The sequence below is a fragment of the Bufo gargarizans genome, chromosome 7 (assembly GCF_014858855.1).
Source record: "Bufo gargarizans isolate SCDJY-AF-19 chromosome 7, ASM1485885v1, whole genome shotgun sequence".
NCBI lineage: Eukaryota > Metazoa > Chordata > Amphibia > Anura > Bufonidae > Bufo > Bufo gargarizans.
The window spans coordinates 1,121,168-1,265,346 of record NC_058086.1 but is presented as its reverse complement, the minus strand read 5'-3'; the positions used below and the strand labels follow the sequence as shown (position 1 = coordinate 1,265,346).

General features: G+C 43.8%; 1 protein-coding gene across 3 annotated transcripts; it reads left to right on the top strand.

Annotated features, from left to right (window-relative positions):
• The first annotated feature begins 69,533 nt into the window (after positions 1-69,533).
• On the top strand, positions 69,534-132,788 carry SREBF2 (sterol regulatory element binding transcription factor 2). 3 transcript variants are annotated; one of them, XM_044300508.1, is made up of 19 exons: positions 69,534-69,802; positions 95,702-96,082; positions 96,270-96,481; positions 97,918-98,064; positions 102,553-102,774; positions 104,316-104,430; positions 107,871-108,052; positions 111,243-111,435; positions 112,214-112,398; positions 113,738-113,999; positions 114,085-114,254; positions 115,020-115,191; positions 115,287-115,398; positions 118,322-118,434; positions 120,266-120,395; positions 121,651-121,816; positions 130,731-130,916; positions 131,326-131,428; positions 131,712-132,788. In XM_044300508.1, exons 1-19 carry the CDS (start codon positions 69,721-69,723, stop codon positions 131,930-131,932), a joined length of 3,354 nt encoding a protein of 1,117 aa, XP_044156443.1. In that variant the 5' UTR covers positions 69,534-69,720; the 3' UTR covers positions 131,933-132,788. The 3 variants fall into 3 exon arrangements, with proteins under 3 accessions (XP_044156443.1, XP_044156442.1, XP_044156445.1); XM_044300507.1 differs by having other exon boundaries at positions 69,535-69,802; positions 131,326-131,437; XM_044300510.1 differs by having other exon boundaries at positions 69,537-69,802; positions 96,270-96,337; positions 131,326-131,437.
• The last annotated feature ends 11,391 nt before the right edge of the window (positions 132,789-144,179 follow it).

Here is a 144,179-nt window from a genome sequence, read left to right as displayed (position 1 = left end):
CCATTGTTATACTACAGCGCAATTGCTCATTGTTGTACTTTTGATATTTCCCACTCTTTTGGGGTGTACCCTAATTTAAAAAAATAAAATGTTAAACCAAAAACCAGTGTTGGCTAACTCATCCTCCTCCACCGCCGCTTCCACCTACACTGTTACGTCCACCGCCTCCTCAACCTCCTACTCCATATGGACCTCCACCTCATGCATCAAGATACATTTTTAATTGTACGTATTTTATGTCATTTCACTAATTTTTCACTAATACATTTTTGGGTGAAATTCCCAAATTTTTGGCTGTGATATACCCCTGCTCTACCTAGTAGACAGGTAAACAAATTTCACAAATTTGTCTGTTACATTTTCAGTTGAAATTCACAAATTTTTGGCTGTGATATACCCCTGCTCTTCCTAGTTGACAGGTTAATAAATTTCACTAATATTTCTGTTACATGGTTGGGTGACATTCACCAATTTTTGGCTGTGATATACCCCTGCTCAACCTAGTAGTCAGGTTAATAAATTTCACTAATTTTTCTGTTACATTGTCGGGTGACATTCACCAATTTTTGGCAGTGATATACCCCTGCTCTACCTAGTTGACAGGTTAATAAATTTCACTAATTTTTCTGTTACATAATTGGGTGACATTCACAAATTTTTGGCTGTGCAATACCCCTGCTCTACCTAGTAGACAGGTTCTGTTACATTCTTGGGTGACATTTTACCATTTTTGCCGTGAATAAACCCATGCTGTTATACATGGACTTGTCGATAGCTCCATGTTATTGGTAAGGTCTGGTTGAAGAATGGGAATATGAAAAGACTTCTGCGAATTATAAGTAGGATCCGCCGAGGCGGTGGGAGTAATCCCACGAGTAATGGTAATAAGATTAGGCAATCTATTCTTCACAACTCAGAACCCAATAATCTAAGCCTGGACTTACTGATAGCCGCCCCCCCAAAAAATGGAAAAACAGAGAGATCGTTATAAAAAGTGCAGATAAAGGTGGTGCAATAGTGATCATGGATGTAATCTATTATGAAGCTGAGGCCCTCAGAATACTATCAAACACCGAATATTACAGACCCCTGAAGACTGATCCCACAAAAAAATACAAGGAATTATTATACGACTTGATAGACAAAGGTTTCCAATCAGGGGTTCTTGATAAAAAAAGAGAGAACATTTCTAAAAACTTTCTATCCAGTTACAGCAATTTTCTACTTTCTACCAAAAATAAACAAGTTGTTATCCACCCCCCCCCCCCACCCCCACCCCTGGGCAACCCATCATAACATGGATAGGTTCTCTTACCTCCAACCTATACCCTACATTGACGGTATACTTCATAGATATGTCGTCTCATTACCTTCTTATCTCCGGGACACATCGCACCACCTCAATACTCTTGAAACCATCAAATGGGAAGAAAATTTCGTATGGGCGACTCTGGACGTCCCTTCCCTTTACAGCAATATTATACATACATTGGGTACTAAAGCAGTAAAATAATTCTTCGATGCTGATGACTGTATGCCACAAAATTCTATTGAGTTCATTTTACAGCACAATTATTTCACATACAATGAGACAATTTATCTACAAGAAAGAGGCACTCCTAACATTGTCTTCTATAGAAGATATATAGATGACATTATTCTTATATAGAGGGGTAAAAGTAAGGATCTTTTATCCAATGCATCAACTCAAATAGTTAAACAAACAATTCAAGCCTGTTAAGGCTAATGACTAGGGATGAGCGAACTCGAACTGTATAGTTCAGGTTCGTACCGAATTTTGGGGTGTCCGTGACACGGACCCGAACCCGGACATTTTCGTAAAAGTCCGGGTTCGGGTTCGGTGTTCGTCGCTTTCTTGGCGCTTTTGTGACGCTTTCTTGGCGCTTTTTGAAAGGCTGCAAAGCAGCCAATCAACAAGCGTCATACTACTTGCCCCAAGAGGCCGTCACAGCCATGCCTACTATTGGCATGGCTGTGATTGGCCAGAGCACCATGTGACCCAGCCTCTATTTAAGCTGGAGTCACATAGCGCCGCCCGTCACTCTGCTCTGATTAGCGTAGGGAGAGGTTGCGGCTGCGACAGTAGGGCGAGATTAGGCTGATTAACTCCTCCAAAGCACTTGATTAATTGATCGATCTGCAGCTGTGGATCATTGAGCTGCTGATACTCAATTGCTCACTGTTTTTAGGCTGCCCAGACCGTTTGTCAGTCACTTTTTTCTGGGGTGATCGGCGGCCATTTTGTGTCTTGTGCGGTGCTGCGACCAAGTGCATCCAAGCTGCGACCAAGTGCATTTAACCCTCAATGGTGTGGTTGTTTTTTGGCTAAAGCCTACATCAGGGTGAAGCTGTCACACCAAGTGCATTTAACCAGCAATAGTCTGTTTATTTTTTGGCCATATACTACATCAGGGGCAAGCTGCGCCCGTTACCAAGTGCATTTAACCCTCAGTAGTGTGGTTGGTCAAGCTATCACACCAAGTGCATTTAACCAGCAATAGTCTGTTCATTTTTTGGCCATATACTAAATCAGGGGCAAGCTGCGCCCGTCACCAAGTGCATTTAACCAGCAATAGTCTGTTCATTTTTTGGCCATATACTACATCAGGGGCAAGCTGCGCCCGTCACCAAGTGCATTTAACCCTCAGTAGTGTGGTTGGTCAAGCTGTGACACCAAGTGCATTTAACCAGCAATAGTCTGTTCATTTTTTGGCCATATACTACATCAGGGGCAAGCTGCGCCCGTCACCAAGTGCATTTAACCCTCAGTAGTGTGGTTGATCAAGCTGTCACACCAAGTGCATTTAACCAGCAATAGTCTGTTCATTTTTTGGCCATATACTACATCAGGGGCAAGCTGCGCCTGTCACCAAGTGCATTTAACCCTCAATGGTGTGGTTGTTTTTTGGCTAAAGCCTACATCAGGGTGAAGCTGTCACACCAAGTGCATTTAACCAGCAATTGTCTGTTCATTTTTTGGCCATATATATACTACATCAGGGGCAAGCTGCGCCCGTCACCAAGTGCATTTAACCCTCAGTAGTGTGGTTGGTCAAGCTGTCACACCAAGTGCATTTAACCAGCAATAGTGTGGTTATTTTTTGGCCATATCCCAGTCTAATTCTGTCACTAAATCCATACCGGTCACCCAGCGCCTAAATACTAGGCCTCAAATTTATATCCCGCTAAATCTGTCGTTACCGCTGTACTGTTGTGGCTGGGCAAGTTATTTAGTGTCCGTCAAAGCACATTTTTTGTTCAGGGTTGAAATACAATTCCCAATTTAGCAATTTCATAATTTAGTGGTTTCTGCTATATCAGAGCTATTTGAAATCTATCCCTAAAAGGGTATATAATATTCAAGGTGCACATAGGGTCATTCAGAATAACTTCACACACACGCTACTGTGCATTTCCAAGTCTAATTCTGTTAGTAAATCCATACCGGTCACCCAGCGCCTAAATACTAGGCCTCAAATTTATATCCCGCTAAATCTCTCGTTACCGCTGTCCTGTTGTGGATGGGAAAGTTATTTAGTGTCCGTCAAAGCACATTTTTTGTTCTGGGTTGAAATACAATTCCCAATTTAGCAATTTCATAATTTAGTGGTTTCTGCTATATCAGAGCTATTTGAAATCTATCCCTAAAAGGGTATATAATATTCAAGGTGCACATAGGGTCATTCAGAATAACTTCACACACATGCTACTGTGCATTTCCAAGTCTAATTCTGTTAGTAAATCCATACCGGTCACCCAGCGCCTAAATACTAGGCCTCAAATTTATATCCCGCTAAATCTCTCGTTACCGCTGTCCTGTTGTGGCTGGGAAAGTTATTTAGTGTCCGTCAAAGCACATTTTTTGTTCTGGGTTGAAATACAATTCCCAATTTAGCAATTTCATAATTTAGTGGTTTCTGCTATATCAGAGCTATTTGAAATCTATCCCTAAAAGGGTATATAATATTCAAGGTGCACATAGGGTCATTCAGAATAACTTCACACACACGCTACTGTGCATTTCCAAGTCTAATTCTGTTAGTAAATCCATACCGGTCACCCAGCGCCTAAATACTAGGCCTCAAATTTATATCCCGCTAAATCTCTCGTTACCGCTGTCCTGTTGTGGCTGGGAAAGTTATTTAGTGTCCGTCAAAGCACATTTTTTGTTCTGGGTTGAAATACAATTCCCAATTTAGCAAATTCATAATTTAGTGGTTTCTGCTATATCAGAGCTATTTGAAATCTATCCCTAAAAGGGTATATAATATTCAAGGTGCACATAGGGTCATTCAGAATAACTTCACACACACGCTACTGTGCATTTCCAAGTCTAATTCTGTTAGTAAATCCATACCGGTCACCCAGCGCCTAAATACTAGGCCTCAAATTTATATCCCGCTAAATCTCTCGTTACCGCTGTCCTGTTGTGGCTGGGAAAGTTATTTAGTGTTCGTCAAAGCACATTTTTTGTTCTGGGTTGAAATACAATTCCCAATTTAGCAATTTCATAATTTAGTGGTTTCTGCTATATCAGAGCTATTTGAAATCTATCCCTAAAAGGGTATATAATATTCAAGGTGCACATAGGGTCATTCAGAATAACTTCACACACACGCTACTGTGCATTTCCAAGTCTAATTCTGTTAGTAAATCCATACCGGTCACCCAGCGCCTAAATACTAGGCCTCAAATTTATATCCCGCTAAATCTCTCGTTACCGCTGTCCTGTTGTGGCTGGGAAAGTTATTTAGTGTCCGTCAAAGCACATTTTTCGTTCTGGGTTGAAATACAATTCCCAATTTAGCAATTTCATAATTTAGTGGTTTCTGCTATATCAGAGCTATTTGAAATCTATCCCTAAAAGGGTATATAATATTCAAGGTGCACATAGGGTCATTCAGAATAACTTCACACACACGCTACTGTGCATTTCCAAGTCTAATTCTGTTAGTAAATCCATACCGGTCACCCAGCGCCTAAATACTAGGCCTCAAATTTATATCCCGCTAAATCTCTCGTTACCGCTGTCCTGTTGTGGATGGGAAAGTTATTTAGTGTCCGTCAAAGCACAGTTTTTGTTCTGGGTTGAAATACAATTCCCAATTTAGCAATTTCATAATTTAGTGGTTTCTGCTATATCAGAGCTATTTGAAATCTATCCCTAAAAGGGTATATAATATTCAAGGTGCACATAGGGTCATTCAGAATAACTTCACACACACGCTACTGTGCATTTCCAAGTCTAATTCTGTCACTAAATCCATACCGGTCACCCAGCGCCTAAATACTAGGCCTCAAATTTATATCCCGCTAAATCTCTCATTACCGCTGTCCTGTTGTGGCTGGGAAAGTTATTTAGTGTCCGTCAAAGCACATTTTTTGTTCTGGGTTGAAATACAATTCCCAATTTAGCAATTTCATAATTTAGTGGTTTCTGCTATATCAGAGCTATTTGAAATCTATCCCTAAAAGGGTATATAATATTCAAGGTGCACATAGGGTCATTCAGAATAACTTCACACACACGCTACTGTGCATTTCCAAGTCTAATTCTGTCACTAAATCCATACCGGTCACCCAGCGCCTAAATACTAGGCCTCAAATTTATATCCCGCTGAATTTGAATACAATACATTGGGCCAAATAATATTTTTGTTGTTGTGGTGAACCATAACAATGAGGAAAACATCTAGTAAGGGACGCGGACGTGGACATGGTCGTGGTGGTGTTAGTGGACCCTCTGGTGCTGAGAGAGGACGTGGCCGTTCTGCCACATCCACACGTCCTAGTGTACCAACTACCTCAGGTCCCAGTAGCCGCCAGAATTTACAGCGATATATGGTGGGGCCCAATGCCGTTCTAAGGATGGTAAGGCCTGAGCAGGTACAGGCATTAGTCAATTGGGTGGCCGACAGTGGATCCAGCACGTTCACATTATCTCCCACCCAGTCTTCTGCAGAAAGCGCACAGATGGCGCCTGAAAACCAACCCCATCAGTCTGTCACATCACCCCCATGCATACCAGGGAAACTGTCTCAGCCTCAAGTTATGCAGCAGTCTCTTATGCTGTTTGAAGACTCCGCTGGCAAGGTTTCCCAAGGGCATCCACCTAGCCCTTCCCCAGCGGTGAAAGACATAGAATGCACTGACGCACAACCACTTATGTTTCCTGATGATGAGGACATGGGAATACCACCTCAGCATGTCTCTGATGATGACGAAACACAGGTGCCAACTGCTGCGTCTTTCTGCAGTGTGCAGACTGAACAGGAGGTCAGGGATCAAGACTGGGTGGAAGACGATGCAGGGGACGATGAGGTCCTAGACCCCACATGGAATGAAGGTCGTGCCACTGACTTTCACAGTTCGGAGGAAGAGGCAGTGGTGAGACCGAGCCAACAGCGTAGCAAAAGAGGGAGCAGTGGGCAAAAGCAGAACACCCGCCGCCAAGAGACTCCGCCTGCTACTGACCGCCGCCATCTGGGACCGAGCACCCCAAAGGTAGCTTCAAGGAGTTCCCTGGCATGGCACTTCTTCAAACAATGTGCTGACGACAAGACCCGAGTGGTTTGCACGCTGTGCCATCAGAGCCTGAAGCGAGGCATTAACGTTCTGAACCTGAGCACAACCTGCATGACCAGGCACCTGCATGCAAAGCATGAACTGCAGTGGAGTAAACACCTTAAAACCAAGGAAGTCACTCAGGCTCCCCCTGCTACCTCTTCTGCTGCTGCCGCCTCGGCCTCTTCTGCTGCTGCCGCCTCGGCCTCTTCCTCCGCCTCTGGAGGAACGTTGGCACCTGCCGCCCAGCAAACAGGGGATGTACCACCAACACCACCACCACCTCCGTCACCAAGCGTCTCAACCATGTCACACGCCAGCGTTCAGCTCTCCATCTCACAAACATTTGAGAGAAAGCGTAAATTCCCACCTAGCCACCCTCGATCCCTAGCCCTGAATGCCAGCATTTCTAAACTACTGGCCTATGAAATGCTGTCATTTAGGCTGGTGGACACAGACAGCTTCAAACAGCTCATGTCGCTTGCTGTCCCACAGTATGTTGTTCCCAGCCGCCACTACTTCTCCAAGAGAGCTGTGCCTTCCCTGCACAACTAAGTATCCGATAAAATCAAGTGTGCACTGCGCAACGCCATCTGTAGCAAGGTCCACCTAACCACAGATACGTGGACCAGTAAGCACGGCCAGGGACGCTATATCTCCCTAACTGCACACTGGGTAAATGTAGTGGCAGCTGGGCCCCAGGCGGAGAGCTGTTTGGCGCAAGTCCTTCCGCCGCCAAGGATCGCAGGGCAACATTCTTTGCCTCCTGTTGCCACCTCCTCCTTCTCGGCTTCCTCCTCCTCTTCTTCCACCTGCTCATCCAGTCAGCCACACACCTTCACCACCAACTTCAGCACAGCCCGGGGTAAACGTCAGCAGGCCATTCTGAAACTCATATGTTTGGGGGACAGGCCCCACACCGCACAGGAGTTGTGGCGGGGTATAGAACAACAGACCGACGAGTGGTTGCTGCCGGTGAGCCTCAAGCCCGGCCTGGTGGTGTGTGATAATGGGCGAAATCTCGTTGCAGCTCTGGGACTAGCCAATTTGACGCACATCCCTTGCTTGGCGCATGTGCTGAATTTGGTGGTGCAGAAGTTCATTCACAACTACCCCGACATGTCAGAGCTGCTGCATAAAGTGCGGGCCGTCTGTTCGCGCTTCCGGCGTTCACATCCTGCTGCTGCTCGCCTGTCTGCGCTACAGCGTAACTTCGGCCTTCCCGCTCACCGCCTCATATGCGACGTGCCCACCAGGTGGAACTCCACCTTGCATATGCTGGACAGACTGTGCGAGCAGCAGCAGGCCATAGTGGAGTTTCAGCTGCAGAACGCACGGGTCAGTCGCACTACAGAACAGCACCACTTCACCACCAATGACTGGGCCTCCATGCGAGACCTGTGTGCCCTGTTGCGCTGTTTCGAGTACTCCACCAACATGGCCAGTGGCGATGACGCCGTTATCAGCGTTACAATACCACTTCTATGTCTCCTTGAGAAAACACTTAGGGCGATGATGGAAGAGGAGGTGGCCCAGGAGGAGGAGGAGGAGGAAAAGGGGTCATTTTTAGCACTTTCAGGCCAGTCTCTTCGAAGTGACTCAGAGGGAGGTTTTTGGCAACAGCAGAGGCCAGGTACAAATGTGGCCAGCCAGGGCCCACTACTGGAGGACGAGGATGAGGAGGAGGTGGAGGAGGATGAGGATGAAGCATGGTCACAGCGGGGTGGCACCCAACGCAGCTCGGGTCCATCACTGGTGCGTGGCTGGGGGGAAAGGCAGGACGATGACGATACGCCTCCCACAGAGGACAGCTTGTCCTTACCCCTGGGCAGCCTGGCACACATGAGCGACTACATGCTGCAGTGCCTGCGCAACGACAGCAGAGTTGCCCACATTTTAACCTGTGCGGACTACTGGGTTGCCACCCTGCTGGATCCACGCTACAAAGACAATGTGCCCACCTTACTTCCTGCACTGGAGCGTGATAGGAAGATGCGCGAGTACAAGCGCATGTTGGTAGACGCGCTACTGAGAGCATTCCCAAATGTCACAGGGGAACAAGTGGAAGCCCAAGGCCAAGGCAGAGGAGGAGCAAGAGGTCGCCAAGGCAGCTGTGTCACGGCCAGCTCCTCTGAGGGCAGGGTTAGCATGGCAGAGATGTGGAAAACTTTTGTCAACACGCCACAGCTAACTGCACCACCACCTGATATGCAACGTGTTAGCAGGAGGCAACATTTCACTAACATGGTGGAACAGTACGTGTGCACACCCCTCCACGTACTGACTGATGGTTCGGCCCCATTCAACTTCTGGGTCTCTAAATTGTCCACGTGGCCAGAGCTAGCCTTTTATGCCTTGGAGGTGCTGGCCTGCCCGGCGGCCAGCGCTTTGTCTGAACGTGTATTCAGCACGGCAGGGGGCGTCATTACAGACAAACGCAGCCGCCTGTCTACAGCCAATGTGGACAAGCTGACGTTCATAAAAATGAACCAGGCATGGATCCCACAGGACCTGTCTGTCCCTTGTCCAGATTAGACATTAACTACCTCCCCTTAACCATATATTTTTGGACTCCAGGGCACTTCCTCATTCAATCCTATTTTTATTTTCATTTTACCATTATATTGCGAGGCTACCCAAAGTTGAATGAACCTCTCCTCTGTCTGGGTGCCAGGGCCTAAATATATGCCAATGGACTGTTCCAATGTTGGGTGACGTGAAGCCTGATTCTCTGCTATGACATGCAGACTAATTCTCTGCTGACATGAAGCCAGATTGTCTGTTACAGGACCTCTCTCCTCTGCCTGGGTGCTGGGCCTAAATATCTGACAATGGACTGTTGCAGTGGTGGCTGACGTGAAGCCTGATTTTCTGCTATGACATGCAGACTGATTCTCTGCTGACATGAAGCCAGATCCTCTGTTACGGGACCTCTCTCCTCTGCCTGTGTGCTGGGCCTAAATATATGCCAATGGACTGTTGCACTGGTGGCTGACATGAAGCCTGATTCTCTGCTATGATATGAAGACTGATTCTCTGCTGACATGAAGCCAGATTGTCTGTTACGGGACCTCTCTCCTCTGCCTGGGTGCTGGGCCTAAATATATGCCAATGGACTGTTGCAATGGTGGCTGACGTGAAGCCTCATTCTCTGCTATGACATGCAGACTAATTCTCTGCTGACATGAAGCCAGATCCTCTGTTACGGGACCTCTCTCCTCTGCCTGTGTGCTGGGCCTAAATATATGCCAATGGACTGTTGCAGTGGTGGCTGACGTGAAGCCTCATTCTCTGCTATGACATGCAGACTAATTCTCTGCTGACATGAAGCCAGATCCTCTGTTACGGGACCTCTCTCCTCTGCCTGGGTGCTGGGCCTAAATATATGGCAATGGACTGTTGCAGTGGTGGCTGACGTGAAGCCTCATTCTCTGCTATGACATGCAGACTAATTCTCTGCTGACATGAAGCCAGATTGTCTGTTACGGGACCTCTCTCCTCTGCCTGGGTGCTGGGCCTAAATATATGCCAATGGACTGTTGCAGTGGTGGCTGACGTGAAGCCTCATTCTCTGCTATGACATGCAGACTAATTCTCTGCTGACATGAAGCCAGATCCTCTGTTACGGGACCTCTCTCCTCTGCCTGTGTGCTGGGCCTAAATATATGCCAATGGACTGTTGCACTGGTGGCTGACGTGAAGCCTGATTCTCTGCTATGATATGAAGACTGATTCTCTGCTGACATGAAGCCAGATTCTCTGTTACGGGACCTCTCTCCTCTGCCTGGGTGCTGGGCCTAAATATCTGACAATGGACTGTTCCAGTGGTGGGTGACGGGAAGCCAGATTCTCTGCTATGGGACCTCTCTCCAATTGATTTTGGTTAATTTTTATTTATTTAATTTTTATTTTAATTCATTTCCCTATCCACATTTGTTTGCAGGGGATTTACCTACATGTTGCTGCCTTTTGCAGCCCTCTAGCCCTTTCCTGGGCTGTTTTACAGCCGTTTTAGTGCCGAAAAGTTCGGGTCCCCATTGACTTCAATGGGGTTCGGGTTCGGGACGAAGTTCGGATCGGGTTCGGATCCCGAACCCGAACATTTCCGGGAAGTTCGGCCGAACTTCTCGAACCCGAACCTCCTGGTGTTCGCTCGACTCTACTAATGACCTCTCTTATCCCAGATAATAAAACTTAACTTTCATTAAGTCTACTAAGATTCCTAAGTGAAATAAATGTGAGCACTACTAAGTTAAAACTTTCTGATGTCCTGTCAGTATTTCAGCAGTAATGTCCTAACTAGCATGCAAACCTGAGGTGCACACCCCATTCATTCACACACTATATTGCTGTATTCACAGACACATGTAATATCGTACTATCTATTTCGCCATGGAAGATTCCACATGCAGACACTAAATGTGTTGAAGACTTGCTATAGCAATCTTACTGAAAGCCGACACTGACAAAGATCTCAGAAGCTAAAACGAGACTGTCCCCCAACATGTTTCGCCAGCTAATCTGCCTTTGCCATCCAAAAGAGGCAATTTTCCTTGACCTCCACCTCTAATGAGAATAATTGCATATCCACCAAAACACACTTCAGGAGTGTCGATGCCAATAGCTATTTAGATTTCAAGAGCTGCCACAATCACAAATGGAAGACCAATATACTGTTTAGTCAAATGAGAAGAATAAGGAGAAATTGTTCAACTGATGTCACCATGAATGAACAAATCAACCTTAGTACTAGGTTTATTGAGAAAGATTACCCCCGGCAACTCATCAGGGAATCTAAATATTGGGTTTCAATGGAAAACTAAAAAGACAGCCTCAAACAAAAAATTGGACACAAAAACACTACATCCCCACCCAATATAGGACTTATCACCCATTATAATTCTAAACACCATCTGATTCGCAAGGTCCTTGCCAAACAATGGTTTGTCTTACAAAGAGATCCCATTTTAGGTAAGGCCCTTCCCAAGCAACCAAAACTGACTTTTCACAGGGCCAAAACCTTAAAAAATCTACTAGCTCCTTCTTGCCCAAAACTTCCAAAAAAAAACTGCGAACCAGACATGGACTCAGATTAAAACTAAACAGAAAGACTCGTACAAATGCCAAGTACGTAGGTGCAACTGTTGCCAGACGACACATAGAATCCCCAATCACCTTACAATATCACATGACTTGCAGCAGAACTTACATTACATTGCAATGTCCATGTAACCTGTATTATGTAGGCCTGTACGACACAAACACTCCGCAAACGGATGAATGAACATAGGTCCAACATAAATAGGAAAGTTATTACCCATAGCGTATCTCGCCACTTTGCAGCAGCACATGATGGGAATCCAGCTGTATTGAAAGTCATCCCTCTAGAACATGTACCCCTCTCCTATCAGCAACTCTGTAGGAAGGAGATGTTTTGGATTTTTAAATTAAACACCCTTACGCCTTTTGGCTTGAATGAAACTCTAGAATATGTCAATTACTGAAGTATGCACATATACAATATAGAATATATACAATTCCCTGCGTAATCAGTTCTCTACATTGATTGGGTGTCATATTATTTTTAGGGATGTTTTATAGATATTAATATGATATTAATATTCTTATCCTTCTTTTACTTCTATTTATTTCTTTACCATGCATCCGTTTTACTATGTATGTGATTTATTATGTATTCGTTTTTCAAAAGTACACACATATATATATTCTGGAGGTGTTTCTATCACAGCAGACTTCTACTGACTCTGTCTTTTATTGCTTATATAGACTCCACCTTCAATTAGAATTTTACACCAGTATACCTATTTTTATAAATTTTTATATGTGATTATGTGCCTTTTTACTGTACACTTCTTTAGCGTACTATATACAGTACAGACCAAAAGTCTGGACACACCTTCTCATTCAAAGAGTTTTCTTTATTTTCATAACTATGGAAATTGTAGATTTACACTGAAGGCATCAAAACTATGAATTAACACATGTGGAATTATATACATAGACAAAAAGTGTGAAACAACTGAAAATATGTCATATTCTAGGTTCTTCAAAGTAGCCACATTTTGCTTTGAATACTGCTTTGCACACTCTTGGCATTCTCTTGATGAGCTTCAAGAGGTAGTCACCTGAAATGGTTTTCACTTCACAGGTGTGCCCTGTCAGGTTTAATAAGTGGGATTTCTTGCCTTATAAATGGGGTTGGGACCATCAGTTGCGTTGTGGAGAAGTCAGGTGGATACACAGCTGATAGTCCTACTGAATAGACTGTTAGAATTTGTATTATGGCAAGAAAAAAGCAGCTAAGTAAAGAAAAGTGGCCATAATTACTTTAAGAAATGAAGGTCAGTCAGTCCGAAAAATTTGGAAAACTTTGAAAGTGTCCCCAAGTGCAGTCACAAAAAACATCAAGCGCTTCAAAGAAACTGGCTCACATGCGGACCGCCCCAGGATAGGAAGACCAAGAGTCTCCTCTGCTGCGGAGGATAAGTTCATACAAGTCACCAGCCTCAGAAATCGCAGGTTAACAGCAGCTCAGATTAGAGACCAGGTCAATGCCACACAGTTCTAGCAGCAGACACATCTCTAGAACAACTGTTAAGAGGAGACTGTGTGAATCAGGCCTTCATGGTAGAATATCTGCTAGGAAACCACTGCTAAGGACAGGCAACAAGCAGAAGAGACTTGTTTGGGCTAAAGAACAAAAGGAATGGACATTAGACCAGTGGAAATCTGTGCTTTGGTCTGATGAGTCCAAATTTGAGATCTTTGGTTCCAACCACAGTGTCTTTGTGCGACGCAGAAAAGGTGAACGGATGGACTCTACATGCCTGGTTCCCACCGTGAAGCATGGAGGAGGAGGTGTGATGGTGTGGGGGTGCTTTGCTGGTGACACTGTTGGGGATTTATTCAAAATTGAAGGCATACTGAGACAGCATGGCTACCACAGCATCTTGCAGCGGCATGCTATTCCATCCGGTTTGTGTTTAGATGGACCATCATTTATTTTTCAACAGGACAATGACCCCAAACACACCTCCAGGCTGTGTAAGGGCTATTTGATCATGAAGGAGAGTGATGGGGTAGTGCGCCAGATGACCTGGCCTCCACAGTCACCGGACCTGAACCCAATCGAGATGGTTTGGGGTGAGCTGGACCGCAGAGTGAAGGCAAAAGGGCCAACAAGTGCTAAGCATCTCTGCGAACTCCTTCAAGACTGTTGGAAGACCATTTCAGGTGACTACCCCTTGAAGCTCATCAAAAGAATGCCAAGAGTGTGCAAAGCAGTAATCAAAGAAAAAGGTGGCTACTTTGAAGAACCTAGAATATGACATATTTTCAGTTGTTTCACACTCTTTTGTTATGTACATAATTCCACATGTGTTAATTCATAGTTTTGATGCCTTCAGTGTGAATCTACAATTTTCATAGTCATGCAAATAAAGAAAACTCTTTGAATGAGATGGTGTGTCCAAACTTTTGGTCTGTACTGTATGTACATACATGCCAGTATACTATATAATAAATGTGTACACATATACTTTTATACACATCCCTATGCAAGGTTTTATGCATATTTGGTTCATTTTATTATATCCCTTTATATCCTTCTAGGTATGCATTCAATATGTAGTTAATTTATGATAGAATAATTAATACCTTCTAGCCGCAGTTACAACAATGTTCTTGTAATTCACCCGGTCATTAGTTTCTATATCTATCCACTCTGCCGATATTCCGTGAAAATCTGCTGCCCGTGAGAATCTGCTGCCCTCGTCATTTCCAGGGAGGAGTTTCTCGAAGCGGGCCACCTGATAGGCTAAAAGAGGAGGCGTGTTTGTGGCTGCGCACCATCACTCAAACCAGTATTTTGCAGCTGAAAATAACAGGCTAGCGCGCATGCGCGCTGTTTGAACGTGCCCAGAGTGCCAGGTCAGCTTACTTTTATGGGCAATTGCGCATGCGCGATATGTGATTGTGCACAGGGACTGACAGGAATGCGCCAATGCTCCAGGGCAGCTTATTTTCAAGAGGCACCGCTCATGCGCAGGAACAGTAAGTTATCTTAACAGGTATACAGCACCAGGGCAGCTGAAATTTACAGCCCAGCGCACACTTCTCAGTAACAGTATGTTATATTTACAGGGACCCTGCGCCCAGCATCACCATCACCCGATTGGCACAATGGAGGTAACTGGCACCAGAGGGGGGAGGGGGCATCTCATCATCACAGGGACAGGAACAGTAGATTATCTTAACAGGTATACAGCCTTAGAAGACGGTCCTCAACTGGCAACATCTGCATGGAGTTTGTATGTTCTCCCTGTGTTTGCGTGGGTTTCCTCCCACACTCCAAAGACATACTGATAGGGACCTTAGATTGTGAGCCCAAATGGGTACAGCCTCATGCTAATGTCTGTAAAGCGCTGTGGAATATAGTAGTACTATATAAGTGCATTAAATAAATAAATGTGCAGTGGTCTAGCAGTTATTAGAATGAAGTCCCCCTTCTGGATTCTACAATCTAGTCTGTTTAGTGTAGAGCAGACTGGAATGGAGTGAGCAAAAGAAGTTCTGAGTAATCTGCCTTGTTCCGTTGTTAGGATGAGGTCCTCTTTCTAGAGTTTGGAATATACCCTGAGCAGCTGGTAGAATGAGGTCCTCTTTCTGGAGTCCATAATATAAATTAAAAATGATTGGCAGTATTGAAGGCTTAAACCTGACACAGCTAAATAGATTTTACAGTGAGACATGTACAATGCTGCCAATCTCTTGCTATATGTTTTGTAAATGGCAAATGTATTGATCCAACTGTAATCACCAATGCAGAGTTCTAAGGAGGGGCATGTGGATTAGCGTAGGACATGGTTCATGTTTATACACATGTATGTAGTCAAGTGCAGACTCATCATAGGCCTTTTGGAAAATATTCCTGGTGGGATGATTCCCTGGAGACAATGGTGGCATGTCACTAGGATATGCCCCCATTGTCTTATAGGTGCGGGGGTCCCACTGCTGGGACCCACACCTATACCGAGAACGGAGCCCTGCAAGGTGGTGGCTGGAGGGCTCCGGTCTGGCCACTATCAAACCCGTTTCACATAGAAGTGAATAGCTGTGCACCACGCATGACAGGCCACCGCTCCCAATCACTTATATTGGCTCGATGGAAATAGCCGAGCCAGTGCTCGACTATATTCGTCGGCCCCATAGAAAATGAATGAAGGGCGGCTGCGGCTGCATAGTGTGCCCTCCTTCACTTTTGGGCTCTGTTCTCTATATAGGTGCGGGTCCTATAAGAGAATGGAGGCATATCCTAGCGATATGCCTCTATTGTCTATGATGAGACAACCTCTTTAACACTGGGAGCATCAGGTACTTATGTGCCCGGCCAAAGGCCAAGCTACCCCCCTAGATTCAACTGTATCACTGCCCTCAGGACAGAAATAAAGATGGATAATGTTAATAAGACCCCTATTCAGACACCCAATATTTATAAGACCCCCCATGTTAATCAGACCTCAGATCACAGGGCAGAGCTCACAGCCTGGGAAAAAAAACTCCCAGGCTGTGAGCTCTGCGCTGCGATTGGCCAGCGCTACAGCCTAGGAGAAGGAGACGCCCAGCAGAACAAGGGCAGACTCCGCCTACTATAACCAAGTCCCTGAACATACAGGAGGACATAACGGGAGAACGGAGCGGCGGCCAGGGATAATAGTAAGTGCAGTGAGATCCCTGGGCGCCGCTGTATATGTCATGATACTTAGTTCACAATGTTTGGACCGATGAAAGGTCCTCTTTAAGTCCAGGACCCGCGCCGTATTTGTACAGTGCATAAGTCTGTGATTTAAGGCCCAGAGCCTTAGTACTACGACGCTGTGATCGGGCTGGTGCAGGAGCTGTCACTGATAGCCGAACCCCTGAATGCATGCCCCGCATTGGTGAAATCACCGATGCTGGTGCATTAACCCCTGCATGGGCGCAATCAGCGCTGACCGCGGCATGTGGGGGATCCAGTCTGGTGCGCAGTGTCTATTGAGTCCCCGTGCTGCTGTGATAGGGACCCGATGGCAGGGAAGGCAGCCTGATGCCTTCCTTAGGCATCATGACTGCCTTCCAGGAAAGAGCCTGTGAGATCCAGCACCCTTCAAAATAAAATAAAAAAACTCTCAAAATAAAGTAACAATTTAAAAAAAATAAAAAACAGGATAAAAAAAAGTTAGCATATTAGGTATCGTTGCGTCCATATCGATCAGCTCTATAAAAATATCACATGACCTAACCCCTCAGGTGAACAGTGTTGTAGTACTAAGGCTCAGGAAACCCATGCAAACACGGGGAAAACATGCAAACTCCATGCAGATGTTGCCCTTGGTCGGATTCAAACACAGGACCCCAGCGCTGCAAGGCAACAGTGCTAACCACTTGAGCCACTGTGCTGCCGCACATGGCAGATTATTCATATATTCTTTTGCCAACACCATTCTAGCCTGCTCCCCACTGAACTCTAGGAGGACGTCTTCTAAGGCTGTATACCTGTTAAGATAATCTACTGCTCCTGTCCCTGTGATGATGAGATGCCCCCTCTGGTGCCAGTTACCATCATTGTGCCAATGGGGTGCTTGCTGGCCGCAGGCACAGTGTCCCTGTGATGATGAGATGCCCCCTCTGGTGTCAGTTACCTCCATTGTGCCAATGGGGTGCTTGCTGGCCGCAGTGTCCCTGTGATTATGAGATGCCCCCTCTGGTGCCAGTTACCTCCATTGTGCCAATGGGGTGCTTGCTGGCCGCAGGCGCAGTATCTCTGTGATGATAAGATGCCCCCTTTGGTGCCAATTACCTCCATTGTGCCAATGGGGTGCTTGCTGGCAGCAGGCGCAGTGTCCCTGTGATGATGAGATACCCCCTCCCCCCTCTGGTGCCAGTTACCTCCACTGTGCCAATCGGGTGATGGTGATGCTGGGCGCAGGGTCCCTGTAAATATAACATACTGTTACTGAGAAGCTGCCCTGGCGCTGTATACCTTTTAAGATAACCTACTGTTCCTGCGCATGCGTGCTGGGCTGTAAATTTCAGCTGCCCTGGCGCTGTATACCTGCTAAGATAATTTACTGTTCCTGCGCATGCACGGTGGCCCGTAAAAGTAAGCTGCCCTGGCACTCTAGGCGCTTTCACATAGCAGGAACATTATTTTCAACTGCCCTGGCGCGTTCACAGCCATCGGCTGCAAAATACTGGTACCCGGAGCAATGGTACGCAGCCGCAAACACGCCTCCTCTTCAAGAAACTCCTTCCCGGAAATGACAAGGGCAGCAGATTCTCACGGGCAGCAGATTTTCACGAAACACCGATACGAGCTTCTGGAAGTACGCACAGCACTTCAAACCGGAACGCAAGCGGACCCGGAAGTACGCACGGGGACCGGAAGTGTCCACTTAAACCGGATGTTCACACTTTAACATGTGGAACTCCAGACATGATGTGCCACGCCCTGCACCAAACAATGTACAGTCCACTTACATTTGGCGGTCTTTTTGTATTTATATTAGATGTTGTTGTGTTGTGTCATGTGTTTCTCCTGATGAAGGGGTCTCTATTCGTTTACCCCTAAATGCGCTGAGCAGAATTTCCATATTAACCCCTTAAGGACTCTGCCCTATTTCACCTTACGGACTTGGCCATTTTTTGCTAATCTGACCAGTGTCACTTTAAGTGCTGATAACTTTAAAACGCTTTGAGTTATCCAGGCCACATCACATATTGTACTTCATGACACTGGTAAAATGAAGTAAAAAAAAAATCATTTTTATTTATAAAAAAATACCAAATTTACCCAAAATGAAGTAAAAAATTGGAAATTTCCAAGTTTCAATTTCTCTACTTCTAAAATACATAGTAATACCTCCAAAAAATAGTTATTACTTTACATTCCCCATATGTCTACTTCAAGTTTGGATCATTTTGGGAATGATATTTTATTTTGGAGATGTTACAAGGCTTAGAAGTTTAGAAGCAAATCTTGAAATGTTCTGACATTTTCAAAAACCTAATTTTTAGGGACCAGTTCAGGTCTGAAGTCACTTTGCAAGGCTTACATAATGGAAACCACACAAAAATTACCCCATTCTATAAACTACCCCCCTCAAGGTATTCAAAACTGTGACAAAAAATGGTTTATTTAGCACAGTTTTTATTTTGAATTTTTTACGGTTCATCTGAGGGGTTAGGTCATGTGATATTTTTATAGAGTCGGTCGATATGAATGTGGCGATACCAAATATGTATACTTTTTTTTTATTTATGTAAGTTTTACACAATAACAGCTTTTTTAAAACAAAAAAAAATTGTTTAGTGTCTCCATATTCTGAGCCATATTGTTTTTTATTTTTTGGGCGATTGTCTCAGTAGAGGCTCATTTTTTGCAGGATGAGGTGACGGTTAGATTGGTACTATTTTGGTGGGCAAACGCCTTTTTGATCGCTTGCTGTTGTACTTTTGAGATGTAAGGTGACAAAAAAATGTTTTTATTTTTTTATTTTTTATGGTTTTCATCTGAGGGGTTAGGTCATGTGATATGTTTATAGAGCCAGTCGATACGGACGTGGCGATACCTAATATATATACTTTATTTTTTTCCTTTTTTTTTCTTCCTTTATTTGGGGAAAATTATGTTTTTGTTTATTTTTACTTGAAACGTAAAATGTTGGGTGGGAAAACTTTATTTTTCAACTTTTTTTCTCTTTATTTTTTTGTCCCACATTAGGACTTGAACTTTTGGGGGTCTAATCCTTTACAATGCATTCCAATACTTCTGTATTGGAATGCATTGGCTGTATGAGTAATACTGTGTGTATTACTCATACAGCTTCAGGCTCGTCACTGGAAGGCAGCGCGATGCCTTCCTTTGACATTGCGCTGCCTTCCATGCCACATGGGGACCCGATGGCACCGCCCGCCACTGCAACCGCAGGTAAATGCCACAAACCGCAGGTCACATGACATCCCCCCGGCGTTGTGACAGGATGCCCGCTGAATGATTTCAGCGGGCATCCTGTTACTATTAACCCCCACCGCGCCGCAATGTACTTTTAAACTTAAGGACTTGGCAAACATGGTGTACCAGTACTTCCTAAGTCCTTAAGGGGTTAAAGGAATTAATAAGTTCGCTGTGACTGGGCTGCCATCATTTTCTGCCACTCTACATGCGATTCTGGCTAGGAGGGTATAGGTTTTGATGGTGTTATGTGCTTATCCTGGCAAACCACCCCCTAGTGAAGTGAGTAAACATCGAATTTTATCAATATTGAATTCGACTAATATTTTACATTATTTATACATTTGTTTTAATATGATTCTTATATGAGAGATATATTATTACTTCCTATTTTATGTACCATTGAGCATTTATGCTGTTTTAATTTCTTCTCATGGTCACATTCCACCAATATTCTTCTAGCTCTTTACTAGTATTTTTCTAGCACTATACTAATATTGGTGTGTTTATTCTTCCATGTATGGTCCACTTTAGGGGTTCCTGGCGCTTTTTTGTTGGGTCTTGCATCCGGCTGGTTCGTAGGTCTCCATCTATGACTGATGGGCCCACATTTCATCAACTGGTTCTCACATATTTGATTCTCACATGCAGATAGCTATCTGCGTAGCCTCTTTTCCCATTAGCTGCCTCCCCATCACCATCTAGTGGTTTCCTCCTCACTTATCTTTTCTCCAAGATTTTTACTGTCCTAAAAGCCACCCCACGGCTAATACTCCATTTCCACTGGCGCCTCCTAGTCTGTCTTATCTTTCGGATTTACATATCCTTAGGATCGGACTGACCCTCGTTTTTCCCTTTTTCTTTTATTTCTATACATATTCACCAGTAGGTGACACACACTTAACCTCCCTGTCGGTATGATTATGTCAGGAATTTTGTACCAAAAGTGGTACAATTTTATGTATGAAATTTGGTGTTATGTATTGTAGGCTTGCAATTCTTAGAAATTACTTAAACCTGACCAAACAAGACTTTAGTAGACATCCAAGATGTGATAAAGATTGAAACACAAAATTATGAATTATAATCTAATAAATAATATAATTAATAAAAATAATGAAATTTGTCAAACACAGAAAATTCAATAAACATCCTGAGTGTGATAAATTTTGAAACATGGGACTGCACAAAGTCCGACGTCACAATCAGAACAATGGAACATGGTTTCTTTTCGGACTTTCTTTCCATTGCTATCTCTCTTTGAGCAACAAACCATGCACATCCTGGTAGGTACTGCCTTTTTTGCGGTTGGTGAGATGTAGTCGATAAAGTGACGACCAGTCAGGCGTTCTGGGTTGACAACCCAGTTAGGCGTTTAAGAGTAACAGCTACTGATGGCGTCTGGTGGTTGACAAAAATCCGCTCAACCACATTCCATATAAACTCAGAATGAACAAGAGGCTTGTTACTCTTTGCTCTGTACAGGATATATGCATTCCAAAGGCATTGTTCCAGAAGATGCCAGAAGATCTTCTTATAATATATTTTTTTGCTGTTTGCGCATAGCCGGATAAAATGTAATTGCCTGATTGGCTCTGTCGACACCTCCCATGGTGTTATTATAGTCTATAACGACTTCAGCACATCTTTCCCACCCTTTGTGTGGACCATGGCAGTAGAGGTATTGTGCACAGTACTCATGAGACACACGTCCTTCTTGTCTCGCCATCGCATTGCCATTATCTTACCCTTCTGCCAGGCAACCATTTTTCTGGTTTTGAGTTTTTTTCTTGGCAAACATAGATGGCATGTCACGTTGGTTAGGCCTAACGGTACCATATGCATCAGTCTTGTTTTGTAGCAAAACCTCATACAGTTCCGGAGACGTGTAGAAATTGGTCACACAATATCCCTGGTTCAGCAATGGCTCCAGCAGTGTAAGGACAGATGATGTGGCCATCCCATAGCCGATGTACCTGGGGTTGAACTTCGTGCCTTTATCGGTGTAAATGACAGAGTTCCAGATGTTCCCAGTGGATGACTCGCAGAGCATGTAGGATTTGATGGCAAACCGCGCTCTTTTGGATGCAATGTACCGTATCCAGCTTAGGCTACATTCACACTTGCGTTCGGTGCCGATCCGTCTGGTATCTGCACAGACGGATCCGCACCTATACATGCAAACAATGGTATCCGTTCAGTGCGGATCCGTCTGCATAACAGCTTTTTCAGATCTGAGTTTTCACAATCATGAAAACTCAGATCCGACAGTATATTCTAGAGGCGTCCCCATGGTGATGGGGACGCTTAGTTAGAATATACTAAGAACTGTGTACATAACTGCCCCCTGCTGCCTGGCACCACCCGATCTCTTACAGGGGGCTGAGGGGTTAATTGTGTGGATCTCAGCCCCCTGATCGGGAGCTGCCAGACCCCCCTCCCTCCAAAAGCATTGGTGGCCAGTGTGCCCCCCCTCCCTCTCCAGTATTAAAAGCATTGGTGGCCAGTGCTGCCCCCCCTCCCTCCCCAGTATTAAAAGCATTGGTGGCCAGTGTGGCCCCCCCTTCCATCCCTCGTATTAAAAGCATTGGTGGCCAGTGCGGCCCCCCCTCCCTCCCTCCCCAGTATTAAAAGCATTGGTGGCCAGTGCAGCCCCCCCTCCCTCCCTCCCCAGTATTAAAAGCATTGGTGGCAGTGGCCTCAGGCTAACAACCCCGCACTAACAGCGCTGCACAGACCTGTCACTTACCAGGAGGAGGAGCGCCAGCCGGCCACAGACAGCGCAGGTAAGTATAAGCTAAATAACCATGGCAGCCAGGACTGCAGTAGCGTCCTGGCTGCCATGGTAACCGATCGGAGGCCCAGCGATTAAACTGGGACTTCGATCGGAAATGACGCTCCGCTGCCACCAATGATGGGGGGAGGGGGGTTGTTAGCCTGTGGCCACTGCCACCAATGCTTTAAATACTGGGGAGGGAGGAAGGGAGGGCGGGGCCGCACTGGCCACCAATGCTTTTAATACTGGCGGGGCGCACTGGCCACCAATGCTTTTAATACTGGGGAGGGGGGCCGCACTGGCCACCAATGCTTTTAATACGAGGGAGGGAGGGGGGCCGCACTGGCCACCAATGCTTTTAATACGAGGGGGGCGCACTGGCCACCAATGCTTTTAATACTGGGGAGGGGGGCCGCACTGGCCACCAATGCTTTTAATACGAGGGAGGGAGGGGGGACAGTACTGGCCACTAATGCTTTTAATAAGAGGGAGGGAGGGGGCGCACTGGCCACCAATGCTTTTAAAACTGGGGAGGGGGGCCGCACTGGCCACCAATGCTTTTAATACGAGGGAGGGAGGGGGGGACAGCACTGGCCACTAATGCTTTTAATAAGAGGGAGGGAGGGGGGGACAGCACTGGCCACCAATGCATTTAATACTGGGGAGGGAGGGGGGGCACAGTGGCCACGAATGCTTTTGGAGGGAGGGGGGTCTGGCCCCTGCTGCCTGGCAGCACCTGATCAGGGGGATGAGATCCACACAATTAACCCCTCAGGTGCGGCACCTGAAGGGTTAATTGTGCGGATCACAGCCCCCTGTAAGAGATCAGGTGGTGCACGGCAGCAGGGGGCAGTTATGTACACAGTTCTTAGTATATTCTAACTTGAAGCGTCCCCATTACTATGGGAACGCCTCTGTGTTAGAATATACTGTCAGATCTGAGTTTTCACGATCTAGCTCAAATCCGATGGTATATTCTAACATAGAGGCGTTCCCATGGTGATGGGGATGCTTCAATTAAAATATACCATCGGATTGGAGAAAACTGGACATCACGGTGCCAAAAAATGGAGTGGCCAGTAACTTATTGGTGGTCCAGTACCATTTCTGGAGCGGTTTCCCCATCACCCCCCAGAAACTGCCACATGTCCTCTTTGGTCACCGGTTCCCACTTTCTGCTTCTGGAAAACGTGGCATGCAGCGTAGCGGATTGCTGCTCTTGGTAGCAATTTGTCTACGTGACAATTTTTTCAATTACCTCCTCAGTGAGGAAGATATGCAGGTATGCCAGAGGGTTGTCACACTCAACATCTACCTTCATCCCAGGTGATCCAGTGAACAGGAATCTTGGGGGCGCTACCTGGTCCGTATCGCAGTCAATAGGGCACCAAGTGCGCACATGGCTGAGGTCAGGTGCAGGATCATCGCCGTTGTCACTTGCCAGATCAGTGTCAGATGACAAATCTCCCCGCAAATCACTATTGCTCAGTTCTGCGAGCACCTCCGTGTCACTGTCGCTCAACTGGTCCAAAAGCGCTTTTGTAGTAAAGTTGCGCTTTTTTGATGCCATCTTATAAATGTATTTTATGGCCACAAATGACAGTAAAATGGCAGGCAAGGGGCACTGTACAGTCAGATCTGAGGTTATACAGTGTAATCCTCTCAGATTACAATGTATAACCTATTTTATGTTTGTGTGTGTCACTTTTTGTGTTTATATTTATTTGAATTTCCCGCCCAGTTCCGCTCCCATGCGCAGCTGCTGCTCGCAGGGAACGGAACCAGGAAGTCAAATGCGCTCTCGCCGGCGATCACAGTGGAGGACATCGCCGGCAGAAGGTGAGGGGACTGCAATAGTACCCTGAGGGTGACTCGGGGTTACCGCTCCTGGCAGCAAAAATTAACCCCGAGTCACGCTCGGGAATACCACCAAGTAGGTTAAATAGGTTGTCTCACAAAAAATTGTCTACAGTTTTCAAACCAGCACCTGAATCTGAATACTTTTGGAACTGCATGTAATTAAAAATTTAGTATAGCTACTGAGTTATTCAATAAAATGTATCTGCATAGTGCCATCCGCAGTTTTTTTTCTCATTTCTTTGTGCTACTTACTAAGAAGGCCGCACATGCTCGGTTTAATCCTTCAACTGCCCCTTGAGCTGCAGCAGAAAAGAACCTCCCCTTGAGCTGTCAGCTTAATATAAATCTAGCAGAGAAATGAATGGGCAGATCTCTGGATCTATGTGAGATACAGAGTCTTATATAGGAGTTTTACTCAGTATCTGATCTCCACATTGCACATTGTGGCCAAAGAGTTTATTTTAACCTTATTGGTCCACAGGACTTGTTTCCAAAAAGCATGTGGCTTTTTCAAAATGCACAAATATAGCCTACATGTAAGAGTTATCAGAAGAAAACCTCTCCTGCGTCCTCACCACAAAATTCAGTCAGATGTTTGCTAAAGAACAAGAGCAAGCCTGATGCATTTTGAAAAGGCCTGTGTACTGATGAGGTTAAAATAGATCTCTTTGGCCACAATGAGCAAAGGTATGTTTGGAGAAAAAAGGGCACAGAATTTCATGAAAAGATCACCTCTCTAATGATAAAGGGGTTTCTGGTATTTAAATATTGATGACCTATCCTCAATTCCAGATCGTCGGGGGTCCTACACCTGGTCCCCTTGAAGGGAAGGCTGTACTTGTCGTCGACAGCACAGTGACGAGCAGGTGTAACTACTGTACAAGCTGTTCCATTCATTTCAATGGGGCGGCTCTTTCCTAAACATAGTATGCCTGCAAGATGGCCCAGGAATCTTACAGAACTGGGAGACTTTTGCGAGTAAAAATGGATGAAAATCCCTCAAACAAGAATTGAATGACTCTTGTATGGCTGCAAAACGCGTTTACAATGGGGCTGAGCTGCAATACCAAGCATAGCCGCTATACAATGTTCTTTAATAAGGCACATTTCAGATTACCACACCTAGAACCTAGATTTACCCTATCAATACCCCTCACTGTAAAACCTTTTGGTTACAAAATTGGAGAAGGATGGCTTGCAGTTTTGAAACCCCCTCATTTGTTACATACATTGGCCGCTGACCAAAATCCTGCTTCAGTACCCTTACTTTTAATGACCTTGTAGTCATGTATATATAAATTAGGATCACATGGGCACACCGCACAAGTCAAATGCCGACCCCACTCCAGCCACAAGCAGTGAGGATCAGGAAACATCTGCCTGCTCTCAGACTTGAAAAAGGGGTCCTGAGTACACTAAAACATGTCCACGTGAAAAGCAATATTTAATAAAGGTCTTACAACTACATTGGTTGTGAGTTTGTACATGCCAGGTATCATTTCAAAGTGAGTCCACCTGTTCCTTTCCCATGAACTTCTAGGCAGACATATTGGCTGCTACTACTATCCCTTTGCAGCCACATATCTTCTGTCCATCAGGTTCTCTACTGTCCAGCTGCTGCTCCTCAAGAAAACGGCAAATTTTTGGACACTTATTATTCAGGTTAGAAAAAAAGACAACTGAGGGGAGATCTAATAATTGTATAAATACATCAGGGGGCAGTATAGAGATCTCTCCAATCATCTATTTATCCCCTGGACTATGACGAGGGGACATCCTGTACGTCTAGAAGAAATAAGGTTTTTACACAAACATAGAAGAGGATTCTTTACAGTAAGAGCAGTGAAACTTTGGATGAACAGGTGCCTTTTTTCAGCCTTACAAACTATGTTGTTCAGAATAAACAACTTGTACTTTTGACATTATTTGTGTATATGAACATGGTAGGCATCTGCCCCTGTTAAGGCATACATTTCTGGACTAATTTTTTAGAACAAGCCATTGATACTTGCCATACTGACCCCGATATGGGTCTATTTTAGAATTTTTATTTTATTTTAAAAAGGATAAGGAATCTGACAGTGTGGTATGTTTTTAAATAAGTTGTTTGTGATGACTGTCAACCATGTGTTTGCCCATAGCTATATATGTCAGTGTCACTCTGACATAACTTATTATTGATGTCATTGCATTAAAGATCTTGAAAGGGGGGAGAAAACAATTGGAAAAAAAGAGAAAGACTAGAGAATGGAGTTATGATTCCTAGGAGACCTCATAGTGTCATACACCAATTTCAAGTTCAATTGGAGCACCTTCTATTCAGGTAGAACCAATTACAATCCAAATATAATTATCTGATCAATTAGAATGCAGAATGTAGCCATACACTTGTCACCTGCAAGAATTTAACCACTAAGCCTTTTGTGTGAAAACTGTAACCATAAAGCTTGATGCCTCAAACGGCAGGAGCAGGAGGGATGTGGGTGGTGTCAAACAGGTATTTTTTCTGTTATGTTACCATAGTTCCTGTCTTTGGGCATACTTGTGCTAACTAGTTTAGCTTTGGACTAAACCCTAAGGGCGTTATTCCGGCGCTCCCCTGATATCCCTTTAACCCCTGTACATGGATCTGTACTTCACTGCAGGGGAGCAACCAGCCTGCTACTTCTTGGGATAGTCTCAATATAGTTGGCAACTGACCCACTGGAGTCAGGGACTCTGATGCAAACACCAGAAGCTCTAGTCACAGAAAATGCAGCAAAACTACAGGTACAGTCTGAACAGTCACTTATACTGATTTTGTCGTTTTTGGCACAATATGACTGTAGGAAACATGGCTGGATGACCGAGATGCTAAGAAACTGCATCACAGAAGCAGTCTGGACAGTCTATTACTGGAACTGCAGATAATTGGCAATACAGAACAGGAGACAGTAGCAGAGCTTGAGGCCAGGAATCAAGCTTTAAAAGTGATCCTACACAGACTCTGTAAGCAAGAGAATAGAACGCTGAAAGATTTGCAAAGTTCGGCGTGGGTAAGATCTCAAAGCGCATGCGCAAAGACATCCCGGCTGGCAGTGCAAGCGTGATCAGCCCAGGAAGACAGTTGAGTCTGGTAAGAGTGAAATATCTCTGATTATATAACAGTGGACAATATCATTACCTGGAACATTGAACGTTTAAACTGTATCTAACCACTGTATTATATACAGTGACATACAACCAGTGCGGCATTAATACCAGTCTACGCCACAAATATGTAATAAGAGTGGATTTAACAACTAAAGTGTGGACAAAGGATTACTAGATTGCTGTCTCTAATGTTATATGAGCTCGGCATCTGAACATTTTATAAAGAAGGGGACTGAAACTGTTTTTATGCATTATTTTCTGAATAAATGTTTTTAAAATATTTGTTACTGTAATTTTTAGTCTGCGGGTACGTGACATTATCAACTGCCAAAAAACGACATTTATGTTTGTGTCAGTGAGGCTATGGATTCTATCGCTGCACTGGCTAGACGATTGCAGGGTCTGTCTTTGGAGGTAGCCGACCTACGCACGCAGATCCAGAAATCACAGGCTGCTGGTACCAGAAGTAGTTACCAGGCCTGTCCTGAACCTAAGGTTGCACTTCCAGACAGATTTTCGGGGGAAAGCGATAATTTCATTCGGTTAAGAGAGTCATGTAAATTGTACTTTACGTTATGTCCGCTCTGATCTGGGGATGAGAGTCAAACAGTTGGTGTTATAATTTCATTGCTTAAAGGGGACGCTCCCTGGCCGAGACTAAATTACGTGGATTATGGCAGGGAGAGCGTTCTGCAGAGATCTATTGCTCTGAATTTAGAAGATGAACTACGGATACGGAGTGGAATGATTTAGCTCTTCGTAGCTGAATTTTTTTTCCAGGGATTATCCGAGAGGCTTAAAGGACGCGTTGGCCTTTCACGACAATCCTGAGTCATTGGAAGCAGCTATGTCCCTTGCCATGCATATTGATAGACGCCTGAGAGAGAGCTCTAACGTCCCTCCCTCTCAGAACGAATCATCATATAACGTGGCGGCTTCCTCTGAAACTTTGGGTGGAGAGACTGCTGAGTTTACGTCTGGTGACGAACCTATGTAGTTAGGGGGAGCTACCCCTGGACCTGCTTGCAAGAATGTTAGTCATAAGAAGGGAGTATGTTTTTCCTGCAAAAAAGGGGATATTTTGTTAATGTTTGCCCTTACATTCAGCGTCAAGGTAAAAAAAAAAAGGTTTAATCCCCATCTTACTTTTGGTGGTGTGGGTGGGGAGTCAGAGAACTTACTTTTGTCATTTACTGGTAGTACCCGATTTCTCTTGTCTGCCGAGGTGGCGTTAGAGTCCAAAACTGGGGGAATTTAGGTTTTTATTGACAGTGGGGCAGGAGTTAACCTAGTTGATGGTCAGTTCGTCCATTTGCATGGATTGACAAGTGCATTAGAAAAAAATATTTTGGTGTTTGCAATTGACTCTGCACCACTTTCTCAGAAAGGTTTGTCACAGATGGTGTAGGACATCCGTTTAAGAATGGGTGATTTTCATCAGGAATCCATTTTGTGTTTTGTGCTGGAGGGTCTGCCTGCTTTGTTGGTCCTGGGTTTACCTTGGCTAAGCAAACATAATCCTACCATTGACTGGTAAGCGAGACAGATTCTCGATTGGAGTGACTTTTGCATGGACAACTGTCTTAATACATCTCTTTCTGTCTTAACCACTAAAGCTGTACCCACTTTCATTTCTGATTTTTCTGACGCATTTTCTGAGAGTGGTTGCCAGGATTTACCCCATTGAGAATATGATTGTCCTATCAATCTTATTTCCAGAGCGAAGTTGCCCAAATCTAGGTTATATAACCTTTCTGAACCCGAAAGAACGGCCATGTGAGAGTACATTGCCGAGAGTTTGGCTAAGGGACATATTAGAACTTCCAAATCCCCACTGGCAGCAGGGTTTTTCTTTGTAAAGAAGAAAGCCGGAACTGTTAGGTCATGTCTGGACTTCCGTGAGCTCAATTGGATTATAGAGGACCTTTCACCGATTATGACAATGTGAACTAACTATACAGACATGGAGAGCGGTGCCCAGGGATCTCACTGCACTTACTATTATCCCTGGGCGCCGCTCCGTTCTCCCGCTATGCCTTCCGGTCACTAAGTTATAGTAGGCGGAGTCTGCCCTTGTTCTGCTGTAGCGCTGGCCATTCGCAGCGCAGAGCTCACAGCCTGGGAGGTTATTTTCTCCTAGGCTGTGAGCTTTGCAATGGGATTGGCCAGCACTACAGCAGAACAAGGGCAGACTCTGCCTACCATAACTTAGTGACTGAAATCTCCGCCTACTAGCAAAAATACCGGAGAGCATAGCAGGACAACGGAGTGGCACCCAGGGATAATAGTAAGTGCAGTGAGATCCCCGGCGCCACTCTCCATGTCTGTATAGTTAGTTCACATTGTCATAATCGGTGAAAGGTCCTCTTTAAGGTCCGTGATCCATACTCCCTTCCTTTGACTTGTTTAATCAATCAGATTGTTGGTGCCAAGGTGTTCTCCAAGTTGGATTTAAGGGGGGCATATATTCTGGTCAGGATCAAGGAAGGGGATGAATAGAAGACGGCGTTTAATACCCAGAGGGTCATTTTGAGAACCCGGTCATGCCGTTTGGGTTACCTAATATTCCTGCGGTTTTTCAGCATTTTGTTAATTACATCTTTTATCATCTGGTGGGGAGGTTTGTTGTTGTGTATCTGGATGACATACTAATTTATTCTCCAGACACAGAGACTCATCAGGATCACGTGAGACAGGTGTTACAGATCCTAAGAGAGAAAACATTGTATGCTAACTTGGAGAAGTGTGTATTTGCAGTTTAGGAAGTGCAATTCCTGGGTTACCTACTCTTTTGGAAGATACTGGTCCGATATTGTCCGAAGGGGTAGTAATAGCTGCCCTATATCCCGCCCTCGAGGCAGAGGTGTTGGAGGCCCAGGGAGATGCACCGGATTCTTGTCCTCCAGGGAAGTTGTTTAATCCTTTTAGATTAATTAAATCTAGTCGGCTGCTAAAAGGCCACCCGTAGAAGGGGGGGGGGGGGGGGGTACTGTCACAGTCTTTAACGTGACAGGTGTCAGAAGATCTAAGAGACTGGCTGCACATGATGTGAGCCTATTTGGTTTCACTTGTTTTCAGTGTTGTTGCTGGTAATGATGACACCTCTTGTCACAGGTGTAGCTTAGTGGTCATTCCTACTCCTCTATTTAGTCTGGCCTCACATATCATGCTATGTGGTTGATAGCTACAGTTTGGTATTGGAAGAGCTGGTGTGTCCTCTTCTGAGTTCCTGCTCGTCTATTTACTTCAGAAGTTAAGCATTACTTCCCTTTCATATTTTGTTGTTTCCCCTCTGTTTTTGGTTACTAGGCCTCAGGGAGACGCTTGTTCTTTCATTTTGAAAGGAACAGGCTGTCTCAAGCCCAGCCACTGCTCCAGGGCAATTCAGGGTTTCTAGGGTCTCAGGTTGCTGTGTATGAACATTCCTACCCTCAGGGTCTGTTCATGCGAATATGAGTCAGGGCTAGGATTAGAGTTTCCATAGGTGGTGTCCGTTTCCCTTTCCCTAGCTTTGAGGCCTTTCCCTTCCCTCCTATTGTCGGTGTGGGTACTCTTCTCTACTCACCCTCATCTACACTACCCTGTTGGGAGAAATACTCTCTCCAAACTCTCACTGAGATCATAATGGAAGATAATGATAATTGATCTTTCTTTAGCTTTGGTGCTGTTGTCTTCCTCAGCAAACTGATCAGGGGGACCTGAGCTATGGCTGTCTCAATATCCGTCCATCTTTTTTCACATCTCAAGTCCCACCAATCCTTCAACTGAGACAAGATTATAATATAATAACTTTTAATATCAGGTATACCCATACCTCTTTGATGCCAAGGATGAATTATTGTTTGAAAATTAACCTTTGCCTATTTATAAAACCAAACAAAAGCATTAATTACATCTTGCAGATGCTTAATATACTGATCAGATAAACCAGAGTTTGAAACGTATATAATATAATGGGGAGAGCGAACATTTCAACTGTCAGATCCAAGAGAGGCAAAGAGAGGGAAAATTTGTAAAACGACAAGAGCTGCTTCTTAATCTCCTCAATCAATGGTTCATAATTTAAACAATATAAATCTCTGTATTTAACTGGTAAATATATGCCAAGATATTTCATTACTAGTAACCATTGATATGGGAGATGTTGTTGTATGTATATTTGGTGACACGCTTAAATTCAACACTTGCGATTTACTAACATTAACCTTATAATAGGAGACCCCTGCAAACTCCGGCATTGCATCTTGGATCTTAAGAAGAGATACCTCTGGCTTTGTTATTGCTAATATAATGTCATCTGTGTACAATTCGATCTTATGTTCCTGTGTTCCAACCCAGATACCATGCACCGATCTCTCCTGCCTGAAAAATGATAGGTGACAATGGGCATCCCTGGCGTGTTCCATTCTTAATATACAAATGAGTAGACAAACACCCTGATATCAGCACTGCCACTGAAGGGGATGAGTATAAAGCAAAGATAGCTATTTTTAATAACCCATGGGTAAGCCATATATCGGGGTGGGCTCCCCAGGATACAGTGAAGTCACGAACGATGAAAGTAACCCCAATGAGAAATGTCGCTTTAAGCTATGAAGTCCTTGAAATGAACAAGGGTAACACTTTTGGCCTGACACAAACAGAAACCCTAAATTAAGACCTGGGCTCCATCTCTAGGCGCCAACACTGTGATGAGGTGTGTGCACGATCTTACCGACCCGGGTCTGCTTTGCATCCGCTGGCGACTCTGAACAAAACAAATGTTTGTCCAACAAGCATGCGGTATCGCAGTGTATGTTGCTTTGTTCCTCTGCTCTCATCAGTGTTCCTGGCCGCAATCTTCTTTCCTCTAGACAGGCTCAGTGTCTTGGATACGATCAGCTTCACTTAGCTGCAGCTCTGGTATCGGAGGGATGCTCTCATACCTGGATGCCATCAGATTCTCTGCTCACACAGTTCCTTAGTTTCACCTACCTCTAAGATGGCTGCTCTGTCTTTCTGTTCCTCTCCAGGCTCTGTGTGTACTTCCACATATTATGAATATGGAGATATATGTGCAGTCTGTAGCTGTGTTTAGGAAACAGCAGCATCTTGTGGACAAACAGCAGAATGTCTGTCCTCTGCATCCAGGGAGAGAAGCAGAGAAGGCGTTCGAGTACACTCCACTAGCTGAATTAAATCCAGAAAGCTATGTGTACCATCTGATGTCTGACAGCCAGGAACAAAACCCACCTGATCTGGATTAATAATAGTTGGCAATATTTTTATAAGATGGGAAGCCAATACTTTAGCAGCTTTCTGGTTTTGTTAAATCTTCCCTTCTTTAGGTAACGTAACTATTGTTGCCTATAGCATTTCTTCTGGTAAACTGCCAGCTAAGTTAAAAACATTTGCCATATAGGGAGCTAATGTTTGTTACATACGTTTAATAGTAGGCACTGGAGAACCCATTTGGGCCTGGCACTTTCTGGAGTTTTACCCTGGGTTCAGACCTGAGCGTTCTGAAAGGAGCGCTCTGTATTGTACGGGCGTTTACAATCGCGCATACAGAGACAAGCGAACACATATTGTCGCGCGTTCCTGAATATCTATGTACGGGAACGCGCGACAAAACGCCCCAAAAAAGCTCAAGAACTTGTTTGAGCGTCGGGCGTTTTACAGCGCGATCATACGCGCTGTAAAACGCCCAGGTGAGAACCATTCCCATAGGGAAGCATTGGTTTCTCCTTGTTGAGCGTTTTACAGCGCGTAGGAACGCGCTGTAAAACGCTCAGGTGTGAACTTAGGGTTAAGGACTTAACCGCTTGTATTATCTCAGCCTTTGTAAAGGATACTGATAAATTAGCTAATTCTCTTGAACATATTTTCGTTAATGAAATTGCATCTAAAAACGTGTAATTATGTACGCGTTCGGTTGTTTTACATCTAATGATTTATCTAAATTAATATAGGCTAGCATAATATTTATGGAATTTTTCCGCAATATGTTGTGGATTTACAATTTTTTTTGTTATTCTCATCATAAAGGAATTTTATTTGTGTCCTACTTCTATATCCTTTTAACTTACGTGCTAAAGTTGCACCTGCCTTATTATCATTCAAATAATTTCAGTTTGTTCTCGGTAATATAAGATCATGTTTATACATTAATATATTTTATAGCTTACCTCTAATTCCCCTAAGCTGTTGTGTAATTAATATTGATGGAGATAATTTATTTTGATTTTCTAACATTCTAATCTGTTTTAATAAATCATCTATTTTAGCCCTCCGACACCTTTGTTTTGTTGCCCCATATTAAAAAAATATCCCCCTCACATACTCCTTATGTGCATTCTATATCATACCAAAATTGCTCCTATATTTAGGATGATGTAATAAGACCTCATTCAAACGCCACTGGTAACCTCCTACAGCGCAAGAAACCAACCACGGTCCAGAGAGTTGAACGTTGAGGTGTTTATTGCAGATATACAACACATTTTGGGGAATCTCTCCTCTTCATCAGGTAAAGGGGAGAGATTCCCCGAAACGCGTTGTATATCTGCAATAAAGACCTCAACCTTCAACTGGCTGGACCGTGGTTGGTTTCCTGCACCGTGGGAGAATCAGGTGTTTTGGAAAGTTTGCATCTTCCTGGGGACTTCAGACATCTCCGATAGGAAGACCTCTATCCTTGGCTGCAGATCAACCGCCATCTGGGATTCCAGTATACATCTTGATGAGCTTAATCTAGAGTTGTGCCTACAGTTAGCACAACTTCGCAAAGTGAGCATTATTCTGGAATCAATTCTTACCTGATTTATACAGTATTACCCTATGGTGCACCTTTCTGTTTAAACAGCACAAACTACGCCTGTGAATCTGAACTGGTAACCTTTTGGCACAGTATTTTAAACTTTTTTTTTCAATATAATTTTATTCATTTTTTTCCCAAAATAATGATTGCAAAATCAGTGTTCCAGAACATACAGGACACCAATCATAAGTACAGTATGTCATCACAAAGATGTCTTGGATATGCAATACTGTATTTTTACTTTTTATAACAAGAGAGATCGGCGCATGGTCTGACCAAGTAATCGAATAAATCCGGGCATCTACCACAGTCGGCAGGAGTCTCCCATCAACAAAAAACATGTAAATCCTTGAATATGAAGGGTATGAGTGAGAAAAAAATAAAGTATAATCTCGTTCCATACCATGGCTACATCTCCATGTATCAAACAAGCCCTGAGAATATAAATAATCTATCAAGAGTGTCGGTCTATCAGCTGGGCTGGTGGTATCAAGCTCATTATCCATAATAGAGTTAAAATCTGCTCATAATATTACGTTTCCATATTCATCAGCTTGATGTATTCTCAACACCTTTTTCAAAAAGGCCAGTTGTTTCTTAGGAGGGAAATATACATTAAGGAGGGTATAAGCTATATCTTTTATCATGCATCTCACTAATAAGTATCTTCCACCTGGGTCTAAAACCACTGAGTGCAGCTGAAAGGTCGCCAGATCGTGTACCTCGATTATTACTCCCTTCTATGTATAAGGTGGGTCTCCTGTGCAAAAAGTACATCACATCCCTGTTGCAGAGCCTCCACATCATATTCCGTTTGAAGGTGCTATTTAAAGGGAACCTGTCATCAACTTTATGTTGATCTCACTGAGGACAGCGTAAAATAGTGATAGAAATGCTGATTTATCACAGACACAACCTTTGAAAAGATTCAAATCTACCTGGGAAGAGTCATGGTTATTCATAATCTCCTGCTCTCCCCGACCATCTGCTGATGGTTGGCAGTTCTCTCCTAGAGAGAAAGAGCAAAAAACTTGGTAGAATCCTGTCAATCAACAGCAGGTGGGCGAGAGAGCAGGAATTTATGAATAACCATGACTCTTCTCAGGTGGCCGTGACTCTTTTCCAGGCCAAGTCTGCAAAGATTGTGATGTTGGTTTTTGGCAACCACTTACTTTTAACTTTTAAATAACAGACTGCTGAAATCAACTCACCTGTCTCTACTTTATGTTACCGTTAGTATGGGCAGCATAAAGTTGATGACCCTAGACATTTACAGACATTAGTTTAACAGCCATATCCCTTATTGCTTTTTTTTTTTTTATATATTCCCAGGCCCTCATCCTTCCCTTTCCCCTTTTTATCCCAATCCTGTTAGGCTTCCATAACACCACACATAGGTCAAAACAGAAATAAATTCTGGTATCCCCCGGAATTTGATCTATTCTCTAAGTCAGTCACCTTAGACCTCAGTTGCTGCACTTCCTTCTCCAGTGCCGCATTTGAGGTTACTAACACATTATGTGCCTCATTGAGATCTGCCATCTTAGCCTCAACATGAGTTGTACGTCCGTATAGATCTTTTATAGACGTCTTCATAATGGACACTGCTGATCTCAAGTCCCCTTTTATAAAATTATGTAGAGTCAGGAGCATGTCTCTAAGCGAGTAATTGGTGATGGGCTCATCAGCGTCAAACTGCACACGTTAATCATGTATATCAGGGCTCCCTCTTGTGCTTATTATATAAGATTTTATAACTTGCCTTACATTTGAGGTAGGGGTACAACACTTTGCAGGCAGACATTTAAAGGATTCCCCCAGTTCACCCATCATCACTGGTGGTAGTATACTACTACTCATAGATGTACTATCAGTATGATTAAATATAGAATTTTGTTGGGCCATACTTGATTCCTCTAGCTGCTCCAGGGGTTAAGTCAAATTTGGATCTTTTTCTGCTAAAATCTAATATTCAAGAGGCCATATCTCCTTATCCCACTCCACCTCTGTGTTATCTCCCACTGTGGTAACATTTAGAGAATCTCCCTCACAAACTTCTGGGCCTCTCACGCTATGCCTGATATCAAGGCTATGTCCACCTAGCCTTTTTCCCCACGGCGTTGGTCTGGGAATTGGAACTAACGGTTCAGGTGTTAGTACTGGGGCTGGGTATTCCTCCTCCTTTGTACCCTCCTGCTATGAAGTCGGAAAAAAGTCTGTCATCCTCTTTGGCCCTATACGGGCTCTCCGCTTAACTATTCTAATGGCTTTTCAGCCCTTTATTATGTCTCTTGGGGGGGAGCAAGTTTTGCAACTAGGCAGGGAACGGGACACTGCCACTTATTCCGCTACACCACAGCCTTTACCTCTCCACCCCCCAGCTCCAAAGCCCTTTCTTACACCAGACCACCAAACCTGCGTCCCGCAGTTTAGAGCAGTCCTCAGCGTCTCACCACGCACTTCCACTCCCAGCACCTCATGCCCGTCTCACTTCTCCTCCACCTTGCCCCAGCTTTCACTCACGCTATCCCCACACGTGCTCCAAGGCAGAGATTCTCGGGCACTCACACACTGGCATCAGGTAAGGAGTGAGCATGCCGAGACTCACACAGGCGCAGCCATAACACGCTGCATCCAGGCCCCTCCCCCTGAATGGATAAAACCTACAACTCTGCCCTCCACATTGCCAAGCATCATTACTTCACCTGTCCCTCTAAGCCCTATAGTGCATGTGCCCATCATTGACTTCTATGTTGAAGAACTGGGCACTTACTTCAGAGACAAGATTGGTAACATCTGTCAGGAAATAATCTCCCAGTACCCAATCAGTTTCTGTCTTCACAGGGTTTTTTTTTTTGCCTTCCTCTGGATCAACTTGCGGGATAACAGGCCGAACTGGATGGACAAATGTCTTTTTTCGGCCTTATGTACTATGTTACTATGTTAAAGAGGACCTTTTACGGTTTTGTTTTATTCTAGATAAATACCTTTACTTGTGGGGTACCCCCCACTGATGCTGCCACCCTGAATGTAAAATATCGCTCCTGCGTCCCCCTGTATTTTTCCTGCTCAGTATGTTAATACTGAGCATCGGTACAGGGAGGAGGAGACGCCAGGGTTTCTCAATGGGCATCTCCTTCTTCCTGGCCATGCCGTGATCCAATCACAGCGGAGAGTGTCACAGCCAGGGAGAAGGTTTCTGCAGTGCACAATGCAAGTCAATGGGTACGGATCCATTTTCTCTGGGACAATTGAAAACTGATCCGTCCCCCACTGACTTTCAATGGAGTTCATGACAGATCCGTCTTGGCTATGTTAAAGATAATACAACTGGCTCTGTTCATAACAGATGCAGATGGTTGTATTATCAGTAACGGAAGCGTTTTTGCTGAGCCCTGCCGGATCCAGCAAAAACGCTAGTGTGAAAGTAGCCTACGATTAACATCCTCCATAATTTGAACCTCTCACTCCTGTCTTCAAGACTTTTGCATCTACTCTGTGGAACGCTCTGCCCTGGACAATCAGGTTAATTCACAACTTCCTCACCTTCTAAAGTGCCTTAAAAACACATCTCTTCAGGCAAGCTTATCCTGTTCCATAAACTGACTTCTCCTAGTTTACCCCCCTTCCACCAACTCTTATTCTTCAGAACTGACCACCATCTTCTGACAGTAATCCCCACACCCAAAGCACTAGCTCATGCAGCTCAGCCTGCACCATTCCTTTTAGTTAGCTGGGCCACTTCATATAACAATCAACTTTACCTTTTGCATCACCCCCACTTCCTCATAGATTATAAGCTCTTGCAAGCAGGGTCCTCATCTCTAGTGTTTCAGCTGTATATTACCCTGTAATTTTGTGATGAATTTTGTTTTGTACATGAACCCTAATTTGTAAAGCGCTGCTAAATATGTTGGCGCTATATAAATAAAGATAATTATTATGTGCATTTGAGGCCTAGTTTGGTGATTTATACAGCGCTGGATGACAAATGCAGAGGCTCTAAGGTTAAATAAATAAAAAAAGACACCCCCAAGAAGGGACCCCAATTTAGAAACCACACCTCTCACACTGGTTGTAGTGAACATTTTGACACCACAGGTGTTTTACAGAGATCACTTCACAGTAGATGGTGCAAAGTTAAAATTGAATTTTTACACATATATACAATTTCAGTGCTCAATATGTTGTGCCTAGTGTATGTGAAAAGCAATCCACCTAATTATTATGCTGTGGCCCTAATCTTTTGCTGGACATACCACAGTTAAAGCATTTTTAAATCATGTTTTTGTGTTGTCATTTTCTGAAAGCTATATATTTTTTTTCTAGCAATGGTCTTACATGTGGGCTCATTTTTTTTGCAGGATGAGAAGACACTTTTATTGGTACTATTTTGGGATACATTTTAACGACATTCACCTGATGGGGTAGATCATATGATAGTTTTATGGAACTAGTCGTTATGGACATGGCAATACCGAATATGTCTCTTTTTTGTTATTAAAAATGGCTTGATGAGGGGAAAGGGGCACTTTTTTACTGGAAACTTAATTTTTTTTTATGTATGGTACATGTCACAGGTTAAGGGGAAGGGAAAACACCAAATACACACAATGAATAGACAACAATCTAGGCCTCAAAAGCTAAGGAAGAGGGATGGTGACCTCCTAGTAATCCCTAGGCCTTTCCCTAACTCCTGCCAATATGAGCAGATCCTGATGGTGGAAATACTCATACACCGGAGACCTAAAGCCCTGCTAAAACTGACGATCCCTATGTGAGAGACAGGATTTTATTTTGTCTCTCTTTGTTGCAGTACACATTATTCTCCAATTAAATAAAATCAATTAAATGCCTCGTGTACATTTTCTTTGTTCTAAGATCATTAGTGAAAGAAAGGAGGAATTAAGTTGCTAGTTTCAAATGTGCCAATTAATTAAACTCAGGAATAAAGTTAGCAAACTACTCCCTTTTTGTCACAGAGCCAATAAACTTTCATCTAGAACCACCCTTTTGTCTACCTCATATTGCCTATATAAGTGTATGTAACTGTAATAAAGGACGGCATATTTTCCATGATACCAGCCTTTATTGGTCTCATTGAGAAAGCTGTATGAGCTCATACTAATAATCCTAACTGATTTGGAGCCACACAAAAGAAGAAGTGTGTCGTAGAACAAATTGGCGCCCAATGTGGGGCAGACAGCTTGCGTAATTTCCAATTCAAACGCCAGGAGAGGACTTGCGTAAAACCATCAGACGAGGCAAAAGCTGCAGCAAGGTAAGAAGCTTTAATTCTTACAACCCCCTCTGAGTCTTTTGCCCAAGTGATTTCTCAAGAGTTGAATTGGTGTTATCGCAATATAAGGGTTCAAATTATAGCTGATCTGCCTTATAGCAAAAGAACCTGTTGAAATATTCCTTCTTTGTGTGGTGGGACATGCTGGAACTAAACGGAAGTTGTTAGACAGCTGAGTCGGATATCCTGTGACGTAGAATTGGATCCCAGCCAAGTTCTGACGAGAATCTTGAGGAAAGGGTTAACACCAATTGTCATAGGCGATTGGATGTGATTAAGATTTTGTATCCCGGTGAATTGACTAGGGGTCTTCACCAAGAGAGATTGTGGCTCAATACTATTATATATCGTTTGATCTATATGGATATTGGATATCGTTTGATCTTTGTGCAACTACGCTTAAGTTAGCGGGCTCGATAATAATTAGCAATTGTTTGATCTTAGTGTAACTACAATAATGGAAAATTCTAATGTTGCAGGACCAAGTGAGGAGATGTTAACAGCAGCTCAGTTGATGAGAGAAAGAGAAGGAAAAGTTTCAGTAACTAAGTTAAAATCGTTCATGCAGGCAATTGGTATGCCTAAAACTGGAAGATTAGATTAAATTTTATGGAAAAATATATTACAGGAAAATAAAGGTTGGTTGAGAGATAATAATAGGCTGGTGCAAGCAGAGTTATGGTGGAAGTTGTCTGCAGATGTGACTGATGGAAAGTTAAAAGAAATTAAGAATGGACAATATTAGTATAGTAAAATGGAGGATTTGGGTGTGGTAGGGAACAAAGAACAGGAGAGTCTGCCATGTGGCATCCCTTCCCCCACCACATCTGTTGTAACTTTAAAAAGTAATCCTGGGTCTTGTGGTTCATCAAACAATACTATTGCTTCTTCTGTCAGCCCCTCCTCTACACCATGTACTGGAATGTGCTTATCAGTACCTCCCACTGTGCCTTCTGCTCCCTCCATCCCTTCCCCCAAAACTGCTTCCTTAGAACACCAACCCTCTCCTTATGGGGGATGGGAGTGTGTGTGCAGACACAAAAATGCTGAGATGAGTAACATGTGTGTTGTTTGTGGATCTCAAAGACAGGACACAATTCCTATCATAGTTCCCAGCACTGGATAATATCCAGTGATGTCTGCCAATAACCCTTCCCAATTGTATGTCCCAACAGTTAAAAATGTACCTGCAGTAATTGCCCCTATGATGCCTACTAGAAATATTCAAGACCAGTCTACTCAATCTAGGAATACACCCACTTTAAGTCCGATTTCAGACTTGAGTGGATTTCTATCACAGGAAAGTATGGGATATCCAACATCATTGTTGGATATGCGAAATCTCATGAACCCAGTTTCCCTTGCTCTATCATCTACGCCAAATCCACCCGACCAAATATATCCTATCGTACACCCAGGTACCTAACCCCTAGAGCTGCTCCTCTCAGAGGTCCAAATGACATCCCTGATGAACCTGTGTATCGCTCTTGGTCCCCTAGTGAGAAGCTGGCCATGATGAGTAGAATCCCCAATCCAGAGGACTTACCCATGCCGTTCTGTTGAGAGTTAGCAAAGATACGGAAAGCTTTCTCATGTTGCTGGAGGGATTTAGAAGATTTAGTTCAGTGTAAAGCTGGTGACTCCTTCTCTCAGATTATAGCCTCTGCAGTGGGATCTTATGAGGGAGATGATACTACTTTGTTGTCCGGTGAGCAATACATAGTGAAGCTCACGGAATGGGGGAGAAAGCGATTAGGTGATCAGTCTGTTACGTTGTCGGATATGCATCAGGATAAAATGGAAAGTGTGGAGACATTTTACACTAGACTCCAGCAAAGATGGGTGGATTTGGGCTTGAGTATACCTCAGACATGCATGAGAGAATTTTGAGTGCTGCTTTTGTGGATGGTCTTAGGGAAAGCATTTGCAAGGGTCTGGTATCAGCTAGGCCTGAATGGAGAACTATACAGCCCTCCATTTTGTTACAAGTAGCAAAGGGGGTAGAAGCTGAATTGAACAAAAGACCTAAGGCGGGTGTGGCCACTTACCAGCCTTCTCCCCAATAAGGGGGAAGGAAACCAAGGTATCTCTTAAGATGTTATAACTGCGGCAGGGTGGGGCACTTTATGCGGGACTGCCAATCTCCTAACCCATGGGAGGAGGAGAAAGCTCAGCCCCCTCAAGTGCGATGCCCATAGGGAGTTGGCAATCCAGAGTCAAATGCTGTGCCCCTATTAAAAATTCAAACCTTAGGGCCTGCCCCAGTTGTCTCCTTGGCAATCAATGGGGGGGGGGGGGAGCCCCTTTTTGATTGACACTGGAGCAGCCAAAACAAGTTATTCGCAGCAAACATGTAAAAAGATCCCTCATGTCTAAGGATAGTATTCCATGTGTAGGAGTAGATGGTAATGAGGTTCCTACTCCTCTCACAAAGCCAATACAAATTTAATTTTCCCCAAACCAACAAATGCTAAGTCGTCTCTTAGTCAGTGACACCGCCCCTGTTAATTTGCTAGGAGCAGATTTGTTGAAGAGAATATATGCGCAGATAACATATCTTCCTGATTGTACTGTGAAGTTACAAGGCAAACTAGGAGAAGAGGATATATGTCTCTTAGTGGCCTGTGATTATAATCCATTCCACATGTACGTGTCTACACTCTCTGGAGAGGGCGTGTACCTTCTGCTGCAACAATTACCTGAACATTTGTGGGCCTCCAGACCTACAGATGTTGGCCATTTATCTGTCGCTGCAATGATGGTAGAACGTAAACCTGATGCTCCTTTACCTCGAAAGGCGCAGTATTCCCTCAGTATACAACAAACGGATGCCAATCACTAAAATAGTGCATGATTTTGTCAGTAATGGGGTACTAATTGAAACCACCTCTCCATGTAACACTCCCTTGTTCCCCATTAAGAAAAGGGAGGAAAAAGGTCAGCCAGTGCAGTATAGAATGGTACATGATCTTAGGGCTGTTAATGAGGCTACAGTTTTTAATACCCCTGTGGTACCAAACCCACATACGTTGTTGGCACAGATTCCCCACAGTGCTACCCATTTCACTTTGGTGGATCTTGCAAATGCATTTTTCTCAGTTCCGTTACATCCAGATTGTAGATATCTTTTTGCTTTCACACATGACAGGAAGCAATACACCTGGACGGTCTTACCACAAGGTGCACATAATTCCCCCAGTATGTACAGTACTGCCTTAGCCCAGGTTTTAGCGGATTGGCCCATTCCATCTGAAGGAGTTGTCTTACTTCAATATATAGATGACTTCTTTGCTGCCCGGGAGAGGAGGTGTGTAAACAAACTTCGGTGTCTCTTCTCACCTTCCTGGCTCAAAAATGGCTGTAAAGCTTCCCGCAAGAAGCTTCAATTTTGTTGTACCACTGTCACTTTTCTAGGGCACTGTATATCTTCTGGGGTTAGACATCTCACCCCAGACCGTATAACTGCAATCAAACAAATTCCTTTGCCTACTACAGTGGGGGCTCTGAGAATTTATTTGGGTCTAGTCTCATACTGTAGGCCTTGGATCAGAAAGGCCTCTGCTCTTCTGCAACCCTTGTATGATTGTCTCACCTCTCTTCCTTTTTCATTAACAGATAAAACAGATAAGGCCATGGAGAACTTTCATACATTAAAACTAGTCATCAGTTCCACACCAGCATTGGGTCTACCAGATTACAATAAAGATTTCAGACTTTATTGCACTGAATGTCTTGGCCATGCTTCAGCTGTTCTCACACAAGCTAGGGCTGGCCAATAGCGTCCAGTGGCGTATTACTCTGCCAGACTTGCTAGAGGAGCGCCATCTTGTGTCCGTGCGGTAGTGACTGTACAACTCATGCTTGACAAAAGCTCTGAGATTGTTCTCAATTATCCAATTACTGTTTTTAGTAGTAGTAGGAGTCATCTAGCTGAATATCTTCCTGACCTGGAAGATAAACACGACTGTCTCCAATTAATGTCCCAAGAGACAGCAGGGTTTGATCACGTGGTAGATACTCCCTTAGAAAACCCAGATTTAGAGCTCTTTGTGGATGGATCGCGGTATGGTATCCAGGGAAAGTTTTATACTAGGTATGCAGTTGTCACTCAGCACGATACAATTACCTGTCCAGATGCAGCATAATAGTCTTTCAAAGTACGTTATCCGTCTTACAAACAGACTGTCTAATGTGTATTCCCAAGTTTTTGCTTCTCTTCCAGATCCAGACAGCATAGAGGCAACTCATTCTCTACAACCAGGAGATTGGGTAGTGGTGAAACGACACGTGCGAAAAGTCCTAGAACCACGATTTGAGGGTCCACATTAAGTACTGTTAGCCACCGCCACTGCTGTCAAGTTGGAAGGAAAGCCAAATTGGGTCCACGCATCTCACTGCAAAAAAGTACCAGAACCTCAAGTGCTGGAATGACTGCAAGGGCCGTAATATTTTTTGCATGCCTTACTGTTCATTTTATATTGTACAGGGGAAAATGCACAAATCAAGTCCCAAATTCCGTATTTAGAGCAATATTAATACAAGGGAATCAGAGTGTAATTGCATATGTATCTCCTACAGCTTCACCTATGATTGACAGAATGGCTTTAGAGACAGGGTTTTCAGACACAAATGTATGGCTAGAGTGGATCCGCTATACGGTTCTTTCCCAGAAGCGATCCAACTGCATAGCATGTGCTGCAGCTCGACCTCATTTGGGTACAGTACCTTTCCCTTTGAGTGAGGTTACCGATCCTGAGGGTTAGAGTGCATCCTTAAGATGCACACTGAAACCATTCCCAGTAATGACACCTCCCGCTGCAGAACATTAGAATTACTTTATCCTATTGTTCATGATAAAGATCATATGGGTTTCGGTATAACGCCATACCCTGGAGATTATACCTGTTTCAATCGTAACAGTACAGGCAAAGACATTGGTGTTTTCCCTCCAGGATACTGTTCCTATAACATCTATTTAAATGAGACAAGTAGTGACTCTGATGCTTACCCTGACAAATGGTTTGTCCACCAAGATTGTCAACATTCAGATATCTGGTGGTTGCGTGGAGACCTGAAGCTCTGACCCAGGATACGAATGGAATGGATTGGCCAATGTACCTTGATTAAGGTGCTGATGCCATTTGTTCTATTTTCGACTCTTGAGTGGGATCAAGTCAATAAGCAAACCAGTGTACGGTCACGGCTAAAGGAGGTCACTCTCTACATCTTTTGATTCTCATGTATACATAGATGCTATAGGAGTCCCTAGAGGAGTTCCTGATGAATTCAAGGCTGGAAACCAGATAGCTGCTGGTTTCGAATCAATATTTCCCATAATTGGCGTAAATAAAAATGTAGGCTGGATTAACTATTTGTACTATAAATCAACAGAGATTCGTAAATTATACTCGAGATGCGGTAAAAGGAATAGCAGAACAACTGAGCTCTTCATCGGTGATGGTGTTACAGAATCGACTGGCTCTCGACATGATCCTAGCGGAAAAAGGAGGCGTCTGCAAGATGATTGGAAGGTCCTGCTGCACCTTTAAAATTCCGAACAACACTGCCCCTGACGGAAGCATCACAAAGGGTTTGAAAGGACTGACTGCCTTATCAAATGAACTAGAGGAAAACTCTGGAATCAACAACCCATTTACTTCATGGCTAGTGTGTTAGCCAATCTGTTAATGACACTGGTGGTAGTATTTGTGGTACTGGCATTAATAGGGTGTTGTGTGATTCCTTGTTTTAGAAAAATTGTTTTTAAAATGTTCAATTCAACCACACCTGCAACCACATGTACATAGTGACACTGACAAACCTAAAGATTATTTGGAGAACCTCTTTGAGGAACACGATTCCGTCCTAAAACAAATAAAATCTTGTTGATAGTTGCGGAATAAATAGATCCAGATGAAAGCAAACCTGAAAGGGAGTTGGGGGGACTTGGTGAAGCAATAAGGAAAGTCCAGCTCTTTGCTGTTTAGGGCATTGGGAGAGTACCTCACATTGCTTATTCATCTTGTATCTATTTACCGCAAAAAGGAAGGATTTGTGAGAGACAGGATTTTATTTTGTCTCTCTTTGTTGTAGTACACATTATTCTCCACTAGATGGCAGAAATCAATTAAATGCCTCTGTACATTTTCTTTGTTCTAAGATCATTAATGAAAGAAAGGAGGAGTTAAGTTGCTAGTTTCAAATGTGCCAATCAAACTCAGGAATAAAGTTAGCAAACTACTCCCTTTTTGTCAGAGCCAATAAACTTTCATCTAGGACCACCCTTTTGTCTACCTCATATTGCCTATATAAGTGTATGTAATTGTAATAAAGGATGGCATATTTGCCATGATACCAGCCTGTATTGGTCTCATTAAGAAATCTATATCAGCTCATACTTATAATCTTAACTGATTTGGAGCCACACAAAAGAAGAAGTGTGTCGTAGAATTTGCGACAACACCTAGGATAGGTAGCAGGGGATAAGACAGCTGGTTCCTTTCAGAATGAAGGAACCTGTGTCTCCCTGAGGCCTAGAAACAATACACACCAGAAAATAAACAGCGAAGGTAACGAGTACTTAGCGTAGAGATGTATGAAGAAGCAGGAGATCCAAGACAAACCAGCACTAGCAACTCCAAGCAGAAACTATCAACCGCATGGTCGGCAGTGTGAGGCGGATCTAAATAGAGCCTCATCACTGAAAACGAGCAGCACCTGAGGAGAGGTGAAATCCTGCCAAAGATACATAGAGGAAAACAGAGAGACCTGTCAGATAGCCCCACGTGCAGCAAGTCTATCTGATCTTCTCACCTCTTTCACAGGAGGGACCGTGACAGTACCTTGAAAAGGTATTCATACCCCTTGAACTGTTCCACATTTTTTCATGTTACACCCACAAACTTAAATGTATTTTTTTGGTGATTTTATGTGATGGTTTTCATAATTTATGATAAATAAAAATCTGGAAAGTGTGGTGTGCATTTGTATTCAGACCCCCTAGAATAAAAACTTTGTAGGACCACCTTTCCTTACAAGTCTTTAGGGATATGTCTTTACCAGCTTTGCACATCTAGAGGCAGAATTTTTGCCCATTCTTTTTAGCAAGATAGCTTAAGCTCAGTCTGATTGGATGGAAGTGTCTTGCCACAGATTCTCAGTGGTATTTAGGTCTGGACTTTGACTGGGTCATTCTCATACATGAAAATGCTTTGAACTAAACCATTCTATTTTAGCTCTGGCTGTATGTTTAGGGTCCTCCTGCTGAAAGGTGAACCTCTGCCCCAGTCTCAAGTCTTTTGCAGCCTCTACCAGGTTTTCCTCCAGGATTGCCCTGTATTTATCTCTATCCATCTTCCCATCAACTCTGACCAGCTTCCCTCTAAGTGCTATAGAAAAGTATCCCCACAGCATGATGCTGCCACCACCATGTTTCATGGTTGGGAATGTGTATTTAGGGTGATGTGTAATGTTAGTTTTCTGCTACACATAGCGTTTTGCATTTAGGCCAAAAATTTCAACTTTGGTCTTATCTGACCAGAGCACCTTCTTCCAAATGTTTGTTGTGAATTGAAACATAGCTTGTGGCACACATGACTTCTCATGGCTTGATTTAAAAAAATGGCTTTCTTCTTGCCACTCTTCCATAAAATCCAAATTTGTGTTGCACAATACTAATAGTTGTCATTGGCCAGACTCTCCCACCTGAACTGTGGCTCTCTGCAGCTCCTCCAGAGTGACCGTGGGCTTCTTGGCTGCTTCTCTAATTAGTGCTCTCCTTGTCTGGGCTGTCACTTTAAGTGGACGGCCATGTTCGGTAGGTTTGCAGTTGTGCCATCCACACTTCTTCCTTATTCGGATGATGGATTAAACAGTGCTCCATGAGATGCTCAGAGCTTAGGATATTTTTTTTTTAAATCCTAATCCTACTTTACACTTATCGATACCCAATCAATACTTTTGCACCGGTATCGATTCAATACCGGGATTTGACATTTACAGATACTAGGCTGTGCTACTACTGCACAGCCTAGTATCAGAGAACATGGCACATGCTGCTCTCAGCACGCTCCATGTTCTCCTTAGCAGCATAGGGGAGAAGGAGTCTCTCCCTCCCTCTCCCCTGTGCCACTGCTGCCAATAAGAAGAGAGAGGGGAGGAGGAGGTGTAGCTGGCCAGCTAAGACCTGTCCTAGGTTGATAACATAGCTTGTGTGTTTATACAGCTAGACCTGCCAATAACCTTAATACAGTTCCTATGTTTGTGTGTTAAAGACAAAAGCAGAGTTATGTACAGCGACTTCATGTTTGGATGTCATATTACTGTTATATATTGTGTTCACAGAAGCAGAAAAGATAATATGCCTTTAAGATTCATTATATAATGTAAGATAAGCTAAATGACACAGCAACAGAAAGCATAAAGTTAAACTGTTGTTGCTGGGCAGGAGTTTTAACCAATCACAGCCAGCCTCACACACAGCAGGAGTTTTGACCAATCACAGCCAGCCTCACACACAGCCCGTGTGGGAAATTCCCCTAGGAGGAGCTGCTAGAATCATTACACCAGAAAAGAGAAGCTGAACAGACATTCACTCCACCAAGAGCTGTGTTTTATGGAAGCAGAGAGGCCGAAATAGGTATTTAAAATATATACACTGCTAAAAAAAAAAAAAAAAAAAAAAAAAGGGAACACTTAAACAACACAATGTAACTCCAAGTCAATCCAACTTCTGTGAAATCAAACTGTCCACTTAGGAAGCAACACTGAGTGACAATCAATTTCACATGCTGTTGTGCAAATGGGAAAGACAACAGGTGGAAATTATAGGCAATTAGCAAGACACCCCCAATAAAGGAGTGGTTCTGCAGGTGGTGACCACAGACCACTTCTCAGTTCCTATGCTTCCTGGCTGATGTTTTGGTCACTTTTGAATGCTGGCGGTGCTTTCACTCTAGTGGTAGCATGAGACGGAGTCTAGAACCCACACAAGTGGCTCAGGTAGTGCAGCTTATCCAGGATGGCACATCAATGCGAGCTGTGGCAAGAAGGTTTGCTGTGTCTGTCAGCGTAGTGTCCAGAGCATGGAGGTGCTACCAGGAGACAGGCCAGTACATCAGGAGACGTGGAGGAGGCCGTAGAAGGGCAACAACCCAGCATCAGGACCGCTACCTCCGCCTTTGTGCAAGGAGGAACAGGAGGAGCACTGCCAGAGCCCTGCAAAATGACCTCCAGCAGGCCACAAATGTGCATGTGTCTGCTCAAACGGTCAGAAACAGACTCCATGAGGGTGATATGAGGGCCCGACGTCCTCAGGTGGGGGTTGTGCTTACAGCCCAACACCGTGCAGGACATTTGGCATTTGCCAGAGAGCACCAAGATTGGCAAATTCGCCACTGGCGCCCTGTGCTCTTCACAGATGAAAGCAGGTTTACACTGAGCACATGACAGATGTAACAGAGTCTGGAGACGCCGTGGAGAATGTTCTGCTGCCTGCAACATCCTCCAGCATGACCGGTTTGGCATTGGGTCAGTAATGGTGTGGGGTGGCATTTCTTTGGAGGGCCGCACAGCCCTGCATGTGCTCGCCAGAGGTAGCCTGACTGCCATTAGGGACCGAGATGAGATCCTCAGACCCCTTGTGAGACCATATGCTGGTGCGGTTGGCCCTGGGTTCCTCCTAATTCTAGACAATGCTAGACCTCATGTGGCTGGAGTGTGTCAGCAGTTCCTGCAAGACTAAGGCATTGATGCTATGGACTGGCCCGCCCGTTCCCCAGACCTGAATCCAATTGAACACATCTGGGACATCATGTCTCGCTCTATCCACCAACGTCACGTTGCACCACAGACTGTCCAGGAGTTGGCAGATGCTTTAGTCCAGGTCTGGGAGGAGATCCCTCAGGAGACCGTCCGCCACCTCATCAGGCGCATGCACAGGCATTGTAGAGAGGTAATACAGGCACGTGGAGGCCACACACACTACTGAGCCTCATTTTGACTTGTTTTAAGGACATTACATCAAAGTTGGATCTGCCTGTAGTGTGTTTTTCCACTTTCATTTTGAGTGTGACTCCAAATCCAATGTGATTTTGTTGTCAGCAATATATTTAACTATGTAAAGAACAAAGTATTTCAGAAGAATATTTAATTAATTCAGATCTAGGATGTGTTATTTTTGTGTTCCCTTAATTTTTTGAGCAGTGTGTGTGTGTGTGTATATATATATATATATATATATATAATGTTCCTACTGTTGATATAGTCATTAGAACTATATACTCAACCAGTTATATGTGTGTTTACTTACAGTTCCACCATTTGCAAAACTACAAAGTTCACAATCCAAATTTCATATTGCAATCCCAATTGCATACAACCATACCAGATCATACGCAACCAATCTGCAAATAGTTAACTGCTAACTGCATACTGCAAATTGCGACCAAATTCAGCAAGTAGAACTATTAGTTAGACCTCAGATAAACCTCTCAGAGAGATCATAAAGTGCTTAAATAACTTAAAGTGAGAGTACAGATACAAGAGAGAAATATATATTTTATGTTGAATGACAAGATTTTAACAGTCGAAACACCATCTTATGATCCTTTATTCAACATGTGTTTTGTACATGGACTATCAACTGCAGAGGTGGCAGTGTTATATATGAAGAAAAGTTGAAGTTAATAAAGAAGTTTCAGGCATTTGGTGTGCTCTTTAAACCTAGTGCTTCCATGAACGGCGCTAGAGGAATTACAGAGTAAGACAGTCTGGTTAGACTAAAAGGACAGAGATATACAAATTATTCTAATGCCACAGCAAAAAAAGGCCCTTCATAGTGCTGCGCCTGCCACAGTGGAACTATTTCCCCCAGAGGGCGAAGTAATAGCGATCCTCAACTTGCACAGTAAAGCGCACATTCAAGCAGCAGAGCGCCAGCATATACCGCTGCACAGCAACTGTTCCCTGAGTGAGCAAGCAAAGACACCTCAGCAGAGCTACTATAGAGGCCATAGAACGTGTGCATTAGTCAAACTGCAGCCGACTCTTAAAGTGGCAGAATGGCAAAGGCAAAATAGTCAGAGAAAGAGCGCCAACTCTCCTGCGATCCCTAGAGAGAGAAAGAGACACATGGTGGGAGCCCAAAGTCCAGAGCTAGAGTGCCCGCACCGCTATACACGGAGAGACCACGTACTGCAGCCAGCTAGTTTCACATAACTAGGTCCAAGGTCTGCTGAAGCGTATCCAAGCCAGCGCATCGCAAGTCAGCACAGAACATCGCAAGCAGGGTATCTAAACCAGCACACCGCAAGCATTGCAAGTCTGCACAAAGCATCACAAGTCAGTGCAGGGCATAGCATCATATTAAGAAAAGACACATCTCCTTTAAGACTGACATTTGTTCCTGCTCTTCAGAATAAGGTCAGAGCTTTCCTTTTATTACGTATCATTGTATATAGACTTTGGCATAAAGAGACATTGTTTTGTGTTTAGAAATAAGAGACTTTAAAGTAAAAACAAAAAAGGACAGTTTGTAGTATATGGACTCTAACGTATTTAAAATTAAAGTAATTTATTTCTGCATTTTGTCAGCATTGCGGACCGCTCACACCCAGGGAGAAGGAGTGAGATTCCTTCTCCTTTGCTATGAGCAGTCCGCTCTGATTGGATGACGCTCACAGCCAAGGAGAAGGAGACTGCGTCTTAATGCTCATTATAATACAGTGCGCCAAATCATCAGGGGGCCACAGTGGATCAAGAGGGGGGGGGGGTAATACCATAATTAGCTTATGTCAAAACTGATGAAAGGTCCTCTTTAAAAGAGAAGTTCACCTGGATATATGATAGGTGAAAATCATATATTAAATCATACAGGAATTTGAGTGATATGGTACAGACAGTAGAAGAATCTGAATCAGAGCTTATGCTCCTTCCCAGGATATTGTAAGGAACATGGAAACATGTACTGCAGTCACTAAAGATTTAGTAAGGCTCATGAGAGAACTTTCATCTGCAGCTAATTATGAAGAAGTTAAAGCAAGAAGTAGAATGAATGAGCTTTTTATGAGAGACTATGCTAGGTCTTTAGGGGGAACCACAATCTCAAGTGTGACTTCCTTCACTAGAAGAAGTGCCACCCATATATCAGAGTCCTTAAATACTTAAGCCAAAAGAAAGGAATTAGCTGAACAGCTTGCTGTCAAGAGAGCAGAAATTGAAATGGAAGCTGCCATCGAGGCACTGCACTGTCAAATGGAAGCACAGCGCCATCAAATGGAAGCTGAAATGGATGCACAACACCATCAGATGGAAGCTGAAATGGAAGCACAGCGCCAGATAAAAAGTCTGGAAAAGCCGAAAGAAGTTAAGATCATAGAAGCCAGACTCAGAGTACATGAGGAGGATATGAGTCAGAGTAGTCATAGGTTCAAATCTGTACTAAGTGAAGACAAAGACTCCTATTTTCCTTCATACGCTCAAGAGAATGAAAGGAAATCTCCAGCATGTAGTGAAGAAATAAGTCATTATCTTTCCATCCTTGCTAAGAAAGACAAAGAGACGCCTAGTCCAGTGTTATAGGGTAAATCCACACACCTTTTCCCTATCTCTACCGGAAAAGAAAAAGAATGGGACTCACCTAATTCAGAACTAAGTGAGAAAATAGAACCGGAGGATTCTATTCCTAGATGGCACGGCAATGCTAAGGAGAATATTACAACCATTGTCCCCAGCAAGATCACAGAGAACAGTCCTAGCTAGACTTTCAGAGAGTTCATAGAGTGGAAGGCAAGTTTCCAAATGATCATTGAACATCGTTGCTTCAGTCCAGTCGACAGGTTATTCTACCTTCAGAGATATGTTGGAGGGGAAGCAAAGAAAGTTCTTGAAGGTAACTCCTATAGAAAAGACGAAGAAGCCTACAAGCAAGCTTGGGAAAAATTAAATGAAAGATATGGTCATCCTTTCTTAGTACAAAGAGCTTTTATGGTTCAATCATTTTTTATTAGGCAGAGAAAATGAATAGAATAGTCAGCAAGTTCACATTCATCCAAATATAGGTGAAATAATCATAATCCAAAAGAACAAGCATAATGCATGAGAAATACACAGTTATTCAATTTACCAACTGTATGTGTATTTGTACCCCCGGTTTCAAAGACAGAGGGGAGGGGGGACAGACTAGGGGGCGGGGGGACGAGTGCAGGTAACACATATATTGTATGAGTAATGTAATGTTGTTCAATTTACCCGCTGTAGGGAATCAGGCCTAGCAGGCACACAAGATCGGGGGTGGGGGGGGGGGGGGCAAGGCCATAGAATAGCCGGTAAGGAAGCTGAGAGTGTTCTTTACTACCTAGTGTCCCAGGAACCACATTAGGAACCGTGAGTCTCCATAGTACCAGTAGCCAACCAGATTGCGAAACGGGATGAGTTTCGAAAATTGGAACCATGGGTCTCAAGAGCGAGAAAAAATCTGTACCCGGTTATGGGTTCCTCCATACGAACTAGGGTGTCTAGGGCTGAGGTCCAGGATATTCTCCGTGGACCACCATCTGCGTGGAATAATTTTCCTCATGGCCTGAATAAAGATTCTAAGTGTCCCTCTTTTTATCTGTTGGGGGCGCCCCAGATATATGGACAGTAAGGCAATCAATGGTTAGGGTGTGATGTTCGGGTGATGTAAAGCATTGTATAGGGCAAAAACATCTGACCATAAAGTAGAGACTCCTGGGCACTCCCACCATATATGAAGCATGGTGCCCACCGCTGCATTACAGCACCAGCATGTGTCGGGGACCGAAGGGTCGAGTCAGTGGACCTTCACTTGAGTTCTATACCATCGCATGAGTATCTTATAGTTGAGTTCCTGCAATTGACAAGAAACGATGGACTTGTGCGTGTACAGGAGTGCTCTTTTCCACTGATCATCAGATAATGTGGTGTTCAGTTCCCTCTCCCAGTCAGTTGCAAGCCTAGCATCCGTGATTTGGGACTTCAGTGATCCATTTCCAACCTCCCTAGTGCCCAACAAGCCGTACGCTAAAGAGATAGCATGTCCCGGACAGGAGTCTGCTAGGCAGAGCTTCTCAAAGTCAGTTGATTTGGCCGAAAGCTGAGATCTGGGGGCCAGGGAACTGAGGAAGTTGCGGAGCTGGAAGTAGAGAAACCATTGTCCTGGGGATCTTGGTAATATGTGCGATAGGTCAGCCACAGGCAGTATACCAGAGTTCCCGTAGAGGTCTCGTATCTTGATCACGGGTAAAGAAGTGGCATGGAAGGATGGTAGGTGTCTGAGAGCCACCGGCAAATTAGGACAGACGTTAAGGACCATAGGCTGTGATCAGGTTGTGTTTGGTCGCAAACTTACCCCAAGATTTAGCGAGCATATAAAGGAGGGATGGGCGATTGGGATCCAGTAATTGTTTCTGGTGTGTTTGTGGCAACCAAAAAATACCAGTCGCCAGGGAAGGATCCAGTTCATGGACCATCTCCACCCACAGCTTCCCCTTCTGGTTATGGATAAGATCTAGGACACAGTTTGCTATTGCAGCTCTATAATAAGAGCTAAAATTGGGCAGACCTGCTCCTCCCAAGGATTTGGGTCGAGACAGGGTAGCGTAACTAAGCCTGGCTCTGGACCCGGCCCATATAAATTGCGAGGCTAGCTTGCGAATCTGATTAAAAAACATTAGTGGGAGGACGCACGGGACTGTCTGAAACAAATATAATAGCTTGGGAAGGATGTCCATCTTGATAGCATTAATCCTCCCAAACCACGAGATATGGAGGGGGGACCACCTCTGTAAACTGGTTGCAATAGAGCTGATGATAGGTTTATAGTTGAGTTTGTATAGGTGTGCTGGATTGCACAAAGCACAGGGCAGCAGAGACAGTGTAAAGTCCTATTCACCCTAATAGAGCTCTATTAGGGTGAATAGGACAAGGAATTAAAAGATCCCAGGGTCTAGTCCCTAGGGGGGCTAATTATTAAATAAATTAAAAAAGTAAATAAAAAAAACAAACACCAAAATATTAAGTTTAAATCACCCAATTTTACATATAAAAAATATAAATAATAAATAAACATATAACATATTACCACACCCCAAAAAAAGTGCGAACTATTAAAATATAAAAAAATATTTCCAATGTGGTGAACGCTGGGACAGAAATAACACATGAGCGATTTGGATGGGGTTGCCATAGCAGAGCGCAATGGAGAGCTAGAGGTGGCTCCCTCTGTCTGCAAACCTCCTATACACTGCGGGAAGCATTTACAGCAGCATATAAAGGGGTAATCCACTGGCATCAGCATTTTCAGTGATGCTGGTGGATACAGCAGGGGCCTGGCTGTCAGTCATGGCCAGACCCTGCACTGATCAGGCGGGCACAGGTCCTGTAACCGCCTGATCAGCATGATGGTACTATTATGTCAATCTGCAGGAAATAACTTCCCTCTGTGACATAATAGTATGTCACATTTCGGGAAGGGGTTAATGGAAGCAAGGCTCACAATGCTGTATAGTACCAGTCACAGCTACACAGGACAGCTGATTGGCGGGGGTGTGTACTGTCAGATCCTAAGAATAAGTAAGCACTTAAAAATCCTTGACAATCCCTTTAATATTCCCCTCTTATCGCCTTAGCTTGTGAACCTATACCTGTTTACACCTCAGCTATATCTACCTTTGGCATGACTAGAAATAACACACACTCTACCTTAAGACCAAAAAAGATGATAACTACTCTTACCGGTAATTGGATTTTCCGTATAGCCTCCACAACGGCACTTCAGCAGGAGGGTAACCTGCCCCCAGGGACAGGAAACGACATAGAAAGCAGAAGTTTAAATGCCTCCTCCCCATTAACTTCTCCAGTAAGTACCAAAGGAACCAGGATGATGCTGAAGAAGTAACCTTTTATTTGTAGGGAGATATAGATCAAGTTATAATAGACAAAAAAATGTAAGGAATTAATGGGTGGGAAAAAACCAGTGCTGTTGGAGGCTATACAGAAAATGCAATTACCGGTAAGAGTAATTATCATCTTTTACGTACGCCTCCCACAACAGCATTTCAGCAGGAGGAATAACAAAGAAATCCATTAGGGGAGGGACTGCCGCTGACAGGACTTTACGTCCGAACGACAAATCCGAATTGGACTGAACGTCCAACCTATAGTGGTTAAAAAAGGTGGAAGGATTTGCCCATGTAGCAGCCTGGCAGATCTGTGACAAGGAGGCAGAGGCAGATTCTGCCTAGGAGGTAGAGATCGCTCTGGTTGAATGGGCTGTTAGACCCTCTGGAGGAGTAAGACCCTTAATTATATAGGCCATTGCAATGGTCATTCTTATCCAGCGGGCTATAGTAATTTTTTATGCTGCCTGCCCCCTATTTTGGCTTGCATACTGGACCAGAAGATGGTCGGATTTTCGCTGTCCCTTTGTGGCTTCCAGATAGCCAAGAATACATCTACGTACATCCAGATGTTGGAAACATCTTTCTTTTGAAGACTTCGCCCCTGCGCAGAAGGTGGGTAAGGAAATCTCCTGTTGGCAGTGGAATTTAGAGAAAACCTTTGGTAAGAAGAAGGGTTCATGTCTCAATATAATCCTATCGTCAAGGATGGTTAGATATGGAGGTCTGCATGAAAGAGCGTGGATCTCCCCCACTCTCCTGGCTGAGGTGATAGCTATGAGAAAGGCAGATTTAAAGGACAGCAACCTGAGGGGGATTGACTCAAGAGGTTCAAAGGGATGGTCCATAAGGACGGAAAGGACCAAATTAAGGTAGCTCTAATAACTGGGTGAAGTCTGCTGGCTCCCTTTATGAACCTCTTGACAACATCCAAATCCGCTAATCTCATATCCAAGACGGCACTAAGGGCTGAAATCTGGACTTTAATTGTACTGACACGAAGACATTTATCTAGTGCAGGCATCCTCAAACTGCGGCCCTCCAGCTGTTGCAAAACTACAACTCCCAGCATGCCCAAACAGCCTACAGGTATCAGCCTACAGCAGGGCATTGTGGGAGTTGTAGTTTTACAACAGCTGGAGGGCTGCAGTTTGAGGATGCCTGATCTAGTCCCTTCTGAAGGAAGTCTACAATTTTCCTCATATCTGGGGGAAGAGTAGGATTCCAGGATTCCTTGGCAAATGAAAGGAAGGCTTTCCAAGTTCTCCAGTAGATATTGGAAGTTACTTGCTTTCTGCTAGAGAGCAGGGTGGAAATAACTGCATCCAAGAAGCCCTTGGACTTCAAAATGGAGTGCTCAAATTCCAAGCTGTCAATTTTAGTTGGCTGATTGCCGGATGCCAGGCTGGGCCCTGATGGAGAAGGTCCGGAGACTGAGGAAGGGTCCAGAAGTCCCCCTTGGAGAGGTTCAGAAGGAGGGAGAACCAAGGCCTTTTGGGCCAGTATGGAGCCACTAGGATGACATGGGCTTGTTCCTCTATTAGCTTTGCCAGAACCTTTGGTATGAGCTGGAAAGGAGGAAACGCATAGAGCAGACCCAATGGCCATGGACCCGCTAAGGCATCCACTCTCCCCGGGTGGTCCTTTGTCGAGAGGGAATAGAAAAGGTCCACCTGTTTGTTCTTCTGGGAAGCAAAGAGGTCTATTCTTGGTATTTTCCATTTGCTGCAGATGTTCTGGAACATCGCTTTTTTGAGGCTCCACTCCCCTGGCCAAATTCTCTTCCTGCTCAGGAAGTCTGCCAGTGTGTTCTCGCCCCCCTTTAGATGGACCGCGGTTATGGACTGGATGTTTGACTCTGCCCAAGAAAAGATCTGAGATGCTATCAAAGGGAACTGCTTCTTGTTCCCCCCTTGCTTGTTGAGATATACCACCGTGGTGGAGTTGTCGGAGAGGATTTTTATGTTTTGTCCTCGGATGACTGGAACCAGGGCTTTTAGGGCCAGAAACATGGTCAGAAGCTCTTTGGCGTTTGAACAAAGGGGAAGGGTCTCTGCATCCCAGGACCCCTGTAACAACTGACCTTGACAATGGGCTCCCTAACCTGCCCCGCTTGCGTCTGTTGTTACCACTGTTTGATTGGAGAGCCTCCAAGGGACCCCCTTGACTAGGTTTCTTTCGTTCAGCCACCACTGCAAGGAGAGTCTGACCCCTGGAGGTAAGGTAACTGTCTTTTCCAGGGAGAAGATGCTTTTGTTCTACTGTTTTAGCAGGAATTCCTGAAGCGGTCTCCCGTGAGCCTGGGCCCATCTCACCACAGGAATCGTCGATGTCATGAGTCCCAGAAGTTTCATAATCCTTCGGAACATGACCTTTCTCTGGTGTGAAAAGCCAGAAATATTTGACTTGATGTCTCAGATCTTTTGTTCTTGAAGAAAAGAGGTCATTTGGCTGGAATCCAGAAGAATACCTAGAAAGATCATCTTTCGGCTGGGTGATAGATTTGATTTTTCTAGATTTAGTTTCCAACCTAGGGATGTTAAGGTCTCCAGGACGAACTTCACCTGTAGCTGCAGCGGAGTCTGGGAGGCTGCTGTAATGAGAAAAATCGTCCAAATAGGGTATGAGGTTTATCCCTTTCTGGTGGAAAATAGCTGAGATTTCTGCAATAATCTTTGTGAACACTCTGGGTGCAGAGGCCAGGCCAAAAGGTAACACCTGAAACTGGAGATGGAGAAACGCAGATATTTTTGATGTTTCTGATGGATCGGAACATGGTAATATGCATCCACCAGGTCGAGTGTTACCATGGAGCAGTCCTGAGTTAAAAGGTTCACTGTAGATCTTACCGTTTCCATATTGAAACCTTTTGTATTTTATATACTTGTTGAGGCACTTTAGATTGATAATTGCTCTGAAAGAGCCATTGTTTTGTTTTTTTTTGTTTTTTTTACGAGAAAAATTGGGGAGTAGAATCCCCTTCCTTCCTGGTCTGCTCTAACTGGAACCACCGCTCTTTTTTCTAACAAAAGGGAAATCTGAGACTCTAGAAGAGAGACTCCCCCCCCCCCCCCCCCCACCGGGCTCCTGGCGTCATTGGGAGGACTGTTTTGTAGACTTATCCTGGCTAAAGAGGAAATTCCTACCTCTCCCCTTTGAGGACTGCCAAGAACTAGAGGGATCCTTTTTCCTATGGTCCTGTCTACCCTTACTTTGGGGGCGAAAGGAACAACGCTGTTGGAAGAACCTGGACTCTGGTGGAAACCCCTTTTTTCTCCATCAGAGGCCTTTTCCAGAATGTCGTCTAAGACAGAACCGAAAAGACGATCTCCTTTGCAAGGGATACTGCAGAGTTTATTTTTTGAAGTGGTATCGCCTGACCAAGAGCGTAACCAGACTGACCTCCTTGCCATATTAGAAAGAGACGCCGACCTAGCTGATAACTTTACCAGATTGGCAGATGCGTCTGCCAGGAAATTAGAGGCCTGTTTCAAAACCGGCAAGGAGGCCAGGAGATCCTCTCTGGGGGTGTCAGAGACCAGGTGTTCCTCCAGCTAAGAGAGCAAGAGATCTAGCCGTATAGGTGGCAGCTATGCTGGGTCTCAACATAGCGGTATTGGATTCCCAAGCTTTTTTAAGTACGGATTCACACTTTTTATCCATAGCATCCTTTAATAAGCCGACGTCTTCAAAAGGTAAGGCTGCCTTTTTAGAAATTCGTGCAACAGGGGCGTCAACCTTTGGTGTCTTATCCCAAAGAGACGAATCTTCCTTGCTAAAGGAATATCTTCTTTTAAAGACTTTTGAAATACCAGCCCTTTTCTCTGGGTCCTTCCATTCATCCAGTATAAGTTTTCAGATCCTGTCATGGATGGGGAACACTCTCCTCTTCCTATCACCCAGCCCTTTGAAGATCTGATCCTGGTCCAACTGTGACCGTCTAGATTCTTCAATATTTAGAGCTAATCTTATTGCTTTCAAGAGGCCGTCAGTGTCCTCTACTGATCATAACGGACCACTGACCTCCTCATCAGAGGAGGATCCTGAGTCAGACGAATCATTAATATCTTCGTCCTCCATATCCCATTCTATCTGGGGCTCCGTGAACATTTTAGAAGTGGAAGGTTTTGGGGAAAAGGACGCCATTTTTGCTTCCACTGCTGAACTCACTTCTTCTCTTATAATGGATTGTAAATTTTCCACAAGATAAGGGGAATCTTCAGCCATTATTTTGTCCGTACATCTTTGGCAGATAGGTTTTTCACTATGTGCTGCCAGATGCTTTTTGCAAATAGCAAATTTTCTCTTCTGTGCAGATTCCCCACTCCTTCCGGATTCTCTATTCTGAAAGAACGAATAAAGAGCAGGGGCTCTTTTTTAGTGTAGGGGAAGGAGTGGGGTAACCGTCACCAGGGTTAAAGAGACAAAAAATCCCACAGGTGATAGTGTAAAATAAAATCACTCCAGAGGAGACTTACCGGACTGGGGGCCTTAGGGGCATCAGAAGGCTTCTCCTGTTGCAGAGACATGCTAAGAAATCCACTGCTGCTCTGCTGTACGGCATTTTCCAGCTTCCTGGTCACATGACCTGCCGGCGCGTCACATGGCCAAGCCGGGGTCACATGACCAGATCTTGGCCCAGAGATCTTGCGCGCCTTCTGGCCCTGCAAGTGGCTTCTTCCTGAGCTGGTGCACCGTCTGGGGCTGCCTAAAGTGAGGACTTACACCAGAAGCAAGCGGTGGGAGCCGTATCTCGCCCCCAGCGTCCGCCGCTCTGACACAGCCCACCTGCAAAGCAGGGAATACTCACCACAGGCTGGGCGCATGAAACTTCGGCAGGAGGGAGCCTGCCCGCTTTCCACTCATCCCAAGGGACAGGAAACGACTGGAGAAGGTAATGAGGAGGAGGCATTTAAACTTCTGCTTTCTACATCGTTTCCTGTCCCTGGGGGTGGGGTACCCTCCTGCTGAAGTGCCGTTGTGGGAGGCGTACGGAAAAACATCTTTAGGCCTCATGCATACGACCGTTTGCAGCCTTTGCCCATATTGCGGACCACAAACAGCAGGTCTGCAATATATCGGGACCGGCTGTGTGCGCACCATATCACGGATGCAGACCCATTCATTTAAAGGGAGTCTGTCACCAGATTGTGACCTAATAGACCGCTTACATAGCGCTCTAGCATAGCAGTCTATGATTCTAATGGTACCTTTGATGTGTGCTTGTGAAGTTCCCCCAAGGCAAAAACTGACTTTTATTCATATGTAAATTAGGGCTCACAAGTGCCCAGGGAGGGGTTCACCTCGTTGGAGCCCAGGCTGTTCTGCCTCTTTTCGTCATATCCCTGCGTCCTCCTTCTCTGCAGCGAGATCCCGCGCCTGCGCTATCCATTGCTTGGCCGGGGCATGCGCACTGCGATGCCCATTGTGGGTGTCTCTGGTCCGCCTCCTCGCCGCTGTTTCCCGCCGTTGGCCGGCGCATGCGTAGTAGCTACTGCGATGCCGTGCCCACAATGGGCATCGCAGTGCGCATGCCCCGTCCAAGCAATGGATAGCGCAGGCGCGTGATCTCGCTGCAGAGAAGGAGGACGCAAAGGAAGAGCGGGGGGGGGGGGCAGAGGAAGAGGCTGGGGCGGGGATATGACAAAAAGAGGCAGAACAGCCTGGGCTCCAACGAGGTGAACCCCTCCCTGGGCACTTGCGAGCCCAAATTTACATATGAATAAAAGTCCGTTTTTACCATTAGGTAAAAACTGTACCATTAGAATCATAGACTGCTATGCTAGAGCGCTATGTAAGCGGTCTATTAGGTCACAATCTGGTGACAGACTCCCTTTAACTGTTCGCAATCCGGGACATATGGTGCAGAACAGAAGGACTACGGAGTACTGTCTGTGGTAAAAAAAGTAGTGGTGGGTATGCGTCCACAGACGGCAGGCACACGGTTGGTGCCCATGCACTGCGGATAGCAATTTGCGATCTGCAGCATGGGCATGGCTGACACGCGGTCTTGTGCCTCCTAAGGGGAAGCCAGGACTGCAGGTACATGCTGCTGGAACAGTTAACCTTTGGAAAGCCTTGCTATTTTCCATTTTTGTGTTTTTCACTCCCTGCCTTCCCAGAGCCATAACTTTTTTTCATTCACATAGCCTTAAGAGGGGTTATTTTTTGCGGGACAAGTTGCATTTCTTAAAGGGGTTTTCCCATCTTGCTACTTGAGTCTCAATTGCTGCCAGCTAGCTGTTCACTTCCTGGTTTTTCTGCTGCTAAGGCTGGGCGGGCTTAGGCAGCTAGAGTGAAGGCCGGCCACGCCTCCTTATGACATCACACTGAGAGCTGAGTCCTGCGTGCTAGTTCATGTGACTCATCAGTCTGGCAGCCTGCAGTGAGGGGAATGGTCACTCAGAGAGCCATGTGAAGTGAGCTCAGTGCACAGTAACAAGTGGCTGTTCTGCAGTTTTACACATACAATCTCCGTCTGATCTTTTACAAACCCATTCTGTGCACCAAAAACTATAATTCCATATTATACATTAGCCCAAAAGCTTGACCAACCCCCACCCACCAGCACTGATGCAGATTTGTTTCCATTACAGCTGTACTCCAGTTGTGTATAAACCTTACACTATGTATCTTTATAGATGCATATACAGCTCAGCTACATGTGTCTTCTCTAGTCCCCTAACATCACTTTGGCTGAATGGCTTCCTATACAGCACTACTACATCTTTATTCTACTCCCCCGCTAGCACTGGGTCTGAAAAGCTTCATATACAGCTCTGCTACATTTGTCTGTTTATCTATTCAACCAGCACTATGTCAGAACAGCCGCATATACAGCTCTGCTACATCTGTTTATCTCTTTCACCAGCATTGATGCTGACCTGCCACATATACAGCCCTGCTACATCCATCAGCCCCCAAAGTGCCTCCACCTTTTGCCCCCACAAGGGTTTGAAACATGATTACAAAGATGATAAAACCCCTTTAAGGCACTATTTAACATTGCATATGATGTAGTGGAGAGCTGGAAAAAAAATTCCAAACTTTTAATTCAGCCACAGTTATAGGTTACGACATTTTCTATATGGTAAAATTGACATGCTACCTTTATTCTCCAGATCAGTACAATTACAACGATACTGATTTTTTTTTTTTTTCATTGCCATATACTGAGCCCTATAACTTTTTTGTACTTATGTGTACGGAGCTGTATGGCGCTCATTTTTTGCTGGCGGTGTGACTTTCTGATCACTTCTTCCATTACACCATTCATCGTATTGTTATATTTTAATAGTACAGGCGTTGTCCATGATATGCAATTTTTCATTGGTTATATATTTTGAGGAAAGGGGGGACGATTTGAACTTTTAGATTTTTTTATTCTTTTATATTTTTTAAACTTTTTTTAAACATTTTTTAAGTGGTGACTAACTGGCAATCATGAGATTGCCCATTGTGTTCTGTTATGGCTAGCCATCATAGAACACTCTACCTGCTGGCCTCTATTGGTATATTCTAGTAATAGCTACCGAAGCCTGCTTGACGCTTCGGGCGATTACTATCAAGTAAAGCCTCATTCACACGTCTGTGTCCGTGCTCAAATCCGTGAGCAGTTGGTCATCCGTAAAGGATCCATGTGTCCGTTTTTTGCTGTCCGTGTTGCATCTGTGTTTCACTGACACAAAATAGCTGAATTTTTTTTTTTCAAAGCATCTCTTCTTAATGATCCGTGAAACACTGATGCAACATGACCCACGGGCTGTGCTAAAACACTGATGTCTGAATACAAACATTAAAATTAATGGGGACATGTGCTGTCCATGGAGAACACATACAGTACACGTCCGTGAAACACTGACGTGTAAATGAGGCTTAACAGGTTCCCCAATCTCAGTTGGGAAATGCTGGTTTTGGGCACGGCAGAGTGTGGCTCTTGTTTCCAAACCACTCAGATGCCGTGGTCATATTTAACCACGGCATCTGAGGGGTTAAATGTATTTGATCAGCAGTAGAACCTCGGCTGTAATCGGGTGCTAGCACATGCGAACGCTGAGGCCAGTGATTAGCTGCAGTGGCGAACGTGGCCATGTCCATGCCCCTGATGGAAGAAAAGAGGAGAATGGGAGCACCCAGAACTGAAGGGGGGGGGGGGGGGGGGCAGGTAAGTATCACTCAGGAGGTGATGCAGGCTAGCGGCCTTCTCATAAGGCTGCTTTCACACACACAAGTTCACAGCAGAGTATAAGGCAGCTCCCATCCTGCCCTCCCAAGCACTGACAGGTCGCATAGCATTATATTGATTCATGATGCTGTGTAACCGTTAGAGTTCTGGAATGTATTGTATAACACTGACATAATGCTGTCACTGTTATCCAATACATTCCAGACCTCTAAGGGTTACATAGCATCATAAATCAATATAATGCTATGCGACCCGTCAGTGCTGGGGAGGTCAGGACAGGAGCTGCCGCAGACACATGCTGCAAGTTCCATGTGTTGAGCTCACTCTTGTAAAAAGCGGCCTAAGGGCTTGTTCACACCACCGTGTGCTGCCCGTGTACCGCAAATTGCAGTCCGCAATGAACGGCACTGACAGTGGGGCAGCCGCACACAGATTGCCGATCCTTTCCGCAAAAAGATAAAACTTGCTCTATCTTTGCAGGGCGAAGGCACGGACCGGAACCCCATGGAAGCACTCCGTAGTGCTTCCGTGCTTAATCTCTGGATCCATTCAAGTGAATGGGTCCGCATCCGTGATGCGGAATGCACACGACCGGTGCCCCGTGTATTGTGGACCCTAACAGTCACTATTTTCAGAAATTTCACTTTACAAGATTCAAAAAAGAGAAGCCCATCAGGGCCACAATGTGTTTCCGCATGGTTCTCATGCAGCATATGAATCTGCCAATGTTTTCCATCATATGACATATCATGGATGGTAACACCAGCTCTGGCGGTATTTACAACCAGAGGCCGGTGACGGTGAGAGGTTTGTGAACCCAGCCTTGCTTCTAAACATCACCATTTCATTTTCCGTTCTTCTCAACCATCAACAGAACAAAAAATAATATAATTTGTTATGCTGCACATTTTGCATCCATTTTAGCCGATTCCATCTGAGATACATTTTTATAGATGGAAAAAAAAGTTCTGCACGAGAGTCTTTTTTTTCCATCTAAAATAATGGATCTCAGGTGGAAATGGCTCAAAGGCATGCCAAATGTACATAACAGATGCACAGGATCCGTTTTTTTACAGAATTTATTTATTTTAAAGGATCTGGTTTCTTAACAGGATCCTGCTTTTTTTTTTGTGCTTCTGACGGATCACAAGAATGGAAAATGAAACAGTGATGGGAATCCTGCCTGAAGCCAACTTTGGTTATTGTCCTCCAACACATACCTCGGCTGCGCTCACATCCTCAGGGTGTAGGGCCACATAATGGGGGAATTATACTGGGCAGGGGCACATGACTGGGCATTAAACTGAGTGGGGGCACAGTATAATGCCTCATTCACACATCAGTGTTCGGTCAGGGATTTCCATCAGTGATTTTGAGCCAATACCTTATGTCTGTGGAGTCTCCAATCCTGGTTTTGGCTCACAATCACTGATGGAAATCACTGACGTGTGAATGAGGCTTAGGCCTAGTTCACACGATCGTATGGCTTTTATAGTTTTTTGCGGTCCGTTTTTCACGGATCCGTTGTTCCGTTTTTGAGTTCCGTTGTGTTTCCGTTTCCGTTCCGTTGTTCCGTTCCGTTGTTCCGTTCCGTTTTTCCGTATGCCATGTACAGTTTACAGTAATTACATAGGAAAAATTGGGCTGGCCATAACATTTTCAATAGATGGTTCAGAAAAAACGGAACGGAAACGGAAGACATACGGATGCATTTCCGTATGTGTTCCGTTTTTTTTGCGGATCCATTGAAATGAATGGAGCCACGACCCGTGATTTACGGCCAAATATAGGACAAGCTCTATCTTTCAACGGAACGGAAAAACGGAAACGGAAGGCATACGGAACACATTCCGTTTTTTTTGCGGAACCATTGAAATGAATGGTTCCGTATACGGACCATATACGGAACACAAAAAAACGGCCCGTACACCCGCAAAAAAAACGTTCGTGTGAACTAGGCCTTAAGGCCTAGTTCACACTTCAGTGATTTCAATGAGAGATTTTTAAACCAAAGCCTCCACAGATAAGGCAGAATGGAGGCTTGTTCTGTGTTTTTGACCTGCACCTGGTTTTGGCTGAAAATTACTGACCAAACACTGAAGTGTGAACTTGGCCTAATGAAAAAATTAATAAAACAGCATAAAAATGCATTTACTTAAAAAATAACAGGAACAAAATGTTCTTAAATAGAAAAGATCCATCTAGTCTTTTAGGTATGGAGAAACACCAGTTAATGCCCCATGTTACGCCACGCCCTAAAGACACCCCCTTTTCAGCTCTTTTTTCCTGAGAAAGGTGGCATCTAGTGTTAAATGAAATGAGCTTCAGATGCTTCATCCGAAGCCGATTTGTTCAAAACTTCGGAATAATACTGTACGGAGATCTGTCTCCAATCGGAACCGAAGCAGAGTTCGGCTTCAAGTTTTTAACTGGTTTTCCACTTTAAAAATCAACTACTGAAGTTATCAATGAAGTCTCACATGACTTTGTGAATAACTAACGTCTCATCGGAGCCCATACATTCTAATAGTGTACGCAGACGGATCTCCATACAATCAGGGCCGGCGCCACCAGTAAGGCGAGTTAGGCCGTCGCCTAGGGCGCCATTTAGCAGGGGGCGCCCGTTGCTGTTTAAAAAAAAAAAAAAAAAAGTTGTTATATAAGTTCGGGCAGCCGGCGGCGCCCCTCATGCTGCGTCGCCTAAGGCCCCTTTCACACGGGCGAGTTTTCCGCACGGGTGCGATGCGTGAGTTGAACGCATTGCACCTGCACTGAATCCGGACCCATTCATTTCTATGGGGCTGTTCACATGAGCGGTGATTTTCACGCATCACTTATATAACAACTTTTTTTTTTTTTTTCGCAGCATGCTCTATTTTGTGCGTTTTTCACGCAACGCAGGCCCCATAGAAGTGAATGGGGCTGCGTGAAAATCGCAAGCATCTGCAAGCAAGTGCGGATGCGGTGCGATTTTCACGCATGGGTTCTAGGTGACAGTCTATTCACTGTATTATTTTCCCTTATAACATGGTTATAAGGGAAAATAATAGCATTCTGACTACAGAATACATAGTATAATAGTGCTGGAAGGGTTAAAAAAATAAAAAAGTTAACTCACTTTATCCTCTTGATCGCGTAGTTCCCGGTCGGTCTCTTCTTTAGCTGTGGGCTAAAGGACCTGTGGTGATGTCAGATCACATGCTCCATCACCATGGTGATGGACCATGTGATTGGAGCATGTGATCTGACGTCACCACAGGTCATTCAGCCCAAGCCCACAGCTAGCAAAGAACAGACCGGGAACGGACTACGCGAACAAGAGGATAAGGTGAGTTAACTTTTTAACTCGCGCGGAAAAATCGTGCATTTTCCCGCAACGCACCCGCCTCTTATCCGGGCAAAAAACATGACGCCAGTGTGAAAGAGGCCTAAAGAATCCTGCCAGCTGTGTCTGCTCTGTGCTGTTGTTAATGTAGCGTGGCCGAGCTCTGTTCGGTCCGCGGTACAGGAGCTTTTGTTTCCTGTACCCGGCCGGACTGACAGGAAGTGTTCACTTAGTGTGCACTTCCTGTCAGTCCGGCCGGGTACGGGAAACAAATGCTCCTGTACCGCGGACTGAACAGAGCTCGGCCACGCTACACTAGAGAGAGGGGGGGGGGTAGAATGAGAGTGACGGGGGGGTGGAATAATGAGAGTGACAAAGGGGGGAGGGGTTGAATAATGAGAGTGACGGGGGGTGGAATAATGAGAGTGACAAAGGGGGGGGTGGAATAATGAGAGTGACAAGGAAGGGGGGGATAATGACAGTGACAAGGGAAGGGGGAGTGGGGATAATGAGAGTGACAAGGGAGGGGGGGTGATAATGAGAGTGAAAAGGGAGGGGGGATAATGAGAGTGACAAGGGAGGGGGGTGGAATAATGAGAGTGACAAGGGGGGGAATAATGAGAGTGACAAGGGAGGGGGGTGGAATAATGAGAGTGACAAGGGGGGAAATAATGAGAGTGACAAGGGGGGGAAATAATGAGAGTGACAAGGGGGGGGAATAATGAGAGTGACAAGGGAGGGGGGTGGAATAATGAGAGTGACAAGGGAGGGGGGAAATAATGAGAGTGACAAGGGAGGGGGGGGATAATGAGAGTGACAAGGGAGGGGGGGATAATGAGAGTGACAAGGGAGGGGGGGGATAATGAGAGTGACAAGGGAGGGGGAAATAATGAGAGTGACAAGGGAGGGGGGAAATAATGAGAGTGACAAGGGAGGGGGGAAATAATGAGAGTGACAAGGGAGGGGGGAAATAATGAGAGTGACAAGGGAGGGGGGAAATAATGAGAGTGACAAGGGAGGGGGGTGGAATAATGAGAGTGACAAGGGGGGAAATAATGAGAGTGACAAGGGGGGAAATAATGAGAGTGACAAGGGGGGAAATAATGAGAGTGACAAGGGGGGGGAATAATGAGAGTGACAAGGGAGGGGGGATAATGAGAGTGACAAGGGAGGGGGGGGGATAATGAGAGTGACAAGGGAGGGGGAAATAATGAGAGTGACAAGGGAGGGGGGAAATAATGAGAGTGACAAGGGGGGGGGATTATGAGAGTGACAAGGGAGGGGGGGATAATGAGAGTGACAAGGGAGGGGGGGATAATGAGAGTGACAAGGGAGGGGGAAATAATGAGAGTGACAAGGGAGGGGGAAATAATGAGAGTGACAAGGGAGGGGGGAAATAATGAGAGTGACAAGTGAGGGGGGAAATAATGAGAGTGACAAGGGAGGGGGGAAATAATGAGAGTGACAAGGGAGGGGGGAAATAATGAGAGTGACAAGGGAGGGGGGGGGGGAATAATGAGAGTGACAAGGGAGGGGGGGGGGTTATAATGAGAGTGACAAGGGAGTCCGCAGAGCCAGACCAAGAGCCAGAGACCAGATCATCTTATTGTCCTGGTGGTAAGTAGACAATGCAATGTGTTTATTATGTAATTGTTTAGTTATTAATACTACATTGGAAACAAATTTTTAGGGTCCATTCACACATCCGTGTGTGTTTTGCGGATCCACAAAACACGGACAGCGGCAATGTGCGTTCCGCATTTTGCGGACCGCACATTGCCGGCACTAAGAATATGCCTATTCTTGTCCGCAATTGCATACAAGAATAGGACATGTTCTATTTTTTTCAGGATCGGAATTGCGGATCCGGGTCTGCAATTCCGGATCGGGTCCGCGTCCGCAATTCCTTTCCGCAAAAAGAGACAGTTACAAGAAGCTGGATTAACCCTAAGGGAAACATAGCAGTTCTTTTAATTTAAAAGCTGAGAAAGGGGTGGAACATGATATGGGCAGATCATCTGATAAGGCGGGGGGCGGCGGCAATTTTTATCTTGCCTAGGGCGGCAAAAATCCTTGCACCAGCCCTGCATACAATAGTATTCTGACGTTAGGAAGGAAGCGACTTCGGATGAAGCATCTGAAGCTCCCTTCCCCCAGCACTCACTGGGTATAAGAATATCACCATAACAGAATACCAGCACACAGGGTCTGTATACTGTAACACTAGAAAAATTAAGACAAAAAAGATAAACGCAAGTGAAGGCAATAACCAGTTCTCAATGCTTCTGGCCCTGTCCACACCACCGCTTGGCGCGCTGCTTTCTTTCCTGGCGCGGCACATAACAGGTTAAGAGTGAGCTCACAGCTGTCGGCTTCTGTTTGCGGGAGACACAGTAGTAGGTTCTCCTAAGAACCTGCCTCATATGCAAATATAGATCCCCTGATCGATGACGTCGAGTCACCCCACAGCACGGCGAGCGCCCTCATTGGCTAGCAGTCCCTGGTCTCATTGACAACAAAACAACCTGCACGCGTTAGTACAAGAGGAGTGGGCGGGGCCTCCCCACGCCCGAGCGTCCAGTGGGGGAGTTCTAAGAAGCAATTAGCCAAGCCTCGTTCTCATTGCTGTAGCTCGCTCAGCTCGCTGTATCCACAACGAGACTAGGCACGCAAGTCCCTGACGTCTCTCCAGCGGAGGGAGGGGCTGGCAGAACATGGCGTCGGTTTCGTCTGTGACAGGTTGTTGACTTAGGAAGGAAGTGACAGGAGCTCCGAGAAGGCACGAGCTCCCCGGCCGGGAGCGCAGATAGAGCGGCTTACTACCTGCTATATGGAGACGGCCGGAATGAGTATGGAAAACATGGAGACGTTGACCGAACTTGGGGATGAACTCACCCTGGGAGACATTGATGGTGAGAGTCCGAGCTGACATGTGTAGGATGGGAGCGGCATGTAGTAGTCGCCTGCTGGCAAATCTTTGCCCGTGTGTTACTGTTTCTTAAAGGGGAGTTCCACTTTTTACACTTGTGGCAAGTTATAGTGTGTGAGCTGAGAGCTCCATCAGCTGCGCCTTCTCTGTGGGGCTGACAATGCGGCCATTCATTGGAGGTGACTGGGAACCATTGGGTTACTGATGGTGACCAATACCAGGGAGTGTGACATCATAGGTGTCTGTGGTCCTGGGGCTTCTTCACGGTTGCCACGTAGTCCCATCCTGGGATCAGCCGCTGACAGGACGTTGGCTAATGATGTGTCCTAGACCCAAGGCTTTGGAGCCCCTACGCTGTAAAGTCTGGCCCTGGTCACACAGCGCAGCTGTGGACTAGAAGCATCTGTTCTCTTACATGTGGGACCTGCTCTTGGTTTGGATTTTAAGGGAATCAGTCACCAGGAAATTCACAGACACAATGGGGGTCATTTACTAAGAGGTTTACGCCCATGCGATGTATGATGCACGGATGTTTTTACGCCATGTTCGACACATAGGAGTGTCTAGGGAGTGGTACATTTTACTCTTAAAAAAAGGTGTAAAAGTTGCCGAAAAAACGCGCTAGCCAGGGGGCGGTGTAGATTTGCCAGCAGGGCACAGACTACCAAAGAGGTACCTAATTTATGACGAGGGCACGTGCCGTCATGAATTGAACGCATCTTTCTACAGCAACGCCAGTGTAAACGAAAGAAAAGACCGTCAAAAAACGGTCTGACTAAATGACCCCCCAGTGCCTTGTACCACAACTAAATGTAATGATGCCTTTCACTTACGCTGGGTTCACACCTGAGCGTTTTACAGCGCGTTCCTACGCGCTGTAAAACGCACAACAGGCAAGAACCAATGATTCCCTATGGGAATGGTTCTCACCTGGGCGTTTTACAGCGCGTACGATCGCGCTGTAAAACGCCCGACGCTCAAACAAGTGCTTGAGCTTTTTTTTGGGCGTTTGTCGCGCGTTCCCGCACATAGAAATTCGGGAACGCGCGACAATGTGTGAACGCCAATCTTTGTATGCGCGATTGTAAACGCCCGTACAATCGCGCATACAGAGCGCTCGTTTCCGAACGCTCAGGTCTGAACCCAGCGTAAGTGATTGGTTGCTTTTAATCCATATGCAAATTAGCAATTAAATGCACCAAGGGTGGGCCCCACCACCCTGTGCACCCGCCCTCCTCCCTCTCTAGATTGACAGGGCAGCCAGGGTCCTGCGGTTTCACCTGATCTTGTCAATCAGAAAGGAGGAGCAGGGGTGCACAGAATAGCAGGGCACCGCCCTTGGTGCACTTACTAGCGGGATCACTGAGTGACAGGCTTTCAGCTGAGCCAGCCCTTCAACAATTCTGCCTTGTTTTCTCAGTAAAATTCCTGGTGAGAAACTACCTTTTAAGGCCTAGTTCACACGACCGTTTGGCTTTTATTGTTTTTTGCGGTCCGTTTTTTAAGGATCCGTTGTTCGTTTTTGAGTTCCGTTGTGTTTCCGTTCCGTTTTTCCGTATGCCATGTACAGTATACAGTAATTACATAGAAAAAATTGGGCTGGGCATAACATTTTCAATAGGTGCTTCAGAAATAACGAAACGGAAGACATACGGATGCATTTCCGTATGTTCCTTTTTTTTGCGGACCCATTGACTTGAATGGAGCCACGACCCATGATTTACGGCCAAATATAGGACAATCTCTATCTTTCAACGAACAGAAAAACGGAATGCATATGGAACACATTCCGTTTTTTTGGGGGAACCATTGAAATGCATGGTTCTGTATACGGAACACGAAAAAAAAAACGTTTGTGTGAACTAGTCCTAAGGGTGCGATCACAGGGTGCAGCTGGCCAAATCTGGCAAACCACCTCCACTCACAGCAAGCACGAGTTTGCAGTAAACTTGTGCTGTGAAAAGGCGTGGCCTCTCTAAAGGAGTAAACGTGGCCATGGAAATTCCCTTTAAGTTTGATGTAACAAATGACCTGTGTATTGCATCATGTCACCCTCTATAAGGTGTGAGGCTGAGTCACAAGAAAGCTTCATAGTGAGATCATCTGCGCGGTGTGAGTCGCCGGGCTGGGCGCACGTCACGTTTCCTAAGGCTTGGAGTCTGATCCACTAATCTGGCTCTAGGGGCTCATACACATGAATGTATTTTGTGTCAGTTCCATTTTTTATTTTATTTTTTTGCCCACTATGCGGAACCATTCATTTCAGTGGGGTCACAAAGAAACGGAAATTACTCTGTGCGTTCCGTATGTTCGCAAGTCCGTTCTGCAAACAAATAGAATATGTCCTATTCTTGTCCATTTTGCTGACAGGACAGGCATTACAATGGATCTGCAGAAAAAAATCTATGGAACATGGTGTCACATGGATGTCAATTATTTTAATTTTTTTTTGCAGGCCGCAAAATACATACGGTTGTGTCGGATCAGTTCACATTAGCATCGTGGTTTCCGTTATCAGAGTGGTGGTGGCGGCGGCTTTGATTCAGTTTTGAAACAGATCCTGGCAAATCCTGATGTTTCCTATTGATGTGTAATATTACCGTATTTTTCGCTTTATAAGACGCACCTAGGTTTTTGAGGAGGAAAATAAGAAAAAAAAAAATTTGAACCAAAAGGTGTGGTTTTGAACTAATGGTGGTCTGTGGATGACGCACTGTTATGGGGGGACCTGTGGATGACGCACTGTTATGGGGGGACCTGTGGATGACGCACTGTTATGGGGGGACCTGTGGATGACGCACTGTTATGGGGGGACCTGTGGATGACGCACTGTTATGGGGGGACCTGTGGATGACGCACTGTTATGGGGGGACCTGTGGATGACGCACTGTTATGGGGGGACCTGTGGATGACGCACTGTTATGGGGGGACCTGTGGATGACGCACTGTTATGGGGGGACCTGTGGATGACCCTTATGTCATCCACAGATCCCCATCAGATGCATCAGTGTGGAAGGAGGAGGCGGGGACACTCATGGCGGGGCCCGGTGCAGTGACTGTACTCTAATACACCGGGCCCCGCAACTGTTAAACATTCAATCTGATCTATATCTACCGTAACTGTATATGCTCTGTGTACAGTACTTACTGTAGTACCATAAGTATAGCATTAAAGGGCTTCTGTCACCCCACTAAACTTTTTTTTTTGTGTACTTATAATCCCTATCCTGCCATATTGCCATACATTGTTATTAATAATTTTCGTTCAGTAGATTTAGCGAAAAACGTACTTTTAAGATATGCTAATTACCTGTCTACCAGCAAGTAGGGCGTTTACTTGCTGGTAGCAGCCGCAAAAAAACGCCCCCTCGTCCTGTTGATTGACAGGGCCAGCCGCGATCTCCTCCTCCGGCCGGCCCTTTCAGTATTTCAAAAATCGCGCGCCTGTGTTGATATGAGGCTCGCCTCCTCATCACTCCCTCGGTGCGCCTGCACCGATGACGTCACCGAAAGAGAAGACAGAGGGAGCTGGGGCAGGCGGCGCATGGCAGAGGGAGCTGGGGCAGGCGGCGCATGGCAGAGGGAGCTGGGGCAGGCGGCGCATGGCAGAGGGAGCTGGGGCAGGCGGCGCATGGCAGAGGGAGCTGGGGCAGGCGGCGCATGGCAGAGGGAGCTGGGGCAGGCGGCGCATGGCAGAGGGAGCTGGGGCAGGCGGCGCATGGCAGAGGGAGCTGGGGCAGGCGGCGCATGGCAGAGGGAGATGCCAGTCTGCGCAGTCTTAATGCTATACTTGCGGTACTACAGTAAGTACCGTACAGAGCATATACAATTACGGTAGATATAGATCAGATTGAATGTTACAGTTGCAGGGCCTGGTGTATTAGAGTAGAGTCACTGCACCGGGCCCCGCCATGAGTGTCCCCGCCTCCTCCCTCCACACTGATGCTTCGCTGGCCGAACTGCGCAGCATAGCGGTCAGCGAAGTATTCGCTTTATAAGACGCACTGCCATTTTCCCCCCACTTTTGGGGGGGAAAAAGTGCGTCTTATAAAGCGAAAAATACGGTAGTTTCTTTTCCTGCAGTATAATAGTGGAAAATGGCGAAATGTGCACAGAGCCCAATACACTTGTCTGGAATGAGTCTAAGGCTACTTTCACACCAGCAGTAGCCTTCTCCGGCAGGCTGTCCAGGCGTGGAACAGCCTGCCTCATCCGTGCTGCCGCTAGTGCACCGTGTCCCCGGAGGTCCGCTTCGGCCCCATTGACTATAATGGGGGCGGGCCAGGGGTCTGGCCGCAGCACGGCAAACATGCTGATAGTTGGCCGGAATAAAACTACGACATGAAGCCAGACCGGACCTCCAGCGGCACGGTGCACTAGCAGCAGCACGGATCCGGCTGGCTGTTCCCCGCCGGAGGAGTGGGAAAGTAGCCTTAGGCTAGGTCTACACGACGACATGTGTCGCACGACAGAGAGGGCACAACTACACTGACAATTTTTATAATGATAGTCTATGGTGTCACAATACTACAGATTTTTCTGCGACTGTCATGTCGCAGTCTCTCTCCAATGGATTTTTTGCAACTGTCACGTCGCAGTCACATGTTGCAGTGCGACACCATAGACTATCATTATAAAATGTTGCGCGACATTGGTGCGACGAATGTCGTTGTGTAGACTTAGCATTATGCAAGTTTTGTCATTGCTCTTATTTCAGACAAGGTTGAGGAGTTCTGCAGGAGTTACAGGTTGGAGGAGAATTGGAGAAGTAGCATGCTGTTTAACCCTACGCATACAGGGGAAGCACTCGGTTACATCATACATTTTATCTGTATTATATAGTTTATTATAATCTATATTTCAGTCCAATGTGACATTTTCCAGCACATGTCACTGGATCTGCGCGGAGTATGTTTTCGTACTGCAGATCTGCCGTGCGTTTTACCAAGAATCCATTATCCTGGTGATTTGTGTGTGGATTCGTTATGATTAGCACGATGCGGATTTAAAACTATTTCATGCAGTTCTTATTCTGCTGGATATAAGTAGGTTGTGAACGAGGTTCATTCAGGTTGGATTGTTAGACTCGGCACCTAAAGGTCCCTTTACGCTGGCCAATTTTGCAGGGGATTGTTGGGAAAGAAGCGCTAGTTAGCGATTATCTGGCAGATTCTTAGCCCGTGTAAAGGGCCCTTAAAGGGGTTGTGCAAATTATTTTTATTTCTGACCTATCAATATCGCCCCCGCCAGTCAGCTGGTTGCCAGGGTACACACCCTTCTCTCCATTAATTACCTGCTGTCTGTCCCAACAGCACCATAAGGAACACTGCCATCTATCGGGGACGTTTCTTATGACGTATTGGCCGTGAACAAGGTTCTGGGACGGAACCGAAACATTCGTTGTGTCTTTTTGATGTAAATTGGATGGAAGTAATAAACTAATTGCATTTAACCAGATGCTTGAGTGCCGTGGTTTCTTGATGATAAGTGTACGTGGATGAATTCCCTACCACTGAGCACCAACCATCATTAGTGCAAGTCGGAGTGCCAACCATTCTCTAAACGGATCTGGTATTGATGACCTATCCAATAAAAATAATGGGCCCTAAGTTATTATGAGTGGCTCATTATGTTGTATATTCCCTTACTGGGCTGGCGCTGCGCTCTCCAGTATTACACCGTTACAGGCACTTCCGGGATCACGTTCCGTACATTAGGAAAGGGATCCTATCCCGGTTTCTACCCACAGTGTACAGGGGTTGAGCCTGACATTGTGGGTTGAAACTGGGCTAGAATGACCATTTTTTTCATCTGTATGGCATCATTAGGTCACTTGTTTTTCATGTCGGTAAAGAAAACGTCACTTCTTTTCAGCATTTCCTTACAACCATCTATGAAAGCCAGACCACCCCCTGATGGCATTCTTCTGCTGTCAGTTTTTTTTTTTTCACAGAACCCTCCCGCCTCCTGTATATGAATTACCGAGCAAGTCATCTTCATTGGTGGCGCAGTGCGCCCCCCCCAACCCCCCCAGTATTAATCATTAGTGGCAGTGGCCACAGGGTCCCCTCTCCCCTCCTCCTCATTGGTGGCAGTGGCAGCTTCTGATCGGAGCCCCAGCAGTGTAAGCCTGGGGCTCCGATCGGTTACCATGACAGCTGGGCGCTACTGAAGCACAGAGCAGCAGGGAGAGTGTAAAGTCCTAGTCACCCTAATAGAGCTCTATCAGGGTGAATAGAACAAGGGTTCTAGCCCCTAAGGGGGCTAAAAGTAAGTAGAAAAAAAAAATTGTAAAAAACCCCCCCAAACACCAACATATTAAGAATAAATGTAAAAGAAAGATTTACAAAAAAAGCTACATGTTAACAATAAACTTACAATTCTTTTTTCAAAAATGAAAATGCACAGAATATCGGTATAAATTATCGGCCTGAAAGTTCAGATTATTGGTATCGGCTCTAAAAATTTTTATATCGGTCGATCCCTAGTTCACTTGATAGATTTTAGACATGGATTCTGTCCTAAAACTCTGGACCAAAAGCGCATTCAGGTCTTCCCTATTGATTTCAAGGGGAATCCACATATTAATTCAAACATCCCTTTTTTTTCTCTTCCACTTGCAATTTTAAAAAGTACACGGCAGAAAAAAGTGTCCATTGTTGACTCGGATTCCTCGTGGCATCCAGAATTTCCATAAAAAATGGTCATGAATAAAAATCCCTACCAAAACCACATTAAAAAACGCAATTAGTTGTGAACATACCTTTTATACTTTCCCTCTCTTTTGTATCAATTCCTGGTTTTGGCATAAAAACCATAGTCAGAAACTAATGTAGCAGGCGCCTTCAGGACAGAAAGTTTAGGAAACGTCAGGTTGTGTGAAATGCCACATTTAATGGTTTATGTAATGAGCATTAAATACAAATTAATAGAATTCAAACATTTCTTGCCTCAAGTCATTATGAGTTTGTTCACATTTTATCCATGGTAACGATTAAAAGAAATTAGAAGAGATTTTAGTTGGGAGAGAGAACCTTTTTTCTTATACGGGCAGCAGTGTTGAGAATACAGGGGGGTCTGTGTTCTTGTGACTCTAAATTTAGACTAAAGAGCTGATTGTAGATGTGGTCTGTGCCTCTTCTTGCTGCTGTTGGAGGTCCTTGTTCTCCTTACATCAGGAGCACGTGGTTGAACGTTCTTCGTGATCTGGAGGTACGGCACAATAGGTCTCCTGTTCCCCAGTGCCTTCCTCTCCAGTTTATCATTTGGAAGAAGCAAGGCAGTGTCCGCAGTACAGTTTTCTGGATGTTTAGCAGTTGGACACGTATATAGCGGCCTGTGTTCTGTTCACTGTTTGGTAACGGCAATGACTTGATCTTTGGTAAAATCTAGTTAATGATTCCAGCTATCCAGATAAGAGACGTTCCAGGAGATGTTTTACTGCTGCTCATTCCTGGAAACAGGATGGCACAATGAAGTGGTTCTTCTCATCAGGAATCTCCTATATGCTGTTACTTCTGTCTTTCCTGTATACTAATTTAAGGCTCTGGCGGCTACCATCCAGGGTCCCTCTTCCTGCCTTTGTTTACTTGGCTGCAGCAATGTGTTATGTTCCACTGCTAACCGCAGCAATCGCTGATCATAGCGCTGATGTCCCATTCATTGGCCAGTGATTGCAGACCGCCAGTCATTGCTGCGGGCTAGTAAACAGGGACTGGCAGGGGATGTGGCACCATCAATGATGAATAAAGATTAGCTCATTTCTTGAAGTTTCTTTCAGGTCCAATTCGAACAAATAAGGCCTCATGCACACGACAGTTTTTTTTCACGGTCCTCAAAAACTGGGTCCGTAGGTCCGTGATCCGTGACCGTTTTTTCGTCCGTGGGTCTTCCTTGATTTTTTGAGGATCCACGGACATGGAGCCAAACAGATCCGTCCTGAATTACAATGCAAGTCAATGGGGATGGATCCGTTTGACGTTGACACAATATGGTGCAATTGCAAACGGATCCGTCCCCATTGACTTTCAATGTAAAGTCTGGAGTCCCTTTTATACCATCGGATCTGAGTTTTCTCCAATCCGATGGTATATTTTAACTTGAAGCGTCCCATCACCATGGGAACGCCTCTATGTTAGAATATACTGTCGGATATGAGTTACATCGTGAAAACTCATATCCGACAGTATATTCTAACACAGAGGCGTTCCCATGGTGATGGGGACGCTTCTAGTTAGAATATACTGCAAACTGTGTACATGACTGCTGCCTGGCAGCACCCGATCTCTTACAGGGGGCCGTGATCAGCACAATTAACCCCTCAGGTGCCGTTCCTGAAGGGGTTAATTGTGCGTATCATAGCCCCCTGTAAGAGATCAGGGCTGCCAGGCAGCAGGGGGCAGACCCCCCCCCCCTCCCCAGTTTGAATATCATTGGTGGCCAGTGCGGCCCCCCCCCCCCACTCCCTCCCTCTATTGTAACAATAGCATTGGTGGCACAGTGTGCGGCACCCCCTCCCTCCCTCTATTGCATTAACATTGGTGCCAGTGTGCGCCCCCCGCCCCCCCTTCCTCCCTCTATTGTTTTAATACATTGGTGGCAGTGTGCGGCCTCCCCAAATCATTGGTGGCAGCGGGGTTCCGATCGGAGTCCCAGTTTAATCGCTGGGGCTCCGATCGGTAACCATGGCAACCAGGATGCTACTGCAGTTACTTAGCAATAGTAGAAGCATCATACTTACCTGCTGGCTGCTGCGATGTCTGTGTCCGGCCGGGAGCTCCTCCTACTGGTAAGTGACAGTAGGAGGAGCTCCCGGCCGGACACAGACCCCCCCCTCCCTCCCCAGTTTAAATTTCACCAATTAAATTTAAACTGGGGAGGGAGGGGGGTCTGCTGCCTGGCAGCCCCAGATCTCTTACAGGGGGCTATGATACGCACAATTAACCCCTTCAGGTGCAGCACCTGTGGGATTAATTGTACAGATCACAGCCCCCTGTAAGAGATCGGGTGCTGCCAGGCAGCAGGGGGCAGTCATGTACACAGTTCGTTGTATATTCTAACTAGAAGCGTCCCCATCACCATGGCCTCTGTGTTAGAATATACTGTCGGATCTGAGTTTTCTCTTGGATGACTTCCGTCTTTTAGGACATTTTGGATGTAGTAAACCATTTTCACTCGTTGTTCTTCTAGAAAGCCTTGAACGGGACTTTCTTCATCCAGAATTGTCATATATAACTTATTATCAAGTGAAGCCCACAGACTTTTGAACTTCCAAAAAATTTGGATGTCAGGACCACTTGATGGTACGCCACAACACTCCTTTCAATATTAGTTTGTGAGTGTGGTGACGGCAAGCCAACCACAACAATCCTCGTCCGAATTCCCTTTCAATTCTGGTACATGCCCCTTGGATCAGTCCTGTATTAGATGCTGTAGTATCAAAAGATATACCGATGATATTGTGACATAGCCCAAATCGGTCCACTTCCCGAATAACTTCTTCAGCCATCTGCTCACCAGTGCCTTTCAGAGCAACAGGTACGCCAAACAAATGCTCAAAATCTTTGCCAGTCACTAGAACTGCAACTCAATCTTCCAAAGCTTTTACACTCCCATGGGCAACTGAGGGCAACAGTTTACTATCCCAATGCAAGACCAAATGAGGAGGATTTTCAGAGTGAAGAGTGATTTTTCTTTGCCATTTTACTTCTATTAATCGCCCAAGCTCGGTAGATGGAGATATGGAAATTTTTGAAACATCGTGGCCAAGGCTCGGCCTCTTCGTCAGTAGGTGCTGATGATGATGTCGATAAGTCTTCCAGTATAACTGTCTTACTGATTTCAGCGATAGCTTTGTAATGTTTATTCTTATATGAATATTTTTTTTCTTCTTTTGTATACTGTTTGGAGGCATAATCACAAGTCTCCAACATCTAAAGGAGATCTTAAGATCAGTTGAGAAATGTGGTTATAATAGAGAAATATGAAAGTTGTTTGTTGAACAATGCTTTTCAGGAGACTTATGTAGATGATAAATTGTTTTTGTTCCTATTTTAATTGTCATTTTGTTATTTTTAAAAGTAGATAAGTATTGTGTGTGTGAATGTTTGCACACTTTAAGCTGCTCCAGTTACTAGGATTTATAGGATGTGTACGCCGTTGGGGGTAATTATTACACTGTACTTCTTTTGAGCTTAAATGATTATTTTTAATTGGTCTCTTTTTTTTTTTTTTTTTTTTTTTTTTCATACTGAGTCTTTTTCTCTGTACAGAGCCGAGTAGTAGCACCCTTTGGATTTTCAGTCTTTTCTGTCAGACCAGGAACAGACGGACTTCTTATCTCTGCTCTCTGACCTCTTATAAAACTCATTATAGCTGAGCTCTTAACTTACTGATAAGAATGTGGCTTAATAAGTGTTTATGACCTCTCAGTAGTTTAAAGATGAGGTTTATTAGATGACCGTCACAAAGTGAAAGTGCCAGTCACACAGTTGGAAAAACGGTTAACCCTTTGACAGAACAGCTCAATATTTTTAACCAATTGAAAAACATTTTTTTTAGCTAAAAATGAGTAACGTGCAATCATTAAAAAATAAATAAATAGCCTCCGAAGGTGTACATAGCCTTTAATTATTAGAGAAATGTTATCGACTGTTACAACCTAGGAAGTACGGTAATAAAGTACACTCCTTTCCTCAAAAAACAGTGAGTGACCAGGGAGCTTCAAAAGAGCCTTTGTGTATGCCTTTTCTATGCTGCATTATCTAGGCTTTCAGACATACAATTGAACTGCCATTAAATCCCCTTTCAATTGTTGATTCTGTCCAGTCGGCTATAGTCTACAAGATGTAGCTTCTCTAGTGGGCAAAAATATCTTTATTTTTATGTGGTAGAACTAATAAATTGCTGATCGATACTAATACCAGTTTCTGGTGATACATCTGTAGAGATCATCCTTATGAATGTGTCCCTTTTTTGGAGCTGGGAAGTTTGAAAGATTTTTTGATGACTTTGCTGAGACGTACCGTATACGTGAGTAGTAGACTATTCATACGTGTATTGATGAAGAGTGATGTGTTGATCAGCCGCCCCTCGTTCCTGATGTCGTCTGGAATGTTATTTGCCTTTTTCCATATTAGGCGTTATTGTATTATGGTAATACATTATCTCCATGTAATCTGCCTTTATCTGTGTTCAAGCAGCTCGCTTTCACATACTGTGACATGGCGCATATGACAGCTTAATGTGACCACATTAATCTGAAGTGCGTTTTAGGGTATTATTGCATTAATTTTTTTTATTGCACTACATTTAGGCGAAAATGGCCATGAGCAGTGACTATTAAAATAGTCAGGGCCTTCTTGGGTTTGGTCAGCGGCTCTGTCGCATGATATCTGTCATTATAGAAACAGTGCTCATTAAATGCTATGTATACAGCCTTCCAGTAGACACACAAATCAGTTGTCTAGTCTCCAGCTTATTTGTGTTTTTAAAGTAGTACAACATAAAGCGAGTTAAAGGTAATCTGTCAGCAGTTTTGACTATGCAAAACTTCAGATGGTGCTCTATAGGAGAGCAGTACAAACATAGCTTTTTGTGGAGCTTTTATTTTCAGGAGTAGTGTTAATATGAACTTTTAGACTGAATGAAATGTTGTACGCTAGGTTCACACTCGTATTAGGAGATCCGGCAGCCTGTTCAAACATTAAAACAGGCCATTGGCTGGACAATAAAACACTGCGATATGTGTCTGACTGAAACCCAGCATTTATGATGGAAATCAGCCGGATCCCATTTTAGTCTATGGGGATCCAGCGGTGAACGGCTGTATATGCCAATGCCAGATATGGTGAACTCCGACAGATTGCCCCCTTCTGGAACAGCCCTCCGATTTCCAACACTGATGTAAACGTACCCTTAGCTCCCCCTTTCCCAAGCTTCATCTAAGGCTTCTCATCCGACCAGTAAGTATCCTACTCTGTACTGATGAGGGCAAGAACCCTGAAACTGTGCTGTCGACAGATGAGGTCTTTGGTTTGGGTTATTTTGTATACTTTTTATCCATGGAGTATTGATTGATAAACAAGTCTCCATAGAGAGCAGTGTCGCCTCAGCTGCTCATTAGGGTAGAAGGTCATATGAGCCCTCCATCATTTTGCATTCTGTACATCTCCAGCTACAGGAGCCATGTAATGAGCCTGGCGTGTAATTTTGCTATAAATGTCTGAGATGCTCCTAAATCTGTACTGTAATATGTCCCTGATCTGTTGTGTATGTGAGCTGTGGTGTGTGTGCTACTGACCTAATAGTGTTTCCCTGCATTTGTTGCATGCCCTGAACTGATTGTGCAGTATGTAACCTAGCATTTCCGTGAAACGTAGGTCACCTTCAGATGTGACGGTGTAGTTAATACATGGCAACAACTCCGACTCGTATGCTAAGTGCAGTGCTGTATTGACCTGTACACTGGCACACAGGGGGCATACCGGTCCCTATTATAGACGTTTGCCAACGTATGCTGTTCCCAGTAGGCACCTGGTCTTCCTACAGAATCAGGGCCTCCATAATGCAGAATTGTCTGCCACAGTTTATTCCATTTCCTTGTGGGTTCCAACAGAATCTGCAAAAAAAATCACCTTTGTTTGCCGCTGTATATAATCTCAAGACACACAGGGGTGCAGCATGTACATATGCATCGCAGATCACGAATACGGCTGTGTTCTCTCAGGCGATAAGCTGCTGCCAGCGGCGTCCGGTGATTACTTATTCACCTTTCCACATTTCACCAACACATTTTGTATGTGTTATGTTTTTTTTTTTTTGCGGACCCATTGACTTGAATGGAGCCACGGAACGTGATTTGCGGGCAATAATAGGACATGTTCTATCTCTCAACGGAACGGAAATATGGAAACGGAATGTACTCCGTATGCATTCAGTTTTTTGGGGGGCGGAACCATTGAAATGAACGGTTCCATATACGGAACGCAAATAAAAGTCTCACAAACGGAAAAATAAACGGTTATGTGAAAGAGGCCTTACAAGTACAAACATCATTGAAGGTTATAATTAATCCAACTATGAATCAGATAATTGGTCTTAAAAAGGTTGAACTTGACCTGTATATTTCTCACCCTGTGTAACTATGAGTTGTATAGTCTCATGAGCAGTAGTGATAGGGATGTAGAACCCTGGAGACCAGCTACTGTCCAAATACAGGTACACACACATTAGCCACAGGTATGCCTCAGCCATCAAGATGCTGGGGGTGACGGGCGCCTTCCCATGGTGCATCAGGGGTTAAATGGTTATGTTTCTTTCATCCCAGATGTTACTGCAGGAGTGTGGCTGTCAATCCCTACTGGTCTCATGGGCACATTACATCCTGCCAATGACTTACATGTACATCATGGGACTTAAAGGGGTTGTCAAAGTTATATTGATTGATGACCAATCCTCAGGATAGGTCATCAATATCAGATCGGCTGGGGTCTGGCACCCGGCACCCCCGCCGATCAGCTGTTTTGAAGAGAAGGTTCGCGCTGTGCCAGAGCTGCCTCCCCTTCCCTGTTTACCTTCTAGCGGTTGCATCTGCAGCGGTGGGCAGGTATAATTACACCCAAGCTGTCCCATTCATTTCCATGGTACGGATCGCTGTATAGAAGGGATTAGCCATCTCAGTTTGCCAATATGTATGTTTAGGTCATTGTAGCATATACTTCATTGCTATAGGAATGTAAATGAGTGATCCTTTTTAATGGCCCTCTGACATTAAAAAGATGGGGCTCACCCTTTGTCATCCTGATCCTCCTAAAGGGGTAGTTGAAATGATCAGCGCTGTTACCAAATATGCCAAAGTGAGCGCTGGGCACCGCAATGAAACCTGGATGCAGGAAGTTCCCTTCCTCTATTCAGGACATTGCCATGGAAAGCCATGATGGTTTGATGACCTCACAGGCTTCCAGCCATCTGATAGGGCAAGGAAGAACATGGTCTGCATTCTCTGAGCAATCTTCTGTTAGGACCTCATGCACCCAAACATGTGTCGGCCGGGCCTGTGCTGCGGACCGCAATGTAGAGCACCAACCGCAGGGCTGCCGCACGTGGACGCGCACCCATTCACTTGAACGGGGTCCGCGATCCACATCTGGTTTCCAAGTGGTACCTTGGAAACCGAACCAGAGTTCGGGAAATGGTTTTTTTACAGTAGAAATTAATTTCTGAACATATTACCCGAAGTCCCGCGAAACTTCGCGATGTAATAACTTCTGCTCATAGAAGACAGTACATTCTAATACTGTACGGAGCGCTCGCCCCAAAGTTTTATGCAAATCAACTGGATGTTTCATCCGAAGTAGATTCGCTCATCCCTAGTTGTAACCAGGTCAAAGTGCACATATTTGGTATTGTTTGCACGAGTGAGTGCAGGGATGATTTTGTAGCTAGTTACATTAAATAGTCATTTTCTTGTATACCGCTACATAAAATGAAAAGATACCAGTTCTCTCTGGGTACCACATTAAAGGGAATTTGTCACCAGTTTTATGGTGTCCTAACTAAGGGCAACATAAACTAGTGACAGATCCCCTTAGCAAAATGCTGAGTTACGTTCTTTAATTGACCCAGACATTTTGTTAAAGTATTGAACAGATCCAGTGTATAATGAGTCCAGAGCCAGAAGCTCCTGAATATCAGGACCTAGCAGCATAAAGCGTGACGCATCCCCTTTAAAGCCTGATCTGTGCTCCCAAGAAAATGCTTAGAATGCCCAAAAGGTGACATTTTTATTAGGGATCGACTGATTGGAGTTACCGATATTCATGATTTTCAAAATTATTGGCATCTAACCTTGACGATAATGCGTCCAGCACGCTATCACAGAACATGAGCGCGCTGCTGTCGGCGCGCTCATGTTCCCTCAGCAACACCTCCCCCCTGTGCCGTACTGCCAATGAGGAGAGACGGGAGGTGGAGGGGCGGGCGCACTGCGCCACCTGTGATAATTAACGTCCAGCCGATATGACAAGAAGCAGCGATCAACCGCAGTTAACCCCTCCAGGTGCCACAGCTTAGGGGTTAACCGCTGATTGCAGCTCCCTGTCAGAGGCAGGGTGCCGGCTGCATGATTCTGCCGCCGACACACCCGCCTCCTGTATATAACGTTAATTATCATTGGTGGCGCAGTGCGCTCTCCCCAGTATTAAATGCACTGGTGGCGCAGTGCGCCCTCCCCCACCCCCCCAGTTTTAAAATCATTGGTTGCGCAGTGGCCACAGGGTCCCCTCCTCTTCATTCATTGGTGGTGCAGTGGCAGCTTCTGATCAGAGCCCCAGCAGTGTAATCCTGGGGCTCCGATCGGTTACCATGGCAGCCAGGACGCTACTGAAGCCCTGGCTGCCATGGTAACCTCCCTGCTGATGTGTGCACTATTAGGGTGAATAGGACAAGGGATCAAAAGATCCCAGGTTCTAGCCCCTAAGGGGGGAAATATTTATGAAATAAAAAGTTAAAATTTAAATATTTTAAGTATAAATCACTCCCTTTTCCCAAATTTACATAATTTTTTTATAAACAATAAACATATAACATATTGCCACATCCGAAAAGTCTAAACTATTTAAATAAAAAGTGACGAACGCAGTAACAGAAATTTATTTTTATTTTTTTATGAAAATGCACAGAATATCGGTATAAGTTATCGGCTATCGGCCTGAAAGTTCACAGGTTATCGGTATCTGCTCTAAATAATCTATATTGTTCGATCCCTAATTTTATGTAACTTTGAAAGGCATTAGTCTTCAAAGGGTTAGTGTTTCTTAGAGCACCAGTTTGCAGTTTAGATTTCGGCCATGTTCACATCACGTTTCATCATCCATTTTCTATTTAACAGATACACTAAACATATACGAGTGGATGTCAACGGAAGGGCGTCTGTTTTACAGAGACTTCAATGTTAAAAAAGAACAGTCTATCACGGTACAGTTGGAGCGTACTGCACTTCTATGTCTGCCAAAAATTAAAAGGACAGTGACGAGCCTATAAAATAGGTGTCCTTCCGTACATATTCATAGCCCGATCTGCTAAGCAGATGGTAGAAGTGTGATGTGAACGCAGCCTTAGGTGTAATCTAAAGTATCCGTGCATTTACTGTACAAATACTTCATGAATTATTGTGTAGCCTTTGTTGACCCAGAGCTACATTCACAAACAGATGACAACTGCTCTTTATCTTGCAAGGATGCAGAGGTATCGGCGTATATTGTAGATGTTCATTAGGCTGGCAGCTCGGGGCATGTACCTTCTTCATCTGTTTTTTTTTCCCCTTCCTTGAATAGTTTATAGGGGCGTTTTTTATTTATTTATTTAAATCACTGATTCTGATTACTCTGTTTTGTGTCCTATGCTGCCTTTTTTTTTTTTTTTTTTTTAAAGGAGACCCCAGCCTAATATAAATGATGACGAGGGGGAGAGCCCCCTCCGTACATACGGTCAAAGACAGAGCCCAGAGCAGTGTCATCTCGCTTCATCTTATTAGGCTGTGTTCAAACAACTAAAATACATAGCGTATTGCCTTGTGTAAAATTGCAGTTCTATACGGAGTTAGGGCTCATGCACACGAATGTCTTTTTGTCTGTTCCGTGTTTTTTTTTTTTTTTCCTGGCCCGTATGCAGAACCATTCATTTCAGTGGGGCAGCGGAAAAAAACTGAAAAGACTCTGTGTGCATTCTGTATCTGTATGTCCGCACTCCATTCTGCAAAGTGATAGAACATGTTCTTTTCTTGTCCGTTTGGCCGACAAGGACAGGCATTGTTACAATGGATCAGCAGAAAAACAGATGTAACACAGACGTCACGCAGATGTAATCCATTTTGTTTGTGGATCCGTGTTTTGCGGACCATGAAGAGCTTTCATCAATTTTTTTTTATTGAAAAATATCACACCTTAGTGCACATCAGAGATAAGCGAAGCAACTTCGAATGCTACATCAGAAGTCAGTTCTCTAAAAAAAAAAAAAAAAAAAAAAAAGTTATAATAGTGTACGGAGATTAATCTCCATATAGTATTAGAATGTATGTTCTAAGGTACCATTCAGAACCAAAGCCGAGTTTGGTTCCATGTTTTTAAGTTAAGTGTTTTTTCACTGTAACAATCAATTACCGAAGTCTGGTGTGACTTTGTGAATAACTTACTTTGGCTCATTGGAGCCCATACATTTTAATACCATATGGAGACGAATCTCTGTACAGTATCACAAGTTTTTTAGCAAAGTGGCTTTGGATGTAGCATCCGAAGCTCGCTTCTCTCATCTCTAGTGCACATGATCTTTTCTTACGGAGCTGATTTCACGAATGCTGGCATATTACTTCTCTCAAGTGTATTTAAGCCGTGTTACCACATTGAAGTCAATGGGGAAGGGCTAAAATGTGTTATTTGCAGTATTTAGTGGCATTTTCACTGCCAGAAGCACGCTTTTCTCAGAGAAAGATCCGTCTTCTTATCGCCTCTCTTTTCTCACATATATTTTGCCCGTGTGGACATAGCTTAAATGGGTTCTCCGGGAATTAGGAAAGTAAAAATACTTAAAGTGAACCTGTCACCTCCCAAAATCATCCCAAGCTGCCAGCAGAGTCTTTCTGATGATGCCTTTCTTCCTGAAGGCAGATGCAGCAAAAGTACTGAAAACATTGTTTAACCCCTGCCTGCACGCTTCTCCACACATGTTTGAAGTCAAGGAGGCAGTGGCCTCCTTGCTTAAAGTCTTGGTAACCGTGCCCCCTTCCCTGCCACTTCCCTGTGACTGACAGCCGGCAGTTTGGCTGGCTTTGCCGAACTCTCTGCATAAGCACTGTCAGTCACAGCGAAGAGGCAGGGAAGGGGGCACGGTTACCGTGACTTGAAGCAAGGAAGCCGCTGTCCTCTCGACTTCAAGCTTGTGTGGAGAAGCGCGCAGGCAGGGGATAAAACGTTTTCAGTACTTTTGCTGCTTCTGCCTTCAGGAAGAAAGGCATCATCAGAAACGCTGCTGGCTACACGCAGGTACTGCTGGCGGCTTGGGATGGTTTTGTGAGGTGACAGGTTCCCTTTAAATATTACTTTATTATAAATATATTCCCAAATGCCTTTCGTTAGTTATAATGGCTCGTTTTGTCTGCGGAGCGATCGTTGGGAGAAATAAAATCGCTGTCATCCTATTAGTACACTCAAAACCTGTCCTACTCACACAGCAGGACAAGTTACTTCACAACACTGAGGTAAAGAGCTGCCTCATCCCCCTCTCCTACTTGTCTGGGATTATGACTCTGAATACAGATGATAAGATCTTCAGCTGAATCTCTGTAGGAATGGCATTAATGAGAAGACATGAAGCACACAGAAGACAAACAGGACAGACTGTGGTAATGGAGACTGCATACAAGAGCTGCTGCTCATTACTGTATCCCCACCTCCTCTCTGTACTTTGTCTCCTCATGAACTTCATTTCTACAGAGATTCATATTAACTACTGTATTCAGGATCTTAATCCCTGACAAGCAGAGCAGAGAGGAGGATGAGGCAGCTCTTTAGCTCATTGCTCTGAGGTAACTTGTCTTGCTGTGTGATTAGGACAGGTTTTATGTGTACTAATAGGACGGCGGCCATTTTATTTCCCCTAATGATTGCTCCCCATACAAAACAAGCCATTATAACTAATGAAAGGTATTTGGGAATATATTTATAATAAAATAGTGAATGTGGCGCACAGGACTCACTAAGACCAAACAGAGGTGCACTCAGAAAAAGAGGACTCTCCCTATCCCCTTGAATTTGGATATGTGAAACAAAAAGAACCTGGACACTCTCAAGGTATCCGGACCATAAAGAATTTATTGACACATAAAAAAACATTAATTAAAATATCAATATGCCCTTCCCATACTATATAATAAGGACATCCTAATAAAGACTCCTAATCAACAAGAATTAATATTATCAGAATAAATAGTGCGTAAAATATATGTGGAAGCAATAGCAAGGTCCAGTAGATAAACAAAGATAATGTCAATGAGGTGAATGGTGGATGGGTTCCAATATTAAATAGTCCCAAGTATAAATGATACTGTAAAAACGTCCTGGAATAAAACAGATGGGTACTCCTGGTATAATGCCACAAAGAATGTTCGGTATGCCCAGTAGAAACAATGTATAAAAACAGAGGTAGCGGCGTCTCACTATATGAAATTGCCAGCGGCGTCCCACTGGAAAAACTTTCACTGTAATCGTTGTGAAAGCCTGCCGAAGAAAATGGAACGGTCTTACCGTATCGATGAATGTCCCACAACCGCTCAGCTGGATGGTCCTGTACTTGTAGGACCAGTATTCACGAGCGTTATTCGTCCCCACTCTCCCACGCTGGTAGTTTGTTTGACACGTGCAGCTAGACTCTGGCTTGTATTGCTGGTCTTGCGCTGTATAGTTCAGAGTCTAGCTGCACGTGTCAAACAAACTACCAGCGTGGGAGAGTGGGGACGAATAACGCTCGTGAATACTGGTCCTACAAGTACAGGACCATCCAGCTGAGCGGTTGTGGGATATTCATTGATACGGTAAGACTGTTCCATTTTCTTCGGCAGGCTTTCAAAACGATTACAGGGAAAGTTTTTCCAGTGGGATGCCGCTGGCAATTTCATATAGCGGGACGCCGCTACCTCTGTTTATATCAGGGCTTCGGAGTCGGAGGCAATTTTGGGTACCTGGAGTCGGAGTCAGCAAAAAACGAACTGACTCCGACCCCTACTAGATTTAAATTGAAATAAAAATAAAAAAAAGCAAGTTTAAATGTCCCAATTCACAAAAAGTTATAATTAATTGCCGTATTTTTCGCCCTATAAGACGCACCTAGGTTTTTGAGGAGGAAAATAAGAAAAAAAAATTTAACCAAAAGGTGTGCTTTTGGTGGGTTTTGAACTAATGGTGGTCTGTGGATGACACTGTTATGGGGGGGATCATTGTGGGGGCATCTGTGGATGACACATATATAGCATCTTATCTTATGTGTCATCCACAGATTCCCCCCCCCCCCCCCCCCCCATAACAGTGTCCCTGTGCAGTGACTGGGGGCCGGCATCTGTTTCTGTAATGGCAGCGGGGCCCGGTGCCTGCTTCATTCATAAAGTGGGCGGAGTAGGCGTGTGACGTAATGAGCTACGCTACGAGCGCCCGCCTGGCCTCCTGACTGCCAAGAAGATTTTAAGATGATTGGAATACTTTAACAATACCCACAAGTTAGATATGATTACCGTATACTACAGTGAGCGGGGCCTGGTGTAGTAGAATACAGTGACTGCAGCGGGCCCCTCTGCCATTACAGAAACAGATGCCGGCCCCCAGCCCCTCCTCCCTCTCAGCCTATTCACCGGACGGTCGTAGCATTCGCCCCATAAGATGCACTGCTATTTTCCCCCCACTTTTGCAAAAAATACGGTACTTCTCTACTGTAAGAATAAAGGCCAATGCATGCAGTGCGTCATGTTACCGCAAAACGAACACGTTAAGTGACCATGAAGAAGCATGCTTTTCATATGCTTCACTATATGGCACGCAACGCACAGTTAAAGGGGTTGTGACATACCCTTATTTTCACCCCGGCAGCCCTCCTGAGCCTGGCATCGGAGCATCTCATGCTCCGATGCACTCCCGTGCCCTGCGCTAGATCGCGCAGGGCACAGGCTCTTGTGTTTTCAATAACACACTGCCGGGCGGTAACTTCCGCCCAGCGGTGTGTTCGGTGACGTCACCGGCTCTGAGGGGCGGGCTTTAGCTCTGCCCTAGCCGTTTTACTGGCTAGGGCAGAGCCAAATCCCGCCCATCAGTGCCGGTGACGTCACCGGGCTGCCTGTTAGCCCCATAGAGAGCCCCGGTACGTCACCGGTACTCAGAAAAATGCCTTTGCCCTGCGCGATTTAGCGCAGGGCAAAGGAGAGCATCGGAGCATGAACTGCTCTGATGCTCATGTCAGGGGGGCTGCCTGGGTGAAAATGGAGGTATGTCCAGGTTCAGCTCTGAACCTGGACAACCCCTTTAAAGGGTTTCTACCACTTTGATTTCACATAATTAGGTGTCAGACACTAGCGATCCGCTAGTGTCTGCTCTGCCAAACTATCCTGCTATAATAGCTTTTGGGGCAGCCGTTTACCTAAAAAAAAAACTTATATTGATATGTTAATGACCCTCTAGGTGCTATGGGGGCGTCATTAGCACCTAGAGGATCGGTCTACCTTCTCAAGATGCCGCCGCCCAGCGCCTCCCTCCAGCCCGCCCATCTGCTTCGGAATGCGATCAAACGGACGACTTCACGCGCGTGCGCCGTGCGCGGCAGTATTCGGCGCATGCGCAGTGAATGTCCGACCGCTTCCCTGCTCAGACATCTCCACTGCGCCTGCGCCGATGGAGCGCTATGACGTCATCGGCGCAGGCGCAGTGGAGATGTCTGAACAGGGAAGCGGTCGGACATTCACTGTGCATGCGCCGAATACAGCCGCGCACGGCGCATGCGCGTGAAGTCGTCCGTTTGATCGCATTCCGAAGCAGATGGGCGGGCTGGAGGGAGGCGCTGGGCGGCGGCATCTTGAGAAGGTAGATCGATCCTCTAGGTGCTAATGACGCCCCCATAGCACCTAGAGGGTCATTAACATATCAATATAAGTTCTTTTTTTTAGGTAAACGGCTGCCCCAAAAGCTATTATAGCAGGATAGTTTGGCAGAGCAGACACTAGCGGATTGCTAGTGTCTGACACCTAATTATGTGAAATCAAAGTGGTAGAAACCCTTTAAGGAGCGGCAATACTTATACTTTCCATTGTGTTGTGTTCCGCTGTTACAGGGGACGCAGCGACCATGGTTATCCTCGCCTCTCACTGATAACTGATCAAGTAAATGTGTTTTTTGCAGGACTAGACACTTGTATAAGTGAAGGGAATGGATAGTCAATAGTTCAAGACTGAAGCTGTAAACCATTTGAAAAACTGCTGTCATTCAGCTAAGGCTATAAAAACTTGTAAACTCGATTGTTAGCTGAAACTTTAAACATGACTATGGGATTCTACTGGGGAAATCATGTTTTACAATAAATGCCCCTTCCTGGATCCTCCCACTGCCCTGTCTTCAGCAGAAGATCAGCACACAAAGGAGAAGGCAGCAGCTTCCTAGCCAGTAGTTCTGTGGTAATGACATTCGTATATTAAATACAAAGGAGTCGGACCATTTATCTACCGACTCCACAGCCCTGGTTTATATACATTGTTTCTACTGGGCATACAGGGCATTCTTTGTGGCATTATATCTGTTTTATTCCAGGACGTTTTTACAGTATTATTTATACTTGGGACTATTTAATATTGGAACCCATTCACCTCATTGACATTATCTTTGTTTATCTACTGGACCTTGCTATTGCTTCCACATATATTTTACACACTATTTATTCTGTATTCTAGTATGGGAAGCGCATATTGATATTTTAATTAATGTATTTTATATTTATTATAAAGTTGTATTTAAGTATTTTCATTTCCTTCATTCCTGGACAACCCCTTTAAAGTGCGCCTTCTGGGGGGTCACTTATGAAAACAGATTGATCAGTTTTGTGGTGGAAAAATGTCACTTTAGTCATGGCACCTGCGACATTTTGTGATCCTCGCCACTTTTCACAGTGGTCTATATTTAAGAGCTAAAAGTGAGATTAGACCTGGATTATGGCACATTTACTATGTGTAACTTTTGCGAAAGTCTGAAAAAAAAGTTGCAACCTATGCCAGGAGACCCCCTGGTGTACTTCATAAATTTAGTGCAGGCACAAAAAGCAACAATAGATTTAAAACTGACATAAGGACAACATTAAATGATAAATGACCCCCTCCTCTGTGTTTCCATAATGAAGAGCGCTGCTAGAGACCTCTGCCCACTAGAATTAGTTCTGAGACAGTTGTCTCTGCCATGCACACAGAGACAGTCTGTGCGCTCCCCTTTAAGGCGCCTTCACACTGTGACGATTTTGTTGCATCATTTTCTACAATTTAAAATCAGTTCCATTCCTCTGAAAGGGGCGACGAGCACCTGGTGTTTCTGCAAGCCCCATTCAGGTGAATGGAACTGATTTTCAGCCAAGGAAAACGCTGCAACAAAATCTGCAAAATGTACATCTTTATATTAGTAAGCCTAAAGCCTCATGCAATTTCTGTATTTCAGTCCACAAAATACAGATACCTTTCATGTGCGCTCCGCATTTGTCTTGCTCCCATCACTGAAAAGACCTGTTCTCCTCCACAGTACAGACAAGAATAGGATCTATGTTCTATAATTTGTGGAACGGCCACACCGATCCACAAAAAGTACGGATGTGTGCGTGGCCCCATAGGAATGAATCTGTGAAAAATGCGGATGACATATGGCTAAAAAATGTTGTGTGCTTTAAGCGTTGGCTGCCTCTGCCTACAGGATGATTTATTATTAATTGGGTTTTCCAAGTTACGGTATTTAAAAGAGCCCCAAGTGCCACTGTCCTCAGTGGTATATCACACAAGACCGCAGAGGCCAGTGCTTGGTTGCAGCAGTCACATAGGGTATATGGCACATCCCCACTGCAGTCATGTAAACATCCAGTGGAATGCACTGGAAATACAGGAGCATTACCGGTGATTAGAGCTTCATCTTTTTATTTTATTACCTCTAATGGCTCGTGGGGATGTTTTTAGAGAACATGGACAGTCCCTTTCAGTGATTTGTACTCGTCTTGTGATGTAAAAAAGCACCATGTAATATTTGCCCAGTCATATGTGACTTTTCTCTCCTTCCACAACTTTTGGAAAGTGGTAAGGTTAGCCTATCACATCTACTGATCTAACACTCCTCCATTCACTCCCCCCCTCTTAGAGCTCATGCACACGACCGTATGTATTTTGCGGTCCGCAAAAGATACGGATGACATCCGTGTGCATTCTGTATTTTGCGGAACGGAACAGCTTGCCCTAATGGAACATTCCTATCCTTGACCGTAATGTGGACATACTGAAACGGAATACACACGGAGTAACTTCCGTTTTTTTTTTTTTTTTTTTGGGGTGGACCAATTGAAATAAACGGTTCAACATATGGTCCACAAAAAGAACGGAAAGAAAATACGTGTATTATCCCTTAACCTGATCCATCTCCAGATATCCACCCCCACCCTGTGCACTCAGAAGCACTACAGATATAGGCTGGTGACAGCTCATGCGGCCTTATATCTGTCCCCTATTGTGTTAAGATGGCCGGACCATGGCACAAATCAAGCACTTGTTACCTTTTGTCTCACCGCTATCTCCTTATAGATTGTAAGCTCTTGTGAGCAGGCCCTCATTCCTCTTATTTTAATTGTTGACCTGTTTGTTGTTATGTAATTAATGACTGATTGTAAAGCTCTGCAGAATATATTGGCGCTATATTAATAAAGTTGATTATTACTATATTAAGCTGTTCCATAAATCGGTGCCTGTTTATAGCATGCATAGATTTCATTTTCTGTCTTTAAAGAGTACCTGTCACCTCTACTGACGTGTGTGTTTTAGTAACTACTCGCATAACAATTCTGGAGCATTTCTTCGCCATTAATTTATTATTCCTACTAGAAGTTTATGAATGAGCCAGTTGGCACCGTCTTAGGCTACTTTCACACTTGCGTTCAGAGCGGATCCGTCTGAGACGGATCCGCTCACATAATGCAGACAATGGATCCGTTCAGAACGGATCCGTCTGCATTATATTGTAAAAAAAATTCTAAGTGTGAAAGTAGCCGCAGACGGATCCGTCCAGACTTTACATTGAAAGTCAATGGGGGACGGATCCGTTTGAAAATTGAGCCATAGTGTGTCAAATTCAAACGGATCCGTCCCCATTGACTTACATTGTAAGTCTGGATGGATCCGTTTGCCTCCGCATGGCCAGGCGGACACCCGAACGCTGCAAGCAGCGTTCAGGTGTCCGGCTGCTGAGCGGAGTGGAGCCCAAACGCTGCCAGACTGATGCATTCTGAGCGGATCCGCATCCACTCAGAATGCATTGGGGCAGTACGGATCCGTTCGGGGCCGCTTGTGAGAGCTTTCAAACGGAACTCACAAGCGGAGCCCCGAACGCAAATGTGAAAGTAGCCTTATACTGGCAGCACTGATTGAAAGTGTCAGACTGTGTAGGGACACACCCAATTGAAAGCGACGTTCACTTCCTGGATTCGGCTGGGCTTGATTGACGTCTTCTCCCGGCCGGGCTATGTCCTGACCGCGCACGCCGCCGCGCATGCGCCATGGTGACTTATTCCTGGCCTGTATAGTACAGAGCCGGCGTGCGCGTTCGCGGCTCTGTACTATACTGGCCCGGAAGACCTCATCATGGCGCATGCGCGGCGGCGTGCGCCTTCAGGACATAGCCCGGCCGGGAGAAAATCTTCAGTCTTCTGCGCAAGTGCGGCCTGGCGGGATTCGACAGGAGAGGTGTCCGTAACCAGGGGGGACGAAAGGCGACAATCAGGTAAGAGGGGACTTATTTTCTCAAAAAGGGTGGAAATTGGGTAATTAAATGTATTTGCAAAAAATGATCACTGTCAAATCATTAACAGATTTAACAGTGATCATTGTGATGGGAATTACCCCTTTAATTGCAGATTGCTGCCAATTCATTGATAAGAGTCTAGAAGGAATAATAGAGAAATGGCACAACTTAGTTATGTTTAAAAAAAAAATATATAAAAAATAAAATAAAAAGTTTCAGAGACACATGAAGTGGATTAGAAATTTCCAGCATGTACTGTAACTCAGATTACTTTACACTGGGTATAGAAGTGCTTCCTAATCTGTATTTCTTCTTTCTTGCAGAAATGCTTCAGTTTGTTAGCAATCAGGTGGGAGAATTCCCTGACCTTTTTGAAGATCAGTTGTGTTCCAGCTACCAGGGAAACACAGCGATGGACACTGGTTTACCCAAGACGTATAGCCCGACCCAGCCCCCGAACTACCAGATCCCAGCACCACAGCCTCAGACACCACAAGCAGTGGTGTCTGTCAAAAATCCTGTCCAGCACCCCATTCAGAGGACCACGCCTGTTCTTCAGCCTCGCCCTGTCATACAGTCCCCTCCGCAGCATCAGCTGCAGCAGCAGACGGTCATGCTGACGCCAGCCTTTAGCACAACCACCCAGACTCGATTTATACAGCAACCACTCATCTACCAAAATGCCGGCACTGCAAGTTTTCAAGGTGAGATTTGTAATATATGTTCATTTGTCATGTGGCACTCATAGCACACCGGTGAAAGCTGCATAATGGGGGTTACACGCTGCGGCTGCCAAATGTCGCTAACAACTGAATCGTGCAGCTGTTGGCCACAGCAGGCGATGTGCGGCAGCCCTATGGTAACTGGATTTTTTCTTCTTGATGTTCTTAGTGCTGCAGCCCCAAGTTTCGAGTTTGATGGCAACACAGCAGATGCAACCAGTGACCATCCAGCAACAGGTACAAACTGTCCAAGCCCAGAGGGTACTCACACAAACTGCCAACGGAACCATCCAAACCCTTAGTCCTGCCGCACAGGGCACAATCCAAACCCTGACTCCAGCTACTGTTCAGGCTGTTACTCCACAAGTGCAGCAAGTTCCTGTAAGATTCTCACTTCTCAAGTATATTTGTTTGCAATTGGACATCGTCTTTGCAAAGTATTCATGCGAAGTGTAGTTTACAATCTGTGTTTGTAAAAACTGAACACAATTCTAAAGACCTTGCCCCCCCCCCCCCCCCCCCCGTACATTTTTAGCTTGTAGACCTCCGCATTTCTAAAGATGTCTGCACCAAATGAATAAAGCATGATGTGCCCATGGCATGTCAGAAGTTTTAAAGATGCATAGCTAAAGGGGTTGTCTCAATTCAGCAAATAATACTATGTAGAGGAACTTATTACAAGCCACTTATTAATGTATGACCACCATCAGTGGTGGTCATGCTTGCATACGATAGGAAAAAACACCAGCCTATGTGAGCTCCCATGGTCCTTGCCAGCGCTTTTTCCTATAGTGTGCAAGCATGGCCACCACTGATGGATTGCAGGCTGGTCATAACCATGGAAATGAGCAGTGTATAATGTGATGGAAAAATGCATCCAGCCAGCAAAGGAAGCAATATGGCTAATTTTCTTGCATGACTTTTTCAGCCAGACCGGCCAGATATAGACCCTCTCAAATACTAAGCCAAACTTGGTTTCATGCCTCATTAACGAAGCCAAGTTCAGCTTTGTACTTTCATACATAAATTTATGCAAATAAACAAAGTGACACAGTGATAGAGGTGAGACAAAATAAGTCTTGTGATATTTGCTGAGCCGTCGGAAAAGACCTCTGCGGAGGGAATACATTTTACAGTAGGACGGAGCCAATATCCTTGACAATGTTTTTAAAAGAATCTGGTTCGGATACAGCAATCTGAATCCGATTCGCTCAACCCTAGAGGTTACATTCCTATTAAGCTCTGCCTCAGGCTTACTAGAAACATAATGATTTTACCATAAACTCTAGTGGTAAACCAGCACCTGGAACCCCCACACTCTGATGTTTCAGGCAGTCACCAGCGCCAGGCACTATGCAGTGAACAGACCTTTAAACAGAAGGCCCCGTCCACTGTGGAGTGTCCAGTTTCAGGATACTGGAACTTAGCTCCCAGAATGTCAGTGCCGAAAACCTACTGTATAGTTTCCACCACTGCTGGCCACCTGAATTAGCTGAATGGTGGGGTTTCTGCATGTCTGATCTCCACCGATCTCATATTAAAGATGTATCCTGCTGATAAGTCCTGAAAAAACCCTTTAAGATTTGCATATTTTACAAGACTGCTGCATTTAGCCATACATACAGTAGGTGGCAGTTTTTTGGCACCTCACTATGAGAATCTACTTTTTTCATTGCGTTCTGTGGTGCTTTGTTATTCTCTGAGCCTGGTGGTCACTTTGTTGTTTTGTGGGAGAAAATGCTACTAACATAACATGCACCAATATAAATGACTTTGCATCAGCTTTAAATGATTGTTTGCCTGGATTTTCCATGCAGCTACTTGTACAACCTCAGATCATTAAGACAGAGTCCCTGGTCCTCACAGCCCTGAAAGCGGACGGTAGCCCAGTCATGACTGCGGTACAGAATCCCGCCATCACAACGCTTGCTACCCCACTGCAGACCACTGCTCTGCAAGTACCTGTAAGTCTTTTTTTTGTTTTATCTGTTTGTTTTACTATTAAAGAATATATTAGAGAACAGCTTAAATAGTAGTTTCCTTTTATAGTCTTATTATTGGAAAAAATACATTTGATTTGTTACATAGGTTGAAATAAGGCCCAGGTCCAACAAGTTCAGCCTTTCTTAGATCACTTATAAAACTTGATAGGTGTTGTCCCATAGCGAGATGGGACTAAGCACTGGCACCGGTTAGGCTGGTGCTCTGCTGTTTCCATAATTCCCAGTGTAGTGAATGGAAGCTACACAAACGGCATAGCAGAGCAAGCTACGTTGCTTTCATTCACTACAATGGAAGTTGTGGAAACATTGGCTTTCTCCCATCTCGTCATGGAAGTGGTGATGTTCTCTAATAATGAGAAATGTATATTCTTCAATACTATTGATGTTATAAGCATCCAGACCAGCAGTTATCAAAACTGAAGTTTTCAGTGTGCCGTGCAGTACACAAGTCATATAACACAAATAATTAGTTGGACTTAACATTAAGTATGACCCTGACTTTCTTTGCAAAGACAGTCCATCTGTGGTTCATTTGAGATGACTGAGCTGAACACAGGCCTTGGAGTGGTCTGCAGTAAGCCTGCTTTGTGAAGGCCAGAGAATGGCATTCATATGTGAGCAGATCTGCTTGCACAAATAAGTCAAACTGAAAGCATTGCTAATGCAATCTTCTTCATACAGTAGTAGGTGTGTCACGATGCCAAAATTTTGATTCGCTTTCGATACCATAAAAAAGTATTGCGATACTTGATACCACGTGAAAAAAATAAAACACCAAAAAAGCTGCATGCATTTTATGGAATGTCCGGCCCATAATAGAACAGTCCTATCCTATTTTTTTTTGGGGGGGGGGGACAAGGTGACTAAAAATGGCGAATCGTGATTTTTCTTTTCCGTTACTCTGTTCACCAAAAGAGATATTTTTAATATTTTAATAGTTTGCACTTTTGTTTAATCCCTTGTTCTATTCACTCTAATAGAGCTCTATTAGGGTCAATAGGACTTCACACTCTCCCTGTGCTTTGCGCACAGGGCAGCGGGGAGCTTACCATGGCAGCTAGGGCTTCAGTAGTGTCCTGGCTGCCATGGTAACTGATCAGAGCCCTAGGATTAAACTGCAGGGGCTCCGATCAGAAGCTGCCACTGTACCACCAATGAAGAGGAGGGGACCCTGTGGCTTCTGCCACCAATAAATATAATGAGGGGGTCACCTGTGGCCACTGCGCCACCAATGATTATAATAGTGATAATACTGGAGGGGGGGGCACTGCGCCACCAATGATTTTACTTTATAATACTGGCGTTGGGGGGGGGGGGCACACTGCGCCACCAATGAATATAATGAACACCTTTAATTTAAGTGTAGACAGCGTGTGGCGGCGGCTGTATCACATACCCGTACACACATACACATGCTGTTCCTGAGGGGTTAATTGCTGTGGGTCACAGCGGCACGCGCTGCCTACACTTAAATTAATGTGTTAATTCTATTCATTGGTGGTGCAGTGGCCACAGTCCCTCCCCTCCTCCGCAGTACTAAGCTCCCATTGGTGGCAGCAGCGGCACAGGGGGGATGGGGAAACTGCCTCCTTTTCCACTGTGCTGCTGAGTAGAACATGGTACACAGTGAGCACTACACATGCCATGTTCTCTAACAGATACTAGGCTGCGCAGCCTAGTAGCATTAAATAGTAAGACCCGGTATCATATCGATCCGGGTCTAAAAGTATCAATTGGGTATCAGAACGTCGATACCCGGTTCAACTCTGTCAGACAGTCGCATTTCTCTGGGAGTGATGTCCAACTCATGAAGAGGGACTGTGCGTCTTCTTTGGATGTTTCAAGTGATATTCACAGCTCATAAAGCTCGTTATCCACAGAGTCGGGATCTGGAAGTCAGTTGCACTTCAAAATGATCAGTGCCCATCCATTCAAAACTGACAGGCTCATGTCTATTACATCTGGATGTATGAGAAGGTTTTGGCCCAAATATCAGAATATCTTGGAATCTCCTTGAAAATGTTACCTCACACTTTTTCACAGTACATGGAAATGTCAGGGGTGCTGACTGAATTAAGAGAAGAGCTTTGTCATGGCATGCCCCTTGTCTGTAGTCTCCACATAAACTGATTGGACCTGATTGCCTCTCACATTTCAAACAGCACCATGACCTCCTCCAGCAACTGTAAAGAATATTTTTCTCTATTGTTGTGTAAATCGCCTTTCCTCTGTATGTAATGACTCTTTAATGTATCAGTTCTTTATACTGACCACACTTTTTTTTTTTTTTATATATAAATGTTATCACCTCTAAGGTGTCTTTTTTACCATTATACGTTGCTTGCCTTCCTCACCCTCTCTAGTTCTGCTGTATCCTTTATAATATGTGGAGCCCAAATCCGAATTTCACATTCAAGATCTGGCCTTAGTTACACGGGTCAACCTTGTTACCTTTCTTAAATATTGGTACAACTTCAGCCTTCCTCCAGTCTTGTGGCACTGACCATGTGACAAGTCTGAAGAAGATGAAATACAATGGTCTATCAAGTTCTCAAATAATAAATAGTGGGGGGAGGACTGTGGACTATTTAGGATAATGATGGGGCATCAATATCAGTCTCATGTGGGTCCAGATCTCTGTGCCCCAGTTGATCCGGTGATTGATGGAACAGTGGTATTCCCTTGTTAACAGGGTGCAGCCCAATACTTTTGCTAGTAGCTGTGTGGTATTATAGCTCAGTTCCATTCACTTCAGTGGGACTGAACTGCTCTGAGCTGTAATACAAGCCACAACCACCACTGAAAGTATGGTGCTGAGCCTGGTAAACAGTGAAGGGGAAGAAACAGTTGGCTTAGAATTGGACCCCCACTGATCTGATATTATTGGGCTTATGCTAATCCATTTTGTAATAATTCTTTTTATTTTGCTCCCCAGCCTGGAATACCTGTGGAGAAACCCATACTCACCTGCTCGCCCCGCTCCTTTCCAGCTTCCTGCCTCTCTTTACTGGACTTGCCTTTCCACCAAGATCTGCAAGCGTCACGTGACCAGCAGTGACATGCTGCTTGAGGATGTCACCGCTGTGGTCAACTATTGGGTGCCGTGGCACACGTGACCCCATGAAGTTTACAGTACCGGAACCAGAAGACCAGTAAAGGGAGGCAGGGAGCTGGAACAGAGTGGCGGGGAGCAGGCAAGTATGGATTTCTTTATAAGTATTCCAAGCTGAGGTACAAATGATTAAATGGGGATTTTTTTTTTACAATTATAATACTGTTAATTTTGTAGTGATTACTGTAATGTTGTGTCTTATTACATCAGCCTGTGATTCGCAGTTCTTTAATATTTATGGAACTTGATTTTTATTTAGCTTCACTTTTGGTGCGTACACTTTTAGGGTAAAGGCATTCCTTATCTGTTGCTAGCTACAATATAGAATTAATGATTAATAGAAAGGCCTTGAGGCCTTATCACCATGTTATGGGTCAAGGTGTTGCCATTTGCTTCAGTAGATGATCATTTCTCTGCAATAAGATACATGGCTGCCAATGTAGATATGCAGCTTCAGATAAGAGATTTCATCATTTTCTGTTCTCTCAGTTAATAACCTGGACAGAATTTGGAAATGCAGGTTTTGTCCAAAATTATAGATGTTTCCAAAGACTTCTTTTAGGCCACAGATTGTAGAGGAAATAGTCCAACTGCCATCCACTGCAGATTGCGCAGCCAGTATATCTTGAAAAGTAGGTTCACGTTGGATAGTTAAACCAGACTAATGCAAGAGATTTTTTTTTTGATTAGAAGAATATTTCTCGGGCATGTGACTGCACTTGTATTGTCATGGTGTCCTGAGTGAGGTAGCTGCTGCACATCACACACTATTTCATAATTCTCGAAAAGATTACTGCATGCCTATAATGGAGAGGTTGGAACTACACAAAAAAAAAACCTGTCAATGAAGTCTGTCATCTTAAAGGGGATGTCCAACCCTTAAAGGGGATGGCCTAGCGTCACTGTCAGGGTTCCAACATCCCGCACCCTGCCTATCGGCTGTTCTGCAGTAGTGCCCCTGCCAAAACTACATGGCTCCACCTGTTGTGTAATGGACAGAGATGGTTACTGCAGCACTGCTCTCACTCACATCTATGGGAGAAGCGCTGCAGTAACCAGCTCCGTCCACTGCACAATGGATGGAGCTGTGTCATTTTGCCACTGGATCTACTGCAGAATGGTGGGTCAGCAGAGTGAGACTCTACACACTTCCCTAGAAATCACTGGTCATTTACAGTTTGTCTACTGGAGTCCAACTCAAGGGGAATAAAATCTGTCTGCGTTCTGTTACTTGACATAAATGTTAAGCCTGGGCCTAAATTGGGTAGTTTCTTATTTTCTTGCTGACTAGAAGTGGTACTCTAATAATTTGCTTACTTTCTATTTGCTTGTTGTAGACATTGGTTGGTGGCAATGGGACTATTTTGACAACTATGCCAGTTATGATGGGACAGGAAAAGATGCCTATAAAGCAGGTGCCCGGCACTTTAAAACAGCCAGAGGTGCCTAAGGAGGGTGAGAGGAGAACAACACATAACATTATTGAGAAAAGGTATCGCTCATCAATCAATGATAAAATCATTGAGCTAAAGGATTTGGTGATGGGAACTGATGCCAAGGTGAGTGTGGCTTATTTAGGGGTTTTTAAGATATTTTTATGCCAATAGTCAGTAGCTAGTATTTGCCTTCATCATGAATTTAAAGGGAACCTGTCATGTGGATATTTGATTATAATCTAACTAATTATATACAATCATTAACTACTAAAAAGTGCCTTAGATTTATTCACTTACTGCCGTGACAGAGTCCAGCGTGATGTCATTGAGTCCAGCGTTTATTTAATTCAGAGCTATAACCACTCCCCTGCCCACCTGCTGCTGATTCATGTGGAAAATAATTGTCAATCAGCAGCAGGTGGGCGGGGAGAGTCAGGAGCTCATGAATATTCATGACTCATTATCAGCTGGAGCTTTTCAATAGAAGATGTTGGCAGATTGACTGGGTCAATTAAAGAAAGTGACCCAGCATTTTGCTAAGAGAATCAGTCACTTATTTATGTTGCCCTTAGTTAGGACACCATAAAACTGGTGACAGGTTCCCTTTAAGTCGCACCTTTGACTACTACACAAACATCTATATGACAGCTTCCAGTACATAGGGTTTATCATACGTACCAACATCTCAGTTGGTAAAATCGGGTCATATAAACCCTGCCCTCAAGAATGCCATGAACTCTCCTGGGAATGCTAATTTATGGGTGGGGTTTGTGTTAGCCCTGCCCATTTTCAGCCAAGGACTGCGCAAAATTGCCTGCATTGTCTCGGCAAATTCGGGACAGTTGGCAAGTATAGGTTTATAGGTATATGTTTTAACTAATGGTGTGTTTATTATTTATTATATATTTATCATGTCATTGTGTTGTTTTTACAGCTATAAAATTAGTGTAATCCCCGTGCACATGGTGCTGTTCCTGTGTATTGAGTGGGGAAGTTTAGTAAATGGCACACTAAAGATTTGGCGTATTTGTAGCGCAGATTGTGACACAAAGGTTTTTGCACCGCAATCTGCGACTTTTCTCTGCCCGTGCCAGGTCTAAAAAGGTGAGCATGGCCTAGGCGTGGAAGGGTACTGGCCAGCAGGCCCATCTCATTAACCATTTTCTACAGCTGTATTACAAAATGGTCTAAATGTAAACTGCTAGGAAGCTGTCTTACATTTAGAATCGGTGGTGGATGCGCTAAAGTTATGTAGAAGCTGGCGCCTCTACATAACTCCCACGGATCCACTGCCAGCAGAGGGCCTTGTTAGATCATCAGCATCTGATCGGGGATGGTCTGACACCCGGGACCCCCGCCTATCAGCTGTTTGAGAAGGCAGTGGCAGTAGTGAATAGTATCAATGGCCTGGGCGGGGCTAAGCTCTGTTCACTTAAATGGAGCTTAGCCCTGCCCAGGCCATTGATACTAGTCGTGATGTCACTGGGCCTGCGGTAAATAACGAGAAGGCCGCGGCACTACTGCCAGCGCCACTGCCTTCTCAAACAGCTGATTGGCAGGGGTCGGACTCCCGCTGATCAGATGCTGATGATGCCTATCTTGATAAATGTGCACCCTTGTATCTTTTGGTAATGCATGTTTTATTTAAATGTCTTCATTTTCAGATGCACAAATCGGGTGTCTTGAAGAAAGCCATAGACTACATAAAATACTTGCAGCAAGCCAACCAGAAACTTCGACAGGAAAATATGGCTCTCAAACTGGCCAATCAGAAAAACAGTAAGTTGTATAACAAGGCTTCTATGTTATATGCAGCAGTCGTACAGGTTGTTCATACAGTAAATGTATGGAAATGTCTCAAGACTTCTAGGCTCTGTCTTACAGAATATTTGTGACTGTAGGTTTTCACATAAAGCCTTATTTTCTCCCATCAGCATACACTGGGGAACACTGCGCTACACCTATACACATTGGGCTTCTGTATGGCCAGACAGATCGCATTCAGCTGCAGCTTTAGGTCTAAGGGCCAGTGTTCATTTTCATAATTGTCCCCGTAAATATGGCTGCCGAACAGCTGACAAGCGAGCAGACATTTGTTTGTCTTTGAGAGCATCGTATTTGCGGACATGAAAATGATCATTTTTCAGCAGCTCATCTCCCTGTGTAATCAGGTTGTGGTGCTGATAATATGTAAAACTGTATGGGGCTGAAAGATCGTTCATCCCCTTATGGTACAGTCATTATTACATTTAAAGGATAATCGCTATTGAAGTCACTTAGTACTTTATTTCTAGATGTGCCTTTCTTCCAGCAATATGTTTTTTATCCTCTGAAAATGAGCCAGTAGGTGCCCAGAGGGGCTTCATTCTTGCAGTAAGAAGCCCAGGCACGCGTCCTGCCACAATATGTCCACCCACCCCTCCTACATCACATTCAGGCCATGAGTCTGCCCCCCTTTTCCCTGTTCCGAGCATGAGGATGGGCTTGGCAGGAGGCGTGCCTGGGCTCCTTCCTGCAAGAGGGACGCCCCTCTGGGCACCTTACTGGCTCCTTTGCAACCAAATAAACAGGATTTTCAGAAAATAGAAAACATCTATTGCTGAAAAAAGGCACACCTACAAAGACTGTACTAAGTGCTATTAGGCTATGGCTTTACTTCAATAGCAATTATCCTGGTGACAGATTTCCTTTAAGGCCCCATGCACACGGCCGTGTGCGGGCCGTGGAACCGCGGCCTGGATCCCTCCTGAGAGCAGGAGCGCACGGCGTCACTGGTTGCTATGACGCCGTGCGCTCCCTGCTGCCGGCACAGTACAGTAATACACTGGTATTGATCATACCAGTGTATTACTGTATTGCGGCGGCAGCAGGGAGCGCACGGCGTCATAGCAACCAATGACGCCGTGCACTCCTGCTCTCAGGAGGGATCCAGGCCGCGGTTCCACGGCCCGCACACGGCCGTGTTCATGGGCCCTAACCCTTAGGATACTGGAGGTTTTTTCAATTTTGCATTTTCATTTTTCTTTCCTATTTTCCTTGAGCCATAACTTTTTTATATTTGCGGTCACAGAGCTGTATCAGGGTTTATTTTTCTGCGGGACAGTTTGTACTTTCTAATGCCACCATTAATTATGGCATAAAATGTAGTGGGAAGAAAAAAAAATTCCGAATGGGGTGGAATAAAAAAATTCCAAATGGGGTTGAATTGCAAAAAACACACAATTCCTCCACTGTTTTACGGGTTTTGTTCCCACGGCGTTTCGTTTGTGGCAAAACTGTCCCATGCCCTTCATTCTCTGGGTCAGTACAATTACAACGATACCCCATATGTATAGGTTTTTGACAGTATGTCTAAATAGTATAAAAATAATCACCATATTCAGACCACCATAACTTTTTTTTTTTTTTATACTTATGTCCACTGAGCTCTTTAGGGGCTCATTCTTTGCAGAACAATCTGTAGTTTTTATTGATACCATTTTGGAGTGTGCATGACTTTTTGATCACATTTAAAATGAGATTTACACTAGAAGTTGCTCGTTTCTTATCCTGGCCTGCCATCTGGTGGCCAAAATAATAATTGCAGCATGAACACTATAAGCCTTGTCAACGAGGCTTAGTGTTCAGCGCAACTACCAATGCCCACATTGGCCGCACGGGACATCAGTAGGGCGCTTTCAGGTTTTTGCGCATTTAGATGCAGTGATCTCACTTGATAACAGCATCTAACGCCTTTAATTACCACGATCGGCGTTAATGCCGGTCATAGTAATTAGCTGCAGGTCTCTGCTGTATGAAACAGCAGAGACCTGCCGGCCATGGCGCCTGCCGCAAGTGCGAGTTGGTGCCATATTTACACATAGCTCGGGTTAAACGGGTTAAATGTGCTAAGTAAGCGCTGATCAGCATACTGTAAATTATTGATTGGCTCTTGTGTACGGGCAGATTATCTGACCATGTAAGGCTACTTTCACACTTGCGTTTGGTGCGGCTCCGTCATGGATCTGCATAGATGGATCCGTTCAGATAATACAACCATCTGCATCCGTTCAGAACGGATCCGTTTGTATTATCTGTAACATAGCCAAGACGGATCCGTTTTCTATTGTGCCAAATTGTGTAATAGAAAACGGATCCGTCCCTATTGACTTACATTGTGTGTCAGAACGGATCTGTTTTGCTCAGTTTTGTCAAATGGACACCAAAACGCTGCAAGCAGCATATTGGTGTCCGCCTCCAGAGCGGAATGGAGACCGAACAGAGGCAAACTGATGCATTCTGAGCCGATCCTTATCCATTCAGAATTCATTAGGGCAAAACGGATCAGTTTTGGACCGCTTGTGAGAGACCATGACGGATCTCTCAAACGGAAAGCCAAAACACCTGTGTGAAAGTAGCCTTAGTGGATCCTTAAAGGGGTTCTCTGCTTTTGCTATACTGATGACCTATCCTCAATTTGACAGCTTTTTCCTATTCAAGGGAATATAACAGAGCTGTCCCATTGAAGTGAATTGATTTATTTTCAAACAGCTGAACCGCGGGGGTGCTGGCAGTCAGGCCCCTGCCGATCTGACCTTGATGACCTATTATTAATATAGCAAAAGCGGAGAACCTCTTTAAGGCCCCTATACACAGGCAGACTCCGCAGCCAGTTATTGGGAATGAACCGGATTGCCTGCTTGTCAGATGAAAAGAGAGCTGCATTTACATGCAGCAATCACCTCTTTTGTATGGGGAAAGGCAATTATTGCTACGATCGCTCATCCCCATAGAGAATAATTGTTTCCGGGCAGCAGATTGCTTTTTACACTTTTTAAGGCGATTTGCTGCCCAGAAATGATGATTTAGGTGTCCAAAGCAGTTGTGCTTTTTGCCAATGAATGTGCGTTTTCTTTCATCAAGTCATTGACGGGTGTTCCTAGGAATACTCTCTCCCATTCCTTTTTTCCAAGCATAATCAGTTGTATGTTAGGATGATCAAAGGGTAATCTAGTCCTGATAAGTGATTTTACGGTCTTTTATTAGCTTCTTTGCACTGCTTGTCCATTAAATAACAGCTGAACAGATAAGTTATTGCTGGATAAGCTCATTCTATTTGCATATTCTCTCAGTCAACATTTGATAAAAAGAAGTGCATATGCTGATAATGGAATCTCCAGTTGAGGGAGACAAAAGCCAGAACTTTACTATTTCCCTAAATCTCAATCGTTATTTTACAGAATATCTGAAGGGCATTGATTTGAGCAGTTTGGTGGACACCAGCATGGAAATGAAGATGGATGAATTCAACCAAAATATTCTAATGATGTCTCCTCCAGCATCGGATTCTGGATCTTCCCCTGTCTTCTCTCCTTATTCTGTGGATTCAGAGCCAGGGAGCCCCCTGTTAGACGACGAAAAGGTGAAATCCTTGTAGTGTATGTCAGTTGTCTGGTTGAGATGCTTTAAATTAATATTTGGGATGTGTGTGAGAGATTTTTTTTCAAAGAGACCCTTCCAGGAAAATGACTTCCCCCATCCATGAGTATATATGTCTCAGAACCACCTGTCTCAGGAAACTGTCAATCATTGCTGGGTAGGTGCACCCTGTGCAGAGTTCATGGTTCAAGGAAAGACTTGCCTATCTGTAGAGGTGTCCTCTATTATTGTAATCCTGGCTGTGAGGATAATGATGAAAAGTTTTCTGTACCAGGCAAGCAAGTGTGCACCTATTATTAGCCTTAGTGGTCCGTGCAAAAACTGCAGAATGTTTGGATTAAAAAAAAAAAAAAAAAAGTGTTTTAACCCCTTAGGGACACAGCCTTTTTACACCTTAGGACCAGGCCATTTTTTGCAAATCTGACCAGTGTCACTTTAAGTGCTGATAACTTTAAAACGCTTTGACTTATCCAGGCCGTTCTGAGATAGTTTTTTCGTCACATATTGTACTTCATGACACTGGTAAAATGAAGTCCAAAAAATTATTTTTTTTGCACAAAATAATACCTAATTTACCAAAAAATCTCAAAAATTTGCAAATTTCAAAGTTTCAGTTTCTCTACTTCTGTAATACATAGTAATACCCCCAAAAATTGTGATGATTTTACATTCCCCATATGTCTACTTCATGTTTGTAGCATTTTGGGAATGATATTTTATTTTTTGGGGATGTTACAAGGCTTAGAAGTTTAGAAGCAAATTTTGAAAATTTTCAGAAATCTTCAAAATCCCACTTTTTATGGACCAGTTCAGGTTTGAAGTCATATTGTGAGGCTTAGATAATAGAAAACTCCCAAAAATGACCCCATCTAAGAAACTACACCCCTCAAGGTATTCAAAACTGATTTTACATACGTCGTTAACCCTTTAGGTGTTGCACAAGAGTTATTGGCAAATGGGGATGAAATTTGAAAATTTCATTTTTTTGCCTTATTTTCCATTTTAACCCATTTTTCCCACTGTGGTAATTTTATAGAGCAGGTTGTCACGGACGCGGCGATACATAATATGTATACAATTTTTTTTATTTATGTAAGTTTTACACAATGATTTCATTTTTAAAACAAAAAAAGTTTTAGTGTCTACATAGTCTAAGAGCCATAGTTGTTTCAGTTTTTGGGCGATTATCTTGAGTAGGGTCTCATTTTTTGCGGGATGAGATGACACTATTTTGGGGTGCATATGATTTTTTGATCGCTTGCTATTGCACTTTTTGTGATGTAAGATGACAAAAAATTGCTTTTTTTACACCGTTTTTATTTTTATTTTTTTACGGTGGTCACCTGAGGGGTTAGGTCATGTGATATTTTTATAGAGCCGGTCCATACGGACGCGGCAATACCCAATATGTATACTCTCATTTTTTTGCGGGATGAGATGACGGTTTGATTGTTACAATTTTGGTGTACATGCGACTTTTTAGATCACTTTTATTACCTTTTTTTGGGAAGTAAGGTGGGCAAAATTTCTATTTTATCATAGTTTTTAATTTTTTATTTTTATGGCGTTCACCGTTCGGGTAAAGTAACATTACCGTTTTATAGATCAGGTCGTTACGGACGCAGCGATACCAAACGTGTAGGGAATTAAATTTTTTTCATTTTTAATCAGTGATAAATGTGTTTTTTGATTTTTACTTTTTTTTCCCTTTTTTTAACTTTTTTTTTTACCCAGACCCACTTGGTTCTTGAAGATCCAGTGGGTCTGATGTCTGTATAATACAGTACTGTACTCTATATAGGGTACTGCACTGTATTTTACTTACACTGAACAGATCTATGCCTTCAGCACAGATCTGTTCAGCACCACGGACAGCAGGACGCCTGAGCAGGCGTCCTGTTGCCATGGGAACCTTCTCCGTCTGCCACAACTTCGCAGACGGGGAAGGGTAAGGACTGGGGTGTCGGGGGGCTGTCTGGGGGCTCTCTCCCACTCCCATCGGGGGGCTGCAAAGGCACAGCAGCCCCCCGATCGGAGAGGGAGGGAGCTCCCTGCGCTGTTAACCTTTTCCATACAGCGGTCCGTACGGACCGCTGTATGGAAAGGGTTAAACGGCTGACATCGCATCAACGATGTCAGCCGTTTATACTAGGGTGCCAGCACCCTGGTATACCCACTCTACACCAACGATTACGCAATGGGAGGCGGGCGGGGGATCGCGATCCCGCCTGCCGCACCTCCCGCACCGCCCGCAACCCTCCCCCTGCACCACCCGCCCACATAATATCATTCAGGGGTGCAGGGGGAGGAATAACATATATATTCTGGGCATTGTAAAGTTTCTGATCCCCGTGGTCAGAGACCGTGGGGATCAGAAACGGCAAAAAGCGCATCAAACCGCAGGTCTGAATTGACCTGCGGTTTGTTGCGATCGCCGACATGGGGGGGCCACAGGACCCCCCCGCGCATTTAGCCTAGGTGCCTGCTCAATGATTTGTGCAGGCACCTTGTTCCGATCACTGCCAGCCGGGCGGCAGTGATCGAAACAACACATGACGTACCGGTACGTCATGTGTCCTTAAGTACCTGGGCATCATGACGTACCGGTACGTCATGTGTCCTGAAGAGGTTAACATAAAAACTTAAAGGGGTTATCCAATCCCTTTAATGTCCAGGCCCCACATACTGGTCATACTTGCCCCGCTCCCCGGAACTCACGTTGCTTCCGATGCCAACATGGCTGTCGCTGCATCTCCCTGTTGCGTGGATCAAAACATCCGGCGACAGGGGCAGCCAATAGCAGGCCGCAGTGGGAACTTGCCTCCCCCTTCCTCGCCCTATGTTTTGATCCACATGACTGGGAGATGCAGCGGCATTAAGGGGGACATTATAGGGATTGAATAACCCCTTTAAACTGGTCATTTTTTTTTGATGATCCATTCCCTTTAAGTTGCGCTCAGTGAGGGCAGCATTGAGGTTGTGATGAGTTCACTTTAACTTTCTTTCTGAAGGTACTTGAACTTTAATATAGTTTTCAATTTGGCCTTCAGTTTTATTCTCTACCCTTTTCTAAGGTTGGTTTAATGTGCCATGCATTGCCACTGTAGTTGATAATAACTGTGCTATCATCTATGAGTTATTGCCAACTTACATACGTTATATCTGTTTTGAAGGTGAAGGATGAGCCGGACTCACCAACAGGACTTGGGATGATGGATCGATCACGGATGCTTCTTTGCACTATGACGTTCCTTTGCTTAACGTTTAACCCTCTGACGTCGTTACTGCACTCTGAAAATGTCCAACATTCAGACAGAACAATGCAGCATGGGACAACTAGAACAATGCTGGGGATTGACGTTTCAGGTACAGCGCGTCTCCTCTTCATGCACTCCGTGTGCTTTCTGTATCTGTATGTCTGTTCTATAAAAGATAGAGCATGTCCTATACTTGGCCACTAAATGCGGATGACAGACCCATTGAAGTCAATGAAGAAGCAAGAAAAGGAATGCCACACGGACGTCACACAGATGTCATCCTCATTTTGCGGACTGCAAAATACATATGGTTGTGTGAATGAGCTCAAAGGCTGAGCCTACAAAAATCCCTTTCATGAGACATTCAGAAGCCTCTTGATAATTTTTATGTGGCTTTATGCTGTAAATGTGGATGGTATTCAGCTCAATGGCTAACCTTCTGTGATGTCCATATGCCCTAAAAGTACATGTGAACGGCAGTTGTTTTAAACTGTAATTTTATTTTTGACAGGCCACCCCAGGGATATGCTCCACCCCCCCCAATCAACTGTTACCAAGTAGCTCCAACAGCATAACTACACCGCTCTGTCCATTTCATATTGCATGGAGCTGGTTACTGTAGCATCGATCCCATTCACTTCACTACGAGCAGAGCTACAGTAACCAGCTCCGTCCACTACACAGTGGACGATGCTATGCAGTTCTGGAGGAAAAGCTATCATGAGGATAGGCTGTCAATTGGAAATCCTGGAATACCCCTATAAGTTATTTTGCTCCTTTTTAATTGGGTAAATAGTACATTGAAAGGGAACTCGAGTGGACACAGTTGTTCCGTGACCAATTATGTACTGTATGCTAATAATATCACATCTCTAATTGGAATGCAGGTCTTTCTGGGAGCTGGATTGACTGGCTTATCCCTACATTAATTCTTTGGCTGGTAAATGGGGTGATTGTTCTCAGTGTCTTCATGAAACTGTTGATCCATGGAGAGCCAGTGACCCGGTTACACTCGCGCTCCTCTGTAAAATTCTGGAGGCACCGCAAGCAAGCTGACCTGGATCTTGCTCGGGTAATTTATCTTCTCTCTTTTCTTGGGTTATATATGCATACACTGCATAGCTTAATGTATATTTACCACCAGTGAGATAAGAAACCAGACATCTACGGCTAATAGAGGCATGTTTCCGATCAGTTACTTTAATCATAGGTGTTGATCCAGAAGAAGGCAAAGCAACCTTTATGAGGCAGCTGCCAATTGCCTGCAGTCATAAAGAAAACTTGGATCAGTGGCTATACTTTTCATTTGTAATATAATGTAGGGCTGAAACGATTATTCGAATAACTCGATTAAATCGAGTCAAAAAGTTTCCCTGCATCGAGTAATCGTTACATCACATGATAACAGAGCAGGAGTGAAATTAAGCGTCTCACTCACCGCTTCCGTGTCCTCCGGAGGCCAGAGAGGCAGGACTTTGCGTAATGCGCAGTTGCGCTCATACATCATCATCACGCCGGCTAACGATGTGTGTCTGACGTCACGTAAGGTCCCCGTGCATGCTGGGATGAAGACGGTCTCGGACCCCATGTGTCTGAGGCTGTGCCCTCCTCACTAGTGCCAGTGCCATTAGGTAATTTAAGTTAACAGCACTTGAGGCACGCCAGGGGGGAATCGGGGGCACTGAGTCACTGTAAATTCATATTGAAATGAAAGGCAGCTGGAGAGAGAGTGGTTAATGGAGGCTGCAGGCACCACCTTGGCATGTATAAAGTTATTGGTTTAGAGAGGGGTTAATGAAGGCACCTCCAAGGTGCTTTCATTAACCCCTACAAACCAATAACTTTATACATGCCTAATACCAAGGTGCTTTCATTAACCCCTCCAAACCCAGCGGGCATGTATAAAGTTATTGGTTTGAAGGGATTAATAACTTTATACATACCTAATGCCAAGGTGTTTCCATTAACCCCTTCAAACCAATAACTTTAGACATGCCTAATGCCAAGGTGCTTCCATTAACCCCTCCAAACCAATAACTATACATACCTAATGCCAAGGTGTTTCCATTAACCCCTTCAAACCAATAACTTTAGACATGCCTAATGCCAAGGTGTTTCCATTAACCCCTTCAAACCAATAACTTTATACATGCCTAATTACGTACGTTATTTTAAGTAGGTTTTTCTTATTAGATTACTCAATGAATTGAGAAATATAATCAATAGAATACTCGATTGCTAAAATATTCGTGTTCTGCAGCCCTAATATAATGTCTTCTGATGACTAACTATTACAAGATGCTCTGACGGAGCTTTCCGTAGTCTCACAGCATTTATAGTAAAGAAGCTCCATCTGTGATGATCATCTGTGCGAGTGTGGAAATTCAAATTGTAATTCCTTTAACACATAGGGAGATTTTGGAGCAGCGGCAGTGAATTTACAGACTTGCTTGTGTGTATTGGGCCGATCTCTTCCTGCTTCCCGCTTCGACCTTGCATGTAGCCTATCCTGGAACGTTATCCGTTGTAGTCTCCAGAAGATAAGCCTGGTACGTTGGTTACTCAAACGTACCCCCGGCCACTATAAGAAAGCAGAATTCCAGGATGAAGCCACTACCAGCGCCCGAGATGCTGCCCTTGTGTATCACAAGTTGCACCAGCTACATTTGACAGGTATTCTCCTAGATACCCAATGAATTAACTTACAAATTAGACAACTCTTACTTTCCTTATTGACCTTTGCATTTCTTGATTTTAGGAAAGCTGCCGTCAAGTTGGTGTTGTTCGGGCTTAAATCTCTCTCTATGTGCAGTAAACCTAGCTGAATGTGCTGGTGACAAGATCTCACCAACCTTACTAGCAGAAATCCACCTAACCACGGCTGTGCAGATGAAGATAACCTTCTCGGGGAAATTCTCTTTTCTGTCGGTAAGTTCAGCCAAATAATCAGTGTTACTTCCATTGTTCAGATTTACAGCAAATATGCTTTGGAATGGAAACAGTTTAAATCTATGCCCTTCCAAATCAGATTTTTTTTGCCATTTTGAGAGCCGGAGATGACACTATCCGTAAGATGATGTTGTATCATGTCTTATGATTCATTGATATAAATTGTTTCTGATTTTCTTCTGTGGTTCAGTATTGGAGGAGCAAATAAATTAAACTTTGAAATCTTAAATCTTTGAAACTTTAGTTGATAGCAATTTATTTCTGTACCTTTTATATAATAATATTAAGTAGGCCACACATGTGAAAAAGGGCATGTAGTGCACATGCCTACAATCTAGTATATGTGTTCATCAAAATGTATAAACCCACTTGGTAAAATCACAGCAACCTCTTTCAAGTGGATCCCTACACTATTGGGTGCAGCATGGCGACAGCCAATGCTGCTGCATGGATGGGGGCCCACCAGCTAGACCAACAGCACTTGAACTAGAAGGGAGGCGCAGGATCTAGTCTAATTATAACTTTATCTCGTTGCCCGCCATTGTCACACTTTTAACTTACAACCCCTTTAAACGTGCAGTACCTGCTTGTTCCTTAACAATCTCATCAGGAAAAATTCAGTAAGGTTTATATTAAAGTGTGAGCACCCCGTTTTCTCATGCATTGCATTATGGATTAATTTTCAACATCGCTAAACAGTAAAAACTGAAATGATTGCACTTTCATGTGACTTTATTATTTTAGGCCTATTTCCTCGGGTGTGCCCAAAGTAGCAGCTCCTCCAGTGACACAGATTCTGTACCTGAATCATTACGTTGGCTGCTGCACCCGCTGGGCAAACACTTTTTCATCAATTCTAATTGGACTGTGAAGACTGCATCAAAAGAGTCTATTTACAGCTCTTCCAGAAATCCAGGTAGGAGAGGGTTAACCACAGATTTGACATCTTTCCCTTATTATATTAAAAGTAAGTCATTCTAAAACCACTCCATGTTCATGTTCCTCTTGCAGCTGACCCCATTGCTCAAATCCATCGGGCATTTTGTGAATCTTTGCTGGAGAAAGCGTTGTATGCTCTTGCCAAGCCAGAAGCCAGCAGAGTGTCGATGGAAGACGAAAGCTGGTAGGAATCATTCAGTGGTCACTGCATTTTCAATAAACTTTGCATTAGGGCAGGACGATATGGCTTAAAAATAAAATGTTGGTAGCTTTTTCCCTATTTAAGGAGGATTCCTTATTTTAATCTCTGTTTTCTTCCCCCCCCCCCTGCTCGACCTATTGCTCCATGAGAACAGGAACCCAATTCTCTGGATTGATGGGGGGTTACAGTGGTTGGAACTTTATACCCCTGGGATAACTTTAACCCCTAAAATACCTATATTTTTCCATCCGTATCATTGGGGGACACAGGCTTGACCATGTGTATAGATGTTGCCGCTAGGAGGCGGACACTAAGCACAAAGTGTAAGCTCCTCCCCTTCAGCTATACCCTTCCTACAGGGACTAAGCTAAATCAGTTTTAGCTTGCTGTCTGCTGGTTTTTGTATTTTTTTTTTTCTAGCGGGAGTTTCAGGCAGTCCTAAAAACTGCCTGCACTCCCACACGGGAGATCAGGGGGTCCCCCCAAGCCCCCTGCTCTTTCCCGTTCTCCAGAAGCAAAGAAGGACCAGAGGTTCAAAGCCTCTGTTTCCCGCCAGCGTTCGGATCACCACAGCCGTCAACCGCAAGTCCCCTCTGTTCCAGTGTAGCATCCCTCCCCAAGGGGCCGCACACCGAAGGTGGTGACCCGGCTGGAGCCAGGGGGGCAAAAGATGCCAGACAGGTGAGTATTTGAAAAAAAAAAAAAAAAAGAGAAATTGGCCCCAAAGTGCCCCCTCCTTCCAGTACTCTGTTGCTGCTGTCGGGGGCGGCATATTCCCAGGCCAGCATCTAGGGTCGGCCGGGGATGTGGTGATATGTTCCGCGGGGCGGAGGTGACGGAGGCTGGTGGGCTGGCGCTGAGGGCCGGAGTCATTTTGGGGGCAGGGCATGGGTTCTTCCAGCTCCCACGCTGACATCTGGTTTTTAAAGGCACCTGGAGGGATGCTGACAAGGATCTTCTGGTCTTGCTGTTTGGAGTGACACAGGATGGGTAAGAGTTGTTTGTCCCTTCTTACAGGGGCTAACCCAGGGCAGTTTCTAGGGAATTTTGCCAACAGGGCGAACAATACAATAGTGCACCCCCTCACCCCCATTCACGTTTAAAGTCTCCACCGATCTCATTTTGTTCACTTTCCTTTTCTTTTCAGTTTGTTTCCAGAATGCGCACACATCTTCGGCCAATGGTGCGCAGCCCCCTCTGCCACATAAAGACACCAGTATTAATAAATGGCACAGGGTAGAGGAGGTCTGTTACCGATTTTGCATTAGGGACCAGGAAATTCAGCTTATACCTTTTGACTTTGGCTTGTTGTTTCTGCAGTCCACCCAGACCCTTTATAGCAAATAACCTCCCTATATAGTTGCCCCTTTTAACACTGCCACCCTGTAGAGTCCACCAATACTATGCCCAGTGCTGCCCCATATGCCTACATTAGTTTACTTTTAAAACTGCTGAGAACATGATAAAATAATAAAAGTAGTGAAACTTTTTTGATCCCACCACTCACTTCTCAATTACTGGCTGCAGTGGTCTCATGCCTCAGTGGAGGGGGACATAGAAATACATAGACCAGCGAAGACACGGGAAGTAATGGAGGGAATGCGGCAGGGATCAGAGATGTATCACATTTTAAATCCGTTTTAGAAAATTAATTTTACGTGGCTGGATAAACCCTTCTTAACATAGAGCCCACATAAGATCCCAAAATGCAGCCATCAGACTAGGGGGAAAAAAATATATAAAAATATATATATATATGGTGTATACTCCCCTCTCTGCTTCTCCTCCAGACGCCTTATACACTGAGCACCCCTATCCTCCACAACATCTCCCCTCATACACGGAGCACCCCTATCCTCCACAACATCTCCCCTCATACACTGTGCATCCCCATCCTCCACAGTATCTTCCCTCATACACTGAGCACTCCCATCATACACTGAACACCCCCATCCTACACAGCATCTCCCCTAATGTACTGAGGTCCCTCTGGCTCTTATCTTTCCTGCAGTCGGGCATGGACTTGGGGCTGGCTCTCAGCTCCCTCAAAGGGCAAGTTTCAGCTCTATTCTTTTTCAGCGGAATTTGGCTTCGCTTTCGGCGGTTCTAACTTTTCTGCAGAGGGTTGCGCATGCTGCTCCCCCTTTCCATCCATTAGTGTCCGCCTCCTAGTGGCAACAGCTATAACCATGGTCAAGCCTGTGTCCCCCAATGAACGGAACATTCTGTCAATCTAGCCACATGAAAGCTTGTCTTTTGCAAAACAGATGTGATTTTTATTTTATTTTATCTTTTTGACACTTAAATATAACTTACTATTGATTTAACTTAGAACAACTTTTTTTTGAGGTGGTAAAGGGAAAAAAGGCTATTCTATTTTTGTACTTAAAATTTACATTGTTCACCGTGCAGCATATCTAGCATGTTGCTTTTATGCTATGGGTCAGTACAATTACATAGATGCCAAATATGTATATTATTATTATTATTTTTTTTTTACTTTTGCTCAATAATAGCATGTCTTATCCAAACATTTGGGACTTGTTGCTTAGCATTTAATTTTTGGGGGGGAAATGTGGGGGGAAAAAATATTTTATTAGTTGTTGGTTGTTGCGTTTTTTTGGGCTGTGTGAACTGTATAGCAAACCCTAAGCATCCAATTTCTTAAACTTTTATAGACATATGTCTGTGAAGGTTCTCATTTTTCCAGTTCATGGTATATATCTGTAAAGAATAAATCAAGGCAACTGGACGTCTACAGTACGTCCAGTTGCCTTGATTTAGTCTTTACAGATATATTTTATAGACATAATAGAGAATTAAAATGGAATCCACTTCATTGTTTTCTTCAATTTTATAAAGACTTAAGTTTGTTTTACATGTAACATGTTTTGCTGTTTTGCAGCGAGTTTTCCAAAGCTCAAGAGTATCTGAAACTTTTAAATATCTTTGCGGATTCTGTAAGCGGGGTCAGTGCCCTCCCCATTGGGGGTTCATCCTGCATGTTGACCTCTACTAGTAAGTAAACGTAGACATGTTAAATACGTTTTGTCTACTTCGTATTTTCACTACTCTTTTCCATTGACAAAAGCCACACTCCAGAATTTTATTTTAACATTTCGGCTTTTCAACAAAAATCCTTTATTCCTGCATGAGATATTACACATCAGTACTAGTATAATGTATCAGTTTTATGATGTTCTCAGTGCACAGTTACATAATTGAAAAATAAGTTGTTAAAGGGGTTTCCCGATCCAGAGCATAAGTGATAAATATGTGATCACCTGGGGTCAGACCTCTGGGACCCCCACCTGCATGCTTTACCACTTCTCCAATCACATCTGGCTATCAATGTTAGTCCCATAGAAGTCAAAGGAGTCTATGTAAACAGTGGGGGTCCCTCTAGTGATCATACATTTCACCCTTGTCCGTACAGTTTTCTGCGATTAAACCTGCTAATCTGTAGAAAAAAAGGCATAGATCGGACATTCAAATGCCATACATTCATCTATTGCTTCTCTGCATAATTTGCAAACATCCCCATGGAATCACTTTGTATAAATTTTTATCAAAATTCATATGCCCACTCACCACGTTAAGGTGGCCTCTTATGAGTGGGTCCCTATTCTGCTTTGGTGCAGCTCTTCATGGTGGTGACCGCTGCCACAAAACAGAATCTGCTGGTTGCAAGACCCAGGAGCCCAACCACATGCCTGCTATCAGGCTAAGCCCCCACAGCACTGAGCCCCACCAACCCACAGGCTTAGCGTCACATCAGCCACCATGCAGAACCGCACAATGGGAACAGATCTCAAAAGCTCACCTCTCTGTGGTCCCATAAACCTAAACTGAGACGGAGCTGGACACCTACGCAGTCTCCTGGATTAGGACCCATTCAGACGATTGTATGATTGCTATGCCGTGTTGCGGACAGCAAAACATGAGCACCGGCCATGTGAACTCATCGCGAATGTGGACCCATTGACTTCAATGGGTCCACGATCCGCAAGATATGGCAAAAGAAAGGACATGTCCTATCTTTTGCGGTGCAGAGGCACTGAATGGAAACATTTGGAAGCCTTTCCGTGAGCTTTTGTATCTGTGCCTCTGCACCGCAAAAGATAGAATATGTCCTATCTTTTGCTGTATCATTTGAATTGCGGACCCATTGAAGTCAATGGTTCCGCATCTGTGATGCAGAGTTCACATGTCCAGTGTCCGTATTTTGTGGTCCGCAACACAGGGACGGCGACCATATGGTCATGTGAATGGGCCCTTACTGTTATACTCTTCAGTTTTAATCACCTGTTTCACTTACTCTTGATTAATGTATTTTATATAATGGAATCTCTTATCTACTGTGCTCTGATATATTTTGTATGCATCTGTCACTATTTGCAATGCTCAGGTGAATTGTTTTGAATGTGATGTATTGTAATCTAGTTGTATTCTATTTGATGCTATTTAAAGGGGTTTCCAAGAATTTAATACTGATGACCTATCCTCTGGATAGGTCGTCAGTATCTGATCAGTGGGGGTCTGACACCCGCTGATCAGCAGTTTGAGAAGGCAGCGGCCCTCCTGTGAGTGCGACAGCCTTCTCCATGCTCACCAAGTAGAGGATAGGTCATCAGTATTAAAATCTCAGAAAACCTGTTTAATGATGATCTATGAGCTTATTTATATTAACGAGCACAGCTCTATAGAGGAGCTGTAATGTTGCCTTGTAACAGTGGGTGAATAAATCCACATTGGTAATTCCTTTAGAGTCCTCTTTCATTCTCTTGTGTATACAATTAATTATAATAATTATAATTGTGAATGAATTATAATAATTTATAATTTTTAGGTTCAGATCCCATCTGTCGCTGGTGGCACTCTGTGGCCTCAATGGCTGTTGGCTGGCTGCAGGGCGATGATACTTTAGAGAAATCCCATTATTTGGATGTAGAGCGGATACCTAAGATGCTGGATACTGAGTAAGTCTTTCACTAATAACCACTTAAAGGGGTTGTCCAGGTTCACAGCTGAACCCATACATATCCCCATTTTCACCCCTATGGCCCCCCTAATATGAGCATTTCATGCTCCCTTGCCCTGCTCTGGATCGCGCAGGGCAAGGGCTTTTTTGTTTTATATTATTACACTGCTAGGTGGAGGCTTCTGCCTAGCAGCGTTGCTGGTAACTGAGCCGGCTTTATCGCTGCGCTAGCCGTTTTACAGGCTATGGCAGCGCTAAAACCTGTCCATTAGTGCCGGCGATGTCACCGGGTTCACTACTAGGTGGGGGTAAAGATTGTCACCTTTACCTCGAATCTCCAGAAAATGCCTTTGCTCTGAACCTGGACAGTCCCTTTCACTTATGCTGTTAACAATAGCATGTATATTAGTGTTTGCATATAATCGGTGTAAATTCACATGTTACCTAGTATGTGCAGATTTTTTTTTTTTTTAAATCCGTACATTTTGAAAATCTCCACTATATGGTGCAGAAATTTTCTGTACAGATTTGCAGCCTGTCAGTTGGTTATATTGCTGATGCAGCGTAGGCATTCGGACAGCTAAATGCCAGTCATTGATTTATTGCTTCTCAGCATAATTTACAAACCTCTCCATGGAGGCACTAATGCATTCTGATCAAAATGCATAGGCCCACTCACCACGTCAAAGTGGCCTCTTATGAGTGGGTCCCTGTTCTGATTTGGTAAAGAATAAACTGCAATTCAGGGTCCGCGCTTGAACTTCATCAGTAAGGAACAGTTAACACACAGCAACACTTCCACAAGACGATTTTATCTCACTTCAAAACAATTTCAGCTCCTCGGTCTCAACATCCACCAGCAATCACAGGAACTCGACATAGTGCAATACCCACGGGTTATTGAAACACTACGTATTTTATTTTACTTACAAGATCGACACTTGTTCACATCACATATAAAATCTATTTGCCCCTGATTTGGTGCAGCTCCACATGCTGGCGACCGCTGCGACACATTGACTTATGATTTTAGTGCCAGATCCGGTTTGTTCCGTTTCAATGTAGCACAACCGCATCCTAACGGACCGGAAGCATCCGGATGTGTTGGCGTGAAATGGAACTGTCTTGGTCTGGTTTTGAGATCCTCTGCCGGATCTCAAAACTGGAAATCAGAACGAAAGTGTGAAACAGGCCTTATAAAACTGTTCTTTTTTTTTTTTTTTTTTTTTTTTTTTTTTTTTTTTGTTATTTAGGAACCCCTTAGTGAAAGCTGTCATTCACATGTGCAGAGCCTTGCATATGTCCTTGTCTGGGAAGAGTGAAAGTTCACAAAATTCGTTCAATCAGTGCGAGAAAGCCAGCGCCTTTTTGTGGAATGGTCTGAATATGAACAGCTCCTGCAATAATGATCTCAACAAGGTGATTATCGGGTACAATGTGATGATGTGGACACTTTTCAGTTGTATAGTTTTATATGTATGAGCTCTCGTGTTTCAGAAAAGCCTTTTTATCCCTAATATCTATTAACAGCTTGAAAGCAGATGAGGGAGGTCTAATTGGTGTCACCGTGGTGCATTGTTGTTGCATTGCATGTCTCGCTGGTGTCTGTGCAATGTTTCTTCAGTGCAGTATGGAGGCTTCACAAGTATCATCTTTATCACTTGCTTTTGCCATTCTTTTCTCTTGAAATTGGGTTACATCAAATAGTAAAGGTTCTTAAATATATAATACATTTAAATTGTTACATACATAGCTGCTCGCAGCTCTGCTAAGTAGAAAAAAGTTTCTTTTAATTACTCCATAAAAGGACACAACCTGTCCCAACGATGTAGTAGGTCAGTGGACATGCAGGACTTCTACTCGTTTTATTACCGCTTGGAATCAAATGACAAAATGAGAATCTGAATTAGAATCAAAATGTTGACATTTCCTTGTTATATAGGCCAGATATTAGTGGTGATCAACCTGCCATATATACATGTAGATACGTGTTTAGATATACCGTTATTTTTTTAAATCCATAGTACATGTGATTATATGTCACTCAGAGAGCAGGCCTCTATCATCACAAGAGGAAAGTAACATTTATCGAAATGATGCAGAGCAGGTGAATGACCCAAAATATGCAAGCTACACACATTCCTGTTGGATAAAGATTGATATTTTGTATTGTCATAAAATGGCCTAAATCAAGTTTTTATGTTCAAGCTGATGATGATTTTTTTTTTTAAATTTTTTTTTCATTTTTTTCATTTTCCATGTCACTTTTTTAATACATTACTGACTTTTTAACACTGAGCCTCATAATAATAGGCAAGCACTTTCTGTTCTGTACAGATCACTTTCCAGCAGTCAGCTCATTATTATCCTTGGCAGCATTTCAATGAAATGTAACATGTTTCCTGTATAGGATTGCACTAGTGACAAATAGTGATGGTCACAGCTTCCCGCCTCTCCCTCTCTGCACAGTTACTTCTGAACAAGTCATAGAGTAGCTTTAAAAACCATACAAGTCAATAAGTCCTTTCCAGACAATTGTTTCCCGTGGTTGATAAAAAAAAAAAAAATTGATAAAAGCTAGAACCTAAAAAGCGATCTCCCAAAAATTGATTAGTGGGTCAGTTTTCACTGCAGGGGTTGTCGTCGGAAGGTACCAGCACGTGAAACTCGCTATGTTAATGTGAAGTAAAACATATTTCTGAACTGCTGTTGAGGGCAAAGGCGCAGCTCAGGGAAGATGACTGACATAATCATATACAGAACAAACAAAATAAAGGAGAATGTTTCAATATCTTGTTTTAACTGTTAGAGGATTTTTGTTTTTCACTCCCCGCCTTCCCGGAGTCCTAACTTTTTTTTTTTTTTTTTTTTCGTTCACATAGCTTTATGAGGGCTTTTTTTTTTGCAGGACAAGTTGTACTTTCTAATGGCACCATTTACTGTTGCATACAATATAGTGGGAAGTGGGAAAAAAATTCAAATGGGATGGAATTGGGGAAAAATGCAATTTTGACAGGTATTTTAATTTTTTTACACCATTCATGATGCGGTAAAATTGACCGGTTATCTTCATTCTCCAGGTCAGTACAATTACGATACCACACTTGTATAGTTTGAGAAAAAAACTGATCCGTCTCTGCTGTTTTAAAAAGCGGAAACCCGGCGGCTATAGCGCCCACTGCACGTGCGGGCGGCATGTTTAAAGATACGACTACCGCCGTACATGTACGCTGGAGGTCGTGAAGGAGTTGTTTCGTAAAAAAAAATTTGCATTTAGCCCTTTCACTACGGCGCTGGAGCGATAGGCAAACATGGTGCCTAAAAGATAGATATATAGACTGGACTGGCACTCTGTATGTAAGAAACAATGGATGGAATGTACTATGAAATAGTATAAAATACAATGTAGAGTGATCACACAATTTATTCAAATAATAATGATAAAATCAAATAATGTGACAATAATTAATAAAAATAAACGCTGCGCAGCAAGATAAGATAGAATTTACAATCATAAAACTGATAGATCCTTAAAACCAAAATAGCTGCGTATATAAGCCTTGATAGTAAAACAAATGAGTAGATGCTGTGTCTTCTCTTTTGAATGAGCAGAAAAAGTCACGTTAAGGGGACAGTAGTGAGTAATGTCTGTACTCAGGAAGGGGCTTTGAGGAAAGCAGATTCCCAAAAATAGCTTTTCGTTCGGTATAAAATAAGGTGCTGTGTGCTGTAAGGTTAAAAGTTCGTCTTACCTTAGCCCCAGGTGTTCGAGGTAAGGGTAGGTATCATATACCTGATGGTGTGCAGTCCTTTCCCATATATCTCGGCAGACGCCGAGGTAGCGTGGTCGGTGGTATACTTCTGGTTGAATCCACAGCAGGGTATCGTAGAGGCTGATGGCCGGACTGTTGGTATCCCAGAACGCCGCGTCTCACGTGGTGTGTGATGTACCTCCCGTCCGTGACTGTGTTCAGGTATCGCGATAGCTGTGATCGATCGATACTTCAACAGAGAAATTTTCTTACTGGAGCGCTCCAATTTTTAATGAAAAAGTCACAGACTTTGTGTCATCTGTAAGCAGGCCTTTAGGTGAGATGGGAGCTATCAGCTGTTTTTACGCCAAACGCGTTTCGGGGACCTCTTTCCCCTTCTTCAGTGGCAGCTGATCTCCCAATTTTCGATTGGATTTAAATAGGTCCATTAGAGGGATGCAAAATCCGGACCTGGATTCAAAGTTCTCAGTAAATGTCCGATCAAATGTGCAAGAATTTTTTATGCAATTTCGATGCGTCATTTTTGCTACTGTTGCGTTTTCTTGATATATCATTTAAGATATCTGGCTTAATTCACCCAATAAAAATTGAGTGTTGCAGCTTATTTGGTTTAATACAAATACGTAAATAATGGCTAAAACAATGAATATATAATACATATAAAATATTAAAATATATAAAAAAACATTTTGTTACATAGTAAAATACTGCAGGATGATGGAATAGTAATGATAAAATGGTGAAAAGGTTATGTGATGATATAGGGATGCATGTCTGCCTCAGAGGGGGAGACCCAGTGCTGATAGACAGCCTGACATGGGGCTCTCTGTCGGAGAGCGGACATGCAGCCCATAACTCTATAAAAAGCCGAATATTTCTAGATCTGCATTTAGACCCATCGGAATCAAACTTCCGAAATCAAATATCATTCTTGATTCGGCTCTAGACATCTTGTCTATATGTTTGCCTCCTCGCCAATGTGTGTCAATTTTTTGTAGTGCCATAAAGGACATGCCCCTTGGGTCTTTGTTATGGACTTCTTTAAAATGTTTCGATAATGCGTGTTTCATATAACCATTTTTAATATTGCGTAGATGTTCGCTTATTCTTGTTTTTAAACATCGTTTCGTCCTACCAATGTATTGTTTCCCACACGGACATTGGATTAGGTATACTACGCTAGAAGAATCACAACTGAGGAAGTTTTTAATAGTCATAGAGAAGTTATTTTGAAATGATTTAATTTCAGTTGTTCTTTTGGGAAATTTTGTAGTTTTGCATCCTTGACATTTACCGCACCTATAAAATCCCTTCAAACTCATCCAGTTTTTAATTGACGAAGGTTTTTTGGGGTTATGTTTTATTGAGGGAGCAATTTTTAAACCTAAATTTTGTGCCCGTGTATACAGTGGAGGAAATAATTATTTGACCCCTCACTGATTTTGTAAGTTTGTCCAATGACAAAGAAATGAAAAGTCTCAGAACAGTATCATTTCAATGGTAGGTTTATTGTAACAGTGGCAGATAGCACATCAAAAGGAAAATCGAAAAAATAACTTTAAATAAAAGATAGCAACTGATTTGCATTTCATTGAGTGAAATAAGTATTTGAACCCTCTAACAAAAAAAGACTTAATACTTGGTGGAAAAACCCTTGTTTGCAAGCACAGAGGTCAAACGTTTCTTGTAATTGATGACCAAGTTTGCGCACATTTTAGGAGGAATGTTGGTCCACTCCTCTTTGCAGATCATCTCTAAATCCCTAAGGTTTCGAGGCTGTCTCTGTGCAACTCTGAGCTTGAGCTCCCTCCATAGGTTTTCGATTGGATTAAGGTCCGGAGACTGACTAGGCCACTCCATGACCTTAATGTGCTTCTTCTTGAGCCACTCCTTTGTTGCCTTTGCTGTATGTTTTGGGTCATTGTCGTGCTGGAACACCCATCCACGACCCATTTTCAGTTTCCTGGCAGAGGGAAGGAGGTTGTCGCTCAGGATTTCACGATACATGGCTCCGTCCATTTTCCCGTTTATGCGAATAAGTTGTCCTGTGCCCTTAGCAGAAAAACACCCCCAAAGCAAAATGTTTCCACCCCCATGCTTGACGGTGGGGACGGTGTTTTGGGGGTCATAGGCAGCATTTTTCTTCCTCCAAACACAGCGAGTTGAGTTAATGCCAAAGAGCTCTATTTTAGTCTCATCAGACCACAGCACCTTCTCCCAGTCACTCTCTGAATCATTCAGGTGTTCATTGGCAAACTTCAGACGGGCCTGCACATGTGCCTTCCTGAGCAGGGGGACCTTGCGAGCCCTGCAGGATTTTAATCCATTGCGGTGTAATGTGTTTCCAATGGTTTTCTTGGTGACTGTGGTCCCTGCTAATTTGAGGTCATTAACTAACTCCTCCCGTGTAGTTCTAGGATGCTTTTTCACCTTTCTCAGAACCATTGACACCCCACGAGGTGAGATCTTGCGTGGAGCCCCAGAGCGAGGTCGATTGATGGTCATTTTGTGCTCCTTCCATTTTCGAACAATCGCACCAACAGTTGTCACCTTCTCTCCCAGCTTCTTGCTAATGGTTTTGTAGCCCATTCCAGCCTTGTGCAGGTCTACAATTTTGTCTCTGACATCCTTGGACAGCTCTTTGGTCTTTCCCATGTTGGAGAGTTTGGAGTCTGCTTGATTGATTGATTCTGTGGACAGGTGTCTTTTATACAGGTGACTAGTTAAGACAGGTGTCCTTAATGAGGGTGACTAATTGAGTAGAAGTGTCTAACCACTCTGTGGGAGCCAGAACTCTTAATGGTTGGTAGGGGTTCAAATACTTATTTCACTCAATGAAATGCAAATCAGTTGCTATCTTTTATTTAAAGTTATTTTTTCGATTTTCCTTTTGATGTGCTATCTGCCACTGTTACAATAAACCTACCATTGAAATGATACTGTTCTGAGACTTTTCATTTCTTTGTCATTGGACAAACTTACAAAATCAGTGAGGGGTCAAATAATTATTTCCTCCACTGTAGGTGATCTGTGCTTTTTTTGGTAATAGTGGGCCAATTATCTTATCTTGTGTTAGTAAATGCCAATATTTATTGATAATTCGTTCGATATTTTTGTGTTGAGTAGAAAATGGTAATATAATTCTGTAGTCAGTTTGTTTCTGACTTTTTGTATTATTTGTGCTTTCTTCAGAATTATTTATAAAGAAAGTTTCTCTAGATATTTCATTTACTTTCTGGGATGCCGTTTCTAAAATATGTGTGGGATATTTTCTCTCTATAAATTTATTTTTTAGTAACTCGGCTTCCTTCTGATATTGTGATTCTTCAGTACAATTTCTTTTTAGACGGCGAAATTGTCCAAAGGGAACATTTATCAACCATTGGGGCAAATGGCAACTAGAGTATAGTATGTAACCATTTTTCGCAGTTGTTTTCTGAAAAGTGCAACATACATATTTATCTTCCTTTTTGGTTATTTTTAAATCTAATTAAGCGAAAGAGGTCCCCGAAACGCGTTTGGCGTAAAAACAGCTGATAGCTCCCATCTCACCTAAAGGCCTGCTTACAGATGACACAAAGTCTGTGACTTTTTCATTAAAAATTGGAGCGCTCCAGTAAGAAAATTTCTCTGTTGAAGTATCGATCGATCACAGCTATCGCGATACCTGAACACAGTCACGGACGGGAGGTACATCACACACCACGTGAGACGCGGCGTTCTGGGATACCAACAGTCCGGCCATCAGCCTCTACGATACCCTGCTGTGGATTCAACCAGAAGTATACCACCGACCACGCTACCTCGGCGTCTGCCGAGATATATGGGAAAGGACTGCACACCATCAGGTATATGATACCTACCCTTACCTCGAACACCTGGGGCTAAGGTAAGACGAACTTTTAACCTTACAGCACACAGCACCTTATTTTATACCGAACGAAAAGCTATTTTTGGGAATCTGCTTTCCTCAAAGCCCCTTCCTGAGTACAGACATTACTCACTACTGTCCCCTTAACGTGACTTTTTCTGCTCATTCAAAAGAGAAGACACAGCATCTACTCATTTGTTTTACTATCAAGGCTTATATACGCAGCTATTTTGGTTTTAAGGATCTATCAGTTTTATGATTGTAAATTCTATCTTATCTTGCTGCGCAGCGTTTATTTTTATTAATTATTGTCACATTATTTGATTTTATCATTATTATTTGAATAAATTGTGTGATCACTCTACATTGTATTTTATACTATTTCATAGTACATTCCATCCATTGTTTCTTACATACAGAGTGCCAGTCCAGTCTATATATCTATCTTTTAACATTTTTTCCTGTACGGGTGATACAGTTTTCTGGCCTAGAGCACCTGGTCCAGATTTGCTGAAGAGTGAGCTATTCCTGTTATTTAACTTCAAACATGGTGCCTACTTGCACGTGCAGCTGGCGTCATGGCAGGCAGGTCTCTGCTGTTTTAAATGGCAGAGACCTGCGGCACCTTACTGCGACCAGCAATAAATGGTCAAAGGCATCTAAATGGTCGAAAAACCCAGAAGCGCTTGTTACTGGCATCCTCTATGGCCAGCGAGGATTCCGGTAATTTATTGCAGAAGCGGCTTAAGGGCATTCATGCTGCGTTTCCTACTTTGGCCACCACGTAGCAGGCCAACATAATAAATGAGCAATAGTCAATAGGAAATGCATTTTAAAAATCCATGATTGTTCAAAATTAAAAAATTTACCTGTACTATTTTTCCATTACAGCGAATGTTGTAATGGAAAAAAGGGTAAAAACAGCCAATTTTGCAATTTTTTCATTGCTTCTTTTACCCCAAAACTGTAATAACAGGTCTCACAGGCAGGCTGTCAGGATACAAGCTGACATGCAATGTATTACAATACAGGATGTATTGTAATACATTGCAGAGAGGATCAGACCCCAGAAGTTGAAGTCCCAGATTGGTAAAAAAAAAAAAAAAAAAAAAGGATTTTTCATAATAAAAAATTAAGTTGCAAGTAAAAAAAATAATTTCCCAAAGTAAATTTAATTTCCCAAAATAAAACACATAAAATTTGTAAAAAAAAAACACGGAAAACCAGACCTATTGGATATTGCCGTGTCCGTAACGACCGGCTCTATAAAAAAATCACATGATCCACCCAGTCACCTGAACGCCCTAGAAAAAATAAAATAAAAACTGTGGTAAAACAAAAAAAAAATTGTCACCTCAAATCACAAAGTGCAATACCAAGCGATCAAAAAGGTGTATGCCCCCCAAAATAGTACCAATGAAACGGTCACCTCATCCCGCAAAAAATGAACATCTACATAAAACAATCAGGCAAAAAATAAAAAACTATGGCTCTCAGAATATGGAAACACTAAAACATGATTTTTTTTTTTTCCAAAAATGCTTTTATTGTGTTAAAAGTGAAAAAAATAAAAAAGTTGTCATATTGGGTATCGCCGTGTCCGTAACAACCAGGTCTATTAAAATATCACATGACCTAACCCCTCGGTTGAACACTGTAAAAAGAAAAAAAAATTGGTCAAAAAACCCATTTTTTTTGTCACCTTGCATCACAAAAACTGTAATACCAAGCGATCAAAAAGTCATACGCACCCTAAAATAGTACCAATCAAACAGTCATCTCATCCTACAAAAAATGAGACCCTACCTAAGACAATCGCCCCAAAAAAAATATATATGTCTCTCAGAATAAACATGATTTTTTTTTGTTTCAAAATTGCTTTTATTGTGTAAAACTTAAATAAAAAAAAGTATACATAGTAGGTATTGCCACAATTGTAACCACCTGCTGTATAAAATATCACTTAATATAACCCCTTTAGGTGAACACCGTAATAAAATAAAAATGGTGCCACCTTACATGACAAAAAGTGTAATGCCAAGCGATCAAAAAGTCATATGCACCCTAAAATAGTACCAAACCGTCATCTCCTACCGAAAAAAGGAGCCCCTACATAAGACAGTTGCCCCTACAGGATCAGCTTTTGGTGGTCATGAACCCTTTCAGTACATCATGGATACCTTGCAGGGTTATTGCTGCTTCAATAGAGGCATCTTCCATTCCCCTTACATAGACATCAAAATTGTGGTTTGGTTTTAACTTTAAAAGGGTTGCTTCACCACAGACATTCAATTTAATATAAGAGCTTCCGGCAATCAGAGTTCCAACTCCTGAGACCCCTGGCAAACGTGCGATTTTTGCGGGAGAAGTTGCTGTTTATTGTTCATTCCCCCTACAGAGGTGGTGGAGTATTACAATGTGACCAGTCAGTCAAATGGCTGCCATATACATGGTCAAGTCAGGCCAGAGTGAGTGCCACTGCTTGTTAGCAACTGTGACTGACGGTGGGGAGGTGTCCAAAGTGGAGGAGCCTCCTCTCAATTCCGTACTAAGGCAAATACATAGGTGTTGTGTCCTCTTGATAACCCCTGTGTAAGCAAGAGAGAACAATTCTTTAAAAATGTAATTAAATTCTTCAGATAGTGATAACAAAATCAATTGACTTTTTTGTCTCTATATACATATCCAGGTAGTGCAGCTGCTGATCTGTGACCTCCTGCTGTCCATGAGAACTTCATTATGGCAGAAACAGGCATGTTCCACCCAAGCATCCGGAGAAGCAATGCATGCTTCCACATCTGTGTTGACAGGATTTCAGCGGGACCTCAGTAGTCTTCGCAGATTGGCCCTCACCTTTAAACCTGCACAATGCAAGGTAAGCATAGTTATAGGGGGTCATTTATCAATACACCTAAATAAATGTGCGTAATTTAGGCACAGATTGCTGTGCAACAACTTCTCCCCGCTCACACCAGGTCTAAAATTTTGGGCGGGGATTTTGGGCATTTACCACTTTCTATACCTGTTTCAGGCATAGAAAAAGGTCTAAATCTAAGACCGCTCGGAAGCTGCCTTAGATTTAGAACTGGTGGAGGATACACCAAAGTTATGAAGAGTCTGGCGCCTCTTCATAATTTCGGCGTAACCACCGCCACCTTAGGGCTTTATTAAGCCCAGCATCAAAATGCCGATCTTAATAAATGTGCCCATAATGTTTATCCGAATGACAGAGAATCTTACATATTTGGAAGTTTCTAACTAAAATAATTGTGTTTAAATCCTAGTTGTTCTTGCATGAAGCCACAGTCCGTCTCATGGCTGGAGCAAGTCCCACTCGTACCCACCAGTTATTGCAGCACAGCCTTCAGAAACGCCCCCCAAATTCAAGTAAGCCAGGTATTTAAAACCCGGAGAACCACTTTAAAGGAGTATGAGCAGTTAGTAGGCATTGTCATGGCTTCCTTAATTGGTATCTTATGGAAGTAGTATTCGAGTAGCACATCAATTTGCAACGTTTGAGTTTCACTTCTGGTGCATTTAAAAGTATAGAAATGTATTTGTCTTACTGTATTCTGTGAACTGGTGAGTAAAGGGAAACATTTTGCTCAAGTCTAATTTTCTGTCATGCTTTGTAAGACACTTACCTGCATCGATTTCTTTGCTTCTTCAGGTGACCTGGAATCATTACTGGGACAGAGGGAGAGAGCTACAGCCATCCTTTTGGCATGCCGTCACCTCCCCTTGTCATTTTTGTCATCTCCTGGCCAGAGAGCAGTAATGTTGGCTGAAGCGGCACGGACTTTGGAGAAGGTGGGCGACAGGCGCTCATATCATGATTGCCAGCAGATGATGGTGAAGCTTAGTGGGGGCACTGCCATGGCAGCCTCGTGAGACCCACTGTTTTGGTCTGGCTTAAACTACTGAACATCAGCCAGGAATAAATGCCAGCCATTCTGATGAGTGTAATCAAGCTGGTCAGCGTTTTTATAAACCAAATGGAAAAACTGAGAATAATCTTGGTGAAATATTCTACAGGAAGGTACTGTCATCAGAAAAGAAGCCTAAGCAGACAGTCGCATCGTCAGATACATTACTTATGCAATTTGTTTTGTATCATGAGATATGCATTGCTTATAATTATGGTTTCTCAACTCCGGTCCTCGGGACCCACTTACCGGTCAGGATTTGAGAACATCCCACAGAATGAATACCTGTGGTAAGTCCTGATGCATGGACACAAATTATATCTCCTGCTCAATACTAAGGAAATCCAGAAAACATGACTGGTAGGTGGGTCCCAAGGGCCGGAGTTGAGAGACCCTGGCTTATATCATCCCACATTAACAGAATATAAACTCAAGGATCTCTTTTAATTGCCACCTAGCAGCCTTTTTTTAAGGCAACCCACAGTAACATTACAGTTGGACACCCATAAATAGCTTTGTTCCAAATAATTGAAATTGTAAAACGAACATAGTTGTGTCAGCCATTTTGTGAATATTGATAATTTTGTTCTGGTCATGAAATCTGTTCCAAAGTTTTCTTTTTATGAATTATATGATTAGCGAGTCTATTTGGATCCTTTATCATCTGTTCATGAAGTTTCTATTATGGATCAATGCACTGATCAAAGTAATTCTCCAGCTATAAAGCGTACTGACGGCTCATAAATGGTGTAGCCACATGGTCGGGGTTCTTGAAGGGATTTTGGAAACTAAAACCAGAAGTGAATAATAAAAAAAAACAGAAGTAGTGTCTGTCCTTTATACATCCTCTCATTTTATGATCCATTCCTGATTTTTGGCTTTCAAAACTGCATCAGGAAACCTGACCGTGTAGCCGCACCTAAATACTGCATTAGAGCTAACTTCTGATCAGATTGAGAAGACTTCAGCTCTCAGGGAACTTCTCATTGAGGAGAAAGAACAGTCTGCAGAGGCGGTGAAAGCTGTAGAAGACAAACCATTGAACATTTTTAATAAAGATATTGATAAAATGATGTTTACCCCAAGATAAGTGGAGTGCAATAATAACAAAAATGTGCCCAAAGTTATACATGAGCTTCAAAGGTATTTGAGAATGTTTGTTTATTTAGGCTTTGGCTGTTTATCTAGCATAGGTCCATAAAAAGGGACAGTTGTCTTCTTCTTCCTTGGTCTCCATCAGGTTAAGGCAGTTTTTGCCCTGACCAGTTTCTGGATGCTGTCTGCAGAAACCTTATAACAAAAACGTTTAATTCCCTTTATTACAAATGCCCACAGCAAGTCAGCGGACTAGCTAGAGACAAGATTGTGTGCAGCATGTCCAAAGACACTGCTGGATGGTTACATAAAAGCAAACGCATCTTCATTCATTGCAAAGCCTGACATCTCCGCACAGGGACCAGATTGCAGTTCTTTCTGTACTAAAACCAATTTAACCCTGAAGTATCTCGTTGGGGTATACCCACACTGATATTAACCTAGTGGATTTTCACAGTATAATTGTGTGAAGGAAATCTGCAGTGTTTACAGTGGTAGCAAAGTGGATGAGATTATAACAGATCTCATCCCCACACACCAGAGTGTGTGCAATGCAGAGGTTGAAATTCCACTGCATGTGGCCATACCCTTAAAGTAACCGAGACTTGTAGTTTACAGAACCTGTACATCCACTTATCTGGATAAAGATAGAATAAATAGAAAATAACATAGTAAGAGCGCTTTCACACACTGCAGATGTTGTTGCAAAAATGTTCTGCCGCATGTGAATACAGTTCCTGCTAATAAATACAGGACATTATTCCCCCCAATATGAAGTTTTAAATTGTCCTTAAAAGGAACCAGTCGTCCTTTTTATTGTTTGAGCAGCATGACATGTCAACAAGGCGCCCTCATTGCAGAGAGCTGAATGATGAAATGCTTGAGAAACGAGCTGGGCATGGGGTCAAAGGTCTACTGTGCTGCTTCAGCCTTCCTTCCTAGGCTTAATAGACGTCTCTCCCTGTATAAAAATAGGGAGAAAATGGGCAATCAAGCTGAGAATGTTTGGTAGAAGCTGCAAAGCAAACTATTTAGCTCCTGCTCAGTCTCACTGTGCTCAGCTTAATTTTAAATCAGTTTCCCCAAAAATTTCATAGTGACTTGTCAGGAAACATGGATTTTACCCTTCCCCTGACGCAAGCAGCATGAAACTGATGATAGGTTCCCTCTAAAATTAGTGTCATCCTGCTGCTCAATGTGTTAGGCATTTCCAAATGTTTTCTCATTTTATGAAAGCCAAGTTTTTTTTAATTGTCATGTTTGTTAGTTCTGCTGGTCAGCAAGATTACAATTTGCATTCACAAAAGCTAGAGGACCAACATGTGTATGCATTACTAAAGGGGTTTCCCAGGATTTTAATATTGATGACCTATCCTCATTTTAATGGGCCGGTCATTCCTATACACTTTGAATAGCAACATGCCGTCCCATAGAAATGAATGAGACGGCTTCTTGAAATTACATCTGCTCACCGCTGCAATGTCGACGATGAGCAGGTAAACAAAGAAGGGAATGTAGTACTCTCTTCAAACAACTGATCGGCGGGGGTCCCGGGTGTCGGACCCTCTGTTGTTCTGATATTGATGAACTTTCCTGAGGATAGGTCATCAATATTAAAATCCCGGAAAAAACCCTTTATGTACATGTGTACATATTGTAATTTTATTTTTTTATAGGCCTTTGCAAATTAGGATCATTTACATTGTTTTTATCCACAAGAAGTAAAATGCTGTAAAATAAACTTGACTTTTCCTTAATTTTAAAGGGGCTTGTTTGTACAAATAGAAACGTAGACTGATACTTGTATATAAGTATATTTTTTGTAATTTCTACAATGGTTGTGTAGACACCTGGCAAAGCATGTGTATATTAGCATATTTATTTGTTAGAGTTTATGTTCACTGGTAGAAGTTGTAGGCCTTCCCATGTACCATTTGTAAGCATTCATATACTTTTGATTGCTGGCATTAGAAGCGTAATAACTATTTTCTAAAACGTGCATTTTACAAAACCTGTTTGCTTAGATTTGGACCAGCATTCATCATATCTGGTATTTTCAAAGTATATAGGTTTTGACCAGACCTTACTGTATTCAGTCTACATAATTAGAAGTGCTCAGGACAGTTCAGATAACAGACCACAGATGCTTGGCAGGATAAGAGTACTTTCACACTTGCGTTCAGAGCAGATCTGTCTGGTGTCTGCACAGACGGATCCGCTCCTATAATGCAAACGATGGGATCCGTTCAGAACAGTTCCGTCTGCATTATAGTTTAGAAAAAATTCTAAGTGTCAAAGTCCGTCCAGACTTTACATTGAAAGTCAATGGGGGACGGAGCCGTTTGTAACATTGTAAGTCTGGACGGATCTGTTTGCCTCCGCACGGCCAGGCGGACAGGTGTCCGCCTGCTGAGCGGAGTGGAGGCCAAACACTGCCATACTGTTGCATTCTGAGCGGATCTGCATCCACTCAGAATGCATTAGGGCAGTACGGATCCGTTCGGGGCCGCTTGTGAGAGCCTTCAAAACGGAACTCACAATCGGAGCCCCGAACGCTAGTGTGAAAGTAGTCTAAGAGTACGTCCTGTAAGACTGTGACTAGTAATGTGGATTATACAGTAAGTATGCACAGACCTTTCATCTCTGAGGATATGCGTGTAAAATGAAAATGCCAAATACTGGATTTGGAAAGAGCAGTATACACTCTTTCACAGTTCTCTATCCACTACTTCATTTCAAAGAACAAGGAAACCGTGCAGTGTGAAATGTGCTAAGACTTCTAGTACTTCTTCTAATTGCCATGTTTATCTGTGCTTTGGACCATTGTAGACTGTATATCTGTTATATGAAATGCACCACATTCACTATACGCGCTGATACTTATAAGTGGCAAGGGGAAAAAAACATTTTGGGCTAAAGCCTCAGAGCCAAAGCCTTCTAGAGAAGAACATCTCCTTAAAGCGGTTTTTCCAGGAGTATGTTCACAACCTATCCTTAAAATTGGTTATCAATGTCGGATCAGTGGGGGGGGGTCTGACTCCCGGCACCCCTGCCAATCAACTGTTTTGAAGGGGCTGTTCCGCTGCTGCCTTTTCTTTGGCCAAAGGCATCTCATTCAAGTGAATGGGCCTGGGCTTCAATACCTTGCACAGCCACTATAAAATGTCTGGCCCTGTGCTTGGTAAGGTGTGCGAACACCACAGCTCTCATTGGAGTGCCACAGTCTTTTCAAACAGCTAATTGGGGGTGATGCCGAGTGTCAGAACCTCACTGATCAGATACTGATTACCTATCCTGAGGATAGATAGTATTGTACCCTTGCAAACCCCCTTTAATGTGTCAAACATGCTGCATTTTAGTCTGTTGGATTCAATATAAAAAACGTATCCCTCCTTTTGGAATGTGAAATATATGGAGGTTCAGCAGAGCCCCACATACTTACACAGGTGCTATATTGAATGGTTTGTACAGATCCGTAATATACAGTGCTCCGTGAAAGTGTGTGAACCCTTAAGAATGTTCTATATTTCTGCACAAATTTGCCCTAAAACTACATTAGATTATTATAGAAGTCTTAAAACTGGATAAAAATAATCAAATTAGTCAAAGGTATGACTGCCATGTATTTATTAAGGAAAATGATCCAATATTACGTGTCTGTGAGTGGCAAAAGTATATGAACTTTTAGAATTCACAGATAATTTGAAAGTGAAATTAGGGTCAGGTGATTTTAGTCACTAGGATTGGGATTGGGCTACCTCTTTAAAGAAAAATGGATCTATCAAAGTCTGATCTTCACAACACATTTGTGGAAGCATATGGCAGGAACAGAGATTTCTGAGGACCTCAGATGTAGAGTTGTGGATGCTCATCAGGCTGGAAAGGTTACAAAACCATCTCTAAAGAGTTTGGACTCCACCACTCCACAGTCAGATTGTGAACAAATGAAGGAAATGCAAGTCCATTTGTACCCTCCCCAGGAGTGGTCAACTAACAAGACGACCCTAAGAGCAAGGCATGTAATGGTCTGTGAGGTCACAAAGAAACCCAATGTGTCCTCTAATCAAATAAAGGCCTTTGTCACATTATGTATTAAAGGGAACCTGTCACCTGCATTTTGTGTATAGAGCTGAGGACATGGGTTGCTAGATGGCCACTAGCACATCCGCAATCCCCAGTCCCCATAGCTCTGTGTGCTTTTATTGTGTAAAAAAAAACGATTTGATACATATGCAAATTAACATAAGAGTCATAGAAGATAACATAACAGAGTCATATTTTCAAGTTCTGACTCATCTCAGGTTAATTTGCTTATGCATCAAATCAAATCATTTTTTTTTACACAATAAAAGCACACGGAGCTATGGGGACTGGGTATTGCAGATGTGCTAGCGGCCATCTAGCAACCCATGTCCTCAGCTCTCTACCCAAAATCCCGGTGACAGGTTCCCTTTAATGTTTAATAAAGCTGCTTTTCATCAAAAAGAACATAGCTGCCCATCTGCAGTTTGCTAAAGATCACCTGGACAAGCCAGAAGGCTATTAAAACATTGTTCAGTGGACAGATGAGACTGAAACATACCTTTGTGGCTTAAATGAGAAGTGTTATGTTTGGAGAAAGGTTTCAAATGTTTGAAACATGCTGGTGGTAGTATCATGGTTTGGGCAACTGGGTTAGTACAGCTTGCCACCATTGAAGAAACTTGATGAATTCTGAATTATACCAGAAATTCTAAAGGAAAACGTCAGGACACCTGTCCGTGAGCTGAATGACATCACCGAAAGAGAATACGTCATCTGCGCAGGCGCACTGAGGGAGTGCTGAGGAGGCGAGTCTCCTTATCTCAGAGCGCCTGCGCCGAATCAACACAGGCGCAGGATTTTTGAAAAGCTGACAGGGCTGGCCAGAGGAGGAGATCGCGGCTGGCCCTGTAAATCAACACAAGGAGGGGGCGGTTTTCTGCGGCTGCTACCAGCAAGTAGACGCCCTACTTGCTGGTAGAAAGGTAATTAGCATATCATAAAAGTAAGCTTTTGGCTAAATCTACTGAACGAAAATAATTAATAACATAATGTATGGCAGGATAGGGATTATAAGTAGACAAAAAAAAAATGCGTTTAGTGGGGTGACAGAAGTCGATGTGCAGGACTAATAAACAATTGCCACAAATGATAAGTTGCAGTTATTGCTGTGCAAGCGGTCACTCCAGATACTAAAAACAAGTTCATACACTTCTGCCATTCACAGATGTGATATTGCCTTATTTTCCTTGATAAATAAGTGACCAAGTCTAATATTTTTTTACTCATTTATTTGGTTATCTTTATCTACTTTAGGACTTGTCAAACTCTGATGTAGTTTTTAGACCAAATTTATGCAGAAATATAGAGAAGGTTGAAGAGTTCCCAAACTTTCAAGCACCAGTGCATTACAGTTCTGTAGTTGTGTGGGCCACAATACAGGTCCCCATCTGTAGGGCACAGGCAACGGTCCTTATGAAGCATGCTTGGGTTCTATGTTCTGTACCCTGCCAATCTTTTAGATTTTCAAAGATTTTTTATTTATTTTGAAAGACGCCCTGCAACATATTTGCCGAGCATTTCCTCCCTGTTTACCATGGAATATGATATAAATTATTCCTGATATTAATGCTGCTTTCTAAACTTTCCTCATCTGCCATCTTTTCAGGCGTTTTTTATGACTTTTTACAGAAAGAAAGCTCCACCTGTGTAGCTGCTTTATACTGTATAACAAGTTTTTGGCTTAATTAGAATTTCTCTGGTTTGATGTCCTAAATGCTTCAGTAGTGATTCAGACATAAATCAAAGCTGTCTGCATAAGGCCTCATGCACATGACTGCACCGTTTTGCGGATCCACAGTTTGCAGACCTCAAAACACAGATACCGCCCGTGTGTTTTCCACAATTTGCTGAACGGAACCAACCACCCGTAATAGAAATGCCTACTCTTGTCCGCAAAACGGACAAGAATAGGACATGTTCTATTATTTTTGCCGGGCCCCTTTAAAGTCAATGGGTCTGCATCGAGCCGCAAAAATACGGTTCGGATGTGGACCCAAACAACGTTAGTGTGCTTGAGGCCTTATGGAGAATGTGTAGGGTTACCCATTGTATGTAGTCCATTTGCAGATTAGACTGCAGACTACTAGCATGTATGATAGCATACTATGTGTATAAGGACATTGCTAGCGGTGTAAAATGTCATTACTTTCCCTTGTTTATACGCCATTGTTCATTTGTCTTTATTCTATATGTAATGTTATGGACATTTTCTTTTTTGTTTGTATATATCTCTGTATTGTATAATAAAATTTAGCAATACTATGTTATGGTGAATGTATGCATAAACTTACAGATTATTTGTAATATGTGGAAAAACTGTTTGTTTCTATTTTAAGTAGTATAAAATACACATTTGCCTAGAAAATTGTTTGTTTTTTTGTAATTTTTTTTTCTGTGCATTCATATCACATGCGGAGGCTGAAAAAGACAATCCTGATCAATATTGTCAAATTAAAAGACTAAGGCCCCTTTCACACGAGCGAGTTTTCCATGTGGTTGCAATGCGTGACAATAAATGTAGAATGTTCTATATTCTGCATTTTTCATGCAGCCCTGGCCCCATAGAAGTTAGTAGGGCTTCAGTGAATAACTAATGGTTGCGATGCGATGTTGTTTGTAAACCTTTATCACGCGCAAAGAAAAAAAAAACTGCATCAAACGCATTGCTCTCTCGCAGAAAAAAAACTGAATAACTGAACGCAATCGCAGACAACTGACTAAACTTGCTTGCAAAATGGTGCGAGTTTCACTGAACGCACCCTGAGCGCATCCAGACCTAATCCGTCACGCTCATGTGAAAGAGGCCTAATAGTTTTATTTGCAGTGATCTAGTATCAGAACGTAAAAGAGGTACTGAAAATACAGCAGATCCATCACAGCTAATGGCTGCAGCAATATCACAAAAGCCAGACACACAGAGGGTCATTTTATTATACTGAAATATGCCTATATAAGGCGTTTTTCAGACTCAGATGGCACCTGTATAAAATGGTCTAAATATAAGACCACTCGGAAGCTGGCGTAGATTTAGAAGTGGCGTCTGATCGGCGGGGTCTGACACCCGGGACCCCCACCTATCAGCTGTTTGAGAAGGCAGCAGTGCTCCAGGAGCGCCGCACGGCCTTCTCCCTGTTTACTGTTGGCCCAGTGATGTCACGACTAGTATCAACTGGCCTGGGCGGGGCTAAGCTCCATTCACTTGAATAGAGCTTAGCCCTGCCCAGGCCAGTTGATACTAATCTTGATGTCACTGGGCCAGCGATAAACTGAGAAGGCCGCGGCGCTGCTGGAGTGCCGCAGCCTTCTCAAACAGCTGATCGCCGGAGGTCCCGAGTGTCGGACCCCCGCCGATCAGATGCTGATCTGCCCAGAGGATAGATCATCAATTTAAACAAACTGCAGAACCCCTTTAATATGCCCCACAGTTTGTATTCATCACCCCCTCTAAAGTTTATTGGAAGTTTGGGTGAAATATGAAAAATATTTTTCTCCTGACATGTCTGTTTTTGTAATTACTTGCATTCCCCAACAATTCTGGAGATTCTATTCCTATGGCTCCATGTTGGCCATTCCTGTATTATTCCTGCTAGAATTGTATGCATATTGCATTAAAGGTACAGATGGGAGTCAGAGAGTCATAAGAATACATTCTCCAGAATTGATATTAGGGCCAGTTCACATGACTTATTTTGAAAAATACGCTTAAAAAAAAATCACTGTGCAATCCACGTCTTTTTTTTTCACCCGGTTTTTGACACATTGTGTGGGTTCAATACAAAGCTGAATTTTGAGCTTGAGGTTTGTGAAGCAGATCTGCGCACGGAAAATGCACAAAATGGAGCAATTTTTTTCAACTTTTTATTTATTTGAATGGGAGATTCAGAGCTGATTCTGCCCCAAGATGGGACATGCTGCTTCTTTTTTCATAAAGCAAGTGATGCTTCCCATTGAAATGAATGGGAGGCTGTTTTGAGGCATTTTTTTAAACTGATTATGAGGCAGAAATGCTCCAAAATCAGCACCAAAAATTGTATCTGAACTGGCCCTTACCTGGGAAATGCAGTTAGTTACTAAAACAGATATGTCAGGTCCTCTTTAAGGATAAGACCAACAACATGCGACATTTGATAAATGCAGTATAAAATACCCCAACACAGACTCAGGCAAAACTGACTAATTATTCCCCTCATGATAAACTCCCATAGTAAATAACTCTTTCCAAATACGTGAGCATGAGGCTACATTCACACCAGCGTACTTTGTTTCTGTGTCCGTTCCGTTTAGTTTTTTTGCGGATCAGATGCACACCTATTCATTTCATTGGGTTCACAAAAAATGCGGCCATCACACAGTGTGCTATCCACATCCGTATGTCCGTTCCGTAGCCCCGCAAAAAAAATGAAAAAAAATAGTACATGTGCTATTCTTGTCCGTTTTGTGGATAGGCATTGTTACAGTACGGACGTTATACCTTTTTTTTGCAGACCGCAAAGCACCTACGGTAGTGTGCATGTAGCCTGACAGTAACAATTTTAAAATTTGCAGAGTATTGTGTCTGAAACGTTAACAAGACTCATGGAAGACTCAAGAATTCAGTGTGCATTATAAAGTGTAGAGGAGAACAGTAGAGCATGTAACTTTGGTCAGCAGAGCGATACATTAATCAGAGACTTGTTATCAGTGGCGTAGCGTGGGTTGCCAGCACCCGGGGCAAGCCAAAAATTGCGCCCCCCCCCCCCCCGCGCCTACCCCAGGCACGCCACTTTTAACAGATACTATAGTAGATCACTAGCAGTCCTATGTAACACCTCAGATAACACAGAGATAACTCTCTGAGTACAGATAATGTAGTAGATGGGTGTGAGGCCCCAGAATTCTGAACACGTACAGTGTGACCTGAAGTCTGGGGCCAGAATGCGGCAGTATGGGCCAAATTCTCAATCTTCTCCCCCAACCCTACCATGAAACAGATATGTGGATGGACATTATTATTACAGTAGAATACCGCACCATACCTGTTACATCCAGTGACGTCTCCTGTGATGTAGACTCTCCTCGACGTCTTCATTCAGAGATAAGACCGCCATGATAACTTCTTTCAGCCGCTTCTCGTCTCTGCAGAGTTTCACCGAAAAAAATTTAGGTTCCTCACTTTACTATCATGCTCTCCTTCCTTCAACACTGTCATCCTGCTGCCTCCCAATACTGAGCTAGAGCCAGACAGATAGCTTTCATTCCCCCTGTATATTATAATGGCCCCCTCTTTATTATTAATGTACTGGCCCCCTCTTTAATAACAAAGAGGGGGCCATTATATTAGCAAAGAGGGGGTCATTACATTAATAATAAAGAGGGGGTCATTATATTAATAATGAAGAGGGGGCCATTACATTAATAATAAAGAGGGGCCATTACATTAATAATAAAGAGGGGCCATTACATTAATAATAAAGAGGGGGCCATTACATTAATAATAAAGAGGGGGCCATTATATTAATAATAAAGAGGGGCCATTACATTAATAATAAAGAGGGGCCGTTACATTAATAATAAAGAGGGGGCCGTTATATTAATAATAAAGAGGGGCCATTATATTAATAATAAAGAGGGGCCATTACATTAATAATAAAGAGGGGCCATTACATTAATAATAAAGAGGGGGCATTACATTAATAATAAAGAGGGGGTCATTACATTAATAATAAAGAGGGGGTCATTACATTAATAATAAAGAGGGGGCCAATACATTAATAATAAAGAGGGGGCCAATACATTAATAATGAAGAGGGGGTCATTACATTAATAATAAAGAGGGGCCATTACATTAATAATAAAGAGGGGCCATTATATTAATAATAAAGAGGGGGTCATTACATTAATAATAAAGAGGGGCCATTACATTAATAATAAAGAGGGGCCATTACATTAATAATAAAGAGGGGGTCATTACATTAATAATAAAGAGGGGCCATTACATTAATAATAAAGAGGGGGCCATTACATTAATAATAAAGAGGGGGCATTAACATTAATAATAAAGAGGGGGCCATTACATTAATAATAAAGAGGGGGCCATTATATTAATAATAAAGAGGGGGTCATTACATTAATAATGAAGAGGGGGCCATTACATTAATAATAATAATGTACTGGCCCCCTCTTTATTATTAATATAATGGCCCCCTTTTTATTAATAATGTACTGGCCCCCTCTTTATTATTAATATAATGGCCCCCTTTTTATTAATAATGTACTGGCCCCCTCTTTATTATTAATATAATGGCCCCCTTTTTATTAATAATGTACTGGCCCCCTCTTTATTATTAATGTACTGGCCCCTCTGTTATTAATGTACTGGCCCCCCTCTTTGCTAATATAATGTCCCCCTCTTATTACTATGCCAATGCCATTGAAGCCTTTCTGCTCCAGTCCTCTCCTCTCCTCTCCCACCCCCCATACTGCCGCCAGAGCCTCTGCAATTAGGTAAGTTAACATAAAAAAAAAATACTTACCTATCTCCATCCCCGCTTGTTCCCGCCGCAGGCCGCAGGCGGTCACGAACGCCTCACTGTGCCTTCCTGCGCCGCGTCATCGCGTCATCTCGCGAGACCCGACGCAGGAGGTCACAGTGAGGTTATCGTGACCGAGTCCTGCGTCGCTCGCCTCTACTGCCTTATAGGCTTCAGGCCTAGTGGCCTGAAGCCTATGGGGCATAACGGAGGGGACGGGAGCCATAGGCTCCCGTAGCCCTCATTGAAATTTCGGATGCCTGGCGCCCCCTGCAATTTGGCGCCCGGGGCAACGGCCCCTCCGGCCCCCCCCACGCTACGCCCCTGCTTGTTATAGGATGCAACAACCTGAAGGTGGAGGATTAGGGATCGAATGAGCGCTGCCTTCTCTGCTTTGTTTACCTGCTTGTAGTTGCAACCACAGGGGTGAGCAGATGTAATTTCTTCTCCACCATCCCATTCACCTCAATGGGACCACTCCTTCATATTCAAGTGAATAGCAGTTGTGACAGTGAGCAGGTAAAC

Bases quoted from the DNA above. Each gene is read 5' to 3' on its own strand.
- SREBF2 (XM_044300507.1), top strand. From the start codon at position 69,721: ATGGAGACGGCCGGAATGAGTATGGAAAACATGGAGACGTTGACCGAA. The intron at 69,803-95,701 runs GTGAGAGTCCGA...TCTTTCTTGCAG, and splicing joins CACCCTGGGAGACATTGATG to AAATGCTTCAGTTTGTTAGC. The intron at 102,775-104,315 runs GTGAGTGTGGCT...CTTCATTTTCAG, and splicing joins TGATGGGAACTGATGCCAAG to ATGCACAAATCGGGTGTCTT.